Raw genomic sequence first — 144,179 nt, 5'->3', positions numbered from 1 at the left:
GCCTAGCCTTTTGCTTCTTAATTGGTATTGGGATCTCCCACACTTTCTTCCCTAGGTTGACTTTGAACTAGGAGTCTCTAGGTTTCAGCCTCCTGACTAGCTAGGATTACAGAGATGAGCTACCAGGGCTTCACAAGAAACATATTTAATTTCTGTAGAGGAACTGACACATGAATTACTTTGAAAAGCTTTACCTAGCTATTTTATAGTCCTAGGAAAGTTTCTGTCCTCCAAAGTATTGTTGATTTCAGAGATTTTGGGAGTTCCTCATGTTCTTACTATGGTTTATTTATGGGATAGGACATTGACAAAAATTTCCAATTTTTCCAAGTAACAGAAACAAAGCACTCTTTCCTCTTTACAGCTCAGAACTGGCACTTTTTCTTAGCTGCCTGTGACTTGGTGCTGTGACAGCCTTCGAAGTAAATACAACTTACCCAGCATGTATCAGATAGTTAGTCAGGATTCCCAATACCCTGGAAGCATCCAATGAGGGTATTTCCAGTCTGACAAGTCAGCCTCTTCATGTCAGACTGAAAGGCTTTGTTTCTGGATTCCACACCCACAAACCTGTAACTGTTTATAAGGCTGAGGTATAATGAGTCTGTGATGTCTTGTTTTCCAGAGCTTCCTAGATCCCTAGGGAACAGGGCTTCTGTGAGATACTTTATCTTTGATTTTTCATCACTCTTGGGAATTAAAATGCCTGCATCATCCTGGAAGCAGATGATGACTCAGGCTGTGGTGCTTTGGTGCCCGATGACTCCAAGTCCAGAAGTTTATGGTGTGATGATGAGATACGGCCCTCTTGCCCTTACCTGGACACCTGCAACAGGTGACCTTGAAGTTACAACCTGTGGTGAGGGTCCTGTGAATATTTTATAGTGGGGGATAGAGAGGATTATACAAAGATTAGATTAAGGTGCACCTAGTAGATATTTTTGAGTGAAAAGAATGGATCATCTTATCTAGTATATTTATCCTAATGGGATTTCAGAAAAAAGTAGTCTTCAATTTTTCTATTGTTGTGTATCTTCTATTACATGAGATTAAAGAAGAATATCATATATAAACCTAGGTCAATAGCTAAATATTCAAAGGGACCCTTAGGCTTCTTTCCTTGTCTTTTTCTCTTCCCCATCCATTCCTGGATGGAAATTAGGCCAATCAATGATTCCTGGTGGGGCCAGAGTCAGTTTATCAATGCATCTATATTTTTCCCCTCCTGGCTACTATGGTAAAAGGATCAAGACAAGGTCTTCTAGGTTGAAACCACAGTAATTTAGCATAACCCTTGGAACACAAAGAATTTTATCCTCAGCCTTGAGATTCAAGGCAAAACAGAGTTTCCTGGAAGTAGAAAGCACATTATTGTCTTTCCTAAGCATTTCCTAGCATCCTCAATTCATACCAAAGACGGGGGAACTGGAAAAAAGCCTGATTAGGTTCAGACCTAATTCCTGATTTTAGTACCTTCTCAGTAAGTCTTCCATTTTAAGTAACTTGTAACAGGCAAGTCCATAGCTTTCCATGCTAGTTATGGTGGAGAATTTCTAGGCTATGCATAGTGAAGAGCAAAGGGTGAGTTTGATTGACTAACTTAAGAAGTCTGTGCTTAAGCTGGACACTGGTGGTTCATGCCTGTAATCCTAGCTATGCAGAAGGTTGAGATCTGAGAAAAATTGGTTCAAAGACAGCTGGAGCAGGAGAGTTCATGAGTCTGTTATCTCCGATAAACCACCAGAGCAAAAAATCTGGAAATGGTGCTGTGGCTCAATGGGAGAGCACTAACTTTGAGCAAAAGCAGCTGAGAGACAGCACTCCAGCCATGAATTCAAGCCCCACAATCAACAGAAAAAAAAAGTCAGTGCTTTTTCAAATACACGATTTAATCTCAGCCAGGTTACCATAGCAATAAACAGTGGGATTTTTGTTTTTGGAGTCCCTATGCCTATCTTGGGTAGTAAGTAAAAGCAGCTGGAGTAGAGGACTTTGTCAAAGAGTTAGCTGAATGACTGTCCAGGGCGTCACAATTCATCACTATCATTTCACTGCCTAGTCCCAGTTCAAATAGTTTTCGATGTATTTTTAAGCAAGAATTGATTTTTCTGTGGAAATTTTTAGTCCATAACGAGCCAATACTTGAGGTTGAATATCTGGTGGAGAAATGTAGTTAGGTCTTCTAAAATCTGGGCTTGAAGAAACCAGATGACAATGTGGATCTTGTTTGGATGAGTGCCAGGAGGTGAAAAAGAGGGGGAGAAACTGACACTTAGGTCTATGGAGGAAGACTGGCCTTGGGATTTCTAAGCCAGTTATACTATGTCCTATTTCTCAGAAAAACTGGGAGTCTCTTAGTTGAAGGGTGCTATCAATGAGATGCTTTAAGAAGGGGAGGGTGTTTTTAAGCATTTGCAATGTCATGAGAGTTAATTTTCACACATTTAACTGGAGATCCTCTTTGAAATATTTTCTAGATTATAAGAAGCTTGGTAATGCTAATTATTCAGTGTGGTGCAAGAGGTATAAATTAAGACTAGGGGTACTTCGTTGTAGCCAACCAGGAACCTACAGAAATTTGATGAAAGTTGCTCAGAATGATTATTTTTTAATATATTTTAAAAATTGTTATTATATATGCGATGTACAGAGGGGTTACAGTTAAAGAGTACATTTTTTTCTCCCAGGTTTTCCCTCCTGTCCCCACCCACAAGTTGTATAGTTCATTTTCAACATAGTGTCTAGTGAGTTACCACCTCTACATTTGTCCCACCATTTCTTTGCTTCTCTGAATTATTATGGTTGCTCTGGAGTAGCTGATGTCCTGATGCATTTAGTTTGCGGCTTGAGAACTTTACTATAAAGCAAGGTAGTTTTATAGTATAGTGACCTTCAGAGCTCAGCTTTCTGAGTAGCTGAGATTACAGGCATAAGCTTCCAGTGCCCAATCAAAAGTCCCTTTTTTAAATTGTGAAAATACCATACAGAGGGGTTACAATTACATGAGCAAGTTAATGAGTCCATTTTTTAAAATCAAGCATTGCTGCCTCCTCCTTTGTTTCCCCTTACTATCCCTGCCCTCCCATCTCCAAAGGTCACTTTTTATGTGAGGTTTAAAATGTCACCTTTAGTCATTCATGCTATTCTATTCACTGTTTATAAGTCAGATTCTATTTGATTGAACCCTGCATCTCTACCATTTCTGATTCCTCACACTTGCTCAGGATGTGATGAAACTCAGAGATTAATTTCAAGTTTGTTGTTGATTTCTGGATTAAACCCGACAAAATGGCCCTTTACACTGGTGGGGCAAGTGTATATTCAAACAGTAGTCACCATACAGTACTTGGCAGATATTATAAAATTGTTTTAAAATACCATTTTTGAAAAAAATGCAAAAGAGCCAGATAGTTTCAGCCTTCTATGAAGGAAAAAAGTGTACTTCTTGAAAGTTGTGATTCCTTTTAGACTATTATAGTTAGTTTTCTATATTTGTGGTTTCATAGCCATGGTTACAACCAATTATAAATTTATTTTGGGGGGTGGAGAGGAGTAGGGAGGATTGAAATCAAAGCCTCATGTATGCTTGTCAAAAACTCTACCACTTAGCTGCATTCCACCCTGAAATATTTGGAAAACATCACATTTGTACTGACTTGAATTTATGTGGACCATTCCTTACTATTTCCTAAACCAGAGTACAGTAAGTAGTTATATAACATCTACATTGTATTAAGTACTATGGGTAATCTAGATATGATATATATAGAAGTGTTGGGTGTAGGTGACATACAGTTTATGTAAAGGACTTGGGTAGCCACATAGTTTGGTATCCATGGGAGACTAGTCTGTGATCCCCCATGGAACCAATTCCCTATGGTTGCCAAGACATGAGTGCAGATAGAAGATTAAGAATTAACGCCATCTCCAGTGACTCCAATGTCCATTATCTAAGGTTATGGCATGACTTGCAGATGTACTGCCTTTACTGTGGAAGCAAGGATGGGCAGAGATGGTGTCTTGCCTACACATCTTCTAGGTCTTTGTTTTTATTTCTGCCCTTTATCTTCAGTTCCCAATGGTGTAGACGTGAAATCCAGGGCCTAATCTGACTACAAGCAAATGTTGCGTTGGTCCCTTAAGACTCATTAAGCTATCTATTCTGAGCCAACTAAGCCAAGCCCAAAATTTAGTTTCATATAAACAACTTTCAGATCCAATGCAGTTAATTCTTCCCATAAGCTTAAAAATGAATTTGCTTATGATTGTAAAAAGAAAAGGCAGCTTCTCTTTCAGATCAGAGCCAGCATGCAAGTAGGACTGAATAGTCATGATAATAAAGGCAGGAGTAGTAGTTGTAGGTCATAGTGGTAGTAATAAATGAGTTTTAGCATTGTGATTAGAGGTGAAAGTGTGTGTATTCACAGACAGGATTGGAATCCAAGCTCATCCCCTTACCATTTATATGATCTATGGCAGATTATTTAATGTTTCTCTGCTTCTATTTCCTTAGATGTCAACGCTTGATAATAGAAGTCCTTCTCAGTGGGCGGTTGAACATCTTAAATTAACTAAGACAGTAAAACTATTCTTTGTGCTATTTATTGCTTTCATATTATTAACATTATCCAATATGTAATAATACTTGTGTGTGCTGAACATGACTTTTAATATTGTTCTAAATCCATGACTTTTACCATCTTTTGGGTACAGCTTATATAAAGCAAAATGTTCCATTATTAGCTACTGAAAACTGCATAAGGCTGTATAATTCTAGCACCTATTATGACACAGAATATTATCACCATCCACCCAGTTCTCTGGTCCTGCTCTACAGAAGCATCTACTATTCTAGTATTTTTCACTATTGTTTAGTTAAAAATTTCATACTATTGAGATAATATAATACATCCTTTTTCTGGTGCTAGTCATGGGGCTTGAACTCAGGGCCAGGGCTCAGATTCCTGAGCATTTTTGCTCAAGGCTAGCTCTCTACCACTTAGAGTCACAGTTGTATTTCTGGTTTTGTTTGGTAGGTAGTTGAAGATAAAAGTCTCATAGACTTTCTTGTCCCAGCCTGTTTTGAATTGTGATTCTCAGATCTCAGTGTCTTTAGTACCTAGGGTTACAGGTGTGAGCCACGGGTGCCTGGCCAGTATGTCATTTTTTATTTAAGGTAATCCTACTCTCAGTCAACATGCTTATGAAACTCATTCATGTTATTGTGTCTCAGTGGTGTTCTTGCCCTTTCTTGCTGCTATATTCTAATATGTCAGGGTGTATGGCCATTTTTCTATAAATGGCAACATGAGTTGTTTCCATTTTGTAGAAGAATGCTAGCTATTAAAGTTGGCAAAAAAGTGAAAACTTCAGTAGAGAAAAATCAGTGAAATCTAAAGCTGTTTCTTTAAGATTGTCAACAAAAATTTTAAGCCTTTAGCTAGACTGAGTAAAACAAAAAGAGACAACTCAAATTGTTTGGGTAAAAAGGTATAAGAAAAAACAAAGGAGGGGGTAAAAATGCTCAACAAGAAATGTACTGGGAAGCACAAGTACTATAAAGCAAAATAAAATGAAAACTCAGTCAAAAAAAAAGAAATGTACTGGGATGGTAGGGGAAAAAACAAAGGAGGCAACAATGCTGGATAAGAAATGTACTCATTACCTTGCTCATGTAACTGTGACCCCTTTGTACAGTATTTTCACGATAAAAAACTTAATTAAATTTTTAAAAAAAAATGTAATTACCTTACTTATGTAAACATAACCCCTATGTACAGCATCTTTACAATAAAATAAAATTAAAAAAATAATAAAAGAAAGAACACTGCCAATGACTTCATGAAAATAAGAAGTACTTGAACAAAGACCTGAAAATAAATCAGAAAACTTTGGAGAAAGTAACACACACACACACACACACACACACACACACACACACACACACACACACAGACATGTACAAACACACTTGTTTTCACATTTGTTTAAATGGAGTTGAAAAAAGTACTTTCCTAGGATTTGTAGTAATGTCTTTGTATGGTGCTTATTCTCTCACAGAAGAAGCAGAATCATTAAGAAGTTATGAGGAGGGGCGCTGTGGATGCTGCCACCAGGTGCTAACTGAAGAAGGGCAGAAGTGTAGCTGTGTATAACAATGAAATAGGACTTTTGAAACTGGGACAGTTTTGCTAAAACTAGTTTTAAAATTACAGTGGAGGGGGGGCACGGAATATGGGAAGGGATGGGAAGGGGAAACAAAGGAGGAAGCAACAATGCTTGATAAGAAATGTACTCATTATATTGCCCATGTAATTGTAACTCCTCTATACAGTATTTTCATAATAAAGAATTAAAAAAATTACAGTGGAATTACTCTATTTAATTGTGTACAGGTTCTTGTATATGTTTATGATGACATTCCTTATGTGTTAGTGAAAATAAAATCATTACATTTAGAATTCTTTCATGTAATCCTTGTTTTTCTTTTCCTTTCTGTGAGTCATGGGGATTGAACTCTGGGCCTAGGCAGGCACTGTCCCTGAGGTCTTCAGCTCAAGGCAAGCCCTCTACTACCACTTGAATCACAGTGTTACTTCCTGTTTCATGTCATTTTGTCATCCCAGATTTATCTTGGCAGCAGTTCCATTGTCTCATGGACTCACTGGTGGATGAGAACCTCACTGCAGTGACAAAGCTCATTGTGTTGGGTTTAACACAGGACTGAATTCTTCTAGTCATCTTCATCATTTTCTTATGCATCTACCTGGAGCCAGTACCTGGCAATCTCTGAGCAGTCCTCTTATCAAAGTGTCTACTCAGCTTCACCATTGCGTTTACTTTTTTCTTGAGCAATTTGGCTTTTGCTGACATTGAAATCGAGAGTATATGGCCTCCTTAATAATTGAGAAGTATTCAAGAGAGCAATCTGACATTTTACTCTTCTGGAAGTCACCCTAACATTTTCTGATTAATATTTTCATACACAGTTTTTTTTATTGTGAGAATACCATACAGAGGAGTTACAATTACATGGGCAAGATAACGAGTACATTTCTTATCAAGCATTGTTGCCTCCTCTTTGTTTCCCCTTCCCATGCCTTCCCCTTCTCCCTTCCTTGCCCCACCCGATAATTCCCCCAAAGTTGTAAAGTTCATTTTTCTACATAACGACTTGTACATCTCATTGTTGCAATGGGTCCACCTGTATCCCTAGTTAAATGATTTGTTTTTTCCCTTTCCCCTTCACAAATTATACCAACATCAAATACAGTGAAAGCATGGGTTATACCATGGGGGAGGGACATACAAAGCAACATAGAAATCATCTTATAAATATGTTAGAAACAATTGCATGAAAAGAAAAAAAACCCAAACATTTAATTATATTAAGTCATACTCAGTTTTTAGGCATTAATTTTGTTCCTTCTGGAAGAATAATAGAGATCTTAAGTTGTTTTGATCCTTGAACTTGAACTTAAGTTGTTTTGATCCTTGAACTTGAACTTTACATGGTATTCCAATTCAACTTATTTTAATTTGAGAAGATCATAGAGGGCTTTTTGAAATTGATTGCATTAGTATTTCATTCATATTACTATAACAGTATTTATATAGCATTAATAAGCTTACTAAAGCACTATTTTCTCTTTCAAATGTATAAAATATGAAATAAAATTTAAGTTTTAAATATTTTAAAAATTAAAAATATTATTTTTATTGTTTTGGATTGGTTATGGGTCTTGAACTCTGGGCCTAAGCACTGCCCCTCAGCACTTCAGCTCAAGACTAGCGCTTTGCCAGTTGAGACACAGTGCCACTTCTGGTTTTCTGGTAGTTTATTGGAGATAAGAGTCTCATGCATGGCCTTTCCTGCCTGCTGGCTTTGAAATATGATCCTCAGATCTCAGTCTCCTGAGTAGTTAGGATTAGAGGCATGAGCACTAGAACCTGGCTAAATTTTATTTGTATCTAATATAATTAATCTCATAAAATTTACTTTAAATTTTAATTTATTTTAAATTTTAAATTTAAATTTACTGTCTAATATACTGGTTACTTATAACTCTCATTCTCTCCCTAATTTTGTTTCTTTCTGGTTAAGTTTGAGAAATAATTGTTACTTTTTACTTTTACTTTTTATTTTATTATCAAGCAGTTGTACAACCAGTTTTCAATTCCAAGAATCAGGTTCTGAGTAGAGTGCATCTTCACCAATGTTACCCTTTCCATCATTCTCTCTTAGTTTTTCCCTTTCTAGTTTTACCCTCAAGCTATGTAACTTAATTTTTACCTAATGGACATTGGGTATAATAACTACATTTATTCTCTCTTTTTACTTAAAACAATTTTATCCTGAAATGTAAAACATTCCTGTGACCCTGTAACATGTAGAATTAAGAATATTAAACAAATCTGTTTTCTGGGTGTATTAGATTTTGTGGTTTCTATAATTTAATTTTCATTATTAAATAGTTATATAAGGAACAGAAATCAGATTTTGGGCTTCATATTTGTGACTTACCACTTGCTATGTAATCATGAGCAAGTTCCATATTCTTCTCCAGACTCTGCTTAATTCAGTTCTGCATGATGTACAATATATCATTTTTGGAACATGTAATGTATACATTTATGTATGTGTCTATATGTACACATAATTCAATATGTGTATAATTCTTAGCTGCATACTTATCATTCAAGAAGCATGCCAATATATATGAGCAGCTATTTGAGCCTTCTTTTTAACAGCTTTTCTACTTTTTTTTCTTTCAGTACAGTCAGGTCTCCTTGGGGTTATGATCAACTATTTTGACTTTTTAATTTTCCTTAAAGCTATATATTATATAGAGTTAAGATGCCATTCAGTAGATAATGGATCAAGAAAATGTGGCATATATACACAATGGAATTCTATGCCTCCATCAGAAAAAATGACATTGTCCCATTTGTTAGCAAATGGAAAGACTTGGAAAAAAAATATATTAAGTGAAGTAAGCCAGGCCCAAAGAAACATAGGTCCCATGGTTTCCCTTTTTTGCAATAACTAGTATATGTCTGAGACAAGCAGAAAAGGTCTGATAAGTTGATGTTAGGTGAAATGAGCCCCAAGATAAGGACTCAAATGAGCCCCAAGATAAGGACTCAAATGACTTTTCTTTCTTGCTATTGTTTCTAACATATTTATAAGATGATTTCTTTGTTGCATTTTAAGTCATTCCCCCATGTTATAACCCCTGTTTTCACTGTATTTGATGTTGGCATAATTTGTGGAGGGGAAGGAAAAAACACAAATTGTTTAAATAGGGATACAGGTGGATGCATTACAACAATGAGATATACAAGACGTTATGTGGAAAAATGAACTTTACAACTTTGGCAGGAGTACGGGGGGATGGGAAGGGGAAACAAAGGAGGAGGTAACAATGCTTGATAAGAAATGTACTCATTACCTTGCTCATGTAATTGTAACCCCTCTGTATGGTATTTTCGCAATAAAAAATCTTATTAAAAAAGAAAATATAAATACAAAGGAAAAGAGATAGCATAGGATAAAATTTTGGGGTCTGGTTTTAAATTTATAGTTTAAATTTATAGACAGAATCACCATTCCATGTAAATGCATACTGGTACACGAATATGTTTATGATGATTGTCGATATGTATTAATGAAAATGAAATAATTGCATTTATAATCATTTAATGCAATCTGTTCATCCCAGATTTATCTTGGCAGTAGCTCCATTGTCAGATGGATTCCCTGGTGGATGGGAACCACACTGAAGTAACAGAGTTCATTCTATTGGTCTTAACATATGACCCAGTCCTTTGAGCTATCTTCTTCATCATCATCCTGTGCATCTAGTGGGTGACTGTATCTGGCAGTCTCTGCACAATCCTTCTCATCAGCATCTCCACTCAGCTCGACCAGCCCATGTAGTTTTTTCTGAGCAATTTGGCTTTTGCTTCATGATCTTTTCAACTTCTGGAACACTGAACATGCTGGTTAACATCTTGGTGGAAAGAAAAACAATCGTCTACCTTGCATGTGGCTTCCAGCATGGTTCAACTTGTTTCTTTGGGCTTTTTGAAGGCTTTATTTTAGCTGCCATGGACTCTGATGGCTTTATAGCCATCTGCAACTAACCACTGTATTTAACCAAAATGTCTACACAATTTGTGTGCTGTTAATTATAGTAGCTTTCATAGGTGGATGTTTTATGGCTTCATCCTTTACAATTTCCTGTGTGTGTGTGTGTGTGTGTGTGTGTGTGTGTGTGTGTGTGTGTGTGTGTCTGTGTGTATGTGTGTCCTAGGACTTGAACTCTGGGCCTGGGTGCTGTCCCTTAGCTGTTCAGCTCAAAGCTAGTGCTCTTCCACTTGAGCCATGGCGCCATTTCCGGCTTTTTCTGTTTATGTAGTGCTGAGGAATCAAACCCAGGGCCTCATACGTGCATGGTAAAGCATTCTACCACTGAGCCACCTTCCCAGCCCCACCATTTCTTTTTTTCCTTTAGTTTTCTGTGGGCCAAGTAGAATCAATCATTTCTCTTGTGATTTTTCTCCTTTAGTTGAGCTCTTCTGTCGATGTCAGTATCCTCACAATTACTCCTTCATTTTCTTCTAGTTTTTCATGTTTCCACTGTATCTGTCATAGCCATCTCCTACATCTACATCCTTATCACCATCCTGAAGTTGTGCTTCACTGAGGATGCCAGAAAGTCTTCTCCACTTGCACCTCCCACCCACTGTGGTCACTCTGTCCTATGGGCCAGTTACATTTATTTATATGTGGCCCAAATCCAGCTACTCCACTGACCACAAAAGGTGATATCTGTGTTCTACATGGTGGTTATCCCCAGGTTGAACCCCACATCTACATCCTCAGGAATAATGACACCAACGGGACTCTGAAGAGACAGATTGGGAGGAAAATGTTTTCTTAATGGGACATTACTTTGTACAGTTTCTTATAGCAATTACTTTTCATAGTTGTATTAAAGAGAAGCTGAGTATGTTATCATCATTTCATCATCATCATCAGCAGCAGCAGTATCACCATCCTTGTCATTATTATAATCATTAGCTTTAAGTAGTCATACCACAGAGTTCCATTCAATACAGCAGTTCATAAGTTTGATATGTGTGTTGGTCTTATTGTCCAAGGTGGGTATTTGTTAAAGCTTTGGTCCCTAGGATTGTGCTATTAGGAGAGGACTGCAGGGAGGTGGGAGGTGCTGGTGAGGAAGTCCTGGTAGCATCATTCAGTGGAGAGCATCTTATGTAACTGAAACTTCTTGTATATCTCTTATATGATAACAATAAAATGATGTTTAAAAAGGTGGTACAAGTTGTAAGCCTTGAGGTTGCATGTGGAATGGCCAAAAACCATGATTATCTCAGGGTGAACTCAGTATACAAATAGATAACCCAAACCTTAGTTAGTCCCATCAAACACAGTGAAAAGTATAACCAGATAAAGAAAACAAGATAACACACATGGGAGCACAGGGAAACAGCAACCACCAAGCTACTGAGACTTTAACGTGAGGAAAGTTTTAATTATTATAGACTATAATATTAATTTGATTATAGAGGAAAAAATGGTTAAAACCATCTATTTTTAATCTCAGATACCTAATAATTGGGAATCTGTTAGCATCCTGTATACTGGATTTGGTGGTTCAAAAGCTGTTACCATGATCGACAATGACCGTCACTGTGAATGTCTTTTGAAATACCATGAGAAAAAGAAACAGGAAATCAAGGGTCTCATGAACAACCATATGGAATGGTTATAGCTAATGCTAGATTTTATACTTGACAGTTAACACTATTTCTTTGTCCTACATATTAAGGTACTTATGATTCTTATAATTTTATCAGACTATTTGGCCAATTATATACCCTAGTAAATGTTAAACAAAGATGATAGGTCTATGCATGAAGAACAAGATAGAAACAAATAAATTGACCACAAGAGAATTGGTAATATCTTGAAAGATCATGTTTGTTATGAGAATTGAGTTGTCCAATATTCACTGGAGAACCTGAAAATGCTCCATGATGCTTTTGCATTCATACTTAAATCTCTAGCTTCACTGGGGATTTAGACCCAAAGGAAAAAAAATATATTTCAGGGTATATGACCACTGTGACTTTGTGCTGCTACTCAAAGGTGAATGTGTTCTCATTCCAAGAGGTAAGAGTTTGGGTTATGTTAAGACTTTTGTCTCTTGAGTTTCACTTGCTTAACCACAAGACAGAAACTCACATGATCCCAAACTTGACACTCAGAAAATGCTAGCTTTGAGATGCTTAGACTTGTGCTGATACTTAAAATTAATTAGAAGATTTACATATAAAGGTATACAAATCTTTTCAGAAACACTTATTTGTTTACACATATGAGTTTTTTTTTTTGGGTCCGGTTGTGGGGCCTGAACTCTGGGCTTGGGCACTGTCCCTCAGCTCTTCAGCTCAAGGCTAGCGCTCTACCACTTGAGCCACAGCTCCACTTCTGGCTTTTTTCTTATATGGTGCTGAGGAATCGAACCCAGGGCCTCAGGCATGCAATGCAAGCGCTCTACCACTGAGCCAACTTCCCAGCCCCACACATATGAGTTTTTAAGGGTGTATAAAATGTTTAGTACATACATTCAGCAGATTTAGAGTTTAGGATCAATATAGCCTCAAGTCAGAGATCGTTCTTAAACTTTTCAGTATGTACTGTTACACAAATATATATCACTTCCAAAGTTCCTTTTCATCACGTTAAAAATTTCCACTGAGAAATTATTATTACAGTAGAAAGTTATTTGTTTTATTTGAATGAACTTACTTTATATTGATTTTAAGGGAATTTTTTGCACAGCGATTGCATTGGCATTTCAGTGTATTTGCTAAAACACTATTATCTATTTCAAATAGATAAAAGTATCCATGAAACTTGAACAGTTGATGAAATAATAAGTTACCTCCTTTATAGCACTAATATAGAATGTATATTTGGTTTCAGAAATATTTGTATGACTTCTGAGAAAGGGTACATTTAACTGATGGCTATCTTGAAAGGTAAAACAACCTGGGCAATTCACATGTTAGCATTAAGAAGATTGCAGAAATCTGTTTTACATTAATTGCTGGATGTATTGGACTTGGTGCTTACTATAATTTAATTTTATTATTGCATAGTAACAAAGAAAGGTTACATATTTGTAACTGGCACTTACCCAAATACAATTATGTAAATTGAATATGTAACTTCTTGTGTAATCATAAGCGAGTTACATAGTCTTCACTAAACTCTTCTAACTCTCTTCTACATGATAAAGAATATGATATTAGCTGGATGCTACTGGCTTATGCCTGTAATCCTAGCTACTCAGGAGGCTGAGATCTGAGTATCAAAGTTCAAAGTCAGCCCAGGTAGGAAAGTGCATGAGATTATCATCTCCACTTAAGCACCAAAACCCTGGAAGTAGTGCTGTGACTGAATTGATAGAACACTAGAAGTCTCAGGGACATTGCCAAGGACTGACATACCTATGCAAAAATATCATTTTTGTGACATATAATGTAATATATGTGTAACACATAGTTCAATAGGTATATAATTCTTAACTGCATATTAAGAATTTAGCAAGCATATATATTTATGTGTATGCATATTTACCAACTATGTAAATATATCTTAACTGCAATCTGGATTTCCATACAATAACGTATTTATATATTTTTTCCTATCTGTGTACTCAGTCTTCCTTGTGGTTTTGTTCATTTGTTTTGGATTTTATTTTACTTTAAAACCTTACATTATGTAGATTTAAGAAAACATAAATAGGAAGGGAAAGAAAGAATATAGATAGAATTTTGAGGGTTGTTTTGCTAAAATCAATTTTAAAATTATGGATGAAAACATCTTTCCATGCAAATGTGTACTGTACTGCTACTTAAATATGCTTATGATGACATTCAAGAAAAATGACACTAAGAAAAATGAAGTCATGAAATTTTTCATGTAATGTATTCATACTAGATTTGTCCTGGCAGGAGCCCTATTATCTGATGGATTCCCTGGTGGATGGGAACCACACCACAGTGACAGAGTTCATTCTATTGGGCTTAACACGTGATCCAGTCCTTCGAGTCATCCTCTTCATCATCATTCTGTGCATCTACCTGGTGACCATAGCTGGAAATCTCTGCACAATCCTTCTCATCAGAGTCTCCACTCAGCTCCACCACCCCATGTACTTTTTCCTCAGCAATTTAGCTTTTGCTGACATGGGCCTTTCATCTTCTGTCACACCCAACATGTTAGTTAACTTTCTGGTGGACAAAAACATGATCTCCTACCATGGATGTGCCATCCAGATGTGTACAGCTTTCCTTTTTGGGCCACTTGAGTGCTGTCTTCTGGCTGCCATGGCCTATGATCGCTTTGTGGCCATCTGCAACCCACTGCTGTATTCAACCAAAATGTCCACACAAGTTTGTTTCCAGTTACTTATAGTAGCTTTCATAGGTGGTTGTTTCAATTCTTCATCCTTTGCTATTTCTTTCGTTTCTCTAGTGTTCTGTGGGTCAAACATAGTGAATCATTTCTTCTGTGATTTTGCTCCTCTACGCGAAGTTGCCTGTTCTGAAGTTAATGCCTGTATACTTCTGGCCACATTTGCTGCTTCCTCCATCCTTGTGATCACAGTGATTGTCATAGCCGTCTCCTACATCTACATCCTCATCACCATCCTGAAGATGCGCTCCACAGAGGGCCGCCAGAAAGTCTTCTCCACCTGCACCTCCCACCTCACTGCAGTTGCTCTGTTCTATGGGACAGCTATGTTTGTTTATGTGATGCCCAAATCCAGCTACTCCACTGACCAGAACAAGGTGATATCTGTGTTCTACATGGTGGTGATCCCCATGTTGAACCCCCTCATCTACAGTCTCAGGAATAATGAGATCAAGGGGGCTCTGAAGAGAGAGCTTGGGAGGAAAGTGTTTTCTTAGTCAGGTTTGGTATTTTCTAATCTTCATTATAGAAATGTCTATGTAATTCTATTTTTAACTTTTTCAAGACTTTCCATATTGATTTCTATAGTGATTAGACTAACTTACATGTCTACCAACAGTGTGTAAGCATTCCTTTTCCCCATATCCTTGATAATTCTTTTTCCTCAAGGATAGTTATTTTGACTTCATTGAAATGAAATCTTAATTTAGTTTTGATTTGTATTTACCTGTTAGCTACAGAAGTGGAAGTTTTTTTACATGTATTTATTGGTCATTGGCACCTCTTCATTTGAAAAATATCTGTTAAATTAAAAAACGAGCAGTATGTATAAGTATATGTAAAAGTAAACTGACTTTCTGAGATGATCCTGCAATCATCCATACATAATTAAATTACCTATTGAGAAATTTTTAGTAAGCATGGTTCATTTTGAGATCCTGTCCCAACCAAGAGGTTTGATGTTATGATATAAAATCTCACTGAATTTATGATTAAGAATATGAACTGTGTTTGTAAAACAAAATTTGTTAACAATTCTTTAAAAGTCTTTTCACCCCCCCAAAAAGTGTTTACTAGAATGTATTAGTTTGGATCTTAAGCTCCCTGATTTTATGACCATAAAATTAGTTAATTTCAATTCTTTCTGTGATTTTTGGTGGTAGTTGAAAAGATGAGGAGCTAAGAAGGGGATCTTTAACACACTGATTAAAGGCATTCTCCCTGCAGAGTTACAGTGACACAGATATTTTTCCTTTTGTAAGCTTTCTTCATTCCTCTTGGTTCCTTTTTTGTGTTTTATGTCCACTATTATATTTTAATGTATTCTGTCTATGAGCTTATTATTTCTTTCTTCTGTTTGATCTACTCTCTTGGTCATGTATTCTATCACATTTTTAATGTGATAAAGCATGTCTGGTTGATTTATTTTTTATTATTTCAAAATATAATATTTTGAGCTGGGTACTGCTGGCTTATACCTGTAATCCTAGCTACTCAGAAGGCTGAGATCTGAGGATTGTGGTTCAAAGCCAGCTTAAGCAGGAAAGTATGTGAGACTAGTATCTCCAATTAGCTATCCAAAATCCTGGAAATGGAGTTGTTGCTCAAGTGATAGAGTGCTAGCCTTGAGTAGAAAAACTCAGGGACTGTATTCAGGCCCCGTACTGCTTGCCTCCCAATACACATGTGTACACACACACACACACACACACACACACACACACACTATATATATATATATATATATATATATATATATATACATACACACACACACATATATACATGTGATATATATATATATATACATGTGATATTTGTAAAACCTCATTTGTTAATAGTTATATCATTTTGTCAAATACTTTTTTCAAAAGAAGGTAAATACTACAAAGTCCATAGTGATATGTTTTTTATATGATCTGAAGATCTTATACAATTTTTCTGAGGCTTTGCTACTGCCCATACAACATGTAGCACATTTCTCAAAAATACTGTTCAGTCAGGATTTTTATATTTCTCCTATGATCCAGAGTGAAAACTAATCGGTGTATTTGTCCACAATTCTAACTGAAGCTGCATGACATTTAACAAGCCTGATCATATTTATTGTTACTGTCAGGGAAAACAAATTAACAGAATATTTTGACTTTAGGTGAATGAACCCCAAGATAAGTATTCAAATGTTTTTTCTTTCATATGATTGTTTCTCACATATTTATAAGATGATTTCTTTGTTGCTTTGTATGTCCCTCCCCCATGGTATAACCCCTACATTCACTGTATTTGATGTCGGTATAATTGGTGGAGGGGAAGGGAAAAAACATATTGTTTAAATAGGGATACAGGTGACCCATTGCAACAATGAGATGTACAAGTCGTTATGTCAAACTTCACAACTTTGGCTGGGGTGCAGGGGGGTGGGGGAGAAGTAAGGGGTTGGGAGATGGGAAGGGATGGGAAGGGGAAACAAAGGAGGAGGCAACAATGCTTGATAAGAAATGTACTCCCTATCTTGCCTATGTAATTATAACCTCTCTATATGGTATTTTCCCAAAAAATTTTGAGTAATCATTTTGATTACTTCAAATTCTGCCTTAAGGTTCTTAAATTAAATCTACATGTTCTTGCCGGAGTAAACTTAATCTCCTATTAATACATTATGTGTTCATAAACTGCTGATGAGTTTGCTAATATTCTGTAAATTATTTTTGTTAATTTTCATAAAAATGAAGCTGGAGTATAATTGCATTTCTTTTGTGCTTGTTGAGTTTCAGTATCAAGACACCTCAGATGTTATTATTGCATTGAAATATGAACACATTAGTCTCAATAAACCTACACAATAGTGTAATTACTATTTTATTGAATGTGTTTAGTATTTAATATAATTTAATAGTAAGGCATTGCTGTCTGCATTTTTTCACATACGGATTAAAAATTTTAATTAACAATTCAGCCTGCTGGGTTTTTTTTCCAGTTTGAGTCAATTTGAATTAGTTCTATTTTTAAAAATATTCTTCAGCTTACCTAAATTATCAATTATTACATACTAGTACTGATAATTACTTATATTCCTAACAATAGCTTTAAAAGCTGTATTTGTATTGCTTTTGACCATTCCCTATTTGGCAATTTGGATTTTGTACTTTCACTTTATTTTTAGATGATAAAAGGTAACAAAATCAGTGTAAGAAAACAAGTATTTATCTATTTTCTCTTTCATTGTATGTTGTCTTTCTGCTTAACTTCTGTTATTAATTTTATAATTACTTTGCCTTTAATATGTGATTCTTTATATTAGTATTCTTTTTACTTGAAATAAAAACACATCTTATTGTTAATATTTCTTTATATACAAATTAGTTTATAAATTGCTGAGTTTTGTATCTAGAATTTTTCTCATCAAATTTCCATCTACTCTCTCTCTCGCTCACTCACTCGCTCACTTTATCTCTGTCTATGTTGGATGTTCATGAGCCTCTTGCTTTACTTCATTTCTCACATTCACTCAAATGATATGCATAGTGCTTATAGTGTATATCCATCTGTTCTTGATATGTATGGTGACAGCCTCAGGGCGCACAGGTTCAGCCTGGGATGCATAGAAACTCTACATTTTAAGCCTCAGAAACTCAGGAACTGAAGAGGTGGAGCCTTCATTCCCTTTTTCATAAAGTAGTTTGTTGACTGCGTTGATTATCATGTATCTATGTACTAAAACGTAAGTGTTGCTTAGTATTTCCATTGGCTCTACTTCTTGGTGTCTTGGCTTCTTTGAGCTGGGAATACTTATCTTAATAATTGATAGAATTAATTACAGTTTTGATCATTTATTTGCATATTCATTTTACCTTGATGCAATATTAGTTTTCTCATGTTAGAGGTTTGATTATCTTGCGATATGAGACTTCCTAGAGCTCTATGGCTGCATATCTGTGCAAGGCCTGATTACTTCCCATTTCCCTTTGCTGAAGATATAAGTGAAATGTACATTCACCTAGCTTTTATTTTATTACTTTGTCTCGGTTATAGAAAAATAATACAAAATCTACAGCTTGTACCAGTGCCCTGTGGTAGTGAGACATTTTTCTGACTTGTCAAGTTCTGTTGTCACAAAGTAATACCTCAGTGCTAAGTATATTTTCTGTGTTTTCCTATTGACTGGTAATGCAATTCCTTATTTTCTGTAAGTCAAATATAGTTAAAATATCCTTAACATTTCATCATTTCTTCCAATTGTGCTCACTATGGGATTAATTAAAATAACCAAAGCTGACATTGTTGGACAGGAACCAACCCACAAGTAAATTTCATGTATATGAGTGGGATATTACATGTTAGGTAGTGGTTAGCCAAGGAAATTCCAGGAAGTGTTTGGTCCATGGCTAGCAACATATTGCTTTTAAAGGGTACAAACAACCAGATACAAATCTATAATACTGTCACATCTATCATACTGTCACATCTATCATACTGTCTGGTTATAGAAAGCCACATACAAGGTACCAAAATATATTACCAGCCTCCAGCTCAGATCAGTTTGAGTGACCAAGAATTACCTTTGTATTATTAACATGTCATTTTAATCTGGTTGTAATTAGATCTTCTTCCTCCTTCAGTCTTTGTGTGTTTTACTTGGGTAGTTGTGGGTAGATGCTTGCCCAGAATAGTTCTGAAGTCATAATTCTTCCATAGCTTTAATGTCAATAACTCTTTGTGCCTATTCCAGCGAGGTCCCCTGGCCCCCCTGCATGTCAATAAAAGCCTGTGCTATGGCAAAAGGAATGATAGTTTTGACTTCTTTTTCTGAGTTGACTTACTTTCACCCCTGAAAGTGCCTTTCTAGCCTAATAAACTTCACTATTCATAATAAATGGTGCTTTTTACTACTCTGAAGCAAAGGGACATTGTGTTTTCCAGAAATTGTGGCCACCAGAAACCTTCCCTCTAAGTACTTCTGCCAATATATCAATACCTAAATCCATACCTTTTAATATTGTCCTAAATCTATGACTTGTAACATCTTTTGGGTATGGCTTATGTAAAGTAAAATGTACCATTATTAGCTGCTGAAAACTGCATAAGGCTGTATGAGTCAAGCACCTATCATGATACAGACATTTCCATCCACCCAGTTCTCAGGTCAGACATCAGTCCTGCTTTACACAGCAATCTACTATTCTCATAGTTTTTCACTATAGTTTAGTTTAAAAAATCCACACAACTGAGATAATAGCATGTATCTTTTCTTGTTGTTTCTAGTCCTGGGGCTTGAACTCAGGGCCAAGGAATTGTCCCTGAGCATTTTTTTTTTTTTTGCTGAAGGCTAACTCTCTACCACTTCAGCCACAGCTCTACTTCTGGCATTGTTTGGTAGCTAATTGGAGATAGACGTCTCATGGAGTTTCCAGCCTTGGCTGACTTTGAACTGTGATCCTCAGTTCTAAGCCTCTTGCTTGAGTAGCTCGGTTACAGGTGTAAGCCATGAGTGCTTTGCCAGGAAATCCTTTATAATTTTGTTTTATTTATTTATTTATATATTTATTTTGGGTCCTGTCGTGGGCTTGAACTCTGGGCCTGGGCACTGTCCCTCAGCTCTTCAGCTCAAGGCTAGCACTCTACCACTTGAGCCACAGAGCCACTTCTTGCTTTTTTTTTCTGCTTATGTGGTGCTGAGGAATTGAACCCAGGGCCTCATGCATGCAAGGCAAGAGCTCTACCACTGAGCCACCTTTCCAACCCCTCCTTTTTTATTTTGCATAATACTATTCTCAGTCAGTATGCTTGTGAAACTCATTCATGTTATTGCGTATCAATAGTGTTGTTGCCTTCTGTTGCTGCTATATTTTAATATGTCAGGGTTTATGGCCACTTCTCTATAAACAGCAACTTGAATTGTTTTCATTTTGTAGTTAAGAAGAAAGCTAGCTATGAGACTGGTGTTAGCAAAAAAGAGAAAAATTCAATAGAGAAAAATCAGTGAAATCTAAAGCTGTTTCTTTGACACTGCCAATAAAATTTATAAGCCTTTAGTTAGACTGAGTAAAACAAAAAGGGAGAACTCAACTTATTTGGGTAAAAAAGAAAAGAAAGAAGACTACTGTCAAAGATTTCATTCAAGCTTGATAAGAAATGTACTCATTATCTTGCCCACGTAATTGTAACCCCTCCGTACAGTATTTTCACAATAAAAAGGACTTCATTCAAATAAAAATCACTTTAACAAGGGACTGAAAATAAATCAGAAAACTTTGGAGAAACACAAACACACACACACACACACACATACATACACATACACACAGAAACGCACGCACTCTCACACATACAGACATGAACACACATTGCCATTTTTGTGCAAGTCTAGTGTCATTAAGTACTTTCTTAGTGTTATTAGTAATTTCTTTGTATGCTCTTACAGAGGAAGCAGAGTCATTAAGAAGAAGTTAGGAGGAGGGGCACTGTGGGTGCTGCCCCCAGGTGCTAACTGAAGAGTGTAGCTGTGTATAACAATGGCTTAGGCCTATTGAAGCTGGTAGTTATTTTTGTGCAATTACTTTCTTGGATCTGTCTTATGGAGGGCAAGGGACACACCCTTCAGTTTCCTTTAGGACTGAGTGCTAATGTTCATACATAGACTCGTTTAGAATTGCTTTGGCTGAAAGGAAGGTAATTAACTAAAGAAGTCTCTGAGCGTGTGATCTGACACTCATCATGGCCCATCGCCACCTGCTGAATAATATAGTGACTTAAAATAGCAGCAAAATGCCCAACTGTGACAAATTTAGACCAGTTTGAGGTACCATTTATGGTCTAGTGTTCCCCATGGACTAAGACTAAAGAGGAAAGACTATACTTTAGCCAACCCCACTTTAAAAAAATTTTTTTTATTGTGAAAATACTGTACAGAGGGGTTACAATTACATGGGCAAGATAATGAGTACATTTCTTATCAAGCACTGTAGCTTCCTATTTTGTTTCAACTTCCCATCCCTTCCCATCCTTCCCCAGCCACCCACCAAGCCTCCTCCCCCCACCAAAGTTGTAAAGTTCATTTTCCACATAAGGACTTGTACATCTCATTGTTGCAATGTGTCCACCTGTATCCCTATTTAAATGTTTTTTCCCTTCCCCTCCACAAATTATACAGACATCAAATACAGTGAAAGCAGGGGTGATACCATGGGGGACATAAAAATCAACAAAGAAATAATCTTATAAATGAGTTAGAAACAATCGCATGAAAGAAAAAAAACATTTGAATACATATCTTAGCGTTCATTTCCCTAACCTCAACTTATCTGACCTTTTCTGCTTGTCTCAGACATATACTAGTTATTGCAAATAAGGGAAACCATGGGACATATGTTTCTTTGGGCCTGGCTTACTTCACTTAATATAATTTTTTCCAAGTCTTTCCATTTCCTAACAAATGGGGCAATGTCATTCTTTCTGATGGAGGCATAAAATTCCATTGTGTATATATACCACATTTTCTTGATCCATTCATCTACTGAGGGGCATCTGGGTTGGTTGCATATCTTAGCTATGGTAAATAATGCTGCAATAAACATAGTTGTGCTGGTAGCTTTAGTGTGGTCTTGTTTGTGATCATTTGGGTAAATGCCAAAAAGTGGGATTGCTGGGTCATAAGGGAGTCATATGTGGAGTCTTTTGAGGAACCTCCATACTACTTTCCAAAGTGATTGAACAAATTTACACTCCCACCAACAATGCAGTAAGGTTCCCTTCTGTCCACATCCCCTCTAGCATCTGTTGTTATTAGAGTTCTTGATTATAGCCATTCTAACTGGGGTGAGGTGGTATCTCAATGTTGTTTTGATTTGCATTTCTTTTATGACGAGGGAGGTTGAGCATTTCTTCATGTGTCTATTGGCCATCCTTCTTTCTTCTTCAGAGAAGTTTCTCTTTAAGTCTTTAGACCACTTATTTATTGGGCAGTTGTTTCTTTGAGGATTTGTTGTTGGGGGATTTAATTTTTTGAGTTCCAGGTATATTTTAGATACGAGGCCCTTGTCCGTTGTATGGCTAGTGAAGATCTCTCCAAATTCATGGGCTTTCTATTGATCTTGCTAGCTATGTCCTTTGCCATGCAGAAGCTCTGCAATTTCATGCAATCCCATTTGTCCAACCTTTCTTTGATTTGTTGTTTCTGAGTCTCTATTAAGAAAATTTTGGCCTGTGCCAAGGGGACCTAGGGTTTCTCCTATTCCATCCTGAAATGTTTTCAGAGTGTCTGCTTTGATTCTGAGGTCTTTGATCCATTTGGAGTTGATTCTGGTGCAGGGTGATATATAAGGATCTTGCTTTAGTTTTCTACAAGTAGTTAACCAGTTTTGCCAGCACCATTTACTGAAGAGGCTGTCTTTCTTCCATTCTATTTTTAAGCTCCCTTATAGGTCTGTAGGTTCATTTCTGGGTTTTCAATTCTATTCCACTAATCCTGAGTTCTGTTCTTGTGCCAGTATCAAGCTGTTTTGATTACTATGGCTTTGCAGTAGTGAGTTTGAAATTTGGTATTGGTATTCCTCCAACACTGTTCTTTCTGTTGAGGATCATTTTTGCTATTCGGGGTCTTTTATTGCTTCATATGAAATTTTGGATTGCCTCTTCTATTTCCTTGAATAATGAGTTTGGAATATTGATAGGTATCACATTGAATTTGTAGATAGCCTTGGGAAATATTGCCATTTTCACGATGTTGATCTTTCCAATCCAGGAGCATGGGAGTTTTTTTTTTTTTTTGCCACATTCTAAGTTCTGTTTTGATTTCCTTTTTCAAGTTTTTAAAATTTTCATCATAGAGGACCTTCACTTCTTTGATTAAGTTAATTCCTCGGTATTTTATTTTTTGTGGGGCTATTATGAATGGAGTTGCTTTCCTAATTTCAGCCACACTTTTCTCAATGTTGGCATACAGAAAAGCCATTGGATTTTGAGGGTTAATTTTATACTCTGCTACTTTGCCCAAGTTTTGAATCAACTTGAGTAATTTGGGAGTGGAGTCTGGGCCAATCCCACTTCTTTATGCAATGTCTCTCCTTGAATTGTCCTCCTCTCTCATTCTTACCTGGCACTTCAGACACATATCTTTGCATTACTTTTTATATTTTTGCTCTACTATTTCTTCTTAAAAGTCCATCACACCTAATATTAGTAATGTAGTAATTTACAGAAAATGTGAAGATTCTGAGACTGTATATATATTTTCTCATGGTACCTTTTGAGGCATTGTCATATGTCTTACATTTATATGAAATCACCAGAAGGAGTAGTACTATTTTATTTGGTTATTTGGTTCTTGAGTTTAATGTTATGTTTACATTAACCAGGTATCTTCCATTTTATATATTCTACCCTTTCAGTTAGAGACTAGAATTAGAGATTACTGTTCTTTCCTAATGTTTACCTTCTTGACTGCATAGTCAGGTTAGTACTGGAGTAACATGTACTGGATTGCTCTAGTACATGTGAGATGGTCTTTTAGAATAATCTGTTTCATATTCAAGGGAATGGTGTGTATGAATTGAATTTAAGCTTCCATTATTTGGGATAATGTTTGGGGACTGCAACTGATGCATGTGGTTTGAGAGGCTGCTGATGGCTTCCCCTAAGGCAGAAAGTTTCAGACAAGGAGAGGAGACGTTAGTGAACAGTACTGGAAACAGGAAACTGACATTGGGAATTGAAATCCTTTAGTACAAATTGCTTGAAACCTTTGGTCTCAGCTCTCTCATCTGTGAACGAGGATACTAAATGGAACTACCTCATAAAATTGCCAAGGATTTAAAATGTGTTATGTGCTAAGCATACTTGTTAAACTCATAAATGGAACTTGGAAGGATGTTGATTCTCGCATTGTAGTGTTGATAAATTTCTCCCTTAGGAGTGGGCCTCAGGGGTTTAGAGAGGAGATTTTAAAGTGGGGTTTTGAAAAATCAGAGTATGGCTGCATCTTGTGGCTGAAGATTCCGGTGTTCTGTCACAATCCATGTACTTTTTAACACTGTTTCTCTTCTGGAACTCATCCAAACATCTTTCTAATTTTTCTTTCATTATACAGCTTTTGACGTTTCTTTCTACCATGAAAATGTACATGTTTTATTTATTTTTACAATTTTGGTTATTCAAAAGGTAGCTTTACAAGTACCATGTTTCCTGACAGTACTGATTAGCATGTGTTATGGATGTCAGTACATAATATTTAGCAATAGCCGGGCGCTGGTGGCTCACGCCTGTAATCCTAGCTACTCAGGAGGCTAAGATCTGAGGATCTCGGTTCAAAGCCAGCCCGGGCAGGAGAGACTGTGAGACTCCTATCTCCAATAAACCACCAGAAAACCAGATGTGGCGCTGTAGCTCAAGTGGTAGAGCGCTCGCCTTGAGCTGAGGAGCTGAGGGACAGCGCCCAGGCCCAGAGTTCAAGCCCCACGGCTGACCAAAAAAAATATTTAGCAGTAAACACATTGAATGGTTAGAACTCATGTTAGCAATTTATACATGAAATTTAGTGCTGTCTTTATAATGGCAAGATCCACAGTAACCACGGAACTAACATTTATCTAATAGAAAGTCTGGTTAACATTTATTTTTAAGAAAGTTTGGTAAATTTAGAATATAGATGTAGCATAAATACCTAGAAGAGAACAAAAGGATAAATTGACCACTTGAGATTTGGCAGTATTTTGAGGGTTTAGATGTTGAATTTGGATTGCCCTATATCTACAGCACAACTTAATGATGCTCCACACCTTGTGTGTGGCTTCCAGCTTGTTCAACTTGTTTCTTGGGATATTTGAATGCTTTATTTTAGCTGCCATGGCCTATGATGACTTTGTGGGCATCTGCAACCCACTGCTGCATTCAACCAAAACATCTACATGAGTTTGTTTGCAGTTAATTGCAGTAGTTTTCATAGGAGGTTTTCTGAATGCTTACTCCTTTATCCTTTTCTTCTTTGGTTTAATTTTCTGTGGACTCAATAGAGTCAATCATTTCTTATGTGATTTTCTTCCCTTAGTTGATGTATCCTGTTCAGTGGACATCATGTTCACAATTGTTCCCTCATTTACTGCTGGCTCTGTCTTTGTTTCCACAGTGATTGTCACAGCCATCAGCTACATCTACATCCTCATCACCATCCTGAAGGTGCGCTCCACTGAGGGCCACCACAAGGCCTTCTCCACCTGCACCTCCCACCTCACTGCAGTCACTCTGTACTATGGGACAGTTACATTCATATATGATGCCCAAGTCCAGCTATGCCACTGACCAGAGCAAGGTGATATCTGTGCTCTACAATGTGTTGATCCCCATGCTTAAATCCCTCTTCTACAGACTCAGAAATAATGAGATTAAAGGTGTTCTGAAAAGAGATTTTGGTAGAAAAATATTTTCTTAATGAGATATTACTTCATACAGTTTCTTATAGCAATGACATGGCTGTCATATTAAAAGGAAGATGAGTATCTGGTTATCATCATCAATATCATCATTATCACCATCAACATCATCATTGTCTTTAATTATAAGGATGTCTTTTATCATGCAACAGAGTTGCCATTCAACAAAGCAGTCCATAAATTCAATATGTCTTGGTCAATGTCATCCTATCTGTTTTGAAATCTATCCACCAAGGCAGCATTAGTGAATGTGATGATTTTTCAGTAAACATTGGGGTTAAATGTTTGAGTAACTCACTTTTTCAAAGTAAAATATATGTACAGTGAGGCACATAAATTGTGTCACATTAAACAAAATTGTGTTCAATCACTGAAAATGTTTTTTTCTATGGCATCTCTTCATGAGTTTAGACCTTGTTATGGTATGACTCTTCAATATTGCCCAAGGTGGATATTTGTTGCAGCATTGGTCCCGAGTACTGTGCTATTAGGAGATGGTAGAAACATCCAGAGGTTGAGCCTAGTGAAGCTTAGCTCACTGGGGAAGGTACTCCAACTTCTTTGACTTCTCTGTTTTGTTTTCTGACCATGATGTGAATGGTTTTATTCTACTGTGTGTGACAGCATGATATGTCACCAAAAGCCTCAGTCATGGAGCCATCTCATTACTTAGTGAAATTTCCAAACTTGTGAGCCTCCGTAAACCTTTTCAGCATTGAATTTTGTATGTCAGCTACTTTTATTTTTCACAGTAACAGAACATTTACTAACCTTTATTCTTTGGCTGTATTCATTTCATCATCAGATTATTGTTATCATTCCTTGTAGAATTTGGATCCATAGTGCTCTGAATCTATGAATCAATTTTTGGGGAATGGAATTTTTACCTTAATTGTAGTGGGGTTTTTCAGTAAATGAATATGATATTGAATATAGTACCTCTTTCTACTTAAGTCGTTTTTATTTATCTTTTTTAAAATTTGATTTTATTGTAAAGATGCTGTACAGAGGGGTTACAGTTACATGAGTAGGGTAATGACTATATTTCTTGTCGAACATTGTCACCCACTTCTTTGTTTTTTTTTCCCTACTATCCCTTCCCCCCCCCACATCCTCCACTCCTGCCCTTAATTTAATCTTTACATAAATTTTACTGCTATTCATAAATGTATTCCCGAATACTTTGACATAATTTTTTTCAGACAGAAAAAGAGTGTACTGGGGGGGAGAGTACACTGTGGACCTGCAAGTGATGGAGGCATTTGGAGACAGAGGAGATGGAAGAGGATAAAAAGAGAGAAAGAGAAGACCTCTTTGACACATTTTAAATACATTTTATTACACTGTAATTGCACTTTTATTCTTTTAATATTTATCAGTATATAAACATATATTCAACTTTTGTCCTGTTATCTTTCTAGATGCATAAAGTATACGCTTTATACATTTCTTAGAATTTACTGGAGGAACATTGTGAAGAAATGTAGTTTTATTTATTGTTATATGTCTGATTTTATATCATTTTATATTGGCTTTCATGACCTTATTCAATACCTGAGACTTCATTATAGCCTTGAATGAAGATGGTGAAGGTGAAATTCTCTAAGGTTTCTCCAAGCAAATATGAAAATAATTGAATAGTTTACCATGTGGGTGGTCTTTAATAGCACTTTTTTTCTGATTTTTCTTTTCCTTGATTCATTTGTGATTTTCCCTTCTTTTGTATTCTGTTTTTTTCCATTAACATTTTAATCATAAGTCTTTACAAAATTTTTAAACCAATTGATTTAATTATTTTTTGCTACTAAATGTCACATTTTATCTAGAATTAGGTATACACTAATCTGCAGAAAATATAAAGCTCTTGTATTATATTTTCCTCATCCTACCTTGCTTTTATGTCATGCAAGGCAACATCATAGATTTATTTATTTATTTATTTATTTTTAGAATCTAACTGGACTTTAGTTGACACAGAATGCAGAATCACTGCAAAATGAAAAGACAAAGGAGAAAAGACAGCATTCCAGCTAATGCATAATTAAGTAAAGAGGGGTTAGTCACTAAATGAATAACAAAACAGTTAAGCTTGATGGAAGAATCCTTTTTCTAGTGGCCATACTTTTGGAATTACCACTCTCTGTTGTCCAAAAGGCACACCTGCTATATGTTGAGCCAGCAAGAGATTCAATGGAAGTGAAAGGCATGAAAGATCCATAATATGTTTCCTGCAGATGGCACAGTTATCTACCATAATATCCCAGGCCCACCTGGTTACTGCATTCCATGTTGTTACTTCAAAGTGCCTCTTGCCTGTGCTGCTGCTGGTGCCACTCGGGGTGTCCACATCTATTGCTGCCGGCATTTTGGAAACACATGGTCTGTCTGTTTTATTATTTTTTTAATCTGATGAAATGTATGTACTTTAAAGGAATTAGCAGGGAAATTAGTAGAGAATTTAGGTTCATATTATCCATTCTTGTAAGTAAGAGAGTTCTGTTCTTTCCACTAATGTCCATCTTCTTGCTTCTGTAGTACATGTCATTGCCTGAGTCATAGAAAGTCGGGTCTGTCCTGACATGCAAGTCTCAGATGTCCTTCTAGAACAGTCCATTTGAAAGTTCAGTGTGTGCACAGAATTCCAGCCTTCATTATGTGGAGTTGTCTGCAGGGTTCTTAACTCCTTCCACATATGGGAGTGCTGCCATGTGATCTGCAAGGTTGCTGATGGCTTCCCAGAAGGTTTAACATTGCAGCGACTGGGTGGAGTGGGGAGGGGAGAAGCATTAATGTGGAGACTTTAATGGGTATTACCAAAAATGACAGTTGTGGGGAGGCTTCTCATTCCCTCAGCCTAAGTCTTTTGGACTCTCTAAGCTCTGTCCTTTCCTCAGAAAAATGAAGATAATAAACGCAATAAACTGCTGGGTAAAATACTTAGCATAGGAGTTGATATAATGCAAGCTCTGAAGGAATACTGGTTCTTGTGATTATAGTAGTTATAAACCCACAGAATCAAAATGGGGCTCCAGGGATTTAGATTCTATGATGAGGAGCAGTAAGAGAACAAGGGTCAATCAGTCTTCATGTTGAAGATTTGTGTTCTCCCATAATCCTCGTACTCAATAAAGCAATACTTATGTGCTAATGGTCTGACACTTTCTTATCTGGAAGGCATATAGCTGCTTTAAATTGTGCACATATTTATTATCTTTACAGAGCTTCTTGATCCTTTTTGTTATTCACAACAGAGTTTTACATGGAGTTCTACCTCACACGTACCACAGCATATTTTACTGATACCAATCTAAAACACTTGGCAAGAAGGACATATTAAAGCTAAGGTGAACAATTTGTGTCTGAAAATTGTAAGCCATGAGGTTGCATGGAGGAAGGTCAGGAAACTTGATTATCTCAGGGAGAAATCAGTATACAACTATATAACCCAAACTTTATTTGTTCCCATGGATCACAGTGAAAAGTATAACCAGACAAACAAAACAAGATAACACACATGGGAAACAACAACAACAACCAAACTAGTGAGACTTTAAGTTTAGGAGACTTTTAAGTTAGTTATTATAGACCATAATATTAATTAAATTAAAGAGGAAAAGAATGGTTGAAGCCAACTCTTAGTATCAGATACATAATAATTGGGAGTGTCTTACTACTCTGTAAGCTGCATTTGGAGGTTTAAAAGTTGTCACCATGCCCCATAGTGACTGCCACTAAGAATGTCTTTTGGAATACTGTGAGAAAAAGAAACAGGAAATCAAGGGGCTCATGAACAAACATATGGAATGTTTATAGCTAATGCTAGATTTTGTACCTGATGTTTACCACTATTTCTTCATCATACTTATCAAGATATTTATCATTCTTTCCAAAACCAGAAATGAACCTACAGACCTATAGCCATGTAATCTTCGATAAGAGAACTAAAAAAATAGAATGCAAGAAAGACAGACTCTTCAGTAAATGGTGCTGGCAAAATTGGTTAACTACTTGTAGAAAACTAAAGCTAGATCCTTATCTATCACCTGGCACCAGAATTAACTCCAAATGGATCAAAGAAATCGAAGTCAAATTAGGCACTCTGAAAACATTACAGGAAGGAATAGGAGAAACCCTAGGTCTCCTTGGCTCAGGCCGAAATTTTCTGAATAGAGACTCAGAAACACAACAAATCCAAGAAAGGTTGGACAAATGGGATTGCACGAAGCTGCAGAGCTTCTGCATGGCAAAGGACATAGCTAGCAAGATCAATAGAAAGCCCATGAATTTAGAGAAGTTTTCACTAGCCATACAACGGACAAGGGTCTCATATGTAAAATATACTTGGAACTCAAAAAATTAAATCCCCCAAAAACAAATCCTCAAAGACACAACTGCCCAATAAATAAGTGGTCTAAAGACTTAAAGAGAAACTTCTCTGAAGAAGAAAGAAGGATGGCCAATAGACACATGAAGAAATGCTCAACCTCCCTAGCCATAAAAGAAATGCAAATCCAAACAACATTAAGATACCACCTCACCCCAGTTAGAATGGCTATAATCAAGAACTCTATTAACAACAGATGCTGGAGGGGATATAGACAGAAGAGAACTTTATTTCATTGTTGGTGGGAGTGTAAACTCGTTCAACCACTTTGGAAAGTTGTATGGAGGTTCCTCAAAAGACTCCACATAGAGCTCCCCTGTGACCTAGCAATCTCACTTTTGGGCATTTACCCAAATGTTTACAAACAAGACCACACTAAAGCTACCAGCACAACTATGTTCATCGCAGCATTATTTACAATAGCTAAGATATGGAACCAACCCAGATGCTCCTCACTTGATGAATGAATCAAGAAAATGTGGATTCATACACAATGCTAATCTATGCATCCATCAGGAAGAATGACATTTCCCCATTTGTGAGGAAATGGAAAGGCTTGGAAAAAATTATATTAAGTGAAGTAAGCCAAGTCCAAAGGAACATAGGTCCCATGGTTTCCCTTATTTGCAATATCTAGTATATGTATGAGTCAAGCAGGAAAGGTCAGATAAGGTGATGTTAGGAAAATGAACCCTAAGATATGTATTCAAATGTTTTTTTTCTTTCCTGTATTTGTTTCTAATGCATTTATAAGATTATTTCTTTGTTGCTTTGTATGTCCCTCCCATCACAGTATAACGCCTGCTTTCACTGTATTTGATGTCGGTAAAAATTGTGGAGGGGAAGGGGAAAAACAAGTCTTTTAAATAAGGATACAGGTGGACCCGTTGCAACAATGAGAAGTACAAGTTTTCATGTCGAAAACGAACTTACAACTTTGGTGGGAGGCTGGGAAGGGATGGGAAGAGGAAACAAAGGAGGAGACTTCAATGCTTGATAAGAAATGTAGTCAGGAGTTCCGTGAAGATGGTGGAGGAGAAGCTGGAATCTAAATAAGGTCTCGCATAGAAAGCAGTTTTAGAGTTCCAGTGAACAGTCCTAAGCCAGAGAATCACACCAAGTGTGCCATCACAGGACAGAGAGTCAGGCCAGAGAGCGAAAATCCAGGCAAGGAGACACATCTGAGCTCTTGCCAGCTGCTGCTGTGGGGGCAGCGACAGTGGCGGCAGCGATTGCAGGCGCCATAACTTAGCCACAGTGTCCGGGTAAGGAGCCAGACTCAGCGGGCGAGCAGATTCTGCTCAATACCAGCAAGAACCGACAAGGAGCAGACATGTTCATCCTGCAGTTCGCAGACCAGAGACGACCCAGGAACCAAGAATCGGCGTGTGTAGAAGCCCGAGGTCCTCACTCCTTCTCAGGGAGCAGAGGAGGGAAGGCCACCCCCTCTCCCCATCAGTACCGGAGATCTCCATCTTGGATACCGACAAAGCTCGTCGGAGCTGCTAGCTCCAACTCAAGCCTTGGAATAAAACGAGTCATTTAGCAGGTCACAAGAACTTAACAGCGTCGTGACCTGCCAGACTCAGCTCCACCCAGGGAAAAGTCACCCAGCTTGGGCGCCAGCACTAGGAGTGGCTTTCTTCACTGGGTAATCAGAGCCAGAGGCTGCCCCTCCCTCTAGCAGCCTCAACAATCAATTGAAATTCAGTAAACAGAAGCCCTGAGAATGACTCCAGTCTGGGCTCTGTGAGTTTTTCCACAAACTAGCCCCCGGGAAAAGCTACTGTTTGTTGAAAGGCCTCAACTCTACCCAGAACCTAGCCTCATCACTGCATCCCCCTCTTTTGTGATTCTCAAAGCAGATCTGCCTCCCATTGAACTAGCCTGGGAGGAGGATTGCAAAATCCTGGGTAAAGCAGAGCATTTTTCTGCCTGTTCGAACAAACTGACTTAAGAAACCAACCAAGCCACAGGACCACAAGCAGACCAGAGACTCCAACAAGAGGCTAGTTATGGACACAAGGGAGATACAGGATTTTTCCCACCCCTCCCCCAAAAATCAAAGAACTTTCTTCTTCTTCTTGTTCTTGTTCTTGTTCTTGTTCTTCTTCTTCTTCTTCTTCTTCTTCTTCTTCTTCTTCTTCTTCTTCTTCTTCTTCTTCTTCTTCTTCTTCTTCTTCTTCTTCTTCTTCTTCTTCTTCTTCTTCTTCTTCTTCTTCTTCTTCTTCTTCTTCTTCTTCTTCTTCTTCTTCTTCTTCTTCTTCTTCTTTCTTGTTCTTCTTCTTGTTCTTCTTCTTGTTCTTCTTCTTCTTCTTCTTCTTCTTCTTCTTCTTCTTCTTCTTCTTCTTCTTCTTCTTCTTCTTCTTCTTCTTCTTCTTCTTCTTCTTCTTCTTCTTCTTCTTCTTCTTCTTTTGGTACCTTATATAGAAAAAAAATTTTTCTTCTCTAAAACGTTTTTTAACCTTTAATTTTTGCCTTTTTGAAAAAAAATGTTTTCCAGTAACTTTTTTTTCCTCTTATAATTTTTATTTTAGGGATACGTGAGTGTGCGTTTTTCTTTCTTTTTTTGTTTTCTTTCTCTTTTTTTCTTTTTTAATTATCTTTTTGTTTTTTGTTTAGCTCTACTGAACTTCCAATCTTTTTTTCTTCCTTTCTTATCCTTTTCACCTTTTCCTCTCTTTCGTTCTTCTTTATGTGACTTAACTCTTGTCCTGCACATCCTCAGATAAACCGTAGTTCACTATTAGACCCTATCCCCCATTGTGTACACACTTAATCCACAAATTTATTACTCAGTTCAAAACCTCTGAAACTTAAATTCCTTAATAGCAGTACTACCTCTTTATACCTATATAATATTTTAAGCATTTTTATTTTTAAGTTTTTCACACCTCTTTATATCCCTCCCTTCTCTCCATATATTCACGTTCTTCTCTAAATAGATTGTTTTCCTTCTGCATAATATTATTAATTTTTACTTTTCTATTTTTTCTGGTCTCTTTTCTTTTCCCATTCCCTTTCTTCTTTTTATCTCTCTCTTTACTTTCATCCTACCCAACCATTTCCTGCTTTGAGATTAGGACTTAGTTAACTCTCCCTGTGCCTCCCCACATCAATCTATTCCTATTTTTTACCCACATCTCTCCCTAACCCTAATAATTTCTGGTTTTCCAAATTCTTCTTTGTGGTTCGTAGCCCATTAACATATAGTTGTTTGATGTTGAATAGATGTATCTGTTGAAATATATTGTAAATGTAGACTATTGACTGTGCAAATTCAGACTTGGGTTGATGTTTGCCTTAAGATAGTGTTCTAGCACAAAACTGGGGCTATTTTCATCTCAAATGGGCAGAGTAAGCTGGAAAAACACAAGAAAAATGGCAAATCCGGGTATATCAATTCCCAATCTTGATAATCAGGGGACAGAACAGATAATGAATAATCCAGAGGAGAGTTCCCAAACAGCTATACAAACACTGCTGGCAAACATGATAAATGAAAAGATTGAAAACATACAAAGGACTCTGTATAAGCATGATAGGGAGAGAGAGGAGGCAATCCAAAAGTTTATACAGGAATATCATAAGCGTGAGGAAGCTACTCAAAAACTGATACAGGATTTGCATGAGCAGCTTGAGAATACTCAAAGAGAAAGGCAGGAATGGCGTGATCAGGCTGAGAACACTCAAAGAGAACTACAGGAATACCATGAACAGGCGGAAGCTAATCAAAGAGTAATACAGGAATTGAGAGAGCAGGAAGAGAATACACAAAGATCACTAAAAGCATTCATGGAATCCATTAGCAAAGAGCTGAAGGAAGTCAGGGAGACCACAAAGGGAATGCTGAATGGAAAGAAACAGAAGGAATGGGAGTCCAAGAAAACCATAATCAATCAACTAAGTGATTTGAGAATAAACACTGAAATCCAAATTAAGGAAGTAAAGAAGTTCATACAAGATCTAAAACAAAGCTTCAACAAGGAATTTGAAGCCATCAAAGCTGACCAGTTAGAAGGAAAAGAGATAAAAAACAGAGTAGAAAGTCTTGATAGCAGGTTAGACCATGCAGAAGATCAAATCTCAAGGATTGAAGACAGCCTAGATATTATAGAGAAAGAACATACAAACATCCAAGACAAGTCCAAGAAATATGATAGATCTATCCAACACTTGGAAGACACCATCAGAAGGCCTAATCTAAGGATAATAGGTGTAGAGGAGCACCTAGAAACAGAAGTTAATGGTCTAGGAAATTTGTTTAACAGGATCCTAGCAGAGAACTTCCCAAACATGCAAAAAGATAGGCCTATTCAGATACAAGAAGCTTTTAGAACCCCAAATAGACCAGACCAGAATAGGACATCCCACCGTCACATTATAATCCACACAGGATCAACTCAGACCAAGGAAAAGATCCTTAAAGCTGTCAAGGAGAAAAGATTAATCATCTGTAAAGGGAAACCAATTAGAATCACCTCAGATTTCTCAGCAGAGACAATCAAAGCAAGAAGAGCCTGGAATGATGTTTGCCATGCTCTAAAAACAAACAACTATCAACCAAGAATACTGTACCCAGCTAAACTCTCCTTCATAACTGAAGGCCAAATAAAAACCTTCCATAGCAAAGAAAAATTGAAACAATACATCTCCACCAATCCAGCCCTACAAAAGATTCTTAAAGATGTCCGACACATAGAAAACCAACAAGACCACAATAAAGGCCAAGAAACTGCACCCAAACTGAGAATCCAAGAACCATAGGAAGAACCCAGTTTTTGCAGCCCCCAAGAAGGTGTATAACATGGCAGGAACTCCCAAATACCTCTCAGTCCTATCTCTTAACATTAACAGACTTAACTCTCCAATTAAGCGACATAGACTGTCTAGTTGGATTAAAAAACAAGACCCTTCTATCTGCTGCCTTCAGGAGTCACATCTTGACCACAAAAATAAACACATTTTCAATGTTAAAGGCTGGAGCAAAATCTACCAAGCAAACCGCCCCCATAAACAGATGGGAGTTGCAATCCTAATATCAGATAAAATAGACTTCAAATTAAAATACGCCAGAAGAGATAAAGAAGGTCGCTACATACTAATTAAGGGATATCTCCTTCAGGAGGATATAACAATTCAAAATGTCTATTCTTCAAACAGTGGAGCATCCAAATTTATCCAAGAAACACTACTTTCCCTCAAATCCTATATAGATCCAAAGACATTAATTGTTGGGGATTTTAACACACCACTCTCCCCACTAGATAGATCAATTCGGCAAAAACTCAACCGAGAAACGGCAGATCTAAACAGCTGCATAAATCAAATAGATTTAACAGATATCTACTGAACATTTCACCCAGCAGCATCAGAATACACGTTTTTCTCAGCAGCACATGGAACATTTTCTAAAATAGACCACATTTTAGGCCACAAAGCAAACTTGTCCAAATTCAGAAACATTGAAGTTATACCTTGCATTCTCTCTGACCACAAGGGAATAAAATTAGAACTCAACACCAAAAGCCACCAAAGAAAGTCTGGTATCACATGGAGGCTGAACAACACACTGCTGAATCACGAGTGGGTCATGGAAGAGATTAGAAAGGAAATTCAAATGTTCATGCTATTCAACAAAAATGAACACACAAATTACCAGCTCCTCTGGGACACAGCAAAGGCAGTACTCAGAGGCAAGTTTATAGCTCTGAGCTCCTACATCAACAAATTGGAGAGATCTGAAACCAACAATTTAATGACACATCTAAACCTCCTTGAAAAAGAGCACCAAGATAAACCCCAATCCACTAGACTGAAAGAAATAATTAAAATTAAATCAGAATTAAATGAATTAAAATCCAAAAACAACTATAGAATCAACAAAACAAAGAGTTGGTTCTTTGAAAATCTTAACAAAATTGACAGACCCTTAGCAAATCTTATCTGAAAAAGAAGAGAACACACCCAAATAAATAAACTCAGAGATGAGAATGGAAACATCACCACAGAAACAACCAAGATCCAGAACATTATAAGGGAATACTTCTCAAAACTTTATGCTAATACGTTTGAGAACTTGAAAGAAATGGACCTTTGCCTAGCAAATATTGACATACCAAAACTAAACCAAGATGAGTTAAACCATCTTAACAGGCCCATATCAAGCATTGAAATAGAAACAGCAATAAGAGACCTTCTAGCTAAGAAAAGTCCAGGACCAGATGGTTTTACAGTGGAATTTTACAAGGCCTTCAAAGCAGAGCTCACACCAATGCTCCTCCAAATCTTCAATGAAATTGAAAGAGAAAATTCACTACCGAACACATTCTATGAAGTCATCATAACCCTCATCCCAAAACCAGGCAGGGTCTCATCAAAGAAAGAGAACTATGGACCCATTTCTTTGATGAATATTGATGCAAAACTTCTCAACAAAATTTTGGCCAATCGACTTCAACAATTCATCCAAAAAATCATAGATCACGATCAAACAGGATTCATTTCAGGGATGCAAAGCTTGTTAAATATACACAAATCAATTAATATTATTCACAAATCAACAGGAGTAAGAATAAGAATCACATGTTATCTCAATAGATGCAGAAAAAGAATTCGACAAGATCCAACACCCCTTTATGATGAAGGTTTTGGAAAAATTAGGAATCCATGGAACATTCCTCAATACAATAAAGGCTGTATATGACAAACCTACAGCCAGCATTATACTTAATGGTGAAAAACTAAAGCCATTTCTTCTTAACTCAGGAACAAGACAAGGATGCCCACTCTCTCCACTTCTCTTCAATCTAGTATTAGAATGCCTAGCTACAGCAATAAGACAAGATGCAGGCATAAAGAGTATCCAAATAGGGAAAGAAGAAATAAAACTTTCCCTCTTTGCAGATGACATGATCTCGTATTTAAAGAATCCCAGAAACTCCACTCCCAAACTACTCAAGCTGATTCAAAACTTTGGCAAAGTAGCAGGTTATAAAATTAACCCCCCAAAATCAATGGCTTTTCTGTATGCCAACAATGAGAAAAGTGTGGCTGAAATTAGGAAAGCAACTCCATTTGGAATAGCCCCACAAAAAATAAAATACCTAGGAATTAACTTAACCAAAGAAGTGAAGGACCTCTATGATGAAAACTTTAAAATCTTGAAAAAGGAAATCAAAACAGAACTTAGAAAATGGCAAAACCTCCCATGCTCCTGGATTGGAAAGATTAACATCGTGAAAATGGCAATACTTCCCAAGGCTATCTACAAATTCAACGCGATACCTATCAAAATTCCAACCTCATTCTTCAAGGAAATAGAAGAGGCAATCCTCAAATTCATATTGAACAATAAAAGACCCCGAATAGAAAAAACGCTCTTCAACGGAAAGAACAGTGCTGGAGGAATATCAATACCAAATTTCAAACTCTACTATAAAGCCATAGTAATCAAAACAGCTTGGTATTGGCATAAGAACAGACCTCAGGACCAATGGAATAGAATTGAAAACCCAGTAATGAACCTACAGACCTATAGCCATCTCATCTTCGATAAGGGTGCTAAAACAATAGAATGGAAGAAAGATAGCCTCTTCAGTAAATGGTGCTGGCAAAATTGGTTAACCACTTGTAGAAAACTAAAGCTAGATCCTTATATATCACCCTGCACCAGAATCAACTCCAAATGAATCAAAGACCTCGAAGTCAAATCAACACTCTGAAAATATTGCAGGATGGAATAGGAGAAACCCTAGGTCTCCTTGGCTCAGGCCGAAATTTTCTGAATAGAGACCCGGAAACACAACAAATCCAAGAAAGTTTGGACAAATGGGATTGCATGAAGCTGCAGAGCTTCTGCATGGCAAAGGACATAGCTAGCAAGATCAATAGAAAGTCCACGGATTGGGAGACGATCTTCACTAGCCATACAACGGACAAGGGTCTCATATGTAAAATATACTTGGAACTCAAAAAATTAAATCCCCCAACAACAAATCCTCAAAGACACAACTGCCCAATAAATAAGTGGTCTAAAGACTTAAAGAGAAACTTCTCTGAAGAAGAAAGAAGGATGGCCAATAGACACATGAAGAAATGCTCAACATCCCTAGCCATAAAAGAAATGCAAATCAAAACAACATTGAGATACCACCTCACTCCAGTTAGAATGGCTATAGTCAAGAACTGTGGACAGAAGGGAACCTTACTTCATTGTTGGTGGGAATGTAAACTTGTTAAACCACTTTGGAAAGCAGTATGGAGGTTCCTCAAAAGATTTCACATAGAGCTCCCGTATGACCCAACAATCCCACTTTTGGGCATTTACCCAAATGTTAACAAACAAGACCACACTAAAGCTACCAACACAACTATGTTTATTGCAGCATTATTTACCGTAGCTAAGATCTGGAACCAACCCAGATATCCCTCAGTAGATGAATGGATCAAGAAAATGTGGTATATATACACAATGGAATTCTATGCCTCCATCAGAAAGAATGACATTGCCCCATTTATTAGGAAATGGAAAAACTTGGAAAAAAATATATTAAGTGAAGTAAGCCAGACCCAAAGAAACATATGTCCCATGGTTTCCCTTATTTGCAATATCTAATATATGTATGAGTAAAGTGGAAAAGGTCAGATAATGTGATGTTAGGGAAATGAACCCTTAGATATGTATTTTAATTTTTTTTCTTTCATGCATTTGTTTCTAATGCATTTATAAGATTATTTCTTTGTTGGTTTGTATGTCCCTCCCCCACAGTATAACCCCTGCTTTCACTATATTTGATGTCAATATAACTTGTGGAGGAGATAGGGAAAAACAAGTCTTTTAAGGATACAGGTAGACCTTTTGCAACAATGAGAAGGACAAGTTGTCATATGGAAAAGGAGCTTCAAAACGTTGGTGGGGGGGCGGAGGGAGGGAGGATTGGGTGGGGGAGTGGGGGGGGGAGCCTGGGAAGGGATGTGAAGGGTAAACAAAAGAGGAGGCTGAAATGCTTAATAAGAAATGTACACATTATCCTGCCCATGTAATTGTAACCCCTCTGTACAGTATGTTCACAACAAAATAAATAAAAAATAAAAAAAATATTTATGATTCTTATCACTCTTTCAGGGCATCTAATTATACTCCCTAGTAAATGTCAAGCAAAGGTAGTAAGTCTATGCATGAAGAACAAGATAGAAATGAATAAATTGACCACCAGAGAATTGGTAGCATCTTGGACGATCACTTTTGTTATGAGAATTGAGTTGTCCAATATTCACTGAAGAACCTGAAATGCTCCATGATGCTTTTGAATTCATACCTGAATCTCCAGCTTCACTGGGGATTTAGACCCAAAGGAGAACAGAAAACATATTACAAGGTATATGATCACTGTGACTTTGTGCTGCTACTCAAAGGTGAATGTGTTCTCATTCCAAGAGGTAGGAGTTTGGTTTGCGTTAAGATTTTTGTCTCTTGCGTCTCACTTATTTAACTATAAGAAAAACTCACATGATCTCAGCACTACCCAAAGTTACACTCTGAGAAAATGCTAGCTTGAGATGCTTAGGATTGTGTTGATACTTAAAATGAATTTGGAGGTTTACATGTAAAGGTATAAAATCTTTTCTGAAACACTTACCTTTTTATACATCTGAGTTTTTAAGGGTCAACATGGTGGACAGAAAGTTTAGTACATACATTCTGCAGGTTTAGAGTTTAGGATCAATATAGACAAAACCTGAGATCCTTTTTAAATTTTTTAGTTTGTTTTTTATACAAATATATATTATTTTCAAAGTGACTTTCCTTCATGTTAAAATTTCCAGTGAGAAATTATTATTACAGTAGAAAGTTATTTTTTTTCATATGAATGAACATGCTTTATATTGGTTGATATTAAGGGATTTTTTTGTACAGTGATTGCATTAGCAATTCAATTTATTTGCTAAAACATTGTTTCAAATATATAAAAGTATCCAGTAAACTGGAACAGTTGGTGAAATAATAAGTAACCTCCTTTATAGCACTAATATAGAACATATATCTAGTATCAGAAATTTTGTATGACTTCTATAAAAGAGTTTTATTTAACTGGTGGTTATCTTGAAATGTAAAACAACCTGGGCAACTCTATCACACCTTAGCATTAAGAAGATTACAGAAATCTGTTTTACCTTCATTGCTGTGTGTATTGGACTTGGTGCTTACTATAATTTAATTTTATTATTGCATAGTAAGAAAGAAAGTTATATATTTGTAACTGGCAATGATCCAAATACAAACTATGAAAAGAGTTTGTATAAGTAAATAGTTTGAGTATGTAACTTCCTGTGTAATTATAAGCAAGTTGCATAATCATCTCTAAACACTTCTAACTCAATTCTACATGATAGAGAATATAATAATTGCTGGGTGACAGTGGCTCAGGCTTATAATCCTAGGTATTCAGGAGGCTGAGATCTGAGGCTCAAGATTCACAGTCAGTCCAAGCAGCAAAGTCCATGAGATTATTGTCTCCACTAATGCACCAAAAAGCTGGAAGTAGAGCTGTGGCTTAATTGATAGAGCACTTGAAGGCTCTGGGACATTGCCCAGGACTCACATTCCTATGCAAAATATCATTTTTGTAACATGTAATACACTATACGCATAACACATACTTCAATAGGTATGTAATTCTTAGCTGCACATTAAGCATTTAGCCAGCACATATATATTTATACGTATGTATATTTACCAACTATAAACATATCTCAACTGCTATCTGAGCTTGTCATACAGTAACCTATTTATGTTCTTTCCTATCACTGTACTCAGTCTTCCTTGTGGATTTGTTTAGTTATTTTGAATTTTTATTTTCCTTTAAAACCATACATTTTATACATTTAAGAAAATGCAAATATCAAGGGAAAGATAGAAGATAAGATAGAAATTTGAGGGTGGTTTTGCTAAAATCAATTTTAAAATTATACATGGTATCCTCTTCCAATGCATATGTGTACTGGTACTTGAATATGATTATGATGACATTCAGTATGCACTAAGATAAATGAAACCAATATGTTTATAAATTTTTCATATAATCTATTCTTCCTAGATTTGTTCTGGGAGCAGCCCTATTGTCTCATGGATTCCCTGGTAGATGGGAACCACACCACAGTGACAGAGTTCATTCTGTTGGGCTTAACACGTGACCCAGTCCTTCGAGTCATCCTCTTCATCATCATCCTGTGCATCTACTTGGCGACCATAGCTGGAAATCTCTGCACAATCCTTCTCATCAGAGTCTCCACTCAGCTCCACCACCCCATGTACTTTTTCCTCAGTCATTTAGCTTTTGCTGACATGGGCCTTTCATCTTCTGTCACACCCAACATGTTAGTGAACTTTCTGGTGGACAAAAAATGATCTCCTACCATGGATGTGTCATCCAGATGTGTACAGCTTTCCTCTTTGGGGCAGTTGAGTGCTGTCTTCTGGCTGCCATGGCTTATGATCGCTTTGTGGCCATCTGCAACCCACTGCTGTACTCAACCAAAATGTCCACACAAGTTTGTTTCCAGTTACTTATAGTAGCTTTCATAGGTGGTTGTTTTAATGCTTCATGCTTTGCTATTACTTTCTTTTCTTTAGTGTTCTGTGGGTCAAACAGAGTCAATCATTTCTTCTGTGATTTTGCTCCTCTGCTTGAAATTGCTTGTTCTGAAGATAGTGCCCTCATACTTCTTTGCACATTTACTGCTGCCTCCATCCTTGTGGTCACAGTGATTGTCATAGCCATCTCCTACATCTACATCCTTATCACCATCCTGAAGATGCGCTCCACCGAGGGCCGCCAGAAAGCCTTCTCCACCTGCACCTCCCACCTCACTGCAGTTGCTCTGTTCCATGGGACCATTACATTCATCTATGTGATGCCCAAATCCAGTTACTCCACTGACCAGAACAAGGTGATATCTGTGTTCTACATGGTGGTGATCCCCATGTTAAACCCCCTTATCTACAGTCTCAGGAATAATGAGATCAAGGGGGCTCTGAAGAGAGAGCTTTGGAGGAAAGTGTTTTCTTAGTCAGGCTTGGTATTTTCTAATCTTCATTATAGAAATAATAGCTATACCTAAATGTAAACTGACATTCTGAAATGGTCCTGCAATCATTTTGATACATAATTATTTATAGAGCATTTTTTACTAAGCATAGTTCATTTTGAGATCATGTACCAACTAAGAGGTTTTGATGTGATGTCGTGAAATCTCACTGAGTTTATGATTAAGAATATGAACTCTTGTTGGAAAACAAAATTTATTAAAAATTATTTCAAAGTTTTCACCCCCCAACAAGGGCTTATTGGAATGTGTTAGTTTGGATGTGAAGCTCCCTGATTTTGTGGCCATAAAATTACTTAATTTCAATTCTTTCTGTGATTTTGGGAGGTGGTTGAAAAGATGAGGAACTAAGAAGGGGATCTTTAACACACTGATTAAAACATTCTCCCTGCTGAGGTATAGTTACACAGATATTTTTCCTTTTAATGTTTTTCCAAGTGTCTTGTAAGCTTTCTTCATTCCTCTTTGTTCCTTTTTGGTGTTTTATGTTCACCGTTGTATTCTGTTTTAACAATGTTACTTTATTGGAGAGATGCTGTACAGAGGGGTTACGGTTACATGACTGAGGTCCATTTCTTGTTGATTGTTACCCACTCATCGGTTGTTTTTCCACTATTCCTTCCATTTCCCTACCCATGCCCCCACCTCAATTTCCAAAGTTCATTTCCAACATGGTGTCTTGTGAGTATCCTTTTTGCCATGGATTATCCTTTGTATTTCTTTCCTCATTTTGTTATTTTCCTTCCCTTCCCCAAATCAGATAAATGTATATACTAAATGGAAGGTACTAGAATTAAAGACAGAGATTTCCATGGAAAAACCCATGGAAAAAGAAAAATGAAATAGGGAAAAGAAACAGCAAAATACTGAAATAAGGGTACAGATTAACCTATTGTAACAATGAGATGTATAAGACACTATGTTGCAAAGGAACTTTACAACTTGAGTGTAGGAAGAGGGGAGTTGGGGAGATGGGGAGGGAAGTGATGGTAGGGGAAAAACAAAGGAGGAGGTTAAAATGCTAGATAAGAAATGTACTCATTTGTTAGTGGGGACTATGGCCATGCTGTGAACGCTTTGAGAGGCGCCTGGCACTTTCTAGTCTGTGAGAAATCCAACTTCAGCCACCACAAGTCTCGCCACAGGCATCTAGTGGAGGCACATTATCACAATTACAAGGTGTCATTTCTCATTCCGGAATGTGGGATACTACCAAAAGAACTGAAAAGCCTGGTCATGGAAACTCGACTCTATTACTCTGTGAAGAATTTACCTCTTCATGAATTAATTACACATGAATTCATCAACACTTTTGTAAGGAAAGGTTCCTGCTATGCATTGACGTTCAATATAAATTTTGATGAAGATAATACTGTTGGTCTGCTACCCAATGGAAAGTTGATTTTATCCCTTATGAAGAAACTGGACTTCAAGGTCATCCCTCTCAGTATTCTGGCAGAAAAATCAGGAAGTTTATTGTTTCCATTGGTTTGATGGATTCATCCCTTATGTTGGAGTCTAAGAAGTATAAAAGAATATGCTGGTCCTTTAAAGAAAAGAAGCCTTTGAAGTTTGATTTTCTTTTGGCTTGGCATTCTACAGGTGCAACAGAGTCAACAATGATGTCATAGTTTTCCAAATACCAAATTCAGAAACATCACCCTAAAGTAGACCAGAGGACAGTGAGTGATTTGCAGTGCCCAGTGTCCTGCTATCTTTCTAGATGCATAAAGTATAAGCTTTATACATTTCTTAGAATTTACTGGAGGAACATTGTGAAGAAATGTAGAGTTTTATTTATTGTTATACCTCTGATTTTACATAATTTTATATTGGCTTTCATTATTCAATACCTGAGACTTCATTATAGCCTTGAATAAAGATGGTGAAGGTGAAATTCTCTAAGGTTTCTCCAAGCAAATATGAAAATAATTGAATAGTTTACCATGTGGGTGGTCTTTAATAGCAGTTTTTTCTTATTTTTTCTTTTCCTTGATTCATTTGTGATTTTCCCTTCTTTTGTATTTTTTTCCATTAACATTTTAGTCATAAGTCTTTACAATATTTTTAAACCAATTGATTTAAATATTATATGCTATTAAATATTACAATTTTTCTGGAATTCAATATATGGTATTCTATTGAAAATATAAGGCTCTTTTATTATATTTTCCTCATCCTAACCTTATAACCTTGCTTTTATTTCATACAAGGGAACATCATACATTTATTTATTTATTTATTTATTTATAGAATCCAACTGGATTTTAGTTGACACAGAATGCAGAATCACTGCAAATTGAAAAGACAAAGGAGAAAACACTGTTTTCCAGGTAATTCATAATTATGTAAAGAGGGGTTAGTCACTAAATGAATAACAAAACAGTTAAGCTTGATGGAAGAATCCTTTTCCTAGTGGCCATACTTGTGGAATTCCCACTCTCTGTTGTCCAAAAGGCACACCTGCTGTGTTTTAAGCCAGCAAGAGATTCAATGGAATTGAAAGGCATGAAAGATCTATAATACATTTCCTAAAGATGGCACAGTTATTTACCACAATATCCCAGGCCCACCTGGTTACTGCATTCCACGTTGTTACTTCAAAGCGCCTCTTGCCTGTGCCGCTGCTGGTGCCACTTGAGGTGTCCACATCTATCGCTGCCGGCATTTTGGAAACACATGGTCTGTCTGTATTATTATTTTTTTAATCTGATGAAATATATGTATTTTAAAGGAATTAGCAGGGAAATTAGTAGAGAATTTAGGTTCACATTATCCATTCTTGTAAGTAAGAGAGTTTTGTTCTTTCCAGTAATGTCCATCTACTTGGTTGTGTAGTACATGTCACTGCCTGAGTCACAGAAAGTAGCGTCTGTCCTGACATGCAAGTCTCAGATGTCCTTCTAGAACAGTCCATTTGAGAGTTCAGTGTGTGTACAGAATTCCAGCCTTCATTATTTGGAGTTGTCTGCAGGGTTCTTAACTCCTTCCACATATGGGAGTGCTGCCATGTGGTCTGCAAGGTTGCTGATGGCTTCCCAGAAGGTGTAACCAGGGACTGGGTGGAGTGGGGAGGGGGAAGCATTTAAGTGGAGACTTTAATGGGTAGTACAAAAATGACAGTTGTGGGGAGGCTTCTCATTCCCTCAGCCTAAGTCTTTTTTTTTTAATTGTGAAAATAATGTACAGAGGGGTTACAATTACATGGGCAAGATAATGAGTACATTTCTCATCAAGCATTGTTGCCAACTTTTTTGTTTCCCCTACCCATCTCTTCCCATCCTCCCCCTTTCCGCCCCCCAATCCTCCCCGCTGTGCCCTCCTCCAAAATTGTAAAGTTCGTTTTCAACATAACCACTTGTACATTTCATTGTTGCAATTGGTCCACCTGTATCCCTATTTAAATGATGTGTTTTTCCTCTTTCCCCTCCACCAATTATACCGACATCAAATCAGTGAAAGCAGGGGTTATATTGTGCGGGAGGAACATACATAGCAACAAAGAAATAATCTTATAAATGTGTTAGAAACAATTGCATGAAAGAAAAAAAAAACATTTGAATATATATCTTAGGGTTCATTTCCCTAACATCACCTTATCTGACCTTTTCTGCTTGACTAAGACATATACTAGATATTGCAAATAAGGGAAACCATGGCACCTATGTTTCTTTGGGCCTAGCTTACTTCACTAAATATATATTTTTCCAGGCCTTTCCATTTCTTAAGAAATGGGGCAATGCCATTCTGTCTGATGGAGGCATAGAATTCCATTGTGTATATATACCACATTTTCTTGACCATTCATCTACTGAGGGGCATCTGGGTTGGTTCCATATCTTAGCTATGGTAAATAATGCTGCAATAAACATAGCTGTGCTGGTAGCTTTAGTGTGGTCTTGTTTGTAAACATTTGGGTAAATGCCCAAAAGTGGAATTGCTGGGTTATAGGGGAGCTCTCTGTGGAGTCTTTTGAGGAGCCTCCATACTGCTTTCCAAAGTTCAGCCTAAGTCTTTTGGACTCTCCAAGCTCTGTCTTTTCCTGAGAAAAATGAAGATAATAAAATCACTTTCTTGCTGGGTAAAATACTTAGCATAGGAGTTGATATAATGCAACCTCTGAAGGAATTGTGGTTCTTGTGATTATAGTAGTTATAAACCCACAGCCTGAAAATGAGGCTCCAGGGAGTTAGATTCTATGACTAGGAGTAGTAAGAGAACAGGAGTCTATCAGTCTTCATGTTGAAGTTTCTGTTTTCTCCCACAATCCTCCTCAATAAAGCAATTCTTATGTGCTAATGGTCTTACACTTTCTTATCTGGAAGGCATATAGCCTGCTTTAAATGTGCACATATATACTAACTTTACAGAACTTCTTGAGCCTTTTTGTTGTTCACAACAGAGTTTTACATGGAGTTTTCCTCACACATACCACAGCATATTTCATTGATACCAATCTAGAACACTTGACAAGAAGGGCATACTAAAGCTAAGGTGAACAATTTGTGTCTGAAAATTGTAAGCCATGAGGTTGCATGAAGGAAGGTCAGGAAAGTTGATTATTTCAGGGAGAAATCAGTATGCCAATAGATAACCCAAACTTTAGTTATTCCCATGGAACACAGTGAAAAGTATAACCAGACAAACAAAACAAGATAACACACATGGGAGCAAAGGGAAACAACAACAACCAAACTAGTGAGACTTTAAGTTTAGGAGACTTTTAAGTTAGTTATTATAGATGCTAATATTAATTAAATTAAAGAGGAAAAGAATGGTCGAAGCCAATTATTAGTATCAGATAGATAATAATTGGGAGTTTTTTACTATTCTGTATGCTGCAGTTGGACATTTAAAAGTTGTCACCATGCCCCATAGTGACTGCCACTAAGAATGTTTTTTGGAATACTGTGAGAAAAAGAAACAGGAAATCAAGGGTCTCATGAACAACCATATGGAATGGTCATAGCTAATGCTAGATTTTATAGCTGACATTTAACACTATTTCTTCATCATAGCTATCAAGATATTTATGATTCTTATCACTTTCTCAGGGCATCTTATTATACTCCCTAGTAAAAGTCAAACAAAGATAGTAAGTCTATGCATGAAGATCAAGATAGAAACGAAAAAATTGACCACTAGAGAATTGGTAACATCTTGGAAGATCACTTGTGTTATGAGAATTGAGTTGACCAATATCCACTGAAGAACCTGAAATGCTCCATGATGCTTTTGCATTCATACTTGAATCTCCAGCTTCACTGGGGATTTAGACCCAAAGGAGAACAGAAAACATATTTCAAGGTATATGATCACTGTGACTTTGTGCTGCTACTCAAAGCTGAATGTATTCTCATTCCAAGAGGTAGGAGTTTGGTTTGCGTTAAGATTTTTGTCTCTTGCGTCTCACTTATTTAACTATAAGAGAAACTCACATGATCTCAGCACTACCCAAAGTTACACTCTGAGAAAATGCTAGCTTGAGATGCTTAGGATTGTGTTGATACTTAAAATGAATTTGGAGGCTTACATGTAAAGGTATACAAATCTTTTCTGAAACACTTATGTTTTTATACATCTGAGTTTTTAAGGGTCAACATGGTGGACAGAAAGTTTAGTACATACATTCTGCAGGTTTAGAGTTTAGGATCAATATAGACAAAACCTGAGATCCTTTTTAATTTTTTTAGTTTGTTCTTTATACAAATATATATCATTTTCAAAGTGACTTTACTTTATGTTAAAATTTCCAGTGAAAAATTATGATTACATTAGAAAGTTATTTTTTTCATATGAATGAACATGCTTTATATTGGTTGATATTGAAGGATTTTTTTGTACAGTGATTGCATTAGCATTTCAATGTATTTGCTAAAACATTATTACTTGTTTCAAATATATAAAAATATCCAATAAACTTGAACAATTGGTGAAGTAATAAGTAACCTCCTTTATAGCACTAATATAGAACATATATCTGTTATCAGAAATTTTGTATGACTTCTATAAAAGAGTTTTATTTAACTGATGGTTATCTTGAAATGCAAAACAATCTGAGCAACATTATCACACATTAGCATTAAGAAGATTACAGAAATCTGTTTTACATTAATTGCTGGATGTATTGGACTTGGTGCTCACTATAATTTAATTTTGTTATTGCTCAGTAACAAAGAAAGTTATACATTTGTAACTGGCATTAATCCAAATACAAACTATGAAAAGAGTTTGTATAAGTAAATAGTTTGAGTATGTAACTTCCTGTGTAATTATAAGCAAGTTACATAGTCTTCTCTAAACACTTCTAACTCAATTCTACATGATAGAGAATATAATAATTTCTGGGTGACAGTGGCTCAGGCTTATAATCCTAGGTATTCAGGAGGCTGAGATCTGAGGCTCAAGATTCACAGTCAGTCCAAGGAACAAAGTCCATGAGATTATTGTCCCCACTAATGCACCAAAAAGCTGGAATTAGAGCTGTGCCTTAATTGATAGAGCACTTGAAGGCTCTGGGACATTGCTCAGGACTCCCATACCTATGCAAAATATCATTTTTGTAACATGTAATACACTATATGCATAACACATACTTCAATAGGTATGTAATTCTTAGCTGTACGTTAGGCATTTAGCCAGCATATATATATATATATATATTTATATTTATAGGAATGTATATTTACCAACTATAAATATATCTCAACTGCTATCTGAGCTTGTCATACAATAACCTATTTATGTTCTTTCCTATCAGTGTACTCAGTCTTCCTTGTGGATTTGTTTAGTTATTTTGAATTTTTATTTTCCTTTAAAGCCATACATTTTATACATTTAAGAAAATGCAAATATCAAGGGAAAGAAAGAAGATAAGATAGAAATTTGAGGGTGGTTTTGCTAAAATCAATTTTAAAATTATAGATGCTATCCTCTTCCAATGCATATGTGTACTGGTACTTGAATATGATTATGATGGCATTCAGTATGCACTAAGATAAATGAAACCAATATGTTTATAAATTTTTAATATAATCTATTCTTCCTAGATTTGTTCTGGGAGCAGCCCTATTGTCTGATGGAATCCCTGGTAGATGGGAACCACACCACAGTGGTAGAGTTCATTCTATTGGGCTTAACACGTGACCCAGTTCTTCGAGTCCTCCTCTTCATCATCATCCTGTGCATCTACTTGGTAACCATAGCTGGAAATCTCTGCACAATGCTTCTCATCAGAGTCTCCACTCAGCTCCACCACCCCATGTACTTTTTCCTCAGCAATTTAGCTTTTGTGGATATGGTGTTTTCATCTACTGTCACACCCAACATGTTAGTTAACTTTCTGGTAGACAAAAATATGATCTCCTACCATGGTTGTGTCATCCAGATGTGTACAGCTTTCCTCTTTGGGGCAGTTGAGTGCTGTCTTCTGGCTGCCATGGCTTATGATCGCTTTGTGGCCATCTGCAACCCACTGGTGTATTCAACAAAAATGTCCACACAAGTTTGTTTCCAGTTACTTATAGTAGCTTTCATAGGTGGTTGTTTTAATGCTTCAGCCTTTGCTATTACTTTCTTTTCTTTAGTGTTCTGTGGGTCAAACATAGTCAATCATTTCTTCTGTGATTTTGCTCCTCTGCGTGAAATTGCTTGTTCTGAAGATAGTGCCCTCATACTTCTTTCCACATTTACTGCTGCCTCCATTCTTGTGATCACAGTGATGGTCATCGCCATCTCCTACATCTACATCCTCATCACCATCCTGAAGATGCGCTCCACAGAGGGACGCCAGAAAGCCTTCTCCACCTGCACCTCCCACCTCACTGCAGTTTCTCTGTTCTATGGGACAGTTATGTTTATTTATCTGATGCCCAAATCTAGCTACTCCACTGACCAGAACAAGGTGATATCTGTGTTCTACATGGTGGTGATCCCTATGTTGAACCCCCTCATCTACAGTCTCAGGAATAATGAGATCAAGGGGGCTCTGAAGAGAGAGCTTTGGAGGAAAGTGTTTTCTTAGTCAGGCTTGGTATTTTCTAATCTTCATTATGGAAATAATAGCTATACCTACAAGTAAACTGACATTCTGAAATGGTCCTCTAATCAGTGATACATAATTACCTATTGGGCAATTTTTAGTAAGCATAGTTCATTTTGAGATCATGTACCAACTAAGAGGCTTGATGTGATGTTATGAAATCTCACTGAGTGTATGATTAAGAATATGAACTCTTGTTGGAAAACAAAATTTGCTAAAAATTATTTCAAAGTTTTCACTCCCCCAACAAGGGTTTACTGGAATGTGTTAGTTTGGTTGTGAAGCTCCCTGATTTTATGGCCATAAAATTCCTTAATTTCAATTCTTTCTGTGATTTTGGGAGGTGGTTGAAATGATGAGGAACTAAAAAGGGGATCTTTAACACACTGATTAAAACATTCTCCTTGCTGAGGTATAGTGGCACAGATATTTTTCCTTTTAATGTTCTTCCAAGTGTCTTGTAAGCTTTCTTCATTCCTCTTTGTTCCTTTTTGGTGTTTTGTTTTCAGCATTGTATTCTGTTTTAAAAATGTTACTTTATTGGAGAGATGCTGTACAGAGGGGTTACGGTTACATGACTGAGGTCCATTTCTTGTTGATTGTTACCTAGTCATCTGTTGTTTTCCCACTATCCCTTCCCTTTCTCTACCCCTGACCCCCCTCAATTTGCAAAGTTCATTTCCAACATGGTGTCTTGTGAATATCCTTTTTGCCATGGATTATCTTTTGTATTTCTTTCCTCATTTTGTTATTTTCCTTCCCTTCCCCAAATCAGACAAATGTATATACTAAATGGAAGGTACTAGAATTAAAGACAGAGATTTCCATGGAAAAACCCATGGAAAAAGAAAAATGAAATAAGGAAAAGAAACAGCAAAATACTGAAATAAGGGTACAGGTTAACCTATTGTAACAATGAGATGTATAAGACACTATGTTGCAAAGGAACTTTACAACTTGAGTGTAGGAAGAGGGGAGTTGGGGAGATGGGGAGGGAAGTGATGGTAGGGGAAAAACAAAGGAGGATGTTAAAATGCTAGATAAGAAATGTACTCATTTGTTAGTGGGGACTATGGCCATGCTGTGAACGCTTTGAGAGGCGCCTGGCACTTTCTAGTCTGTGAGAAATCCAACTTCAGCCACCACAAGTCTCACCACAGGCATCTAGTGGAGGCACATTATCACAATTACCGGGTCTCATTTCTCATTCCGGAATGTGGGATACTACCAAAAGAACTGAAAAGCCTGGTCATGGAAACTCGACTCTATTACTCTGTGAAGAATTTACCTCTTCATGAATTAATTACACATGAATTCATCAACAATTTTGTAAGTAAAGGTTCCTGCTATGCATTGACGTTCAATATAAATATTGATGAAGATAATACTGTTGGTCTGCTACCCAATGGAAAGTTGATTTTATCCCTGGATAAAGACACTTATGAAGAAACTGGACTTCAAGGTCATCCCTCTCAGTATTCTGGCAGAAAAATCAGGAAGTTCATTGTTTCCATTGGTTTGATGGATTCATCCTTCATGTTGGAGTCTAAGAAGTATAAAAGAATATGCTGTCCTTCAAAGAAAAGAAGCCTTTGAAGTTTGATTTTCTTTTGGCTTGGCATTCTACAGGTGCAACAGAGTCAACAATGATGTCATAGTTTTCCAAATACCAAATTCAGAAACATCACCCTAAAGTAGACCAGAGGACAGTGAGTGATTTGCAGTGCCCAGTGTCCTGCTATCTTTCTAGATGCATAAAGTATAAGCTTTATACATTTCTTAGAATTTACTGGAGGAACATTGTGAAGAAATGTAGAGTTTTATTTATTGTTATATCTCTGATTTTACATAATTTTATATTGGCTTTCATTATTTAATACCTGAGACTTCATTATAGCCTTGAATAAAGATGGTGAAGGTGAAATTCTCTAAGGTTTCTCCAAGCAAATATGAAAATAATTGAATAGTTTACCATGTGGGTGGTCTTTAATAGCATTTTTTTCTTATTTTTTCTTTTCCTTGATTCATTTGTGATTTTCCCTTGTTTTGTATTCTGTTTTTTTCATTGACATTTTAGTCATTAATATTTAGTCATATGCTACTAAATATCACATTTTATCTAGAATTCGGTATATGTTAGTCTATTGGAATTATAAAACACTTGTATTGTATTTTCCTCATCCTAACTTTATAACCTTGCTTTTATTTCATACAAGGCAACATCATACAGTTATTTATTTATTTATTTATTTATTTATTTATTTTTTTAGAATACAACTGGACTTTTTTTGACACAATGCAGAATCACTGCAAAATGAAAAGACAAAGGAGAAAGACAGCATTCCAGCTAATGCATAATTAAGTATAGAGGGGTTAGTCACTAAATGAATAACAAAACAGTTAAGCTTGATGGAAAAATCCTTTTTCTAGTGGCCATACTTTTGGAATTACCACTCTCTGTTGTCCAAAAGGGACACCTGCTATGTTTTGAGCCAGCAAGAGATTCAGTGGAATGAAAGGCATGAAAGATCCATAATATGGTTCCTGCAGATCGCACAGTTATCTACCACAATATCCTAGGCCTGCCTGGTTACTGCATTCCACGTTGTTACTTCAAAGGGCTTCTGGCCTGCATCACTGTTGGTGCCACTTGGGGTGTCCACATCTATCGATGCCAGCATTTTGGAAATACATGGTCTGTCTGTTTTATTATTTTTTTAATCTGATGAAATGTATGTACTTTAAAGGAATTAGCAGGGAAATTAGTAGAAAATTTAGGTTCATATTATCCATTCTCGTAAGTAAGAGAGTTCTGCTCTTTCCACTAATGTCCATCTTCTTGGTTGTGTAGTACATGTCACTGCCTGAGTCATAGAAAGTCGGGTCTGTCCTGACATGCAAGTCTCAGATGTCCTTCTAGAACAGTCCATTTGAAAGTTCAGTGTGTGCACAGAATTCCAGCCTTCATTATGTGGAGTTGTCTTCAGGGTTCTTAACTCCTTCCACATATGGCAGTGCTGCCATGTGGTCTGCAAGGTTGCTGATGGCTTCCCACAAGGTTTAACATTGCAGCACCTGGGTGGAGTGGGGAGGGGGAAGCATTTAAGTGGAGACTTTAATGGGTAGTACAAAAATAACAGTTGGGGGTAGGCTTCTCATTCCCTCAGCCTAAGTCTTTTTTTTTTAATTGTGAAAATACTATACAGAGGGGTTACAATTACATGAGCAAGATAATGAGTACATTCCTCATCAAGCATTGTAGCCTTCTTTTTTGTTTTCCCTTCCCATCCCTTCCCATCCTCCCCCCCATCCTCCCTGTTCTGCCCCCCCCCACCAAAGTTGTAAAGTTCGTTTTCGATATGATGACTTGTACATCTCATTGTTTCAATGGGTCCACCTGTATCCCTAGTTAAACGATTTGTTTTTCCCCTTTCCCTCCACCAATTATACCGACATCAAATCAGTGAAAGCAGGGGTTATACTGTGGGGGAGGGAAATACAAAGCAACAAAGAAATAATCTTATAAATGTGTTAGAAACAATCACATGAAAGAAAAAAAACATTTGAATACATATCTTAGGATTCATTTCCCTAATATCACCTTATCTGACCTTTTCTGCTTGACTAAGACATATACTAGATATTGCAAATAAGGGAAACCATGGGACCTATGTTTCTTTGGGCCTAGCTTACTTCACTAAATATAAATTTTTCCAAGCCTTTCCATTCTTAAGAATTGGGGCAATGCCATTCTGTCTGATGGAAGCATAGAATTGCATTGTGTATATATCCCACATTTTCTTTCTTTCTTTCTTTTTTTTTTTTTTTGTCGGTCGTGGGGCTTGAACTCTGGGCATGGGCGCTGTCCCTCAGCTCTTCAGCTCAAGGCGAGTGCTCTACCACTTGAGCTACAGCACCACTTCCCTACCACATTTTCTTGATCCATTCATCTACTGAGGGGCATCTGGGTTGGTTCCATATGTTAGCTATGGTAAATAATGCTGCAATAAACATAGTCGTGCTGGGAGCTTTAATGTGGTCTTGTTTGTAAACATTTGGGTAAATGCCCAAAAGTGGGATTGTTCGGTCATAGCGGAACTCTATGTGGAGTCTTTTGAGGAGCCTCCATACTGCTTTCCAAAGTTCAGCCTATGTCTTTTGGACTCTCCAAGCTCTGTCCTTTCCTCAGAAAAATGAAGATAATAAGAGGTAGGTTTTTATAAAGAGGTAGCCGAGGAAGAACTGCACCAAGCACGTAGTATTCAGGTAAGGGGTAGGTTTATTCAGTAGACCTGCTGGGACCAGGCAAGATTGGCACTCCATGTGGCTGGGAAAGGCCTGGGAATGAGAGAGAGCTGGGAAGAGAGGAAAGAGCTAGAAAAGAGCAGAGAGAGAGGTAAGAACAGCAGCACTCACGTGGTATTCAGGTAAGGAGTAGGTTTATTCAGTAGACTTTCTGGGACCAGGCAAGTTTGGCATTCCACGTGGTTGGCAAAAGAGAGAGGAAAGAAAGGAGAGAGGAAAGAGAGAGAAAAGAGCTAGAAAAGAGCAGAGTGAGCAAGAAAAGAACAGAGAGAGATAGAGAGAGCTAGAAAAGAACAGCAAGAGAGCTGGGAAAGAGAAGAGAAGGAAAAAGCTGAGAGGAGGGCGGAGTCTGCTGGCCATCCAGGAGCAGACCTTACGATAAGAGAACTTACTTGCTGGGAAAAATACTTAGCACAGGAGTTGATATAATGCAAGCTCTGAAGGAATACTGGTTCTTGTGATTATAGTAGTTATAAACCCACAGCCTCAACATGGGGCTCCATAGATTTAGATTCTATGATGAGGAGTAGTAAGAGAACAGGGGTCAATCAGTCTTCATGTTGAAGTTTCTGTGTTCTCCCACAATCCTCGTACTCAATAAAGCAATTCTTTTGTGCTAATGGTCTGACACTTTGTTATCTGGAAGGCATATAGCCTGCTTTAAATGTGCACATATTTATTAACTTTACAGAGCTTCTTAAGCCTTTTTGTTATTCACAACAGAGTTTTACATGGCCTTCTACCTCACACTTACCACAGCATATTTTACTGATACCAATCTAAAACACTTGGCAAGAAGGACATACTAAAGGTAAGGTGAACAGTTTGTGTCTGAAAATTGTAAGCCATGAGGTTGCATGGAGGAAGGTCAGGAAAGTTGATTATCTCAGGGAGAAATCAGTATGCAAATAGATAACCCAAACTTTAGTTATTCCCATGGAACACAGTGAAAAGTATAACCAGACAAACAAAACAAGATAACACACATGGGAGCAAAGGGAAACAACAAAAACCAAACTAGTGAGACTTTAAGTTTAGGAGACTTTTAGTTATTATAGACGATAATATTAATTAAATTAAAGAGGAAAAGAATGGTCGAAGCCAACTATTAGTATCAGATACATAATAATTGGGAGTTTCTTACTATTCTGTATGCTGGTGTTGGAAGTTTAAAAGTTGTTACCATGCTCCATAGTGACTGCCACTAAGAATGTCTTATGGAATACTGTGAGAAAAAGAAACAGGAAATCGAGGGTCTCATGAACAACCATATGGAATGGTTATAGCTAATGCTAGATTTTATACCTGACGTTTAACACTATTTCTTCATCATACATATCAAGATATTTATAATTCTTATCACTTTTTCAGGGCATCTAATTATATTCCCTAGTAAATGTCAAACAAAGATAGTAAGTCTATGCATGAAGATCAAGATAGAAACGAAAAAATTGACCACCAGAGAATTGGTAACATCTTGGAAGATCACTTGTGTTATGAGAATTGAGTTGCCCAATATCCACTGAAGAACCTGAAAATGCTCCATGATGTTTTTGCATTCATACTTGAATCTCCAGCTTCACTGGGGATTTAGACCCAAAGGAGAACAGAAAACATATTTCAAGGTATATGATCACTGTGACTTTGTGCTGCTACTCAAAGCTGAATGTGTTCTCATTCCAAGAGGTAGGAGTTTGGTTTGCGTTAAGATTTTTGTCTCTTGAGTCTCACTTACTTAACTATAAGACAGAAACTCACATGATCTCAGCACTACCCAAAGTTACACTCTGAGAAAATGCTAGCTTGAGATGCTTAGGATTGTGTTGATACTTAAAATGAATTTGGAGGTTTACATGTAAAGGCATACAAATCATTTCTGAAACACTTTTTTTTTATACATCTGAGTTTTTAAGGGTCAACATGGTGGACAGAAATTTTAGTACATACATTCTGCAGGTTTAGAGTTTAGGATCAATATAGACAAAACCTGAGATCCTTTTTAATTTTTTTAGTTTGTTTTTTATACAAATATATATCATTTTCAAAGTGACTTTACTTTATGTTAAAATTTCCAGTGAGAAATTATGATTACAGTAGAAAGTTATTTTTTTCATATGAATGAACATGCTTTATATTGTTTGATATTAAGGGGTTTTTTTGTACAGTGATTGCATTATCATTTCAATGTATTTGCTAAAACATTATTACTTGTTTCAAATATATAAATGTATCCAATAAACTTGAACAGTCCGTTAAATAATAAGTAACCTCCTTTATAGCACTAATATAGAACTTATATCTAGTATCAGAAATTTTGTATGACTTCTAAAAAAGAGTTTTATTTAACTGATGGTTATCTTGAAATGTAAAACAATCTGAGCAACTCTATCACATGTTAGCATTAAGAAGATTACAGAAATCTGTTTTACTTTAATTGCTGGATGTATTAGACTTGGTGCTTACTATAATTTAATTTTATTATTGCATAGTAACAAAGAGAGTTATATATTTGTAACTGGCAATTATCCAAATACAAACTATGTAAATAGTTTGTATATGTAAATAGTTTGAGTATGCAACTTCCTGTGTAATTATAAGCAAGTTACATAGTTTTCTCTAAACACTTCTAACTCAATTCTACATGATAGAGAACATAATATTAGCTGGGTGACAGGGCTCAGGCCTGTAATCCTAGCTACTCAGGAGGCTGAGATCTGAGGCTCAAGATTCACAGTCAGCCCAAGCAGCAAAGTCCATGAGATTATTGTCTCCACTAACGCACCAAAAAACTGGAAGTAGAGACGTGGCTTAATTGATAGAGAACTTGAAGGTTCTGGGACCTTGCCCAGAACTCACATGTGTATGCAAAATATCATTTTTGTAACATGTAATACACATATGCATAACACATACTTCAATAGGTATGTAATTCTTAGCTGCACATTAAGGAAGCATATATATATATATATATATATATATGTATATATACCAACTATAAATATGTCTCAACTGCTATCTGAGCTTGTCATACAATAACTTATTTATGTTCTTTCCTATCAGTGTACTCAGTCTTCCTTGTGGATTTGTTCATCTAGTTTGAATTTTTATTTTCCTTTAAAGCCATACTTTTTAGATTTAAGAAAATGCAAACATCAAACAAAAGAAAGAATATAAGATACAATTTTGAGGGTGGTTTTGTTAAAATCAGTTTTAAAATTATTGATAGTATCACTTTCCAGTGCATATGTGTACTGGTACTTGAATATGATTATGATGACATTCAGACTGCACAAAGAAAAATGTAATCAATGTGTTTATAAATTTTTCATATAATGTATTCTTCCTAGATTTGTCCTGGCAAGAGCCTTATTGTCTGATGGATTCCCTGGTGGATGGGAACCACACCACAGTGACAGAGTTCATTCTATTGGGTTTAACACAAGATCCAGTCCTTCGAGTCATCCTCTTCATTATCATCCTGTTCATCTACTTGGTGACCATAGCTGGAAATCTCTGCACAATCCTTCTCATCAGAGTCTCTACTCAGCTCCACCACCCCATGTACTTTTTCCTCAGTCATTTAGCTTTTGCTGACATGGGCCTTTCATCTTCTGTCACACCCAACATGTTAGTTAACTTTCTGGTGGACAAAAATATGATCTCCTACCAGGGATGTGCCATCCAGATGTGTACAGCTTTTCTCTTTGGGGCAGTTGAGTGCTGTCTTCTGGCTGCCATGGCCTATGATCGCTTTGTGGCCATCTGCAACCCACTGGTGTATTCTACCAAAATGTCCACACAAGTTTGTTTCCACTTACTTATAGTAGCTTTCATAGGTGGTTGTTTTAATGCTTCATCCTTTGCTCTTTCTTTCTTTTCTCTAGTGTTCTGTGGGTCAAACATAGTTAATCATTTCTTCTGTGATTTTTCTCCTCTGCGTGAAATTGCTTGTTCTGAAGATAGTGCCCTCATACTTCTTTCCACATTTACTGCTGCTTCCATCTCTGTGATCACAGTGATTGTCATTGCCATCTCCTACATCTACATCCTCATCACCATCCTGAAGATGCGCTCCACAGAGGGATGCCAGAAAGCCTTCTCCACCTGCACCTCCCACCTCACTGCAGTTGCTCTGTTCTATGGGACAGTTATGTTTATTTATCTGATGCCCAAATCTAGCTACTCCACTGACCAGAACAAGGTGATATCTGTGTTCTACATGGTGGTGATCCCTATGTTGAACCCCCTCATCTACAGTCTCAGGAATAATGAGATCAAGGGAGCTCTGAAGAGAGAGCTTTGGAGGGAAGTGTTTTCTTAGTCAGGTTTGGTATTTTCTAATCTTCATTATAGAAATAATAATTATACCTACAAGTAAACTGACATTCTGAAATGGTCCTCTAATCATTGATACATAATTATCTATTGGGCAAATTTTAGTAAGCATAGTTCATTTTGAGATCATGTACCAACTAAGAGGTTTGATGTGATGTTATGAAATCTCACTGAGTTTATGATTAAGAATATGAACTCTTGTTGGAAAACAAAATTTGCTAAATATTATTTCAAAGTTTTCACCCCCAAAAAATTGTTTACTGGAATGTGTTAGTTTGGATGTTATGCTCCTTGATTTTATTGTCATTAAATTCCTTAATTTCAATTCTTTCTGTGATTTTGGGAGGTGGTTGAAATCATGAGGGACTAAAAAGGGGATCTTTAACACACTGATTAAAACATTCTCCCTGCTGAGCTATAGTGACACAGATACTTTTCCTTTTAATGTTCTTCCAAGTGTCTTGTAAGCTTTCTTCATTCCTCTTTGTTCCTTTTTGGTGTTTTATGTGGATCATTGTATTCTGTTTTAAAAATGTTATTTTATTGGATAGATGCTGTACAGAGGGGTTACGGTTACATGACTGAGGTCCGTTTCTCATTGATTGTTACCCACTCATCTGTTGTTCTCCTACTATCCTTTCCCTCTCCCTACCCCTGTTCCCCCAAGTTGTAAAGTTTATTTCCAACATGGTGTCTTGTGAATATCCTTTTTGCAATGGATTATCCTTCGTATTTCTTTCCTCATTTGTTATTTTCCTTCCCTTCCCTAAATCAGAAAAATGTATATACTAAATGGAAGGTACTAGTATCAAAGACAGAGATTTGCATGGAAAAACCCATGGAAAAAGAAAAATGAAATAAGGAAAAGAAACAGCAAAATGCTGATATCAGGATACAGGTTAACCTATTGTAACAATGAGATGTATAAGATACTATGTTGCAAATGAACTTTACAACTTTGGGGCAGGAAGATGGGAGTTGGGGAGGTGAGGCGGGAAGGGATCGTAGGGGAAAAACAAAGGAGGAGGTTAAAATGCTAGATAAGAAATGTACTCATTTGGTAGTGGAGACTATGTCCATGCTACGAAGGCTTCGAGAGGCGCCTGGCACTTGCTAATCTGCGAGAAATCCAACTTCAGCCACCACAAGTAAAGCCACCGGCATCTAGTGAAGGCCCACTATCACAATTACCGGGTGTCATTTCTCATTCTGGAATGTGGGATACTACCAAAACAACTGAAAAGCCTGGTCATGGAAACTCGACCCTATTACTCTGTGAAGAATTAACCTCTTCACGAATTAATTACACATGAATTCATCAACACTTTTGTAAGGAAAGGTTCCTGCTATGCTCTGACGTTCAATATACATATTGATGAACATACTGTTGGTCTGCTACCCAATGGAAAGTTGATTTTATCCCTGGATAAAGACACTTATGAAGAAACTGGGTTTCAAGGTCATCCATCTCAGTATTCTCTCAGAATAATCAGGAAGTTCATTGTTTCCATTGATTTGATGGATTCATCTTTTATGCTGGTCCTTCAAAGAAAAGAAGCCTTTGAAGTTTGATTTCCTTTTGGCTTTGTATTCTACAGGTGCAACAGAGTCAACAATGATGTCATACTTTTCGAAATACCAAATTCAGGAACATCACCCTAAAGTAGAACTGAGCACAGTGAATGATTTGCAGTGGCCAGTTCGGCATAGCAGTGAGCTTAAAGGAGAGCCAGAATCATCCTGTGGGTGCCACAGAGCTTTTTGAGTGGCTGGGTTCAGTCTTCTGTAATGCAGACCTAAATAACAAGTCTAGTAATTTTGTGTCAACCTACTGCTGTCTCCAGCCAACTACAGTAGTGGCCAGGGCTTGCTTGTGTACAATCACTGGCCTCATCCTTCCAGAGTAAATCTGTGTCCTGCTGGAATGGCTGTGTCATTATTGTGATGAAGCAAAGCTGGCCCCGTGGATTACCTTGTCAGTTCAAGGCTTTGCAGACAGCCCTGTCTCCTGGAGAGAGAATGAGCATGATTTTTACAAAGGAGGTGAACATACATACAACTATGTCATTTTTAATAACTAGGACTATTGGCTTCAGGTGGCTGTTGGGACACTTAATGACTGTCCTCTCTAAGCAATACTGAATTTTAAAATCTGTTTATTTTTGTCACTGTTGTTTTCTGATTTCTTCATTGTGTATGTATGGGTCTGTGCACTGATAATGTTCCTCAGCTCAGCATTTGCTTGCATTCTGGCCTGCAACAGCCTATCTACGTGGCAGCGGGTGCATGCTTAGTGACTGACTGTACTTCTCCATCAGTGCAAACACAGGGCGTGTTTACTGCATTGTCATACCAGCTGGACTGGGAACCATTGTGTAAGGGCTGGTGTTGCTCATTGAAGCTTTTCTTCAAGCAATGAAAAGACCTGTATCACCCTTCCTAAAACCTGTCCTTGTGGTAAGGCTCTTCATTTATTCCCTCCTCAATTTCTCCTCAACCCTATGAGGAAACTAAGGCATAGCATGGTACGGAAGCTTGTGAGTTCACTCTGCTAGTGGATGAGCCTGGATGTCAGGCCAGCCTGAGTTCTCATCAGCTGTTCTCCCTGTGTTTATTGTCTTTGGATCAGGGAGGGACCTGTGGGAGCTGAGAATTTTTAACCAACATGTTCTATGTTATTTCTAGTAATGTGTCTGATAGAGACCCAATGAAAAAAACAGCTTTTATAATTCACAGGGAAAAAATATACTTTAAATGTATTCAGAAAATAAGAAATGTGTACATTGCCTTACTCATGTAACTTTTACCCCTCTGTACAATAATTTTACAATAAAAATATATACAAAAACAAAAATGAAATAAAATAAGAAAAAAGAACTAGATATAGTACATTGGTGAAATCAACTGAGAAAAAGACCTTTTGTTTCCATGCCTGAAGTTCATTTCAATTAGAATCATTTTGTATGGTCATATGTACATAGCTCTTAAGCTATTATGATTCTCTGCCAGACTATCCTAGGCATATACTAATTATTATGAAAGAGGGAAACCATAGAGCCCATGTTTCTTTGGTCTGGCTTACTTCACTTAAGATGATTTTTTCCAAGTCTTTCTATTTCTTCATGAAAGGGGTGATGTCATTCTTTCTGACAGAAGCATAAAAGGCCATTGTGTATATATACCACATTTTCTTGATCCATTCATCTATTGAAGAGCATCTGGGTTGGTTCCATAGCTATGGTAAATAATGCTGCAACGAACATAGTTGTTCTGGTACTTTAATGTGCCTTAGCTTGAGATCCTTTGGATAAATTCCCAGGAGTGGGATTCTGGGATCATAGGAGTGTTCTATGTTTAGTCTTTCAAGGTACCTCCATACAGCCTTCCAAGGTGGTTGTACCATCTTACATTCCCACCAATAGTGTAATAGTGTTCTCTTTTGGCTACATCCCCACCAGCATTTATTATCATTTGTTTTCTTGATAATGACCATTCTACCTGGGGTGAGGTAGAATCTCAATGTGGTTTTGGTTTGCATTTCTTTTATGGCCAGAGAAATTGAACGTTTCTTCATGTGTCTATTGGCCATGCTTATTTCCTCTCCAGAGAAGTCTCTTTTAAATTCTTTAGCCCACTTATTAATGGTCACCATTGTATGTTAATGCAGTCTGTCTATGAGCTTACTATTTTATTCTGCTTGATCTACTCTCCTGGTGATGCATTCTATCACATTTTTAATGTGATAAAGGATTTCTGGTTTATTTATTTTTTATTATATACAAATATAATATTTTGAGCTTAGTACTGCTGGCTAATGCATGTAGTTCTAGCTATTCAGACTGAGATCTGAGGATTGTGGTTCAAAGCCAGCTCAAGCATTATGCAATGTCTCCCCGAGCCTTGTCCTCCTCTCTCATTCTCACCTGGCATTTTAGACACATATCTTTGCATTACTTTTTAAATGTTTTTTTTAATTGTAAAAATACCATATAAAGGGGTTACAATTGCATTGTTGCCTCCTCATTTGTTTCCCCTTCCCATCCCTTCCCATCTCCCTACCAAATGCTCACCACCCCCCTCTTTAACTCCCAACCCCAGCCAATGTTGTAAAGTTTATTTTTGGACATAAGGTCTTGTACATTTCATCGTTGCAATGGGTCCACTTGTATCCCTATTTAAATGACTTGTTTTTTCCCTTCCCCTCCACAAATTATACCAACATCAAATACCGTGAAAAAAGGGGTTATACCATGAGGGAGGCACATACAAAGCAACAAAGAAATCGTCTTATAAATATGTTAGAAACAATCACAAGAAAGAAAAAACATTTGAGTCCTTATCTTGGGGTTCATTTCGCCTAACATGTTTGCTGCTCTACTATTTCTTCTTGAAAGTCCATCACACCTAGCATTAGTAATGTAGTAATTTACAGAAAATATAAAGATTCTGAGACCTTACATATTTTTTCTCATGCTACCTTATGATATGTTGTATATGTCTAACATTTATATGAAATCACCAAAAGCAGTAGCACCATTTTATTTGGTGAGTTTTATGTATTTTAGTGTTATGTTTATACAAACCAGTTACTTGCCATTTTAGATATGAGATGAGGGTTAGAGATTCCTATTCTTTCCTGATGTTTAGCTTCTTGAATGCATAATGTGATTACTACTGGAGTAACAATGACTGGATTGTCGTAGGAAGTGTTTGACGGTCTTTTAGAATAGTCTGTTTCACCGTCAAGGAAATGATGTGTATGCATTGAACTTAAGCCTCCATTACTTGGGATAATATTTAGGGACTGCAACTGTTGCACAGGCTGCTGATGGCTTCCCAGGAGATGGAAAATTTCTGACAAGGAGGGGAGACTTTAGTCAACAGGATTGGAAACATGAAACTGACATTGGGCATTGAAATCAGAACAAATTGCTTGAAACTTTTGGTATCAGTTCTCTTATCTGCCAATGAGGATACTTAAAGGAATGATTTCATAAAATTGATGAGGATTTAAAATGTGTTCAGTGCTTAGCATACTTTTTAATCCAATAGAGTCAGCTCTGTAGGATATTGATTCTAGTTATTGTAGTGTTTATAAACTTTCTCCCTTAACAGTGTGCCTCAGGGGTTTAGAGAGATGACTTTAAGGTGGGGTTTTGAAAAATCAGAGTATGGCTGCATCTTGTGGCTGAAGATTCTGGTGTTCTGTCACAATCCATCTACACATTGACACTGTTTCTCTTCTGGAACTCATCCAAACATCTTTCTAATTTTTCTTTCATTATACAGCTTTTGACATGTTTCTTTCTACCATGAAAATGTATATGTTTTATTTATTTTTTGCATTTTTAGTTATTTAAAAGGTAGCTTTACAAGTACCGTGTTCCCTGACAGTACTGATTAGCGTGTGTTATGGATGTCAGCACATAATATTTAGCAATAAACACATTGAATGGATAGAGCTCACGTTAGCAATTTATACATGAAATTTAGTGCTGTCTTTATAATGGCAAGATCCACAGTAACCATGGAACTAACATTTATCTAATAGCAAGTCTGGATAACATTTATTTATAAGAAAGTTTGGTAAATTTAGACTATAGATGTAGCATAAATACCTAGAAGAGAACAAAAGGATAAATTGTCCACTTGAGAATTAGCAGTATCTTGAGATGTTGAATTTGGATTGCCCTATGTCTATAACACAACTTAATTATGCTCCACACCTTGTGTGTGGCTTCCAGCTTGGTTCAACTTGTTTCTTTGGGACATTTAAATGCTTTATTTTAGCTTCCATGGCCTATGATGACTTTTTGGGTATCTGCAATCCACTGTTGTATTCAGCCAAAACTTATACATGAGTTTGTGTGCAGTTTCTTGCAGTAGATTTCATAAGAGGTTTTCTGAATGCTTCCTCCTTTACTCTTTCCTTCCTTGGTTTACTTTTCTGTGGACTCAATAAAGTCAATCATTTCTTGTGTGATTTTGTTCCCTTAGTTGAAGTATCCTGTTCAGCAGACATTATCTTCACAATTGATCCTTCATTTACTGCTGGCTCTGTCATTGTGTCCACAGTGATTGTCATAGCCACCTGCTACATCTACATCCTCATCACCATCCTGAAGGTGCGCTCCTCTTAGGGCCGCCACAAGGCCTTTTCCACCTGCACCTCCCACCTCACTGCAGTCACTCTGTTCTCTGGGACAGTTACATTTATTTATGTGATGCCAGCTGCTCCACTGACCAGAAGAAGAAGATGATATCTGTGTTCTATATGGTGCTGATACCCATGTTGAACCCCCTCATCTACAGATTCAGGAATAACAAGATTAAAGGTGTTCTGAAAAGAGATCTTGGTAGGAAAATACTTTATTAATGAGATATTGCTTTGTACAGTTTCTTACAGGAATGATATTGCCTAGTTGTCATATTTAAAAGGAAGATGAGTATCTGGTTATCATCATCATCATCATCATCATCATCATCATCCTCATCCTCATCATCATCATCATCATCTTTTTGATAATGATGTGTTTATCATGCAACAGAATTACCATTCAACAAAGTCGTCCATAAATACAATATGCATTGGTCAATGTCATACTGAATATCTGTTTTGAAATCTATCCTCTGATGCAGCCTTAGTGAATGTGATGATTTTTCAGTAAACATTAGGGTTAAATTTTTAGGTAACTCAGTTACTTTTAAAGTAAAAAATAAAGATACAGTTAGGAACATAAATTGTGTCACATTAAACAAAATTGTATTCATCCACAGAACACGTTTTTTTCTATGGCATCTCTTCATGAGGTTAGACCTTGTTATGGCATGGCTCTTCAATATTGCCCAAGGTCGATATTTGTTGCAGCATTGGTCCCTAGTACTGTGCTATTAGGAGATGGTAGAAACATCCAGAAGTTGAGCCTAGTGAAGCTTAGCTCACTGGGGAAGGTACCCCAACCTCTTTGACTTCTCTGTTTTGTTTTCTGACCATGATGTGAATGGTTTTATTCTACTGTGTGTGACAGCATGATATGTCACCAAAAGCCTCAGTCATGGAGCCATCTCATTACATAGTGAAATTTCCAAACTTGTGAGCCTGAGTAAACCTTTTCTGCATTGAATTTAATACTTGAGCTCCTTTTTTTTTTCACAGGAACAGAACATTTACTAACCTTTATTCCTTGGCTGTATTCATTTCACCATCAGATTATTGTTTTTATTCCTTGTAGAATTTGGATCCATAGTGCACTGAATCTGAATCTGCAAATAACCTTTGGAGATGGAGTTCTTACTTTATTTATTGATAGTGCGTTTTCCAGTTAAGGAATATGGTATTGAATATAGTACCTCTTTCTACTTAAGTGGGTTTTCTTTAATTTATCTTTAAATGCAGTTTACTTGCTATTTATAAATGTATTTCCAAATACTTTGACACACTTTTTTCTGGCAGAAAGAACATTTATTTGGGGGACAGCAAACTATGGGCCTGTAAGGGATGGAGGCATGTGGAGACAGAGGGGAAAGAAGAAGAGAAAAAGAGAGAAAGAGAAGAGCACTTTGACACATTTTAAATACATTAATTATTTTTTTGTCGGTCATGGGTTTGAATTCTGGTCTTGGATCCTATCTCTGTGTCCCTACATTCTTCAGCTCAAGATGAGCGCTCTACTGCTTGAGCCACAGCGCCACTTCCAGTTTTCTAGTGGTTTATTGGAGATAAGGGTCTCACGGCCTTGCCTGCCTGGACTGGCTTTGAACCATGATCTTCAGATCTCAGCCTCCTGAGTAGCTAGGATTACAGGTGTGAGCCACTGGAGCCTAGCTTTAAATAAATTTTATTACACTTTTATTCTCTTTTAGTAGTTACCAGATATAAACATGATTTTTGCATATATTCAACTTTTGTTCTGTTATGTTTCTAGATAAAGTATATGTTTTATATATTTCTCAGTATTTACTGGATTCACACCAAGCAAAAATGGAGTTTTACTTATTGTTTTATCTCTGATTTTACATTTTTAATGTGGTTTTATATTGGTTTTCATTACCTTATTCAATAGCTGAGACTTCATTATAACCATGAATAAAAATAGTGAAGGAGAAGTTTTCCCCAAACAAAGATGAAAATAATTCAATATTTTACCATGTGGGTGGTCTTTAATAGTGTTTTGTTTTTTTCTTTCTATTTTTTCTTTTCCTTGGATCATTTGAGATTTTTCCCTTCTATTGTACTGTATGTTTTTTTCATTGACATTTTAGTCATAGGTCTTTACATCATTTAAAAAAATTGATTTAACTATTATCTGATATTAAAATGTCACCTTTTAGCTAGAATTAGTTATGTAGCAATTTACATAAAATATAAAGTACTTGTATATTTATTTTCCTCATCCTACCTTTATGACATTGCTTTTATGTCTTATATCTATGTAATGATTCCACGAGGCAATATCCTATGCTTTTTTTTTACCTGTTGAAATGTATATATTTTAAGGGAATTAGAAGGGATATTAGTAGGGAATTTAAGTTTATATTATTCATTCTTGTAAGAAATTTCTCTTCTTTCAACTAATGTTCATCTTCCTGAGTGTAGTACATGTCACTGTCTGAGTCATAGCAAGTCATGTCTGTCTTGACATAAAAGAAGCTCAAATGTCCTTCTAGAATGGTCCATTTGAAAGTTCAATGTGTGCACAGAATTCCAGCCTTCATTATTTGGAGTTGTCTTCAGGGTTCTTAACTCCTTCCACATATGGGAGTGCTGCCCTGGGGTCTGCAAGGTTGCTGATGGCTTCCCAGAAGGTTTAACATTCCAGCGACTGGGTGGAGTGGGGAGGGGGAAGCAGTAAAGTAGAGACTTTAATGGTTATTACCAAAAATGACAGTTGTGGGGAGGCTTCTCATTCCCTCAGCCTAAGTCTTTTGGACTCTCCAAGCTCTGTCCTTTCCTGAGAAAAATGAAGATAATAAAATCACTTTCTTGCTGGGTAAAATACTTAGCATAGGAGTTGATATAATGCAAGCTCTGAAGGAATACTGGTTCTTGTGATTATAGTAGTTATAAACCCACAGAATCAAAATGGGGCTCCAGGGATTTAGAGTCTATGATGAGGAGTAGTAATATTAATATATTATGGTGTTCATAAACTGCTGATAAGGTTGTGAATATTCTGTAAAGTATTTTTGTTTATTTTCATAAAAATGAAGCTGGTGTATCATTGCATTTTCTTTTGTGCTTGTTGGGTTTTAGTATCAAGACATCTCACATGGTGATATTGCATTGAAATATGCACTCTTTAGTCTCAATGAACTTACATAAGATTGTAATTACTATTTCATTGAATGTCTTTAGTATTTAATAAAATGCTGTCTACATTTTTCTTTGCCATATGTTGATAAATTTTCTTTAATGATTAAAAGACACTGCCATTTTGTTTCCTCTTTGCTTTGATTTGAGTTAATTATGTTTTAAAAAATATTCTTCAGGTTACCTAAGTTATCAATTATTATATATTAGCACATATAACTACTTGTATTCCTAATAATAGTAATAATAGCTTTAAAAGCTATATTTGTATTGCTTTTGACCTTCCGTATTTGGTGATTTGTACTTTCATTTTATTTTTACATGAGAAAGTTAACAAAACCAGTGTAAGAAAACAAGTATTTATCTATTTTCTCTTTCACTGTAGGCTGACTTTCTATTTAATTAACTTCTGTTATTAATTTTATAATTATTTTCCTTTTTATACACTGTCCTTTATATTACTATTCTTTCCAATTGAAATAAAACAAATCATAGTTTTTAATTACTCTGTGCAAATTAGTTTACAGAGTTGCTGAGTTTTATAACTAGAATTTGTCTCATCAAATTTCTCTGCTTTTTTTTCTGTCTCTCAGTCTATGTTGGATGTTCATGAGCCTCTTGCTTTACTTCATTTCTCAGTTCACTCAAACGATTTGCATAGTGCTTATAGTGTCTATCAATATGTTATGTCATGGCAACAGTCTCAGGGTCCCCAAAATCAGGCTGGCATGCATAGAAACTCTACATTTTGAATCTCTGATGTTCAGGAACTGAAGAGTTGGAGCCTTCTTTCCATTTTTAATAAAGTAACATCATTGACTGTGTTGATTATCATATATCTATGTCCTAAAACTTAGTGTTCTTAGTGTTTCCATTGGTTCTCCTTGTCTTGGTTTCTTTGAGCTGGGAATACTTAATAATTGATAGAACTAGTTACAGTTTTGATCATTTATTTGCATATTCATTTTACCCTGACAGAATATTAGCTTTCTCATCTTAGAGGTTTGATTATCTCAAGATTTGAGATTTCCTAGAGTTCTATGGCTGCATATCTGTGCAAGGCCTGATTACTTCCCATTTCCCTTTGTCCTAAAGATATATATGAAATGTAGTGTGTCATTCAAACTTTTCATGGTACATTCACCTAGCTTTAATTTTATTACTTTGTCTCGGTTATAGAAAAACAATACAAAATCTACAGCTTGTACCAGTGCCCTGTGTTAGTAAGTCATTTTCTGACTTGTCAAGTTCTGTTGTCACATAATAATACCTCAATGCTGAGTATATTTTCTGTATTCTCCTATTGACTGATAATGCAATTCCTTATTTTCTGTAAATCGAATATAGTTAAAATATCCTTAACATTTCGTGATTTCTTCCAATTGTGCTCATTATGGGATTAATTAAAATAACCAAAGCTGACATTGTTGGACAGGAACCAACCTGCAAGTAAATTTCATGTATATGAGTGGGATATTACATGTTAGGTAGTGGTTAGCCAAGGAAATTCCAGGAAGTGTTTGGTCCATGGCTAGCAACATATTGCTTTTGAAGGGGACAAACAACCAGATACACAGAAGTCACATCTATCATACTGTCTGGTTATAGAAAGCCACATATAAGGTACCAAAATATATTACCAGGCTCCAGCTCAATCAGTTTGAGTGACCAAGAATTACCTTTGTATTATTAACATGTCATTTTAATCTGGTTGTAATTAGATCTTCTTCCTCCTTCAGTCTTTGTGTGTTTTACTTGGGTAGTTGTGGGTAGATGCTTGCCCAGAATAGTTCTGAAGTCATAATTCTTCCATAGCTTTAATGTCAATAACTCTTTGTGCCTATTCCAGCGAGGTCCCCTGGCCCCCCTGCATGTCAATGAAAGCCTGTGCTATGGCAAAAGGAATCATAGTTTTGACTTCTCTTTCTGAGTTGACTTACTTTCACCCCTGAAAAGTGCCTAATAAACTTCATTATTCATAATAAATGGTGCTTTTTACTACTCTGAAGCAAAGGGACATTGTGTTTTCCAGAAATTGTGGCCACCAGAAACCTTCCCTCTAAGTACTTCTGCCAATATATCAATACCTAAATCCATACCTTTTAATATTGTCCTAAATCTATGACTTGTAACATCTTTTGGGTATGGCTTATGTAAAGTAAAATGTACCATTATTAGCTGCTGAAAACTGCATAAGGCTGTATCATGATACAGACATTTCCATCCACCCAGTTCTCAGGTCAGACATCAGTCCTTCTTTACACAGCAATCTACTATTCTCATATTTTTCACTTTAGTTTAGTTTAAAAAATCCACACAACTGAGATAATAGCATGTATCTTTTCTTGTTGTTTGTAGTCCTGGGGATTGAACTCAGGGCCAGGGGATTGTCACTGAGCATTTTTTTTTTTTTTTTTGCTGAAGGCTAACTCTCTACCACTTCAGCCACAGCTCTACTTCTGGCTTTGTTTGGTAGTTAATTGGAGATAGACGTCTCATGGAGTTTCAAGCCTTGGCTGACTTTGAACTGTGATCCTCAGTTCTAAGATTCTTGCTTGAGTAGCTCAGTTACAGGTGTAAGCCATGAGTGATTTGCTAGAAAATACTTTATAATTTTGTTTTATTTATTTATTTATATATTTACTTTGGGTCCTGTCATGGGCCTGAACTCTGGGCTTGGGCACTGTCCCTCAGCTCTTCAGCTCAAGGCTAGCACTCTACCACTTGAGCCACAGTGCCACTTCCGGCTTTTTTTTTCTGCTTATGTGGAACTGAGGAATTGAACCCAGGGCCTCATGCATGCAAGGCAAGAGCTCTACCACTGAGCCACCTTCCCAGCCCCTCCTTTTTTATTTTGCATACTATTCTCAGTCAGTATGCTTGTGAAACTCATTCATGTTATTGTGTATCAGTAGTGTTTTTGCCTTTTGTTGCTGCTATATTCTAATATGTCAGGGTTTATGGCCACTTCTCTATAAACGGCAACTTGAATTGTTTTCATTTTGTAGTTAAGAAGAAAGCTAGCTATGAGACTGGTGTTAGCAAAAAAGAGAAAAATTCAATAGAGAAAAATCAGTGAAATCTAAAGCTGTTTCTTTGAGACTGCCAATAAAATTTATAAGCCTTTAGTTAGACTGAGTAAAACAAAAAGAGAGAACTCAACTTATTTGGGTAAAAAAGAAAAGAAAGAAGACTACTGTCAAAGATTTCATTCAAGCTTGATAAGAAATGTATTCATTATCTTGCCCACATAATTGTAACCCCTCTGTACAGTATTTTCGCAATAAAAAGACTTCATTCAAATAAAAATCACTTGAACAAGGGACTGAAAATAAATCAGAAAACTTTGGAGAAACACAAACACACACACACACACACATACACCGTAGGAAGAACCCAGTTTTTGCAACCAGCAAGAAGGTGTATAACATGGCAGGAACTCCCAAATACCTCTCAGTCCTATCTCTTAACGTTAATGGACTGAACTCTCCAATTAAACGACATAGACTGTCTAGTTGGATTAAAAAACAAGACCCTTCTATCTGCTGCCTGCAGGAGTCACATCGTGCCCGTAAAAACAAACACATTTTCAATGTTAAAGGCTGGAACAAAATCTACCAAGCAAACGGCCCCCATAAACAGGCGGAGTTGCAATCCTAATATCAGATAAAATAGACTTCAAATTAAAATTCATGAGAAGAGATAAAGAAGGTCGCTACATACTAATTAAAGGATCTCTCCTTCAGGAGGATATTACAATTCTAAATATCTACTCACGAAACAATGGAGCACCCAAATTTATCCAAGAAACACTACTTTCCCTCAAATCCCATATATCTCCAAAGACATTAATTGTTGGGGATTTTAACACACCACTCTCCCCACTAGATAGATCAACTCGACAAAAACTCAACAGAGAAACCGCAGATCTAAACAGCTGCATAGATCAACTAGATTTAACAGATATCTACCGAACATTTCACCCAGCATCATCAGAATACACGTTTTTCTCAGCAGCACATGGAACATTTTCTAAAATAGACCACATTTTAGGCCACAAAGGAAACTTGTCTAAATTCAGAAACATTGAAGTTATACCTTGCGGTCTCTCTGACCACAAGGGAATAAAATTAGAACTCAACACCAAAAGCCACCAAAGAAAATCCGGTATCACATGGAGGCTGAACAACACACTGCTGAATCACGAGTGGGTCGTGGAAGAGATTAGAAAGGAAATTCAAATGTTCATGCTATTCAACAAAAATGAACACACAAATTACCAGCTCCTCTGGGACACAGAAAAGGCAGTACTCAGAGGCAAGTTTATAGCTTTGAGCTCCTACATCAACAAATTGGAGAGATCTGAAACCAACAATTTAATGACACATCTAAACCTCCTTGAAAAAGAGCAGCAAGATAAACCCCAATCCACTAGACTGAAAGAAATAATTAAAATTAAATCAGAATTAAATGAATTAGAATCCAAAAAAACTATAGAAAGAATCAACAAAACAAAGAGTTTGTTCTTCGAAAAAATTAACAAAATTGACAGACCCTTAGCAAATCTTATCAGAAAAAGAAGAGAACACACCTAAATAAATAAACTCAGAGATGAGAATGGAAACATCACCACGGAAACAACCAAGATTCAGAACATTATAAGGGAATACTTCTCTAAACTTTATGCTAATAAGTTTGAGAACTTGACAGAAATAGACCTCTTCCTAGCAAATATTGACATGCCAAAACTAAACCAAGATGAGTTAAACCATCTTAACAGGCCAATATAAAGCATTGAAATAGAAACCGAAATAAGAGACCTCCCAGCTAAGAAAAGTCCAGGACCAGATGGTTTTACCGCAGAATTTTATAAGGCCTTCAAAGCAGAGCTCACACCAATACTCTTCCAACTCTTCAATGAAATTGAAAGAGAAAGCTCACTACCGAACACATTCTATGAAGCCATCATAACCCTCATCCCCAAACCAGGCAGGGACTCATCAAAGAAAGAGAACTATAGATCCATTTCTTTGATGAACATTGACGCAAAACTTCTCAACAAAATTTTGGCCAATCAACTTCAACAATTCATCCAAAAAATCATACACCACGATCTAACAGGATTAATTTCAGGGATGCAAAGCTAGTTCAATATATGCAAATCAATTAATATTATTCACCACATCAACAGAAGCAAGAATAAGAACCACATGGTTATCTCAATAGATGCAGAAAAAGCATTCGACAAGATCCAACACCACTTTATGATGAAGGTTTTGGAAAAATTAGGAATCCATGGAACATTCCTCAATACAATAAAGGCTTTATATGACTAACCTACGGCCAGCATTATACTTAATGGTGAAAAACTAAAGCCATTTCCTCTTAACTCAGGAACAAGACAAGGATGCCCACTCTCTCCACTTCTCTTCAATCTAGTATTAGAATGCCTAGCTACAGCAATAAGACAAGATGCGGAAATAAAGGGGATCCAAATAGGGAAAGAAGAAATAAAACTCTCCTTCTTTGCAGATGACATGATCTTGTATTTAAAGAATCCCATAGACTCCACTCCCAAATTATTCAAGCTGATTCAAAACTTTGGCAAAGTAGGAGGTTATAAAATTAACCCCCAAAAATCAATGGCTTTTCTGTATGCCAACAATGAGAAAAGTGTGGCTGAAATTAGGAAAGCAACTCCATTTGGAATAGCCCCATAAAAAATAAAATACCTCGGAATTAACTTAACCAAAGAAGTGAAGGACCTCTATGATGAAAACTTTAAAATCTTGAAAAAAGAAATCAAAACAGAACTTAGAAAATGGCAAAACCTCCCATGCTCCTGGATTGGAAAGATTAACATCGTGAAAATGGCAATACTTCCCAAGGCTATCTACAAATTCAATGCGATAAGTATCAAAATTCCCACCTCATTCTTCAAGGAAATAGAAGAGGCAATCCTCAAATTCATATTGAACAATAAAAGACCCCGAATAGAAAAAACGCTCTTCAACGGAAAGAACAGTGCTGGAGGAATATCAATACCAAACTTCAAACTCTACTATAAAGCCATAGTAATCAAAACAGCTTGGTATTGGCATAAGAACAGACCTCAGGACCAATGGAATAGAATTGAAAACCCAGAAATGAACCTACAGACATATAGCCATCTAATCTTCGATAAGGGAGCTAAAACAATAGAATGGAAGAAAGACAGGCTCTTCAGTAAATGGTGCTGGCAAAATTTGTTAACCACTTGTAGTAAACTAAAGCTAGATCCTTATATATCACCCTGCACCAGAATCAACTCCAAATGGATCAAAGACCTCCAAGTCAAAGCAGACACTCTGAAAACATTACAGGATGGAATAGAAGAAACCCTAGGTCTCCTTGGCTCAGGCCGAAATTTTTTTAATAGAGACCCAGAAACACAACAAATCCAAGAAAGGTTGGACAAATGGGATTGCTTGAGGTTGCAGAGCTTCTGCATGGCAAAGGACATAGCTAGCAAGATCAATAGAAAGCCCAAGGATTGGGAGAAGACCTTCACTAGCCATACAACGGACAAGGTTGTCATATCAAAAATATATTTGGCACTCAAAAAATTAAATCCTCCAACAACAAATCCTCAAAGACACAACTGCCCAATAAATAAGTGGGCTAAAGACTTAAAGAGAAACTTCTCTGAAGAAGAAAGAAGGATGGCCAATAGACACATGAAGAAATGCTCAACCTCCCTAGCCATAAAAGAAATGCAAATCAAAACAACATTGAGATACCGCCTCACTCCAGTTACAATGGCAAAAATCAAGAACTCTAACAAGAACAGATGCTGGAGGGGATGTGGACAGAAGCGAACCTTACTTCATTGTTGGTGGGAATGTAAACTTGTTCAAACACTTTGGAAATCAGTATGGAGGTTCCTCAAAAGACTTCACATAGAGCTCCCCTATGATCCAGCAATCCCACTTTTGGGCATTTACCCAAATGTTAACAAACAAGACCACACTAAAGCTACCAGCCCAACTATGTTTATTGCAGCATTATTTACCATAGCTAAGACATGGAACCAACCCAGATGCTCCTCAGTAGATAAATGGATCAAGAAAATGTGGATTTATACACTATGGAAATCTATGCCTCCATCAGACAGAATGACATTGCCCCATTTGTTAGGAAATGGAAAAACTTGGAAAAAATTATATTAAGTGATGTAAGCCAAGCCCAAAGAAACATAGGTCCCATGGTTTCCCTCATTTGTAATATCTAGTATAAGTATGAGTCAAGAGTCAAGCGGAAAAGGTAAGATAATGTGATGTTAGGAAAATGAACCCTTAGATATATATTTTAATTTTCTTTTCTTTCATGCATTTGTTTCTAATGCATTTATAAGATTATCTCTTTGTTGCTTTGTATGTCCCCCCCCCCCCCCAGTATAACCCCTGCTTTCACTATATTTGATGTCAGTATAACTTGTATAGGAGATGGGGAAAAACCAGTTGTTTAATGATACAGGTGGACCTGTTGCAACAATGAGAAGTACAAGTTGTCATGTCCAAAACGAGCTTTACAGCGTAGGTGTGGGGGGGGGGAGAGGGGGGGGGAAGGAGAAGGATTGGGATTCGGGGGGAGGGGGGAGGCTGGGAAGATTTGTGAAGTGTAAACCAAAGTAGGAGGGTGCAATGCTTGGTTAGAAATGTACGCATTATCTTGCCCATGTAATTGTAACCCCTCTGTACAATATGTTCACAAATAAAATAAAATAAAATTAAAAAAAAGATTATCTCTTTGTTGCTTTGTATGTCCCTCCCCCACAGAATAACCCCTGCTTTCACTATATTTGATGTCAGTATAACTTGTGAAGGAGATAGGGAAAAGCAAGTCGTTTAAGGATACAGGTAGACCTTTTGCAACAATGAGAAGTACAAGTTGTCATGTTGAAATGTAGCTTTACAAAGTTGGGGCGGGGGTGGGGTAGAAGGCGGGGGCGTGTGATGGGAAGGGATGTGAAGGGTAAACAAAATAGGAGGCTCCAATGCTTGATAAGAAATGTACACATTATCCTGCCCATGTAATTGTAACCCCTCTGTACAGTATGTTCACAAAAAATAAATAAAATAAAAAAGAATTGTATTCATTATCTTGCCTGTATAATTGTAATTGTACAGTATTTTCAAAATAAAAAAGAAATAAAAATTAAAAAAAGATATTTATGATTCTTATCGCTCTTTCAGGGCATCTAATTATACTCCCTAGTTAATGTCAAACAAAGGTAGTAAGTCTATGCATGGAGAACAAGATAGAAATGAATAAATTGACCACTAGAGAATTGGTAGCATCTTGGAAGATCACTTTTGTTATGAGAATTGAGTTTTCCAATATTCACTGAAGAACCTGAAATGCTCCATGATGCTTTTGCATTCATACTTGAATCTCCAGCTTCACTGGGGATTTAATCCCAAAGGAGAACAGAAAACATATTTCAAGGTATATGATCACTGTGACTTTGTGCTGCTACTCAAAGCTGAATGTGTTCTAATTCCAAGAGGTAGGAGTTTGGTTTGCGTTAAGATTTTTGCCTCTTGAGTCTCACTTACTTAACTATAAGACAGAAACTCACATGATCTTAGCACTACCCAAAGTCACACTCTGAGAAAATGCTAGCTTTGAGATGCTTAGGATTGTGTTGATACTTAAAATGAATTTGGAGGTTTACATGTAAAGGTATACAAATCTTTTCTGAAACACTTATGTTTTTATACATCTGAGTTTTTAAGGGTCAACATGGTGGACAGAAAGTTTAGTACATACATTCTGCAGGTTTAGAGATTAGGATCAATACAGACAATATCTCAGAGATCCTTTTTAAATTTTTTAGTTTGTACTTTATACAAATATATATCATTTTCAAAGTGACTTTACTTCATGTTAAAATTTCCAGTGAAAATAATTGTTACAGTAGAAAGTTATTTGTTTCATATGAATGAACATGTTTTATATTGGTTGATATTAAGGGATTTATTTGTATAGTGATTGCATTAGCAATTCAATATATTTGCGAAAACATTATTACTTGTTTCAAATATATAAAAGTATCCAAAAAACTTGACCAGTTGGTGAAATAATAAGTAACCTCCTTTATAGCACTAATATAGAACATATATCTGGTATCAGGAATTTTGTATGACTTCTAAAAAAGAGTTTTATTTAACTGATGGTTATCTTGAAATGTAAAACAATCTGAGCAACTCTATCACATGTTAGCATTAAGAAGATTACAGAAATCTGTTTTACATTCATTGCTGGGTGTATTGGACTTGGTGCTTACTATAATTTAATTTTATTATTGCATAGTAACAAAGAAAGCTATATATTTGTAACTGGCAATTATCCAAATACAAACTATGTAAATAGTTTGTATAAGTAAATAGTTTGAGTATGTAACTTCCTGCGTAATTATAAGCAAGTTACATAGTCTTCTCTAAACACTTCTAACTCAATTCTATATGATAAAGAATATAATATTAGCTGGGTAACAGTGGTTCAGGACTGTAATCCTAGCTACTCAGGAGGATGAGATCTGAGGCTCAAGATTCACAGTCAGCCCAAGCAGCAAAGTCCATGAGATTATTGTCCCCACTAATGCACCAAAAAGCTGGAGGTAGAGCTGTGACTTATTTGATAGAGCACTTGAAGGCTCTGGGACATTGGCCAGGACTCATATACCTATGCAAAATATCATTTTTGTAACATGTAATACACTATATGCATAACACATACTTCAATAGGTATGTAATTCTTAGCTGCACATTAAGCATTTAGCCAGCATATATATATATAAATATAAATATAAATAAATAAATAAATAAATAAATAAATAAATATATATATATATATATACCAACTATAAATATATCTCAACTGCTCTCTGAGCTTGTCATACAATAACCTATTTATGTTCTTTCCTATCAGTGTAATCAATCTTCCTTTGTTTAGCAGTTTTGAATTTTTATTTTCCTTTAAAACCATACATTTTATAGATTTAAGAAAACGCAAATATCAAGGGAAAGAAAGAAGATAAATAGAAATTTGAGGGTGGTTTTGCTAAAATAAATTTTAAAATTATAAATGGTATCCTCTTCCAATGCATATGTGTACTGGTACTTGAATATGATTATGATGACATTCAGTATGCACTAAGATAAATGAAACCAATATGTTTATAAATTTTTCCTATAATCTATTCTTCCTAGATTTGTTCTGGGAGCAGCCCTATTGTCTGATGGATTCCCTGGTGGATGGGAACCACACCACAGTGACAGAGTTCATTCTATTGGGCTTAACACGAGATCCAGTCCTTCGAGTCATCCTCTTCATCATCATTCTGTGCATCTACCTGGTGACCATAGCTGGAAATCTCTGCACAATCCTTCTCATCAGAGTCTCCACTCAGCTCCACCACCCCATGTACTTTTTCCTCAGCAATTTAGCTTTTGTGGATATGGCGTTTTCATCTACTGTCACACCCAACATGTTAGTTAACTTTCTGGTGGACAAAAATATGATCACCTACCATGGATGTGGCATCCAGATGTGTACAGCTTTCCTCTTTGGGGCAGTTGAGTGCTGTCTTCTGGCTGCCATGGCCTATGATCGCTTTGTGGCCATCTGCAACCCACTGCTGTATTCAACCAAAATGTCCACACAAGTTTGTTTCCAGTTACTTATAGTAGCTTACATAGGTGGTTGTTTTAATGCTTCATGCTTTGCTATTACTTTCTTTTCTTTAGTGTTCTGTGGGTCAAACATAGTTAATCATTTCTTCTGTGATTTTTCTCCTCTGCGTGAAATTGCTTGTTCTGAAGATAGTGCCCTCATACTTCTTTCCACATTTACTGCTGCCTCCATCCTTGTGGTCACAGTGACTGTCATAGCTATCTCCTACATCTACATCCTCATCACCATCCTGAAGATGTGCTCCACAGAGGGCCGCCAGAAGGCCTTCTCCACCTGCACCTCCCACCTCACTGCAGTTGCTCTGTACTATGGGACAGTTATGTTTATTTATCTGATGCCCAAATCTAGCTACTCCACTGACCAGAACAAGGTGATATCTGTGTTCTACATGGTGGTGATCCCCATGTTGAACCCCCTCATCTACAGTCTCAGGAATAATGAGATCAAAGGGGCTCTGAAGAGAGAGCTTTGGAGGAAAGTGTTTTCTTAGTCAGGCTTGGTATTTTCTAATCTTCATTATAGAAATAATAGCTATACCTAAAAGTAAACTGACATTCTGTAATGGTCCTCTAATCATTGATACATAATTACCTATTGGGCTATTTTTAGTAAGCATAGTTCATTTTGAGATCATGTACCAACTAAGAGGTTTGATGTGATGTTATGAAATCTCACTGAGTTTATGATTAAGAATATGAACTCTTGTTGGAAAACAAAATTTGCTAAAAATTATTTCAAAGTTTTCACACCCAAAAAAGTGTTTACTGGAATGTGTTAGTTTGGATGTTAAGCTCCTTGATTTTATGGTCATAAAATTACTTAATTTCAATTCTTTCTCTGATTTTGGGAGGTGGTTGAAATGATGAGGGAGTAAGAAGGGGATCTTTAACACACTGATTAAAACATTCTCCCTGCTGAGCTATAGTGACACAGATATTTTTCCTTTTAATGTTCTTCCACGTGTCTTGTAAGGTTTCTTCATTCCTCTTTGTTCCTTTTTTTGTGTTTTATGTGGACCGTTGTATTCTGTTTTAAAAATGTTATTTTATTGGAGAGATGCTGTACAGAGGGGTTATTACGGTTACATGACTGAAGTCCATTTCTTGTTGATTGTTACCCACTCATCTGTTGTTCTCCCACTATCCCTTCCCTCTCCTTACTCCTGCCCCCCCCAAGTTGTAAAGTTTATTTCCAACATGGTGACTTGTGAATATCATTTTTGCCATGGATTATCCTTTGTATTTCTTTTCTCATTTTGTTATTTTCTTTTCCTTCCCAAATCAGATAAATGTATATATGAAATGGAAGGTACCAGAATCAAAGACAGAGGTTTCCATGAAAAAAAAAATGAAATAAGGAAAAGAAACAGCAAAATGCTGATATAAGGATACAGGTTAACCTATGGTAACAATGAGATGTATAAGACACTATGTTGCAAATGAACTTTACAATTTGTGGGTAGGAAGAGGGGAGTTGGGAAGGTGGGGAGGGAAGGGACGGTAGGGGAAAAAGAAAGGAAGAGGTTGAAATGCTGCATAAGAAATGTACTCATTTGGTAGTGGAGACTATGGCCATGCTGTGAACGCTTTGAGAGGTGCCCGGCACTTTATAGTCTGTGAGAAATCTAATTTCAGCCACCACAAGTCTTGCCACAGGCATATGGTGGAGGCCCACTATCACAATTACAAGGTGTCATTTCTCATTCTGGAATGTGGGATACTAACAAAACACCTGAAAAGCATGGTCATGGAAACTCAACCCTATTACTCTGATGATTTTACCTCTTCATGAATTAATTACACCTGAATTCATCAACACTTTTATAAGGAAAGGTTCCTGCTATGCACTGACATTCAATATACATATTGATGAAGATACTGTTGGTCTGCTACCCAATGGAAAGTTGATTTTATCCCTGGATAAAGACACTTATGGGAGTTGCGGGAAGAGGGCGGAGGAGAAGCTGGAATCTGAACAAGCTCTCGCATAGAAAGCAGCTTTAGAGTTCCAGTGAACAGTCCTAAGCCAGAGAATCACACCAAGTGTGCCATCACAGGACAGAGAGTTAGACAAGAGAGGGGAAGCCAAGGCAAAAAGAAGCACCCGAGTGGTCGCCAGCAGCCGCCACGGCGGCGGCGGCGGCGGCAGGGTCGCAAGCGGCAGAGTCCACAGCCGGGGGCCATACCTGAGCGCTCACACAGAGAGTCCGGGACGAAGGAGCCAGACGCAGCGGGCGAGCGGATTCTATTCAACACCAGCAAGAACCAACGAAGAGCGGACATCTTCACCCTGCAGCTTGCAGACCAGAGACGACCCAGGATCCAAGACTCGGCACCAGAGACGACCCAGGATCCAAGACTCGGCGTGAGTACAAGCCCGACATCCTCACTCCTCAGGGAGCAGAGGAAGGAAGGCCACCCCTCCCCCCCCCCAGCACCGGTGATCTCCATCTTGGATACCGACAAAGCTCGGAGTTGCTGCTAGCTCCAGCTCAGGCCTTGGAATAAAATGAGTCATTTAGCAGGTCACAAGAACTTAACGCCGAAGTGACCTGCCAGACTCAGCTCCATCCAGGGAAAAGTCACCCAGCTCAGGCGCCAGCCTAGCCTCACTGGGTAACCAGAGCCAGAGGCTGCCCCTCCCTCTAGCAGCCACCACAATCAATTGAAAAACAGAAACCCTGAGAATGGCTCCAGGCTGGGCGCTGTGAGCTTTATCACAAAATAGCCCCAGGGAAAAGCTACTGTTTGTTGAAAGGCCTCAACTCTACTCAGAACCTAGCCTCATCACCACATCCCCCTCTTTTGTGACTCTCAAAGCAGACCACCCTCCCAGAAAACTAACCTGGGAGGGGGATCTCAAAATCTTGGGTAAAGCAGAGCATTTTTCTGCCTCTTCCAACCAACCGACTTAAGAAACCAATCAAGCCACAGGACCTCAAGCTGACCAGAGACTCCAACAAGAGACTGGTTGCAGACAAAAGGGAGATACAGGATTCTTCCCACTCCTCCCCCCCCCCAAAAAAAAAAATCAAAAGACTTTTTTTTTTTTTTTCCTTCTTCTTCTTCTTTTTTTCTTTTTTTTTTTTGCTTGTTTTTTGTTTTTTGTTACCTTATATATATATATATATATATGTATATAAATTTTTTTCCCTTCTAAAACTTTTATTAATCTTTAATTTTTGCCTCTTCTGAAAAAATAATTGTTTTCCAGTAACTTTTTTTTTTCTCATCTTATAATTTTTATTTCAGAATTACGTGAATGAGTTTTCCTTTCTTTTCTTGTCTTCTTTCTCTTTTTCTTTCTTTCTTAATTATCTTTTAGTTTTTTATCTAGCTCTACTGAACTTCTGATCTTTTCTTCTCCCTTAAAGCTTTTCACATCTCCTCTATGTCCCTCCCCTTCTCTGAACATATTCACATTCCTCTCTAAATAGACGGTCTTTTAACCTCTATAATAACATTAATTTTTACGTTTCTATTCTTTTTCTGGTCTCTCTTTATTCCCCTTTCCGTCTCTTCTTTTTCTCTCTCTCTCTACTTGCATCCTACCCAACCCATTTCCTGCACTGTGATTAGGACATAGTTAACTCTCCCTGTGCCTCCCCACACCAATCTATTCCTATTTTTTACCTACATCTCTCACTAATCCTAATAATTTCTGGTTTTCCAAATTCTTTTCTGCGGTTCGAAGTCCTTTAACATATAGTCATTTGATGTTGAATAGATGTATCTGTTGAACTAGATTGTATCTGTAGACTATTGACTGTACAAATGCAAACTTTGGTTGATGGTTGCCTTAAGATAGTGTTCTAGCACAAAACTGGTGCAATCTTTATCTCAAATGGGCCGAGTAAGCCGGAAAAACACAAGAAAAATGGCAAATTCGGGTATCTCAATTCCCAACCTTGATAATCAGGGATTAGAACAGATAAAGAATAATCCAGAGGAGAGTTCCCAAATAGCTCTACAAACACTAATAGCAAACATGATAAATGAGAAGTTTGACAATGTACAAAGGACTCTGTATGAGCGTGATAGGGAGAGAGAGGAGGCATCCCAGAAGTTTATACAGGAATATCATAAGCGTGAGGAAGCTTCTCAAAAACTGATACAGGATTTGCGTGAACAACTTGAGAATACTCAAAGAGAAAGGGAGGAATGGCGTGAGCAGGCAGAGAACACTCAAAGAGAACTGCAGGAATCCCACAGAAGGGAGGAAACTAATCAAAGAGTAATTCACGAATTAAGAGACCAGGTAGAGAATACACAAAGATCACTAAAGACATTCATGGAATCCATTAACAAAGAGCTGAAGGAAGTCAGGGAGACCACAAAGGGAATGCTGAATGGAACCCAACAGAAGGAATGGGAGTCCAAAGAAACCATAACCAATCAACTAAGTGATTTGAGAACAAACACTGAACACCAAATTAAGGAAGTAAAGAAAATCATACAAGACCTAAAACAGAGCTTCAACAAAGAACTTGAAGCCATCAAAGCTGACCAATTAGAAGGAAAAGAGATAAAAAACAAAGTAGAGAGTCTTGACAGCAGGTTAGACCATGCAGAAGATCGAATCTCAGGGATTGAAGACAGCCTAGATATTATAGAGAAAGAACATACAACCATCCAAGACAAGTCCAAGAAATATGATAGGTCTATCCAACACCTGGAGGACACCATCAGAAGGCCCAATTTAAGGATAATGGGTGTAGCGGAGCACCTAGAAACAGAAGTTAATGGTCTAGGAAATTTGTTTAACAGGATCCTAGCAGAGAACTTCCCAAACATACAAAAAGATAGGCCTATTCAGATACAAGAAGCTTTTAGAACCCCAAATAGACCAGACCAGAATAGGACATCCCACCGTCACATTATAATCCACACAGGATCAACCCAGACCAAGGAAAAGATCCTTAAAGCTGTCAAGGAGAAAAGGTTCATCACCTATAAAGGGAAACCAATTAGAATTACCTCAGATTTCTCAGCAGAGACAATCAAAGCAAGAAGAGCCTGGAATGACATATGCCATGCCCTAAAAACAAACAACTATCAACCAAGAATACTGTACCCAGCTAAACTCTCCTTCATAACTGAAGGCCAAATAAAAACCTTCCATAGCAAAGAAAAATTGAAACAATACATCTCCACCAAACCAGCCCTGCAAAAGATTCTTAAAGATGTCCTACACATAGAAAACCAACAAGAACGCAACAAAGGCCAAGAAACTGCACACAAACTGAGAATCCAAGAACCTTAGGAAGAACCCAGTTTTCACAGCCCCCAAGAAGGTGGATAACATGGCAGGAACTCCCAAATACCTCTCAGTCCTATCTCTTAACGTTAACGGACTGAACTCTCCAATTAAGCGACATAGACTGTCTAGTTGGATTAAAAAACAAGACCCTTCTATCTGCTGCCTGCAGGAGTCACATCTTGCCCGTAAAAACAAACATATTTTCAAGGTTAAAGGCTGGAACAAAATCTACCAAGCAAACGGCCCTCATAAACAGGCGGGAGTTGCAATCCTAATATCAGATAAAATAGACTTCAAATTAAAATTCGTGAGAAGAGATAAAGAAGGTCGCTACATATTAATTAAAGGATCTCTCCTCCAGGAGGATATTACAATTCTAAATATCTATTCGCCAAACAATGGAGCACCCAAATTTATCAAAGAAACACTACTTTCCCTCAAATCCCAGATAGATCCAAAGACATTAATCGTTGGGGATTTTAACACACCACTCTCCCCACTAGATAGATCAACTCGGCAAAAACTCAACAGAGAAACCGCAGATCTAAACAGCTGCATAGATCAACTAGACTTAACAGACATTTACCGAACATTTCACCCAGCAGCATCAGAATACACGTTCTTCTCAGCAGCACATGGAACGTTTTCTAAAATAGACCACATTTTAGGCCACAAAGCAAACTTGTCTAAATTCAGAAACATTGAAGTTACACCTTGCATTCTCTCTGACCACAAGGGAATAAAATTAGAACTCAACACCAAAAGCCACCAAAGAAAGTCCGGTATCACATGGAGGCTGAACAACACACTGCTGAATCATGAGTGGGTCATGGAAGAGATTAGAAAGGAAATTCAAATGTTCATGCTATTCACCAAAAATGAACACACAAATTACCAGCTCCTCTGGGACACAGAAAAGGCAGTACTCAGAGGCAAGTTTATAGCTCTGAGCTCCTACATCAACAAATTGGAGAGATCGGAAACTAACAATTTAATGACACATCTAAACCTCCTTGAAAAAGAGCAGCAAGATAAACCCCAATCCAATAGACGGAAAGAAATAATCAAAATTAAATCAGAATTAAATGAATTAGAATCCAAAAAAACTATAGAAAGAATCAACAAAACAAAGAGTTGGTTCTTCGAAAAACTTAACAAAATTGACAGACCCTTAGCAAACCTTATCAGAAAAAGGAGAGAGCACACCCAAATTAATAAACTCAGAGATGAGAATGGAAACATCACCACGGAAACAACCAAGATTCAGAACATTATAAGGGAATACTTCTCTAAACTTTATGCTAATAAGTTTGAGAACTTGACAGAAATGGACCTTTTCCTAGCAAATATTGACATGCCAAAACTAAACCAAGATGAGTTAAACCAGCTTAACAGGCCCATATCAACCATTGAAATAGAAACAGCAATAAGAGACCTCCCAGCTAAGAAAAGTCCAGGACCAGATGGTTTTACAGCGGAATTTTACAAGGCCTTCAAAGCAGAGCTCACACCAATACTCCTCCAACTCTTCAATGAAATTGAAAGAGAAAGCTCATTACCGAACACATTCTATGAAGCCATCATAACCCTCATCCCAAAACCAGGCAGGGACTCATCAAAGAAAGAAAACTATAGACCCATTTCTTTGATGAACATTGATGCAAAACTTCTCAACAAAATTTTGGCCAATCGACTTCAACAATTCATCCAAAAAATCATACACCATGATCAAACAGGATTCATTTCAGGGATGCAAAGCTGGTTCAATATACGTAAATCAATTAATATTATTCATCACATCAACAGGAGCAAGAATAAGAACCACATGGTTATCTCAATAGATGCAGAAAAAGCATTTGACAAGATCCAACACCCCTTTATGATGAAGGTTCTGGAAAAATTAGGAATCCATGGAACATTCCTCAATACAATAAAGGCTGTATATGACAAACCTACAGCCAGCATTATACTCAATGGTGAAAAACTAAAGCCATTTCCTCTTAACTCAGGAACAAGACAAGGATGCCCACTCTCTCCACTTCTCTTCAATCTAGTATTAGAATGCCTAGCTACAGCAATAAGGCAAGATGCAGACATAAAGGGGATCCAAATAGAGAAAGAAGAAATAAAACTTTCCCTCTTTGCAGATGACATGATCTTGTATTTAAAGAATCCCATAGACTCCACTCCCAAATTACTCAAGCTGATTCAAAACTTTGGCAAAGTAGCAGGATATAAAATTAACCCCCAAAAATCAATGGCTTTTCTATATGCCAACAATGAGAAAAGTGTGGCTGAAATTAGGAAAGCAACTCCATTTGTAATAGCCCCACAAAAAATAAAATACCTAGGAATTAACTTAACCAAAGAAGTGAAGGACCTCTATGATGAAAACTTTAAAATCTTGAAAAAGGAAATCAACACAGAACTTAAAAAATGGCAAAACCTCCCATGCTCCTGGATTGGCAAGATTAACATCGTGAAAATGGCAATACTTCCCAAGGCTATCTACAAATTCAACGCGATACCTATCAAAATTCCACCCTCATTCTTCAAGGAAATAGAGGAGGCAATCCAAAAAATTCATATGGAACAATAAAAGACCCCGAATAGCAAAAACGCTCCTCAACGGAAAGAACACTGCTGGAGGAATATCAATACCAAATTTCAAACTCTACTATAAAGCCATAGTAATCAAAACAGCTTGGTATTGGCATAAGAACAGACCTCAGGACCAATGGAATAGAATTGAAAACCCAGAAATGAACCTACAGACCTATAGCCATCTAATCTTCGATAAGGAAGCTAAAACAATAGAATGGAAGAAAGACAGCCTCTTCAGTAAATTGGTTAACTACATGTAGAAAACTAAAGCTAGATCCTTATATATCACCCTGCACCAGAATCAACTCCAAATGGATCAAAGACCTTGAACTCAAAGCAGACACTCTGAAAACATTACAGGATGGAATAGGAGAAACCCTAGGTCTCCTTGGCTCAGGTCGAAATTTTCTGAATAGAGACCCGGAAGCACAACAAATCAAAGAAAGGTTGGACAAATGGGATTGCATAAGATTGCAGAGCTTCTGCAGGGCAAATGACATAGCTGGCAAGATCAATAGAAAGCCCACCGATTGGGAGAAGATCTTTACTAGCCATACAACGGACAAGGGTCTCATATCTAAAATATACTTGGAACTCAAAAAATTAAACCACCCAACAACAAATCCTCAAAGAAACAACTGCCCAATAAATAAGTGGGCAAAAGACTTAAAGAGAAGCTTCTCTGAAGAAGAAAGAAGGATGGCCAATAGACACATGAAGAAATGTTCAACATCCCTAGCCATAAAAGAAATGCAAATCAAAACAACATTGAGATATCACCTCACTCCAGTTAGAACAGCAAAAATCAAGAACTCTAATAACAACAGATGCTGGAGGGGATGTGGACAGAAAGGAACCTTACTTCATTGTTGGTGGGAATGTAAACTTGTTCAACCACTTTGGAAAGCAGTATGGAGGTTCCTCAAAAGACTTCACATAGATCTCCCCTATGATCCAGCAATCCCACTTTTGGGCATTTACCCAAATGTTTACAAACAAGACCACACTAAAGCTACCAGCACAACTATGTTTATTGCAGCACTATTTACCATAGCTAAGATATGGAACCAACCCAGATGCCCCTCAGTAGATGAATGGATCAAGAAAATGTGGTATATATACACAATGGAATTCTATGCCTCCATCAGAAAGAATGACATTTCCCCATTTGTTAGGAAATGGAAAGGTTTGGAAAAAATTATATTAAGTGAAGTAAGCCAGGCCCAAAGAAGCATAGGTCCCATGGTTTCCCTTATTTGCAATATCTAGTATAGGTATGAGTCAAGCGGAAAAGGCCAGATATTGTGATGTTAGGAAAATGAACCCTTAAATATGTATTTTAATGTTTTTGTTTCTTTCATGCATGTGTTTCTAATGCATTTATAAGATTATTTCTTTGTTGCTTTGTATGTCCCTCCCCCACAGTGTAACCCCCGCTTTCACTATATTTGATGTCAGTATAACATGTGGAGGAGATGGGGACAAACAAGTCGTTTAAGGATTCAGGGGGACCTGTTGCAACAATGAGAAGTACAAAATGTCATGTCAAAACCAGCTTTACAATTTCGGTGTGGGGGGGGAGGGGGGTATAATTGGGTGGGGGGAGGGGGGTAAAATTGGGTGGGGGGAGGGGGGAGGCGGGGAAGGGAAGTGAAGGGTAAACAAAGGAGGAGGCTGCAATGCTTGGTAAGAAATGTATGCATTATCCTGCCCATGTAATTGTAACCCCTCTGTACAGTATGTTCTCAAATAAAATAAAATACAATTAAAAAAAAAAAAAAGACACTTATGAAGAAACTGGACTTCAAGGTCATCCCTCTCAGTATTCTGGCAGAAAAATCAGGAAGTTCATTGTTTCCATTGCTTTGATGGATTCATCCCTTATGTTGGAGTCTAAGAAGTATAAAAGAATATGCTGGTCCTTTAAAGAAAAGAAGCCTTTGAAGTTTGATTTCCTTTTGGCTTGGCATTCTACAGGTGCAATAGAAACAACAATGATGTCATAGTTTTCCAAATACCAAATTCAGAAACATCACCCTAAAGTAGAACTGAGCATAGTGAATGATTTGAAGTGCCCAGTGTCCTGTTATCGTTCTAGATGCATAAAGTATAAGCTTTATACATTTCTTAGAATTTACTGTAGGAACATTGTGAAGAAATGTAGAGTTTTATTTATTGTTATATCTCTGATTTTACATCATTTTATATTGGCTTTCATGACCTTATTCAATACCTGAGACTTCATTATAACCTTGAATAAAGATGGTGAAGGTGAAATTCTCTAAGGTTTCTCCAAGCAAATATGAAAATAATTGAATAGTTTACCATGTGGATGCTCTTTAATAGCACTTTTTTTCTTATTTTTTCTTTTCCTTGATTCATTTGTGATTTTCCCTTCTTTTGTATTCTGTTTTTTCCATTAACATTTTAGTCATGTCTTTACAATATTTTTAAACCAATTGATTTAAATATTATATGCTATTAAATATCACATTTTAGGTAGAATTCGGTATATGCTAGTCTATTGAAAATATAAAGCTCTTTTATTATATTTTCCTCATTCTAACTTTATAACCTTGCTTTTATTTCATACAAGGCAACATCATACATTTATTTATTTATTTATTTTTAGAATCCAACTGGACTTTAGTTGACACAGAATGCAGAATCACTGTAAAATGAAAAGACAAAGGAGAAAAGACAGCATTCCAGCTAATGCATAATTAAGTAAAGAGGGGTTAGTCACTAAATGAATAACAAAACAGTTAAGCTTGATGGAAGATTCCTTTTTCTAGTGGCCATACTTTTGGAATTCCCACTCTCTGTTGTCCAAAAGGCACACCTGCTGTGTTTTGAGCCAGCAAGAGATTCAATGGAATTGAAAGGCCTGAAAGATCTATAGTATGTTTCGGCAGATGGCACAGTTATCTACCACAATATCCCAGGCCCACCTGGTTACTGCATTCCACGTTGTTACTTCAAAGCGCCTCTTGCCTGTGCCACTGCTGGTGCCACTTGGGGTGTCACATCTATTGCTGCCGGCATTTTGGAAATACATGGTCTGTCTGTTTTATTATTTTTTAATCTGATGAAATATATGTATTTTAAAGGAATTATCAGGGAAATTACTAGAGAATTTAGATTCATATTATCCATTTTTGTAAGTAAGAGAGTTCTGTTCTTTCTACTAATGTCCATCTTCTTGGTTGTGTAGTACATGTCAGTGCCTGAGTCATAGGAAGTCGCGACTGTCCTGACATGCAAGTCTCAGATGTCCTTCTAGAACAGTCCATTTGAAAGTTCAGTGTGTGCATAGAATTCCAGCCTTCATTATGTGGAGTTGTCTTCAGGGTTCTTAACTCCTTCCACATATGGCAGTGCTGCCATGTGGTCTGCAAGGTTGTTGATGGCTTCCCACAAGGTTTAACATTGCAGCAACTGGGTGGAGTGGGGAGGGGGAAGCATTAAAGTGGAGACTTTAATGGGTAGTACAAAAATGACAGTTGGGGGTAGGCTTCTCATTTCCTCAGCCTAAGTCTTTTTTTTTTAATTGTGAAAATACTGTACAGAGGGGTTACAATTACATGGGCAAGATAATGAGTATATTTCTCATCAAGCATTGTAGCTATCTTTTTTGTTTCCCCTTCCGATCCCTTCCCATCCTCCCCCCCCATCCTGCCCGTTCTGTCCCCCCCCCCAAGTTGTAAAGTTCATTTTCGATATAATGACTTGTACATCTCATTGTTGCAATGGGTCCACCTGTATCCCTAGTTAAACGATTTGTTTTTCCCCTTTCCCTCCACCACTTATACCGACATCAAATCAGTGAAAGAAGGGGTTATACTGTGGGGGAGGGAAATACAAAGCAACAAAGAAATAATCTTATAAATGTGTTAGAAACAATCACATGAAAGAAAAAAAACATTTGAATACATATCTTATAATTCATTTCCCTAACATCACCTTATCTAACCTTTTCTGTTTGACTAAGACATATACTAGATATTGCAAATAAGGGAAACCATGGGACCTATGTTTCTTTGGGCCTAGCTTACTTCACTAAATATAAATTTTTCCAAGCCTTTCCATTTCTTAAGAATTGGGGCAATGTCATTCTGTCTCATGGAGGCATAGAATTGCATTGTGTATATATACCACATTTTCTTGATCCATTCATCTACTGAGGGGCATCTGGGTTGGTTCCATATGTTAGCTATGGTAAATAATGCTGCAATAAACATAGTCGTGCTGGGAGCTTTAGTGTGGTCTTGTTTGTAAACATTTGGGTAAATGCCCAAAAGTGGGATTGTTGGGTCATAGGGGAACTCTATGTGAAGTCTTTTGAGGAGTCTCCATACTGCTTTCCAAAGTTCAGCCTATGTCTTTTGGACTCTCCAAGCTCTGTCCTTTCCTCAGAAAAATGAAGATAATAAGTGTTAGGTTTTTATAAAGAGGTAGCCGAGGAAGAACTGCACCACGCACGTAGTATTCAGGTAAGGGGTAGGTTTATTCAGTAGACCTGCTGGGACCAGGTAAGGTTGGCACTCCATGTGGCTGGGAAAGGCCTGGGAATGAGAGAGAGCTGGGAAGAGAGGAAAGAGCTAGAAAAGAGCAGAGAGAGAGGTAAGAACAGCAGCACTCACGTAGTATTCAGGTAAGGAGTAAGTTTATTCAGTAGACCTTCTGGGACCAGGCAAGGTTGGCATTCCACGTGGTTGGCAAAAGAGAGAGGAAAGAAAGCAGAGAGCAAAGAGAGAGAAAAGAGCTAGAAAAGAGCAGAGAGAGCAAGAAAAGAACAGAGAGAGATAGAGAGAGCTAGAAAAGAACAGCAAGAGAGCTGGGAAAGGGAAGAGAAGGAAAAAGCTGAGAGGAGGGCGGAGTCTGCTGGCCATCCAGGAGCAGACCTTACAGTAAGAGAACTTACTTGCTGGGAAAAATACTTAGCACAGGAGTTGATATAATGCAAGCTCTGAAGGAATACTGGTTCTTGTGATTATAGTAGTTATAAACCCACAGCCTCAACATGGGGCTCCATAGATTTAGATTCTATGATGAGGAGTAGTAAGAGAACAGGGGTCAATCAGTCCTCATGTTGAAGTTTCTGTGTTCTCCCACAATCCTCGTACTCAATAAAGCAATTCTTTTGTGCTAATGGTCTGACACTTTGTTATCTGGAAGGCATATAGCCTGCTTTAAATGTGCACATATTTATTAACTTTACAGAGCTTCTTGAGCCTTTTTGTTATTCACAACAGAGTTTTACATGGCGTTCTTCCTCACATGTACCACAGCATATTTTACTGATACCAATCTAAAACACTTGGCAAGAAGGACATACTAAAGCTAAGGTGAACAATTTGTGTCTGAAAATTGTAAGCCATGAGGTTGCATGGAGGAAGGCCAGGAAACTTGATTTTCTCAGGGAGAATTCAGTATGCAAATAGATAACCCAAACTTTAGTTATTCCCATGGAACACAGTGAAAAGTATAACCAGACAAACAAAAGAAGATAACACACATGGGAGCAAAGGGAAACAACAACAACCACACTAGTGAGACTTTAAGTTTAGAAGACTTTTAAGTTAGTTATTATAGATGATAATATTAATTAAATTAAAGAGGAAAAGAATGGTCGAAGCCAATTTTAGTATCAGATAGATAATAATTGGGAGTTTCTTACTATTCTGTATGCTGCAGTTGGACGTTTAAAAGTTGTCACCATGCCCCATAGTGACTGCCACTAAGAATGTCTTTTGGAATACTGTGAGAAAAATAAACAGGAAATCAAGGGTCTCATTAACAACCATATGGAATGGTTATAGCTAATGCTAGATTTTATACCTGACATTTAACACTATTTCTTCATCATAGCTATCAAGATATTTATGATTCTTATCACTTTTTCAGGGCATCTTATTATACTCCCTAGTAAATGTCAAACAAAGATAATAAGTCTATGCATGAAGATCAAGATAGAAACAAATAAATTGACCACCAGAGAAATGGTAACATCTTGGAAGATCACTATTGTTATATGAATTGAGTTGACCAATATCCACTGAAGAACCTGAAAATGCTCCATGATGTTTTTGCATTCATACTTGAATCTCCAGCTTCACTGGGGATTTAGACCCAAAGGAGAACAGAAAACATATTTCAAGGTAAATGATCACTGTGACTTTGTGCTGCTACTCAAAGCTGAATGTGTTCTCATTCCAAGAGGTAGGAGTTTGGTTTGCATTAACATTTTTGTCTCTTGAGTCTCACTTATTTAACTATAAGAGAAACTCACATGATCTCAGCACTACCCAAAGTTACACTCTGAGAAAATGGTAGCTTGACATGCTTAGGATTGTGTTGATACTTAAAATGAATTTGGAGGTTTACATGTAAAGGTATACAAATCTTTTCTGAAACACTTAGGTTTTTATACATCTGAGTTTTTAAGGGCCAACATGATAGACAGAAAGTTTGGTACATACATTCTGCAGGTTTAGAGTTTAGGATCAATATAGACAAAACCTGAGATCCTTTTTAATTTTTTTAGTTTATTCTTTATACAAATATATATCATTTTCAAAGTGACTTTACTTTATGTTAAAATTTCCAGTGGAAAATTATCATTACAGTAGAAAGTTATTTTTTTCATATGAATGAACATGCTTTATATTGGTAGATATTAAAGGATTTTTTTTCACAGTGAGTGCATTAGCATTTCAATGTATTTGCTAAAACATTATTACTTGTTTCAAATATATAAAAATATCCAATAAACTTGAACAATTGGTGAAGTAATAAGTAACCTCCTTTATAGCACTAATATAGAACTTATATCTAGTATCAGAAATTTTGTATGACTTCTATAAAAGAGTTTTATTTAACTGATCGTTTTCTTGAAATGCAAAACAATCTGTGCAACTGTATCACACATTAGCATTAAGAAGATTACAGAAATCTGTTTTACATTTATTGCTGGATGTATTGGACTTGGTGCTCACTATAATTTAATTTTGTTATTGCATAGTAACAAAGAAAGTTATATATTTGTAACTGGCAATTATCCAAATACAAACTATGTAAATAGTTTGTATAAGTAAATAGTTTGAGTATGTAACTTCCTGTGTAATTATAAGCAAGTTACATAGTCTTCTCTAAACACTTCTAACTCAATTCTACATGATAGAGAATATAATAATTGCTGGGTGACAGTGGCTCAGGCTTATAATCCTAGGTATTCAGGAGGCTGAGATCTGAGGTTCAAGATTCACAGTCAGTCCAAACAGCAAAGTCCATGAGATTATTGTCTCCCATAAAGCACCAAAAAGCTGGAAGTAGAGCTGTGGCTTAATTGATAGAGCACTTGAAGGCTCTGGGACATTGCCCAGGACTCACATGCCTATGCAAAATATCCTTTTTGTAACATGTAATACACTATATGCATAACACATGCTTCGATAGGTATGTAATTCTTAGCTGCACATTAAGCATTTAGCCAGCATATATATATTTTTATGTATGTATATTTACCAACTATGAATATATCTCAACTGCTATCTGAGCTTGTCATACAATAACCTATTTATGTTCTTTCCTATCAGTGTATTCAGTCTTCCTTGTGGATTTGTTTAGTTATTTTGAATTTTTATTTTCCTTTAAAACCATACATTTTATAGATTTAAGAAAATGCAAATATGAAGGGAAAGAAAGAAGATAAGATAGAAATTTGAGGGTGGTTTTGCTAAAATAAATTTTAAAATTATAGATGGTATCCTCTTCCAATGCATATGTGTACTGGTACTTGAATATGATTATGATGACATTCAGTATGCACTAAGATAAATGAAACCAATATGTTTATAAATTTTTCATATAATCTAGTCTTCCTAGATTTGTCCTGGCAACAGCCTTATTGTCTGATGGATTCCCTGGTAGATGGGAACCACACCACAGTGACAGAGTTCATTCTATTGGGCTTAACACGTGACCCAGTCCTTCGAGTCATCCTCTTCATCATCATCCTGTGCATCTACCTGGTGACCATAGCTGGAAATCTCTGCACAATCCTTCTCATCAGAGTCTCCACTCAGCTCCACCACCCCATGTACTTTTTCCTCAGTCATTTAGCTTTTGCTGACATGGCCCTTTCATCTTCTGTCACACCCAACATTTTAGTGAACTTTCTGGTGGACAAAAACATGATCTCCTACCATGGATGTGCCATCCAGATGTGTACAGCTTTCCTCTTTGGGCCAGTTGAGTGCTGTCTTCTGGCTGCCATGGCCTATGATCGCTTTGTGGCCATCTGCAACCCACTGCTGTATTCAACCAAAATGTCCACACAAGTTTGTTTCCAGTTACTTATAGTAGCTTTTATAGGTGGTTGTTTAAATTCTTCATCCTTTACTATTTCTTTCGTTTCTCTAGTGTTCTGTGGGTCAAACATAGTTAATCATTTCTTCTGTGATTTTGCTCCTCTGCGTGAAATTGCTTGTTCTGAAGATAGTGCCCTCATACTTCTTTCTGTATTTACTGCTGCCTCCATCCTTGTGGTCACAGTGATTGTCATTGCCGTCTCCTATATCTACATCCTCATCACCATCCTGAAGATGCGCTCCACAGAGGGCCGCCAGAAGGCCTTCTCCACCTGCACCTCCCACCTCACTGCAGTTTCTATGTTCTATGGGACAGTTATGTTTATTTATCTGATGCCCAAATCTAGCTACTCCACTGACCAGAACAAGGTGATATCTGTGTTCTACATGGTGGTGATCCCCATGTTGAATCCCCTTATCTACAGTCTCAGGAATAATGAGATCAAGGGGGCTCTGAAGAGAGAGCTTTGGAGGAAAGTGTTTTCTTAGTTAGGCATGGTATTTTCTAATCTTCATTATAGAAATAATAACTATACCTACAAATAAACTGACATTCTGAAATGGTCCTGCAATCATTGGTACATAATTACCTATTGGGCAAATTTTACTAAGCATAGTTCATTTTGAGATCATGTACCAACTAAGAGGCTTGATGTGATGTTGTGAAATCACACTGAGTTTATGATTAAGAATATGAACTCTTGTTGGAAAACAAAATTTGCTAAATATTATTTCGAAGTTTTCACACCCAAAAAAGTGTTTACTGGAATGTTTTAGTTTGGATGTTATGCTCCTTGATTTTATGGTCATAAAATTACTTAATTTCAAATCTTTCTGTGATTTTGGGAGGTGGTTGAAATTATGAGGGACTAAAAAGGGGATCTTTAACACACTGATTAAAACATTTTCCCTGCTGAGCTATAATGACACAGATACTTTTCCTTTTAATGTTCTTCCAAGTGTCTTGTAAGCTTTCTTCATTCCTCTTTGTTCCTTTTTTGTGTTTTATGTGGACCATTGTATTCTGTTTTAAAAATGTTATTTTATTGGAGAGATGCTGTACAGAGGGGTTACGGTTACATGACTGAGGTACATTTCTCATTGATTGTTACCCACTCATCTGTTGTTCTCCTACTATCCTTTCCCTCTCCCTACCCCTGTCCCCCCAAGTTGTAAAGTTTATTTCCAACATGGTGACTTGTGAATATCCTTTTTGCAATGGATTATCCTTTGTATTTCTTTCCTCATTTTGTTATTTTCCTTCCCTTCCCCAAATCAGATAAATGTATGTACTAAATGGAAGGTACTAGAATCAAAGACAGAGATTTGCATGGAAAAACCCATGGAAAAAGAAAAATGAAATAAGGAAAAGAAACAGCAAAATGCTGAAATATGGAAACAGGTTAACCTATCTTAACAATGAGATGTATAAGACACTATGTTGCAAATGAACTTTACAACTTTGGGGTAGGAAGAGGGGAGTTGGGGATGTGGGGAGGGAAGGGATGGTAGGGTAAAAACAAAGGAGGAGGTTAAAATGCTGGATAAGAAATGTACTCATTTGGTAGTGTAGACTATGGCCATGCTGCTAATGCTTCGAGAGGTTCCCTGGCACTTGCTAATCTGTGAGAAATCCAACTTCAGCCACCACAAGTCACTCCACTGGCATCTAGTGAAGGCCCACTATCACAATTACCAGGAGTCATTTCTCATTCTGGAATGTGGGATACTACCAAAAGAACTGAAATGCCTGGTCATGGAAACTCGACCCTATTACTCTGTGAAGAATTTACCTCTTCACGAATTAATTACACATGAATTCATCAACACTTTTGTAAGGAAAGGTTCCTGCTATGCACTGACTTTCAATATACATATTGATGACGATACTGTTGGTCTGCTACCCAATGGAAAGTTGATTTTATCCCTGGATAAAGACACTTATGAAGAAACTGGACTTCAAGGTCATCCCCCTCAGTATTTTGGCAGAAAAATCAGAAAGTTCATTGTTTCCATTGATTTGATGGATTCATTTTTTATGTTGGAGTCTAAAAAGTATAATAGAATATGCTGGTCCTTCAAAGAAAAGAAGCCTTTGAAGTTTGATTTCCTTTTGGCTTGGCATTCTACAGGTGCAACAGTGTCAACAATGATGTCATACTTTTCGAAATACCAAATTCAGGAACATCACCCTAAAGTAGAACTGAGCACAGTGAATGATTTGCAGTGCCCAGTGTGGCATAGCAGTGAGCATAAACAAGAGCCAGATTTATCCTGTGGGTGTCCCAGAGCTCTTTGAGTGGCTGGGTGCAGTGTTCTGTAATGCAGACCAAATAACAAGCCTAATAATTTTGTGTCAACCTACTGCTGTCCCCAGCCAACCACAGTAGTGGCCAGGGCTTGCTTGTGTACAATCACTGGCCTCATCCTTCCAGAGCAAATCTGTGTCCTGCTGGAATGGCTCTGTCATTATTTTGATGAAGCAAAGCTGGCCCCGTGGATTACCTTGTCAGTTCAAGGCTTTGCAGACAGCTCTGTCTCCTGGAGAGAGAATGAGCATGATTTTTACAAAGGAGGTGAACATATGTACAACCATGTCATTTTTAATAACTAGGACTATTGGCTTCCGGTGGCTGTTGGGACACTTAATGACTGTCCTCTCTAAGCAATACTGAATTTTAAAATCTGTTTATTTTTTGTCACTGTTGTTTTCTGATTTCTTCATCGTGTATGTGTGGGTCTGTGCACTGATAATGTTCCTCAGCTCAGCATTTGCTTGCATTCTGGCCTGCAACAGCCTATCTACGTGGCAGCGGGTGCATGCTTAGTGACTGACTGTATTTCTCCATCAGTGCAAACACAGCGTGTGTTTACTGCATTGTCATACCAGCTGGACTGGGAACCATTGTGTAAGGGCTGGTGTTGCTCATTGAAGCTTTTCTTCAAGCAATGAAAAGACCTGTATCACCCTTCCTACGACCTGTCCTTGTGGTAAGGCTCTTCATTTATTCCCTCCTCAATTTCTCCTCAACCCTATGAGGAAACTAAGGCATAGCATGGTACGGAAGCTTGTGAGTTCACTCTGCTAGTGGATGAGCCTGGATGTCAGGCCAGCCTGAGTTCTCATCAGCTGTTCTCCCTGTGTTTATTGTCTTTGGATCAGGGAGGGACCTGTGGGAGCTGAGAATTTTTAACCAACATGTTCTATGTTATTTCTAGTAATGTGTCTGATAGAGACCCAATGAAAAAAACAGCTTTTATAATTCACAGGGAAAAAATATACTTTAAATGTATTCAGAAAATAAGAAATGTGTACATTGCCTTACTCATGTAACTTTTACCCCTCTGTACAATAATTTTACAATAAAAATATATACAAAAACAAAAATGAAATAAAATAAGAAAAAAGAACTAGATATAGTACACTGGTGAAATCAACTGAGAAAAAGACCTTTTGTTTCCATGCCTGAAGTTCATTTCAATTAGAATCATTTTGTATGGTCATATGTACATAGCTCTTAAGCTATTATGATTCTCTGCCAGACTATCCTAGGCATATACTAATTATTATGAAAGAGGGAAACCATAGAGCCCATGTTTCTTTGGTCTGGCTTACTTCACTTAAGATGATTTTTTCCAAGTCTTTCTATTACTTCATGAAAGGGGTGATGTCATTCTTTCTGACAGAAGCATAAAAGGCCATTGTGTATATATACCACATTTTCTTGATCCATTCATCTATTGAAGAGCATCTGTGTTGGTTCCATAGCTATGGTAAATAATGCTGCAACGAACATAGTTGTTCTGGTACTTTAATGTGCCTTAGCTTGAGATCCTTTGGATAAATTCCCAGGAGTGGGATTCTGGGATCATAGGAGTGTTCTATGTTTAAGTCTTTCGAGGTACCTCCATACAGCCTTCCAAGGTGGTTGTACCATCTTACATTCCCACCAATAGTGTAATAGTGTTCTCTTTTGGCTACATCCCCACCAGCATTTATTATCATTTGTTTTCTTGATAATGACCATTCTACCTGGGGTGAGGTAGAATCTCAATGTGGTTTTGGTTTGCATTTCTTTTATGGCCAGAGAAATTGAACATTTCTTCATGTGTCTATTGGCCATTCTTATTTCCTCTCCAGAGAAGTCTCTTTTAAATTCTTTAGCCCACTTATATGGTCACCATTGTATTTTAATGCACTCTGTCTATGAGCTTACTATTTTATTCTGCTTGATCTACTCTCCTGGTGATGCATTCTATCACATTTTTAATGTGAAAAAGGATTTCTGGTTTATTTATTTTTTATTATATACAAATATAATATTTTGAGCTTAGTACTGCTGGCTCATGCATGTAGTTCTAGCTATTCAGACTGAGATCTGAGGATTGTGGTTCAAAGCCAGCTCAAGCATTATGCAATGTCTCCCCCAGCCTTGTCCTCCTCTCTCATTCTCACCTGGCATTTTAGACACATATCTTTGCATTACTTTTTAAATGTTTTTTTTTAAATTGTGAAAATACTGTACAGTGGGGTTACACTTACATGGGCAAGGTAATGCGTTAATTTCTTATCAAGCATTGTTGCCTCCTTATTTATTTCCCCTCCCATCCCTTCCCATCTCCCCACCACATACCCACCGCCCCCCTCATTATCCCCGCCCCCCACCAGCCAAAGTTGTAAAGTTCGTTTTCAACATAACATCTTGTACATCTCATTGTTGCAATGGGTCCACTTGTATCCTTATTTAAACAATTTGTTTTTTCCCCTTCCCCTCCACCAATTATACCAACATCAAATACAGTGAAAAAAGGGGTTAAACTGTGGGGGAGAGACATACAAAGCAACAAAGAAATCATCTTATAAATATGTTAGAAACAATCACAAGAGAGAAAAAACATTTGAAACCTTATCTTGGGGTTCATTTCGCCTAAAATGTTTGCAGCTCTACTATTTCTTCTTGAGAGTCCATCACACCTAGCATTAGTAATGTAGTAATTTACAGAAAACTTAATGATTCTGAAACCTGATATATTTTTTCATGCTACCTTATGATATGTTGTGTATATGTAACATTTATATGAAATCACCAAAAGCAGTAGCACTATTTTATTTGGTGAGTTTTATGTATTTTAGTGTTATGTTTATATAAACCAGTTATTTGCCATTTTACATATGAGATGAGAGTTAGAGATTCTTATTCTTTCTGATGTTTAGCTTCTTGAATGCATGATGTGATTACTACTGGAGTAACAATGACTGGATTGTCGTAGGAAGTGTTTGATGGTCTTTTACAATAGTCTGTTTCACCGTCAAGGAAATGGTGTGTATGCATTGAACTTAAGCCTCCATTACTTGGGATAATATTTAGGGACTGCAACTGTTGCACAGGCTGCTGATGGCTTCCCAGGAGATGGAAAATTTCTGACAAGTAGGGGAGACTTTAGTCAACAATATTGGAAACAGGAAACTGAAAGTGGAAATTGAAATCAGAACAAATTGCTTGAAACTTTTGGTGTCAGTTCTCTTATCTACCAATGAAGATACTTAAAGGAACTACTTCATAAAATTGATGAGGATTTAAAATGTGTTCAGTGCTTAGCATACTTTTTAATCCAATAGAGTCAGATCTGTATGATAGTGATTCTAGTTATTTTAGTGTTTATAAACTTTCTCCCTTAACAGTGGGCCTCAGGGGATTTAAGATGGAGTTTTAAAAAAATCAGAGTATGGCTGCATCTTGTGGCTGAAGATTCTGGTGTTCTGTCACAACCCATGTACTTTTTAACACTGTTTGTCTTCTGGAACTCATCCAAACATCTTTCTAATTTTTCTTTCATTATACAGCTTTTGACATGTTTCTTTCTACCATGAAAATGTATATGTTTTATCTATTTTTACATTTTTGGTTATTTAAAAGGTAGCTTTACAAGTACCGTGTTCCCTGATAGTACTGATTAGCATATGTTATGGATGTCAGCACATAATATTTAGCAATAAACACATTGAATGGATAGAGCTCACGTTAGCAATTTATACATGAAATTTAGTGCTGTCTTTATAATGGCAAGATCCACAGTAACCACAGAACTAACATTTATCTAATAGCAAGTCTGGATAACATTTATTTATAAGAAAGTTTGGTAAATTTAGACTATAGATGTAGCATAAATACCTAGAAGAGAACAAAAGGATAAATTGTCCACTTGAGAATTAGCAGTATCTTGAGATGTTGAATTTGGATTGCCCTATGTCTATAACACAACTTAATGATGCTCCACACCTTGTGTGTGGCTTCCAGCTTGGTTCAACTTGTTTCTTTGGGACATTTGAATGCTTTATTTTAGCTTCCATGGCCTATGATGACTTTGTGGGCATCTGCAACCCACTGCTGTATTTAGCCAAAACATCTACATGAGTTTGTGTGCAGTTAATTGCAGTAGCTTTCATAGGAGTTTTTCTGAATGCTTCCTCCTTTACCCTTTCCTTCTTTGGTTTACTTTTCTGTGGACTCAATAGAGTCAATCATTTCTTATGTGATTTTTTTCCCTTAGTTGATGTATCCTGTTCAGCAGACATTATCTTCACAATTGTTCCTTCATTTACTGCTGGCTCTGTCATTGTGTCCACAGTGATTGTCATAGCCATCTGCTACATCTACATCCTCATCACCATCCTGAAGTTACGCTCCACTGAGGGCCGCCACAAGGCCTTTTCCACCTGCACCTCCCACCTCACTGCAGTTACTCTGTTCTCTGGGACAGTTACATTTATTTATGTGATGCCAGCTGCTCCACTGACCAGAAGAAGATGATATCTGTGTTCTATATGGTGCTGATACCCATGTTGAACCCCCTCATCTACAGATTCAGGAATAACAAGATTAAAGGTGCTCTGAAAAGAGATCTTAGTAGGAAAATACTTTCTTAATGAGATATTACTTTGTACAGTTTCTTACAGGAATGATATTGCCTAGTTGCCATATTTAAAAGGAAGATGAGTATCTGGTTATCATCATCATCATCATCATCATCATCATCATCATCATCATCTTTTTGATAATGATGTGTTTATCATGCAACAGAATTACCGTTCAACAAAGTTGTCCATAAATACAATATGTCATGGTCAATGTCATACTGAATATCTGTTTTGAAATCTATCCTCTGATGCAGCCTTAGTGAATGTGATGATTTTTCAGTAAACATTAGGGTTAAATTTTTAGGTAACTCAGTTACTTTTAAAGTAAAAAAAATATATATATACAATTAGGAACATAAATTGTGTCACATTAAACAAAATTGTATTCATCCACTGAACACGTTTTTTTCTATGGCATCTCTTCATGAGGTTAGACCTTGTTATGGGATGGCTCTTCAATATTGCCCAAGGTGGATATTTGTTACAGCATTGGTCCCTAGTACTGTGCTATTAGGAGATGGTGGAAACATCCAGAGGTTGAGCCTAGTGACGGTTAGCTCACTGGGAAGATACCCCAACCTCTTTGACTTCTCTGTTTTGTTTTCTGACCTTGATGTGAATGGTTTTATTCTACTGTGTGTGACAGCATGATATGTCACCAAAAGCCTCAGTCACGGAGTCATCTCATTACTTAGTGAAACTTCCAAATGTATGAACCTAAATAAACCTTTTCTGCATTGAATTTTATATGTCAGCTACTTTTTTCACAGTAACAGAACATTTACTAACATTTACTCACCATCAGATTATTGTTATTATTCCTCATAGAATTTGATCCATAGTGCACTGAATCTGAATCTGCAAATCAACCTTTGGAGATGGAGTTTTTACTTTATGGGTAGTGCGTTTTCCAGTTAAAGAATATGGTATTGAATATAGTACCTCTTTCTACTTAAGTGGGTTTTCTTTAATTTATCTTTAAATACAGTTTACATGCTATTTATAAATGTATATCCAAATACTTTGACACATTTTTTTCGGGCAGAACGAGCATTTATTTGGGGGACAGCAAACTATGGGCCTGTAAGAGATGGAGGCATGTGGAGACAGAGGGGAAAGAAGAGGAGAAAGAGAGAGAAAGAGAAGAGCACTTTGACACATTTTAAATACATTTATGATTATTTTTTGTCGGTCATGGGGTTTGAATTCTGGGCTTGGGTGCTATCCCTGTGTCTCTACATTCTTCAGCTCAAGATGAACTCTCTACTTCTTGAGCCACAGCGCCACTTCCAGTTTTCTAGTGGTTTATTGGAGATAAGAGTCTGGCGGCCTTGCCTGCCTGGACTGGCTTTGAACCATGATCTTCAGATCTCAGCCTCCTGAGTAGCTAGGATTACAGGTGTGAGCCACTGGAGCCTAGCTTCAAATAAATTTTATTACACTTTTATTCTCTTTTAGTAGTTACCAGATATAAACATGATTTTTGCATATATTCAACTTTTGTTCTGTTATGTTTCTAGATAAAGTATATGTTTTATATATTTCTCAGTATTTACTGGATTAACACCAAGCAAAAATGGAGTTTTACTTATTGTTTTATCTCTGATTTTACATTTTTAATGTGGTTTTATATTGATTTTCATTACCTTATTCAATAGCTGAGACTTCATTATAACCATGAATAAAAATAGTGAAGGAGAAGTTTTCCCCAAACAAAGATGAAAATAATTCAATATTTTACCATGTGGGTGGTCTTTAATAGTGTTTTGTTTTTTTTCTTTCTATTTTTTCTTTTCCTTGGATCATTTGAGATTTTTCCCTTCTATTGTACTGTATGTTTTTTTCATTGACATTTTAGTCATAGGTCTTTACATCATTTTTAAACAATTGATTTAGCTATTATGTTATTAAAATGTCACCTTTTAACTAGAATTGGTTATGTAGCAATTTACATAAAATATAAAGTACTTGTATATTTATTTTCCTCATCCTACCTTTATGACATTGCTTTTATGTCTTATATCTATGTAATGATTCCACGAGGCAATATCCTATGCTTTTTTTTTTGCCTGTTGAAATGTATATATTTTAAGGGAATTAGAAGGGATATTAGTAGGGAATTTAAGTTTATATTATTCATTCTTGTAAGAAATTTCTCTTCTTTCAACTAATGTTCATCTTCCTGAGTGTAGTACATGTCACTGTCTGAGTCATAGCAAGTCACATCATTCTCGACATAAAAGAGGCTCAAATGTCCTTCTAGAATGGTCCATTTGAAAGTTCAGTGTGTGCCTTCATTGTTTGGAGTTGTCTTCAGGGTTCTTAATTCCTTCCACATATGGGAGTGCTGCCCTGGGGTCTGCTAGGTTGCTGATGGCTTCCCAGAAGGTTTAACATTCCAGCGACTGGGTGGAGTGGGGAGGGGGAAGCAGTAAAGTAGAGACTTTAATGGGTAGTACAAAAATGACAGTTGTGGGGAGGCTTCTCATTCCCTCAGCCTAAGTCTTTTGGACTCTCCAAGCTCTGTCCTTTCCTCAGAAAAATGAAGATAATAAAAGCACTTAATTGCTGGGAAAAATACTTAGCATAGGAGTTGATATAATGCAAGCTCCGAAGGAATAATGGTTCTTGTGATTATAGTAGTTATAAACCACAGCCTCAACATTGGACTCCAGGGATTTAGAGTCTATGATGAGGAGTAGTAAGAGAACAGGGGTCAATCAGTCTTCATGTTGAAGATTCTGTGTTCTTCCATAATCCTCGTACTCAATAAAGCAATTCTTAAGTGCTAATGGTGTGACACTTTCTTATCTGGAAGGCATATGGACTGTTTCATTTTTATTTTATTTTATTTTATTTTTTTGTTGGTTGTGGAGCTTGAACTCTGGGATTGGAAACTGTCCCTGGCGCTCTTCAGCTCAAGGCAAGCGCTCTACCACTTGAGCCACAGCGCCACTTTGATATAGACTGTTTTAAATGTGCACATATTAACTTTACAGAGCTTCTTGGGCCTTTTCATTATTCACAACAGAATTTTACATGGAGTTCTACCTCACATGGACCACAGCATATTTTACTGATACCCATCCAAAACATTTGGCAAGAAGTACATATTAAAGCTAAGGTGAACAATTTATGTCTGAAAATTTTAAGCCATGAGATTGCATGTGGGATGGCCAAGAAACTTGATTTTCTCAGGGTGAACTCAATATGCAAATAGATTACCAAAACTTTAATTTAGTCAGTCACATCAAACACAGTGAAAAGTATAACCAGACAGACAAAACAAGATAACACACATGGGAGCAAAGGGAAACAAAAACAACCAAACTACTGAGACTTTAAGTTTAGGAAAATTTTAAGTTAGTTATTATAGACCATAATATTAATTAAATTAAAGAAGAATAGAATGTTTGAAGACCATTAGTCTCAGATACATAATAATTGGGAGTTTCTTACTATCCTGTATGTTGGAGTTGGGGGTTTAAAAGTGTTACCATGCCCCATAGTGACTGTCACTAAGAATGTCCTTTGGAATACTGTGAGAAAAAGAAACAGGAAATCAAGGGTCTCATGAACAACCATATGGAATGGTTATAGTTAATTCTAGATTTTATACCTGACGTTTAACACTATTTCTTCATCATACATATCAAGATATTTATGATTCTTATCACTCTTTTGGGGCATGTAATTATACTCCATAGTAAATGTCAAACAAAGATGGTAAGTCTATACATGAAGATCAAGATAAAAATGAATAAATTGACCAGCAGAGAATTGGTAACATCTTGGAAGATCACTTCTGTTATGAGATTTGAGTTGCCCAATATCCACTGAAGAACCTGAAAATGCTCCATGATGCTTTTGCATTCATTCTTGAATCTCCAGCTTCACTGGGGACTTAGACCCAAAGGAGAACAGAAAACATATTTCAAGGTATATGATCACTGTGACTTTGTGCTGCTGCTCAAAGCTGAATGTGTTCTCATTCCAAGAGGTAGGAGTTTGGTTTGTGTTAAGACTTTGGTCTCTTGATTTTCACTTACTTAACCATAAGACAGAAACTCACATGATCTAAGTACTACCCAAACTTGACACTCAGAAAATGATAGCTTTGAGATGCTTAGGCTTGTATTGATACTTAAAATTAATTTGGAGATTTACATGTAAAGGTATACAAATCTTTTCACAAATATATTTGTTTATAAATATGAATTTTTGAGGGTCAAGCATGGTGTCTAAAAAGTTTAGTACATACATTCAGCAGATTTAGAGTTTAGGATCAATACAGCCCTAAGCTCAGAGATCCTTCTTAAATTTTTTAGTTTGTAATTTATACAAATATGTATCATTTTCAAAGTGAGTTTATGTTAAAATTTCCACTGAGAAATTATTATTATTATAGTAGAAAGTTATTTGTTTCATATGAATGAACATACTTTATATTGGTTGGTATTAAGGGATTTTTTTTGTACAATGATTGCATTGGCATTTCAATGTATTTGTTAAGCACTATTACCTGTTTCAAATATATAAAAGTATCCAATAAACATGAACAGTTGGTGAAATAATAAGTAACCTCTCTTATTGCACTAGTTCAGAACGTTTATCTGCCATCAGAAATATTTGTATGACTTCTGAAAAAAGGTTATATTTAACTGATAGCTATCTTGAAAGGTAAAACAACCTGGGCAACTCTATCACGTGTTAGCATTAAGAAGATTACACAAATCGGTCTTACATTCATTGTTGGGTGTATTGGACTTGGTGCTTACTACAATTTAATTTTATTATTGCATAGTAACAAAGAAAGTTACATATTTGTAACTGGCACTTATCCAAATAGAACTATGTAAATTGAATATGTAACTTCCTGTGTAATTATAAGCAAGTTACATAGTCTTCTCTAAACTCTTCTAACTCAATTCAACATGATAAAGAATATATTAGCTGGGTGCCAGTGACTCAGGTCTGTAATCCTAGCTACTCAGGAGGCTGAGATCTGAAGCTCAAGATTCACAATCAGCCCAAGCAGGAAAGTCCATGAGATTATTTTCTCTACTAATGCACCAAAAAGCTGGAAGTAGAGCTGTGGCTTAATTGATAGAGCACTTGACGGCTCTGGGACATTGCCCAGAATTCACATACCTATGCAAAATATCATTTTTGTAACTTGTAAAAAACTATATGTATATCACATAGTTCAATAGGTATATAATTCTTACCTGTATATTAAGAAGTAAGCAAGCATATATATTTATATATTCATGTATTTACCAACTATAAATACATCTTAATTGCTATCTGAGATTGTCATACAATAACATATTTATGTTCTTTCAGTCTTCCTTGTGGATTTGTTTATCTATTTTGAATTTTCATTTTCCTTTAAAACCATACATTACGTAGATTTTTAAAAAAGTAAATAGGGGGCTGGGAAAATGGCTCAGTTGTAGAGTGCTTGCCTTGCATGCATGAGGCCCTGGATTTGATTCCTCAGCACCACATAAGCAGAAAAAGCTGGGAGTGGCACTGTGGCTCAAGTGGTAGAGCGCTAGCCTTGAGCTGAACAACTGATGGACAGTGCCCAGGCCCAGAGTTCAGGTCCCATGACCACTTAAAAAAATGTAAATAGGAAGGGAAAGAAAGAATATAGGATAGAATGTTGAGGGTGGTTTTGCTAAAATCAATTTTAAAATTCCAGATGGTATCATCTTTCCATGTAAATATTTACTGTAATGGTACTTAAATATGTTTATGATAATATTCAATATGCACTAAGAGAAGTTAAATCGCTGTTTATAAATTTTTCATGTAATCTGTTCATCCTAGATTTGTCCTGGCAGCAGCTCCATTGTCTGATGGATTCCCTGGTGGATGGAAACCACACCACAGTGACAGAGTTCATTCTACTGGGCTTAACACATGATCCAGTCCTTCGAGTCATCCTCTTCATCATCATCCTGTGCATCTATCTGGTGACCATAGCTGGAAATCTCTGCACAATCCTTCTCATCAGAATCTCCACTCAGCTCCACCACCCCATGTACTTTTTCCTCAGCAATTTAGCTTTTGTGGACATGGTCTTTTCATCTTCTGTCACACCCAACATGTTGGTTAACTTCCTGGTGGACAAAAACATGATCTCCTACCATGGATGCGGCATCCAGCTTGGTACAGCTGTTTTCTTTGGGGCAGTCGAGTGCTTCCTTCTGGCTGCCATGGCTTATGATCGCTTTGTGGCCATCTGCAACCCACTGCTGTATTCAACCAAAATGTCCACACAAGTCTGTGTCCAGTTACTTATAATAGCTTTTATAGGTGGTTGTTTTAATGCTTCATCTTTTACTATATCTTTCTTTTCTTTAGTGTTCTGTGGATCAAACAGAGTCAATCATTTCTTCTGTGATTTTTCTCCTCTACGTGAAGTTGCCTGTTCTGAAGATAGTGCTCGCATACTTCTTTGCACATTTACTGCTGCTTCCATCCTTGTGGTCACAGTGATTGTCATAGCCATCTCCTATATCTACATCCTCATCACCATCCTGAAGATGCGCTCCACCGAGGGCCGCCAGAAAGCCTTCTCCACATGCACCTCCCACCTCACTGCAGTTGCTCTGTTCTATGGGACCATTACATTCATCTATGTGATGCCCAAATCCAGTTACTCCACTGACCAGAACAAGGTGATATCTGTGTTCTACATGGTGGTGATCCCCATGTTAAACCCCCTCATCTACAGTCTCAGAAATAATGAGATCAAGGGGGCTCTGAAGAGAGAGCTTTGGAGGAAAATGTTTTCTTAGACAAGTCTGGTATTTTCTAAGCTTTATTATGGAAATCATAACTATACATAAAAGTAAATGGGCTTTCTGAGTGGTCCTACAATCATTGATACATATTTTCCCATTGAGACATTTTTAGCAAACATGATTTATTTTGAGATCATATATTGAGATTTGAAGTTCTGTGATAAAATCTCACTGAATTTATGATTATGTACATGAACTGTTATTGTAAAACAAAATTTGCTTAAATATCTTCAAAAGTTTTTTCCCAAGAAAATGTTTACTGCAATATATCAGTTTTGATCATAAGTTCCCTGAAGGCCCCTAAAGCTACTTAATTTCAGTTCCTTGTGTGATTTTGGGTAGTGGTTGAAATGTGAGGGGTTTAGAAGGTGATTTTTAACCCACTGATTAGAAGACATTCTCACTCTTAAGTTACAGTGACACAGATATTTGTCTGGTTAATGTACTTCCAACTGTCTTATAAACTTCCTTCATTTTTTTCCTTTTTTTGTATTGTATGTCCAACATTGTATTTTAATGTAGTGTGTCTATCAGCTTACTATTAATCTCTTCTGCTTGATCTATTCTCCTGGTGATGTATTCTATCACATTTTTTAATGTAATACATGATTTCTGGTTTCTTTTTTGTTATTTAAAAATATAATGTTTTGAGCTGGGTGCTGGCCGCTCATGTCTGTAATGTTAGCAACCAAGTAGGCTGAGATCTGAGGATCGTGGTTCAAAGCCAGCTCAAGCAGGAAAATATGTGAGACACTTATGTCCAATTAACTTCCAAAAAAAAGCTGGAAGTGCAGTTGTTGCTCAGGTGGTAGAGTGCTAGCCTTGACAGAAAAGCTCAGTGACTGCATTTAGGCCCTGAGTTAAAGCCTCACCACTCTTGTACACATGTATACACATACATATACATATATGTAGTATTTGTACAACTTTGTCAGTTATAGTTACATAGTTTTGTCAAATACTTTTTTCAAAGAAAAAGTAAATACTGCAAAGTCCATAGTTATACCTTCTTTATATGATCTGAACATCTTACACAATTTTTCTTAGGTTCTAGTACTGGCCATATGACATGTAGCACATTTCTCAAAAATACTCTTCAGGATTTTTATATGTCTCCTATGATCCAATATGAAAAACAATGTGGTATATTTGTCCACAATTCTATACTGAAAGTGCATGACATTTAACAAGCCTGATGACATTTACTGTTTGCTGTCAGGGAAAACAAATTAACAGAATATTTTGACTTTAAATAAATTCTGATTAATTCCTTTTGATTACTTCAATTTTTACCTTAAGAATCTAAATTAAATCTATATGTACTTGCTAGGATCTCTTATTAATATATTATGGTGTTCATAAACTGCTGATAAGGTTGTGAATATTCTGTAAAGTATTTTTGTTTATTTTCATAAAAATGAAGCTGGAGTATCATTGCATTTTCTTTTGTGCTTGTTGGGTTTTAGTATCAAGACATCTCACATGGTGATATTGCATTGAAATATGCACTCTTTAGTTTCAATGAACTTACATAAGATTGTAATTACTATTTCATTGAATGTCTTTAGTATTTAATAAAATGCTGTCTACATATTTCTTTCCCATATGTTGATAAATTTTCGTTAATGATTAAAAGATACTGCCATTTTGTTTCCTCTTTGCTTTGAATTGAGTTAATTATGTTTTAAAAAATATTCTTCAGTTTACCTAAGTTATCAATTATTATATATTAGTACATATAACTACTTGTATTCATAATAATAGTAATAATAGATTTAAAAGCTATATTTGTATTGCTTTTGACCTTCTGTATTTGTGATTTGTACTTTCATTTTATTTTTACATGATGAAAGGTAACAAAATCAGTGTAAGAAAACAAGTATTTATCTATTTTCTCTTTCACTGTAGGCTGACTTTCTATTTAATCATTAATTTTATAATATTTTCCTTTTTATACACTGTCCTTTATATTACTATTCTTTCTAATTGAAATAAAACAAATCATAGTTTTTAATTACTCTGTGCAAATTAGTTTACAGAGTTGCTGAGTTTTATAACTAGAATTTGTCTCATCAAATTTCTCTGCTTTTTTTTTTCTGTCTCTCAGTCTATGTTGGATGTTCATGAGCCTTTTGCTTTACTTCATTTCTCAGTTCACTCAAACGATTTGCCTAGTGCTTACAGTGTCTATCAATATGTTATATCATGGCAACAGTCTCCGGGTCCCCAAGGTCAGGCTGGCATGCATAGAAACTCTACATTTTGAGTCTCTGATGTTCAGGACTGAAGAGTTGGAGCCTTCTTTCCATTTTTAATAAAGTAACATCATTGACTGTGTTGATTACCATATATCTATGTCCTAAAGCTTAGTGTTCTTAGTGTTTCCATTGGTTCTCCTTGTCTTGGTTTCTTTGAGCTGGGAATACTTAATAATTGATAGAACTAGTTACAGTTTTGATCATTTATTTGCATATTCATTTTACCCTGATAGAATATTAGCTTTCTCATCTTAGAGGTTTGATTATCTCAAGATTTGAGATTTCCTAGAGTTCTATGGCTGCATATCTGTGCAAGGCCTGATTACTTCCCATTTCCCTTTGTCCTAAAGATATATATGAAATGTAGTGTGTCATTCAAACTTTTCATGGTACATTCACCTAGCTTTAATTTTATTACTTTGTCTCGGTTATAGAAAAACAATACAAAATCTACAGCTTGTACCAGTGCCCTGTGGTAGTCAGACATTTTTCTGACTTGTCAAGTTCTGTTGTCACAAAGTAATACCTCAGTGCTGAGTATATTTTCTGTGTTTTCCTATTGACTGGTAATGCAATTCCTTATTTTCTGTAAGTCAAATATAGTTAAAATATCCTTAACATTTCATCATTTCTTCCAATTGTGCTCACTATGGGATTAATTAAAATAACCAAAGCTGACATTGTTGGACAGGAACCAACCCGCAAGTAAATTTCATGTATATGAGTGGGATATTACATGTTAGGTAGTGGTTAGCCAAGGAAATTCCAGGAAGTGTTTGGTCCATGGCTAGCAACATATTGCTTTTAAAGGGTACAACAATCAGATACACAGAAGTCACATCTATCATACTGTCTGGTTATAGAAAGCCACATATAAGGTACCAAAATATATTACCAGGCTCCAGCTCAATCAGTTTGAGTGACCAAGAATTACCTTTGTATTATTAACACGTCATTTTAATCTGGTTGTAATTAGATCTTCTTCCTCCTTCAGTCCTTGTGTGTTTTACTTGGGTAGTTGTGGGTAGATGCTTGCCCAGAATAGTTCTGAAGTCATAATTCTTCCATAGCTTTAATGTTAATAACTCTTTGTGCCTATTCCAGAGAGGTCCCCTGGCCCCCCTGCATGTCAATAAAAGCCTGTGCTATGGCAAAAGGGATGATAGTTTTGACTTCTCTTTCTGAGTTGACTTACTTTCACCCCTGAAAGTGCCTTTCTAGCCTAATAAACTTCACTATTCATAATAAATGGTGCTTTTTACTACTCTGAAGCAAAGGGACATTGTGTTTTCCAGAAATTGTGGCCACCAGAAACCTTCCCTCTAAGTACTTCTGCAAATTTATCAATACCTAAATCCATACCTTTTAATATTGTCCTAAATCCATGACCTTTAACATCCTTTGGGTATGGCTTATGTAAAGTAAAATGTACCATTATTAGCTACTGAAAGCTGCATAAGCCTGTATGAGTCAAACACTTATCATAATATAGAACATTTTCTTGATTATAGATATTCTAACTGGGGTGAGGTGGTATCTCAATGTTGTTTTGATTTGCATTTCTTTTATGGCTAGGGAGGTTGAGCATTTCTTCATGTGTCTATTGGCCATCCTTCTTTCCTCTTCAGAGAAGTTTCTCTTTAAGTCTTTAGCCCACTTATTTATTGGGTAGTTGTTTCTTTGAGGATTTGTTGTTGGGAGATTTAATTTTTTGAGTTCCAGGTATATTTTAGATATGAGACCCTGTCAGTTGTATGGCTAGTGAAGTTCTCCCCATCTGTGGACTTTCTATTGATCTTGCTAGCTATGTCCATGCAGAAGCGCTGCAATTTCATGCAATCCCATTTGTGCAAACTTTCTTTGATTTGTTGTGTTTCTGGGTCTCTATTTAAGGAAGGAGACCTAGGGTTTCTCCTATTCCATCCTGTAATGTTTTCAGAGTGTCTGCTTTGACTCCGAGTTCTTTGATCCATTTGGAGTTGATTCTGGTGCAGGGTGATATATAAGATAACAACAGATGCTGGAGGGGTTTTGGACAGAACGGAACCTTACTGCATTGTTGGTGGGAGTGTGAACTTGTTCAATCACTTTGGAACGTAGTATGGAAGTTCCTCAAAAGACTACACATAGAGCTTCCCTATGGCCCAGCAATCCCACTTTTGGGTATTTACCCAAATGATCACAAACAAGACCATACTAAAGCTACCAGCACAACTATGTTTATTGCAGCATTATTTACCATAGCTAAGATCTGGAACCAACCCAGATTCCCCTCACTAGATGAATGGATCAAGAAAACGTGGCATATATACACAATGGAATTCTATGCCTCCGTCAGAAAGAATGACACTGCCCCATTTGTTAGGAAGTGGAAAGACTTGGAAAAAAATATATTAAATGAAGTAAGCCAGGCCCAAAGAAACATAGGTGCCATGGTTTCTCCTATTTGCTATAACTAGTATATGTGTGAGTCAAGCAGAAAAGGTCTGATAAGTTGTTAGGTGAAATGAACCCCAAGATAAGTATTCAAATGTTTTTCTTACCTGTGAGTGTTTCTAACATATTTATATTTATGATTTCTTTGTTACTTTGTATGTTCCTCCCCCACGGTATAACACCTGCTTTCATTTTATTTGATGTTGGCATAATTTGTGGAGGTGAAGGGAAAAAACAAATCTTTTAAATAGGGATACAGGTGGACCCATTGCAACAATGAGATGTACAGGCCTTATGTCAAAAAACGAACTTTACAACTTTGGCCGGGGGTGGGGTGGGGTGGGGTGGTGGGTGGTGTGAGTGGGGGGGAGGGATGGGGGGTGTTAGATGAGAAGGGATGGGAAGGGGAAACAAAGGAGGAGTCAACAATGCTTCATAAGAAATGTATTCATTACCTTGCCCACATAATTGTAACCCCTCTATACGGTATTTTCACAACAAAATAAATGCATTAAAAAAAGAACATTTTCATCCACCTAGTTCTCAGGTCAGACATCAGTCCTGCTTTATAGAGGCAACTACTTTTCTGATTTTTTTCACTATTGCTATTTTAAAAATTTCATAGTATTGAGATAAGACCATATATCTTTTTTTGTCTGTTTCCAGTCCTGGGGCTTGAACTCAGGGACAGGGAGTTGTCCCTGAGCATTTTTTTCCCTCTGAAGTCTAGCCCTCTATCATTTGAGCCACAGCTCTATTTCTGGATTTGTTTGGTAGTTAATTGGAGATAAGAGTCTCATGGACTTTTCTGCCCTCGTCCTCCTAGATTTATCTTGGCAGCAGTTCCATTGTCTCATGGACTCCATGGTGGATGAGACCCTCACTGCAGTGACAAAGTTCATTGTTTTGGGCTTAACACAGGATTGAATTCTTCTAGTCATCTTCATCATTTTCTTATGCATCTACCTGGAGCCAGTACCTGGCAATCTCTGAGCAGTCCTCTTATCAAAGTGTCTACTAAGCTTCACCGTTGCGTTTACTTTTTTCTTGAGCAATTTGGCTTTTGCTGACATTGAAATCGAGAGTATATGGCCATCTTAATAATTGAGAAGTATTCAAGAGAGCAATCTGACACTTTTACTCTTCTGGAATTCATCCTAACATTATGTTGATGAATATTTTCATACACAGTTTTTAAGCATCAATTTTGTTCTTCTGGCAGAATAATATAGATCTTAAGTTGTTTTGATTCTTGAACTTCAACTTTATGTGGTAGTCCAATTCACAGTAATCCCACAGTACTTAACGTTATGTGTTATAGTGGTCCGTATAAAGTATTAGCACTAAGCTATACTGGACGGTTAAAGCTAGTGATAGATTTTATACTTGAAGTTTACTACTATTTCTAAATCGTGAATATTGAAATATTTATGATTCTGATAATGTTTATCCATGAGGCAATTTGTTTGATTATGCTCTATTAACAAGATTAAAGGACTATACATGAAGACCTGAAGAGAAACAATACACTTGACCACCAGAGAATTGGTAGCATCAGAACAATGGGTTTATTGTGTGCATTGCATTGCCCAATATTTGCTGCAGAACTTAATGATGTTACATAATGCTTTTGAATTCATTGTTGCATCTCCAGCTTCATCAGGGATTTATCCCTAAGGGAAAATAAAAATAACAAAAAATAGCTATGTAACCATAGCTTTGAGTTTGTGTTGCTACTAAAAGGTGAGTGAGGTCTCACTTCAAGAGGCAAGATGTTGGGTTTTGGTAATGAATATGACTCCATGATGAAGACAGCTAGCAGTCTCTACAGCTAGCAGTTATCCCATGGCACAGTGTAGAAAGAGGGAAGATGCAATCAAACAATCAGGTAGGGAGCAATTTGGGCTGACTTGCTCTGCTTACATCATGGTCATGTGAGTAACTAGTCATGATCCATTCCCAGGATCCCTTGTTTACTTAACCTTGAGACAGAAATTTACACTGTCTTTTCAGCACTACACACACACTTGGAACTCTGCCAAACTGCTAGCTTGGAGTTGATTATTTAAGTTGTTACTTAAATGTTGATAATTAATTAGAAGAATAAAATATCTAAAGGTACACATAGTGCAGTAATACTTTGTTTATACATTTGATGTTTTGTAAAGTAGGATTTATGAATAGCTTGGTCATACATTCTTTAGATTTAGAGATCAGGATTATCTTAACCAGTAGCTCAGAGATCTTTCTTAAATGTATAGTATGTTCTTTATTCAATATATATTACACTTAACACATCTTTACTTATGCTAGAAAGTGTGATTTAGAAATCATTGTTTTAGGAAAATATGATTTAGGAATTAACTTATTTTAATTTGAGATGATCATAGAGGGCTTTTTGCAATTGATTGCATTAGTAGTTCATTCATATTACTATAGCATTAATATTAATATAGCATTAATAAATGTATTAAAGCCTATTTTCTCTTTCAAATGTATAAAATATCTAATAAAATTTAAATTTTAAAATTTTTAAAAATTTTAAAACATTTCTTATTTTTAGTTTTTTGATTGGTTATGGGTCTTGAACTTTGGGTCTAAGCACTGTCCCTCAACTCTTCAGCTGAAGGCTAGTGCTCTACCACTAGAGCCACAGTGGCACTTCCAGTCTTCTGGTGGTTTATTGGAGTTAAGAGTCTCATGGCCTTTCCTGCCTGGGCTGGCTTTGAACATGATGCTCAGAGTAGCTAGGATTACAGGTATGAGCTACCAGTGTCTGATTAAAATTTATTTTGATCTACTATAATAAGTTTTATAAAATTTATTTTTAATTAAATTTTAATTTATTTTTTAATTTAAAATTTAAGTTTACTGTTTAATGTACTGGTTACTTATAGCTCTCATTTATTTCCTAGGTTTGATTTTATTCTGGTTAACTATGAGAAATAATTATGCTACTTTTTACTTTAACTTTTTATTCTATCTATCTATCTATCTATCTATCTATCTATCTATCTATCTATCTATCTATCTATCTATGGTCTGGTCATGGGGCCTGAACTCTGGGCCTGGGCACTGTCCCTCAGCTCTTCACCTCAAGGCTAATGCTCCACCACTTGAGCCACAACACCACTTCCAGCTTTTTTTCTGCTTATGTGGTACTGAGGAACCCAGGGCCTCGTGCATTTAAGGCAAGCACTCTACCACTGAGCCACCTTCTCAGCCCATTTTTTTATTTTATTATCAAGTAGTTGTGCAAACAGTTTTCAATTCCTAGAATCAGGTTCTGAGTAGAGTGCATCTTCATCAATGTTACCCTTTCCATCATTCTCTCTTATTTTTTGCCCTCCTAGTTTTACCTTCAAGCCATGCAATTCAATTTTACATAATAGGCATTGGGTATAATAGCTACATTTATTCTCTTTTTTAACTTAAAACAAAATAATTTTATCCTGAAATGTAACATGTAGAATTAAGAATGTTAAACAAATCTGTTTCCTGGGAGTACTGGATTTTGTGGTTGCTATAATTTAATTTTCATTATTAAGTAGTTACATAAGGAACAGAAATCAGTCTTTTGAGCTTCATATTTGTGACTTACCACTTGCTATATAATCATGAACAAGTTCCATATTCTTCTCCAGACTCTGCTTAACTCAGTTCTGCATGATGAAGAATATATCATTTTTGGAACATGTAATGTATACATTTATATATGTGTCTATATGTACACATAATTCAATATGTATACAATTCTTAGCTGCATGCTTATCATTCAAGAAGCAAGCCAATATATATGAGCAGCTATCTGAGCCTTCTTTTTAACAGCCTTTCTACTTTTTTTCCTTTCAGTACAGTCAAGTCTTCTTGGGGTTATGAGCAACTATATTGCCTTTTTTATTTTCCCTTAAAGCTACATATTATAAAGAGTTAAGAAAATATAAATATAAGGGAAAAGGATAACATAGAATAAAATTTTTGGGTCTGTTCTCGCTAACAGTTTTAAAATTACAGACAGAAGTATCATTCCATGTCAATGCATGCTGGTACATGAATATGTCCATACATATCAATCAAAATGAAATAATTTTCATTTATAATCTTTTAAAGCAATTAGTTCATCCTAGACTTGTCTTGGCAGCAGCTCTATTGTCAGATGGATTCCCTGGTGGATGGGAACTACACTGCAGTATGATCTTAACATATGACCCAGTCCTTTGAGTCATCCTCTTCATCATCATTCTGTGTATGTACCTGGTGACCATATCTGGCAGTCTCTGAACAATTCTCATCAGCATCTCTACTCAGCTCCACCAACCCATGTAGTTTTTTTCTGAGCAATTTAGCTTTTGGTGGAAAGAAATACAATCTCCTACCTTGCATGTGGCTTCCAGAATGGTTCAACTTGTTTCTTTGGGACTTTTGAAAGCTTTATTTTAGCTGCCATGGCCACTGCAACCACTACTGTATTCAACCAAAGTCTCTACAAGAGTTTGTGTGTTACATGTAGTAGCTTTCATAGGAGGTTGTTTTAAGGCTTCATCCTTTACCATTTCCTTTTTTCCTTTAGTTTTCTGTGGACAAAATGGAATCAATCCTTTCTCCTGTGATTTTGCTCCTTTAGTTGAGCTCTCCTGTTCTCATGTCAGTGTCCTCACAATCACTCCTTCATTCTAGCTTTTTCATTGTTTCCACAGTATCTGTTATAGCCATCTCCTGCCTCCACATCCTCATCATTGTCTTGAAGATGTACTCCACCAAGGGCCTCCAGAAAAGCCTTCTCCACGTACACCCTCCACCTCACTGCAGATGTTCTGTTCTATGGGACCATTACATTCATTTATGTGATGCCCAATTCCAGCTACTCCACTGACCAGAACAAGGGGATATCTGTGTTCTACATGGTGGTGATCCCCATGTTGAACCCACTCATCTCCAACCTCAAGAATAATGAGACCAAGGGGGCTCTGAAGAGATTGGGAGGAAAGTGTTTTCCTAATGAGATATTAGTTTGTACAGTTTCTTATAGCAATAACATTCCATAGCTATTGTATTAAAGAGAAGCTGCATATATGTTATCATCATCTCATCATCACCACCACCACCATCATCATCATCATCATCATCATCATCATCATCATCATCATCATCATCATCATCATCATCATTATCATCATTGTCACCATTATCTTTAAGTAGTCATACCATGGAGTTGCTGTTCAATAAAGCAGTCTATATATACTGTATGTCTTGGTCAATGTCATCCTGAATATCTGTTTTGAAATCTATCCACTAAGGTAGCATTAGTGAATGTGATGATTTTTTCAGTAAACACAGGGCTTAAATTTTTGAGTCACTCACTCGGAGTGAGTTCCTTTCACAAAGTAAAATATTTTTGCAATTAGGAACTAGAATTATGTCACATTAAACTAAGTTGTTGTATTCATACATTGAAAAAGTTTTTCTATGGCATCTCTTAGTGAGGTTAGACCTTCTTATGGGTTGGCTCTTAAATATTGCCCAAGGTGGGTATTTGTTAAAGCGTTGGTCCCTAGTATTGTGCTATTAAGAGTGACTGCAGAGAGGTGGGAGGTGGGAGGTGTCAGTGGAGAAGGCCTGATGGTGTCCCTCAGTGAAGACATCTTATGTAACTGTAACTCCTTGTACATCATCTGTATGATAACAATACAATGATTTTAAAAAAGATGATAAAATTCAAGATTAGGTGGATATAAATCCATGGGCTCATTTCTGGGTCTTCAGTTCTATTCCACTGGTCCTCAGGTCTGTTGTGCCAGTACCAAACTGTTTTGATTACTATGGCTTTGTAGTAGATTTTGAAGTTTGGTATTGATATTCCTCCAGCACTATTCTTTCTGCTAAGGATTGTTTTTGCTATGCAGGGTCTTTTATTTGTTCCATACAAAGTTTTGGTAGAAAACGAAATCTAGATCCTCATATATCACATTGTACCAGAATTGACTCCAAATGGATCAAAGACCTTAGTCAAAGCAGACACCCTGAAAACATTGCAGGAAGGATAGGAGAAACTCTATGGCTCCTGGGCACAGGTCGAAATTTTCTTAATAAAGAAAGACCACAAATCAAAGAAAGTTTGTACAAGTGGGATTGCATGAAACTGCAGAGCTTCGGCATGACAAAGGACATAGCTAGCAAGATCAGTAGAAAGCCCATGAATTGGGAGACGATCTTCACTAGCAATACAACAGACAAGGGTCTCATATCTAAAATATACTTAGAACTCAAAAAATTAAATCCCCCAACAACAACTGCCTAATTAATATGTGGGCTAAAGACTTAAAGAGAGACTTCTCTGAAGAGGAAATAAGAATGGACAATAGACACATGAAGAAATGCTCAACCTCCCTAGCCATAAAAGAAATGTAAATCAAAACAACATTGAGATTCCACCTCATCCCAGTTAAAATGGCTATAATCAAGAACTCTAACAACAGATGCTGGAGGTGATGTGGACAGAAGGGAACCTTACTTCATTGTTGGTGGGAATGTAAACTTGTTCAACCACTTTGGAAAGCACTATGGAGGTTCCTCAAAAGACTTCACATAGAGCTCCCGTATGACCCAACAATCCCACTTTTGGGCATTTACCCAAATGTTTACAAACAAGACCACACTAAAGCTACCAGCAGAACTATGTTTATTGCAGCATTATTTACCATAGCTAAGATCTGGAACCAACCCAGATGCTCCTCAGTAGATGAATGGATCAATAAAATGTGATATATATATATATATAAATATATATACATATGAATTTTATGCCTGCATCAGAAAGAATGACACTGTCCCATTTGTTAGGAAATGGAAAGACTTGGAAAAAATTATATTAAGTGAAGTAAGCCAGGTCCAAAGAAACATAGATACCATAGTTTCCCTTATCTGCAATAACTAGTATATGTCTAGAACAAGTAGAAAAGATCAAAAGCTATGTACATATGACCATATAAGATGATACTAAGCAAAATGAACCCCAAGATAGGGACACAAGAGGTTTTATCTTTGTTGCTGTTGTTTTTAATGTACTTATGATGGAATATGTGATTTTTTGTTTCTTTTGTTCTCTCTCCATTGTGGTGCCCTATGTCTTGCATATACATTTTTCTAATTTGGGGAGGGGAAGGGAAATAACAAATTGCTAGAATAAGGATACAGGTTGACCCATTGTAACAATGAGATGTACAAGAGACTATCTTGAAAACTAACTTTACAACTTTGGGGGAGGAGGGAGGAGTTGAGAATGGGAGTGAAGGGATGGTAGGGGAAAAACAAAGGAGGGGGTAACAATGCTTAATAGGAAATGTACTCCTTACCTTACTCATGTAACTGTAACCCCTCTGTATAATATCTTTACAATAAAAAATATACTTTAAAAAAGTTGATAAAAAACATAAGCCTTGGGGTTGGGAAGGTGGTTCAGTGGTAGAGCACTTGCCTTGCATGCATGAGACCCTGGGTTGTATTCTTCAGCACAACATAAGCAGGAAAAAAAAGCTGGATGTGGCGCTGTGGCTCAAGTGGTAGAGCGGTAGCCTTGAGCTGAAGAGCTAAAGGACAGTGCCCAGGCCCAGAGTTCAGGCCCCACGACCGGACCCCCCCCCTAAAAAAAAATAAGCCTTGAGGTTGCACATGGGATGGCCAAGAAATATGATTATCTCAAGGTGCAACTAGATAATTCAAGCTGTAGTTATTCCTATCAAATACAGTGAAAATTATAACCAAAGAAAATAAGATATCATACATGGGAGCAAAGGGAAACAATCACCACTAAGCTACTGAGACTTTAAGTTTAGGAAACTTTTAAGTCAGTTATTATAGACCATAATAATAATTGATTAAAGAGGAAAGAATGGTTTAAACCAGCTATTAGTCTCAGATACATAATAATTGGGAGCTTCTTTGCATCCTGTATGCTGGATTTGGGGGCTCAAAAGCTGTCACCATGCCCCATAATGACAGTCACTATGAATGTCTCTTTGAAAACTGTGAGAAAAAAAAAACAGGAAATCAAGGAGTTCATGAACAACCATATGGAATCGTTAAAGCTAATGTTAGATGTTATACTTGACATTTAACACTACTTCTTTGTCATATATATCTAGATATTTATAATTTTCATGATTTTATTAGACTAATTGGCCAATTATACTCCCTGGTAAATGTTACACAAAGATGATAGATCTATGTTTGAAGAACAACATAGTTACGAATAATTGACCACCAGAGAATTGGTAACATCTTGGAATTTTGTCATGAGAATTGAGTTGCTCAATAAGAACCTAAAAATGTACAAAGATGCTTTTGCATTCATAGATGACTCTCCAGCTTCACTGGGCATTTATACCTGAGGGAGAACAAAAAATATTTCAAGCTGTATGACCACAGTGACTTTGTGCTGCTACTCAAAGGTGAATGTGTTCTCATTCCAAGAGGTAAGAGTTTCATTTATCTTAAGACTTTTGTGTCCTGAGTTTTACTTACTTAATTATAAGACAGAAACTCACATGATCCTAGCACTACCCAAACTTGACATTCTAAGAAAATGCTAGTTTTATACTAGTTATTGCAACTAAGGGAAACCATGGGACCTATGTTTATTTGGGCCTGGCTTACTTCACTTAATATAATTTTTTCCAAGTCTTTCCATTTCCTAACAAATGGGGCGATGTCATTCTTTCTGATGGAGGCATAGAATTCCATTGTGTGTGTGTGTGTGTGTGTGTGTGTGTGTGTGTGTGTGTGTGTGTATATATACATATATATATATATATATATATATATATATATATATATATATATATATATATATATATATATATATATATACCACATTTTCTTGATCCATTCATCTACTGAGGGGCATCTTGGTTGGTTCCATATCTTAGCTATGGTAAATAATGCTGCAATAAACACAATTGTGCTAGTAGCTTTCCTATGGTTTTGTTTGGGTAAATGCCCAAAAGTGGGATTGCTGGGTCATAGGGGAGCTCTATGTGGAGTCTTTTGAGGAACCTCCATACTACTTTCCAAAGTGGTTGAACAAGCAGAAACGGTCAGATAAGTTGATGTTAGGAGAAATGAACCCCAAGATAAGGACTCAAATGGTTTTACTTTCTTGCTATTGTTTCTAACATATTTATAAGATTTTTTTTGTTGCTTATACCCCCACGGTATAAGCCCTGTTTTCAGTGTATTTGATGTAGGTATAATTTGTGGAGGGGAAGGGAAAAAAAACAAATTGTTTGAATAGTGATACAGGTGGACCCATTGCAACAATGAGATGTACAAGACGTTATGTCGAAAAACGAACTTTACAACTTTGGCGCGGGCCCAGGCAGGAGGGGGGGAGGGGGAGGGGAGATAGGAAGAGATGGGAAGGGGAAGAAAAGGAGGAGGTAACAATATTTGAAAAGAAATGTACTCATTACCTTGCTCATGTGATAGTAACCCCTCTGTACGGTATTTTCACAATAAAAAAAATGAAAATGCTAGTTTTGAGATGCTTAGGCTTGTGTTGATACTTAAAATTAATTTGAAGGTTTATATGTAAAAGTATACAAATCTTTTCAGAAATATTGATTTGCTTGTAAATCTAAGTTTTTAAGGGTCAAGCATGGTGTATAAAAAGTTTAGTACATACATTCAACAGATTTAGAGTTTAGGATAAATATAGCCACAAGCTCAGTGATCCTTCCTAAATTTTTTAGTATATACTTTATACAAATGTATATCATATCATTTTCAAAGTGACTTTACTTCATGTTAAAAAGAATGAGCAGGTCCTGGCCGAGATCTGAGCATCAAGGTTCAAAGTCTGCTCAGGCAGGAAAGGCCATGAGATTCTCATTCATACTTAACTACCAGAACGCTGGAAGTGGAGCTATGGTTCAATTCATAGAGCACTAGCCTTGAGTGAAAAAGGGTCAAGGAGTGTGCACAGGCCTGTCATATATATGCAAAAAACATCTTTGGAACACATAATAAACTGTTTGTATAATGTATAGTTCAATAAGTATACAATTCTTAGCTGTATGCTAAGTATTTAGCAAGCACACACACACACACACACACACACACACACACACACACACACACATATATTTGCCAAGCATTTAGATATATATTAACTGCTAGGTGAGATTTCCTTGTAATAACCTATTTTATGTTCTTTCCTATCAGTACACCCAGTCTTGTTTGTTTTTTGTTCATCTATTTTGAATTTTATTTTCCTTCAAAACAATATATTATAGATTTAAGAAAATGTAAATATAACTGGAAAGAAAGATTATAGGATAGAATTTTGAGGGTGGTTTTGCTAAAATAATTAAACTTTATAGATGGAATCATCTTTCCATGTACTTGAATGTGCTTATGATGACTTTTAATATACAATAAGAAAAATGGAATCAGTGCACTTATAATTTTTCATGTAATATCTTCATCCTAGATTTGTCCTGGCAGCAGTTCCATTGTGTAATGTATTCCCTGGCAGATAAGAACCACACCACAGTGACAGAGTTCATTTTATTGGGCTTAACACATGATCCAGTCCTTCGAGTCATCCTCTTCATCATCATCCTGTGCATCTACCTGGTGACCATAGCTGGAAATCTCTGCACAATCCTTCTCATCAGAGTCTCCACTCAGCTCCACCACCCCATGTACTTTTTCCTTAGCAATTTAGCTTTTGCAGACATGGTGTTTTCATCTTCTGTCACACCCAACATGTTGGTTAATTTCCTGGTGGACAAAAATGTGATCTCCTACCATGGATGTGGCATCCAGCTTGGTACAGCTGTTTTCTTTGGGGCGGTTGAATGTTTTCTTCTGGCTGCCATGGCCTATGATCGCTTTGTGGCCATCTGCAATCCACTGCTGTATTCAACCAAAATGTCCACACAAGTCTGTGTCCAGTTACTTATTGTAGCTTACACCAGTGGTTGTTTTAATGCTTCATCCTTTACTATTTCTTTCTTTTCTTTGGTATTCTGTGGATCAAACAGAGTCAATCATTTCTTCTGTGATTTTTCTCCTCTACTTGAAGTTGCCTGTTCTGAAGACATTGTCCTCATACTTCTTTCCACATTTACCGCTGGCTTCATCATTGTGTTCACAGTGATTGTCATAGCCATCTCCTACATCTACATCCTAATCACCATCTTGAAGATACGCTCCACAGAGGGCCGCCACAAGGCCTTCTCCACCTGCACCTCCCACCTCACTGCAGTTGCTTTGTTCTATGGGACAGTTATGTTTATTTATATGATGCCCAAATCCAGTTACTCCACTGACCAGAACAAGGTGATATCTGTGTTTTACATGGTGGTGATCCCCATGTTGAACCCCGTCATCTACAGCCTTAGGAATAATGAGATCAAGGGGGCTCTGAAGAGAGAGCTTGGGAAGAAAGTGTTTTCTTAGTCTGGTTTGGTATTTTCTAATCTTCATTTTAGAATTAATAATTATTACTATACATCAAAGTAAAGTGACTTTCTGAGATGGTCCTATAATCATTGACACATAATTACCCCTGGTGAAATTTTTAGCAATCATGGTTCATTTTGAGATCATGTACCAACTAAGAGGTTTGATGTGTTGTGATAAAATCTCACTGAATTTATGATTAAGGGCAAACTGTTATTGGAAATCCAAATTTGCTAAAAATTCTTTAAAAGTGTTTTTTCCCCAAAAAAGTGTTTAATATATTAGTTTGGATCTTAAGTTCCCTGAAGGATCATAAAATTAGTTAATTTCAGTTCGCTTTTGGGTAGTGGATGAAATAGTGAGGGATAAAGAAGAGCTTTAACCTATGAATTAAAGGCATTTTCCATCTTGAGATATTAATCCTTTTAATATTCTTGCAAGTGTCTTGTAAGCTTTCTTCATTCCTCTTTATTACTTTCTGTATTTTATGTCCAACATTGTATTTTAGTGTAGTCTGGCTACAAGTTTATTATTTGTTTCTGTTTGATCTACTCTCCCAGTGATGTATTCTATCACATTTTTAATGTGATAAAGGGTTTGTGGTGTATTTATTTTTTATTTTTGCAAAATATAGTAATTTGAGCTGGGTACAGCTGGCTCATATGTGTAATTCCAGCTACTCAGAAGGTTAAGATCTGAGGATTGTGGTTCAAAGCCAGGCTAGGCAGGAAAGTATGTGAGACTCATCTCCAATTAACTTCCAAAATAAGCTGGAAGTGGAAGTGTGGCTCAAGTGGTAGATTGCTAGCCTTGAGCAGAGAAGCTCAAGGACTATGTTCAGGCCCTGAATTCAAGCCCCAGGACTACCTCCCCTGGTACACGTGTGGGTACACACACACACACACACACACACACACACACACATACACACACACTCTGTCTCTCTCTATATATACATATATGGTATTGTATAATCTCATTAGTTAATAGTTATACAGATTTGTCAAATATTTTTTTCAAAGAAAATAAATGCTGCAAAGTCCATAGTGATACATTTTTAATATGATCTGAAGATCTTACAGAATTTTTCTGAGGCTCTGGTTCTGGCCATACAACATGTAACACATATCTCAAAAATACTGCTCAGATTTTTATTTCTCCTATAATCTAGTATGAAATACTAAGCAGTACATTTGTCCTCAATTCCATATTGAAGCTGCATGACATTTTAACAAGCCTGACGACATTTATTGTTACTGTCAAGGAAAACAAATTAATAGACTATTTTGACTTTAATTAAATTCTGATTAATTCCTTTTTGATTACTTCAATTTTTCTCTTGAGAGTCTTAAATATACATGTACTTGCTAGAATAAATGTAATCTCCTAGTAATACATTATGGTCTTCATAAACTGCTGATGAGGTTGCTAATATTCTGTAAAGTATTTTTGTCTATTTTCATAAAAATGAAGCTGGAGTATAGTTGCGTTTTCTTTTGTGCTTGTTGGGTTTCAGTATCAAGACACCTCAGATGTTATTATTGCATCAAAATATGCCTTCATTAGTCTCGATAAACCTACAGAAGGATGTAATTAGTATTTTATTGAATGTCTTTAGTATTTAATAAAATTTAATAATAAGGTATTTATGTCTGCTTTTTTTTCTTTTTCATATATGGATTAAAATGTTTAAGTATCAAATGAGGCTGGTTGGTTTGTTCTGCTTGAATTGATTTGAATTAGTTCTGTTTAAAAAAATTTTCAGTTTACCTGTTATCAATTATTACATACAAGTGATTATAATTACTTATATTCCTAAAAATAGCGGCAGAAGCTTTATTTGTATTTCTTTTGACTTTCCCTATTTGGCTATTTAGATTTTGTATTTTCATTTTATTTTTACATGATGAAAGGTAAAAATATGAGAGTGAGAAAACAAGTTTTTATTTTCTCTTTCACTGTATTGTTATTGTCTATTTAAACAATTTCTGTTATTATTTTTATAATTATTTTCCTTTTCATATGCTGTTCTTTATATTACTATTCTTTTCTACCTAATTGAATTAAATGCAAATCTTATAATTTTTAATATTCTATATGCAAATTAGTTTACAAACTCACTGAGTTTATAATTAGAATTAGTCTTATCAAATTCCTCTCTCCTCTTTCTCTCTTTCTCCATCTATGTTGAATGTTCATGAGCCTCTTGCTTTATTTCATTTCTCATGTTCATCCAAATTGTAGGCACAATGCTAATAGTGCATATCAAGATGTTCTTGTTATGTCATTATGACAGCCTCAGGGCCTCAAGGTTCAGCCTGGGATGCACAGAAACTCTAAATTTTGAGAAACTCAAAAGCTCAGAAACTCACGAACTGAAGGGGTGGAGCTTTCTTTCCTTTTTAAACTTAAAAAAATTATTGTTAAAATACTGTACAGAGGGGTTACAATTACATGGGCAAGATAATGAGTACATTTCTTATCAAGTATTGTAGCCTCCTCCTTTGTTTCCCCTTCCCATCCCTTTCCATCCTCCTCTCTCCGTCCCCCCACCAAATCCACCTCTCCCCTTCGCCCCCCCTCACTGAAGTTGTAAAGTTCGTTTTTCGACATAACGACTTGTACATCTTATTGTTGCAATGGGTCCACCTGTATCCCCATTTAAATGATTTGCTTTTCCCCTTCCCCTCCACAAATTATACCGACATCAAATACAGTGAAAGCAGGGATTATACCGTGGGGGAGGGACATACAAAGCAACAAAGAAATAATCTTATAAATATGTTAGAAACAATTGCATGAAAGAAATAAACATTTGAATACATATCTTAGTGTTCATTTCCCTAACACCAACTTATCTGACTTTTTCTGCTTGACTCAGATGTTTCTTTCCTTATTAAATAAAGTAAAATTATTGATTGTGTTGATTACCATACATCTATATCCCAAAAAATGTTTCTTAGGGTTTCAACTGTCTCTTCTTCTTGGTGTCTTGGTTTCTTTGAGCTGGACATGCTTATCTTAGTAATTAATTGATAGAACTAATTACAGCTTTGGTTATTTATTTGCATATTCATTTTACCCTGATATAATATTAGTTTGCTCATCTTATAGTTTTGATTATCTCAAGATTTGTGATTTCCCAGTGCTTATGGCTGTATATCTGTGCAAGCCCTGATTACTTCCCATTTTTCTTTGTCCTGAAGATATATGTCAAGTGTGTAAATCAAACTTTTTACAAAATATTCACCTAGCTTTTTTTTTAAGCTTTGGCTCTGTTATACCAAAGCAATAGAAACTCTACAGCCTGTACAAGTGGCCTGTGTTAGTAAGACTGTTTTCTGACTTGTCAAATTCTGTTTTCATAAAGTAACACTTCAGTGCTATGTATTTTTACTGTGCTTTCTTATTGTTTGGTAGTGAAACTCCTTATTCTGTAAGTCAAATATCATATTTACAACATTTTAAAACAGATAATCATTTCTTCCAGTTGTGCTCAGCATGGAATTAATTAAAATGACCCAAACTGATATTGTGACAGGAACTCCCAAATAAATTTCATATATATGAGTAGGATATATTCTTAACTCTGTAGAGAGATGGTACCATGATCAACATGAACTGTCCTCACCTCCTGCCCTCCTTGCTCAGGTGCTTAGTGGCCACTGAGACCTGCACTGACCACTCCTTTCTCTGGCACATCAATAGAATTTATTCCTCTCTCATAATCTGTGTGGTTTAATTTACTGTCTGGATCCTACACTCAAACATATAGTCCATCTTTGCTATTTTTCAGTGCAGCATCAAAAGTGAAAATCAACTATTTCTTTCTCTTTCTTTCCTTCTTTCTTTCTTTCCTTCTTTCTTCTTTCTTTTCTTTCTTTCTTTCTTCTTTCTTTCTTTCTTTCTTTCTTTCTTTCTTTCTTTCTTTCTTTCTTTCTTTCTTTCTTTCTTTCTTTCTTTCTTTCTTTCTTTCTTTCTTTCTTTCTTTCTTTCATCATTGGGTTTGAACTTAGGGCCTGAGTGCTGTCCATGAGCTCTTTTCCTCAAGGCTAGCACTCTACCACTTGAACTACAGTGCCACTTCTGGCCTTTTCTTTCTTTCTTTTTTTCACACTACATGCTTTTATTACAAGACTCCTGAGCATACGAGGGAAATTCATCACTTAGTAACTACATTGAAAGCACAGATACTTGAAAAAAGGGAAAAAGATTCATTAAAGTATAATATGATTAAACTATGACCAAATAGAAAATTTATATAATAAAGCCAGAAAAAAGTTGTAACATAGTTTACAATAATTATTCACATTCAAGGCTGTACATCAATACATACAACAGCGGTGGCCCTGAACATGAATTCAATCCAAATAATTCGTATATTAGAATTTACATAACACAGACTGAACTAGAGGCCAACCTTAGCCAGCAAATAACCTTATATAAGAATAAAAATACAAAAGTGTATATCCAAAGTATCATTGCATTATTTGTTTTCATCAGTTTTTTTTTTAAGTTTTGCTTTGCCTGTACATCACAGTTACAGCTACAGACCAGGTAGAAAATATTACACACATTCTTACTGACTGCCACCAACCTGAATGACAGCAACATACTATTGATTCGTCCTATTTCAGTTACGGACAAGCTGCAGGAGTTCAAAATACTGTTAAGTTTAATTTGTCCACATCCAATCAAACTATTGTCGTGACAAGAGTTTGTCACTGACACAATAAACTACTTGTAATCATTATGCCAGACAGCTAGACTAGGGAGGGCTGCACTGGTTAAAAAAAAAGCTTGCCCTTTGTAAAAAGGCTTACTTTTTACAGATGTTTGGTTTCTTCATACTAAAGAAATGAGTTACAGGGAAATTCCAGGTACACCAGCTAATTCATTTGCCCACCATCATCATCTCAGCGACAGATAAAACTGCTTGTTGTTAAACACAGTTTCCTCCCTAGAGCCTGATTTAGAGTCCTGCAGGCTGGGCCAGAAGCTGGTGCCCCTCAGAGGTGTGAAGGGGCTCCAGACATACTCTGCCTAAAAAGAACCACAGCGACCTAGGTCACCACCAGTTAATATTGCACCTGCAGAGACCTCTGTGCTGCTCTCCTGGCAGCTTCCCATTTCAGCAGGGAGCACCCTAGGTCTTTGGGCTGGTCAAGGAGGAGTCTCCAGGCATCAGAAGACAAGAGGCCATAAGCTCTGGTAGAGTCAAGTGGCACTGAGTCTGGTGCCTGGAAGAATCCTGTTTCCTACCTAAATCAATGGACCACTGCCCAACCTGAAGAAACAAGAATCAAATCTGGGTAGTCTCAAGACCAGTCAATCTACAGCACTATGGGCAGAGAGGAGAAAGAAGGTGGCCTTCATACCAGCTGGGGCATGCACCACACTGTACAAGAAAAAGGCTAGACCTCCTGAGGGTCACACAAAGGAGCTTTTATAAAACCCAATCATTTACATGGTTTCTTTTTCAAAGCAGAGCTTTTACTCCACTATTGATCCCAAATAGCCCCATGAACTTTCTGAGTCTATAAACGTAATTACGAATCACCCACTAAGCATGTGGCAAAGGTCAGTACAACACTTTTATCTCTGCTAACTGCAGAAACAGATTCAGTACCATTGTGGTCACAAATGACAAGATTGTGAAAACATCACCAAGCACTTGGAAGCCATAGCAGCAGGAATGGAAGAGACTAACATGCATGCATGACCAGATTCTTGCAATGAAAATAAGGAAGCTGGTTCTCAGGGGGAGAAAAAAAATCTGTTGAAAAGGGGTGGGGGAAGGAGAGTCATATTCAAACATTGCTTGGAACACACAGCTTAGCAGGACTGGTATTGGAACACAGAGCATCTGAATATGAGACCAAAGGGAATCTGTGCCATGAAAAATGTCATCTGACACAAACATACCACTTGCAGGTATCTGAGGGGGAAAACGTCTAAGGTAAAAATCCAAAAACTGATTAGGATATTCATCACAGCATTAAATAATGAAAACCAAGAACCCATCTACAAAAAGGAAATGGTCAGATAAATTGATAAAATGTACAACCATTAGACTCTACCATCACTAAATTCTTGCTTCAACTGTCCGTGGCACATGGAAATGCTTGGATATCAAATGAAAAAGCTGGATGTAAAAGTATGTGCATGTTGTGTGTTCCAAGTTTAGTTAGGAAAGCAAAAAAAAGGTGAGGGGTATAGCTCAGTGGTTGAGCACTTCCTGCATCTTGAGTCCCTGGGCTCAATTTCCAACACTGCAAAAAGGAGAAAGGGGGTGGAGCCTAGGGTAGAGAAAAGGGAAAAAGAGAGGGAGGAAGGAAATAATATGGGGGGGCAGGTAGGGGCAGGATCTAGGTCAAAATGCTCATAGTAGCCCCTGGTTAGTGAGTTCATCCTTAATCTTTTACCAGGTGCTCCTCTGCTGGCATCTAAGACTCTGTATCACAAGGCCATCCTCAGGCATGGATGACAGACACCAGAGGCCTAGAGACTTCTGGCCTTTTCTGTTTATATGGCTCTGAAGAATCAAAACCAGGCTTCATGCATGCTAGGCAAGCACTTAACACTGAACCACATTCCCAACCCTCAAATACTTTCTTGAATGTAAGAATTACTTAGAATATTTCTTAAGTTGAAAAAAGAAGTGAATGAATAAAAAGATGAATATCTTTGGTTTTATTAGAAAATTAGGTGGAATTTGTGTCTGGAACAACTTAGAGCAGAAGAAAAGGCATATACATGATGGTTGTCAGCATATAAGGATGGAAGATGTCTCTAGGGGTATTAGCAATTGTAAGGGCAGGAATACTAAGTCACCAGCATGTGGGTCAGTTCATGAGGTCAATCTAAAAGTTTAGTTGTAACTGTCTCACTGTTATCTCACCATAAGCTGCATGCTTTTCTTGGAAATTGTTTGTTTTTCTTCCATTAAGTCTGTAGAAGCCCAGGAACTCCCTGCTTTAGTTAGCGGAAGGACTCATCTATTTTGACCAGAAAGTAGAATTCATAAATCCATCAGTGATAATTCCTCTTATTCTTCTCCTTGGATCCCATAATTTGACCAGAGCAAGAGATTAAGAACACAGACCAGAATGTTATGTATTCACAAAGGACACTCCCCAAAGATTTTTTTTTTCAATAGGAAGAGGTTTCAAGAATTGTTCTCTCTGTTTCCTCCTTACATTTCTCTTAAAGTCTACTGAGTCATAAATATACACACCACGTTAATCTCAGGATAAATTGGTGTTAAAATTGATACAATACTTTTCCATTATTGTAGCCAATAGGCGATAATAACCCACTTATAGAGATGGCAGTTTATCTTGGCCCACAGGTTTGGATGTTTTAGTCTCTGATAAGTTGATTTTGTTTCTTTGGTGGCACATTATGGTAGGGACATAGTAAGGCAAAACCATTCACCCATGTGATCAGAACAAACTAGGGTCCCACAATACCCTCAGATACTTTGTTCTCCTACTTAGCTTAACCTCTAAATACTTCCATCACTACCCAATAGGACACAAGGAGACACAAGTGAGTAACTTTATAAACCTTAACATCTAAACTATAGTAAGATTTAACAACCTGAATATACTGCAGTGAACACCATTTGAAAAGCATAAAAAAACTGCAAAAATATTTCTAGCAATGTTTATGAAAACAGTTTATGTTCTTAATATAGATTTAGTGAGGTATTATATAGCTAACATATTAGAAAACTCTAATTTACTACAGAATCTGAAAACTACCACAATGTTTACTTAATGCTTCACCATGAATAGTTGCATATCAATAAATACAAGACAACATCAGAGAATCACTTTTCTTTTAGATATAGCTGTGGATTATCATTTGTATAGTAAAGGTTAGACAATAGCAGATGTTCCTAGAATTTTTTCCTACCAATCTCTCTTTTTAGAGCCCCCTTAATCTCATTATTCCTGAGGCTGTAGATGAGGGGGTTCAACATGGGGATCACCACCATGTAAAACACAGATATCACCTTGTTCTGGTCAGTGGAATAGCTGGATTTGGGCATCACGTAAATGAACGTAATGGTCCCATAAAACAGAGAAACTGCAGTGAGGTGGGAGGTGCAGGTGGAGAAGGCCTTGTGGCGGCCCTCAGTGGAGCGCATCTTCAGGATGGTGATAAAAATATAGATATAGGAGATGGTTATGACAACTACTGTGAAGACAACAATGAAGCCAGCAGTCAATGTGGAAAGAAATATGAGGACACTGTCTTCAGAACAGGCAACTTCACGTAGGGGAGCAAAATCACAGAAGAAATGATTGACTCTATTGGGTCCACAGAAGTGGAAGGAACAGAAGGAAATGGTAAAAGATGAAGCATCAAAAAACCCACCAGTGTAAGCTACTATAAGTAACTTGACACAGACTTGTGTGGACATTTTGGTTGAATACAGCAGTGGGCTGCAGATGGCCACAAAGCGATCATAAGCCATAGAAGCCAGAAGAAAGCACTCAGCTGCCCCAAAGAAAACAACTGTACCAAGCTGAATGCCACATCCATGGTAGGAGATCACATTTTTGTCCACCAGGAAGTTAACCAACATGTTGGGTGTGACAGAAGAAGAAAACACCATGTCCACAAAAGCTAAATGGCTGAGGAAAAAGTACATGGGGTGGTGGAGCTGAGTGGAGATTCTGATGAGAAGGATTGTGCACAGATTTCCAGCTATGGTCACCAGGTAGATACACAGGATGATGATGAAGAGGATGACTCGAAGGACTGGATCATGTGTTAAGCCCAATAAAATGAACTCTGTCACTGTGGTGTGGTTCCTATCTACAAGGGAATCCATCAGATAATGGAGCTCATCCCCAAACAAATCTAAGATAAATAGAGTATATAAAAGTTTATAAATGTAGTAATTTCAATTTCATTAACACATATTGTATTATGTACTTGAAACTGTGTATAAAGAAAAAGCCATTGAAGAAAAAATAAACTACAAAATAAATATGATCATACAAAAGAAATTAGATTTTATCAGGCCATGGTATGTTTTATACAATATCTTTATCTCTTTATCATTCCTTGCTTCCTTACTATAACCAGTGTGGAAATGAGTAATTTATCTTTTATGTCTTTATTTTTATATTTAAATTTTCTTCAATCTATGTAATACATAACATTAAAGCCAAATAAAAATACTAGCCAGATGAATATAACCTCAAGGAAAAATGAGTGTACTTGAAGGAAACAGGTATTCAAGCTGTTGCAAGGAAGGTTCAGGTAGCACTTCATATATTTGAATGCTTTCTAAATGATAGGCATGCAGGTAAGTATTAGATTACAATTATCTATAGGTACATGGTTTATTGCATGTTCCAAAAATGATATGAAAATATTCATTATTTAGATCTGGTGACGAATATGTAACATGCCCATGGTTGCAGAGCAAGTGATAAATCCCAAATATTCAGCCCAGAGGATTGCTTGCCAATTCCCTGCATTTTAATGAAATTAAGTTGTTGTATAAAGCACTAACTCCATATATTTAGCCATATATAGAAATTGTATTCATTTTATCTTCTTCAGGCTAACATGATAAAGTATCTCCAAGATTGTTTTACATTTCAAAATAGCTATCAGTTAAATAAAACCCTTTCTGAGAAGTACAAACTAGATACAAACTAGATAAAATCCTAAATTAGCACTATTAATGAAGTTGCTCACTGCTTTGCGAACTGTTAGAATTGATTACAAATTTTTTTTGAAACAGAAAATAGTATATTTGTATATACTTTGAATTACCATTGTAATCTCTGTAAATGGCACTTGATACTTACCTCAAATTAAAATTTATTCTTTTAAATAAATCAGTTTTTACTCTAGGAGTAATTTCTAATTTTTTGCACCAAGTCAAGGCACTTTGAACATAAAATATAGCTGTATACAGTATATAGAGAAAATTCCCATGTTGATCCCATTTTTCCAAATCTTCTGTATGCTTATATAAACATATTCATAAACCCAAAGCAACCCAAATCTAAGCATTTTTTGCAGAAATTTGAATAGTGATAAAATGATCATGTGCGTATTTTACTGTTTAGTAAACAAAAAATCCTGGTAATGAATTATAAGTAATTACTCACATGAAATTGATGGTATAAACAGAGCAAATCAGCCCAAATCACTCAGTTCCTGATTGCTTGATTACATTTGTCATGTTTTTACATGTATGAACTGTGGACTTTATATGGAAAGTAAAGTTTTCTCCATTTGTAAGTTTGCATCAAATTAATGAACAAAATTCAATTTCTTACATCTTGAAAGGAAAACTCACCATCATTCTGTATTCTTGCAAAGTCATAGTAGTTATATTACCTTTTAAAATACTTTTGTTCTCCCTTGTGAAGAAATCCTAGATGAAGCTGGAGATTCAGCTATGAATTAGATGGTATCATGGAGTCTCATTAGATTCTGGCTTAGCTATTGAGCAAGTCAATTCACACAGCAACACTGCTGACTTTTCAAGATGTTACCAATTTACTGATGGACAATTCGTTTGTTTCTATCTAAGTGTTCATGTGCACATCTCAAAACTTTAATATTTACAAGAGAATTTAATTAAATTAAGTGTCTTATAGGTAAACCTTGTTTCCAGGTTTACTTTGATACCTGTGATTAAGAAATGGTACTAAGGTGCTGGGAATGTAGCTTAGTGGTAGAATGCTTGCCTAGCATGCACAAAGCCCTGGGTTTGAGTCTTCAGAACCACATAAACAGAAAAAGTCAGAAGTGCACTGTGGCCCAAGTCGTAGAGTACTAGCCTTGAGTAAAGCTCAGGGACAGTGCTCAGGCCCTGAGTTCAGGACTGCCAAAAAAGAAAGAAAGAAAGAAAAAAAGGCACTCAGTTCCTCAAATGAACTAATGACATCAGCTTTAATCATCCAGGATGTGTCTACTGCTAAGGATTCTGTTTTGATACATTCAACACCCGACCCTAAATACTATGCAGGCAGATGAGGTAGAAACATGTAAAATTCAATTTTAAATAACCAAAAATAGGACATATAATGTCATATATAAAGTAGAAAGTAAATCTTTAATAAAATTTCTCCAAAGAACTATACATTTAAAAGATGTTCAGATAACTTCTAGAATAGTGTCAAAATATTGTCTTGAACATTTCCTTTTGATTCAGAACAGCAGAATGTTTATAATGAATGCTCTCTTATGAATCCTCTGTATGTAGGATCTACTGTATGTAAAATACTGTAACTCCACTGTTGAGAAGGTTTTAGAACACTATGACAATTAGAACTTCTATTCCTAAAGATTTCACTTTTCCCATACCCATATTCCTAACATCAAACACTTATTTAATCCTCATAGCAATTTTATGAGGTAGGTTCATTTTCTTTTTTATGTATTTTATTGTAAAAATAGTGTTCAGATGGGTTATAGTTACATGAGTAAGGTAATGAGTACACTTTCTATTCAGCATGTTACCCCTCCTTTGTTTTTCGCCTACCATCCTTTCCCTCTCCACCTCCCCAATTCCTCCCACGCCAAGTTGTAAAGTTCATTTTCAACATAGTGTCTTGTACATCTCATTCTTGCAATGCATCCTTGTTTCAGCATTTTGTTCATTTTCTCTTTTGTACTCATTCTACAGAGGAGAAGGAAGAGTCAAAAGAGTTCAAACAACCTGTGAGGATGAGTTTCGGCTTCCGCTGTTATTTCCCTGGTTCCACTGCCATCTACTGAGGTCTCTCGCTCAACTTTCACTGAAGTCTTAGTTTGGCCGAGAAGCCACAGCAGAATGTTGAGTCCATAGGCAAGCAACTCCTACATATGGAAACTGTTCAGGTCCCTGAAGACAATCACAAATAATGGAGTTTGGAATCCAGTGCATGAACATTATTCCCTTTACTTTCAGATGGACCATGCTGAAAGATTAGCCCCCAGTGAGCCATATGACCCAGGAGAACTGAGCTGTTGCTGAAGTTGTCCAGCCAGGTAGATGGATATTATTTGGGGATAGGATCTCTTTTCTTGGAGGATTAAAGTAAATTTAAGATGCATATATCTGGTATTATATAAGGACACAACCCTTCTAATTCTTTTGAATAAGCAAACATCAAATAAAAACATAGTTGATTTTTGATGTGTCTTTATAGCTAGTTATAAGATGTAATACAACAATATGATGAAGGTATTATGAAGAAAATGAACATTTAAGGTCCTGGGATATTTTAAAATAAGTCAGGCCCAGAGAAACAAAGGATATACATTTTTTCCTTCTATGTGGAAACTAGATTTAGCTCATAAATTTATTAGTATATGTATTGGGTGGTATACAAGTGTATATACTTAACTGAAATAGGATAGATTCAAGGGAGAACTCGATTGTGTATATATACCACATTTTCTTTTTAAAAATATTGTAAAGGTGATGTACAGGCATGTTACAATTCAGGTAATGAGTACATTTCTTTTTGAACATTATCACCCACTCTCTTGTATTCTCCTAGTTTTTCCCCTCCCATTTCCCCTCACCCACCCCCCCCCCCGCCCGTGGTTGTATAGTTCATTTCTAACATAGTGTCTAGTGAATATCATTGCTGAATTGGCTTACCCTTTGTTCCACTATTTCTGTGCTTCCCTTTCCTTTTTTTTTAAATTTTTATTTATTTTTTATTGTGAAAACACTGTACAGAGGGGTTACAATTACATGGGCAAGATAATGAGTACATTTCTTATCAAGCATTGTAGCTTCCTCCTTTGTTTCCCCTTCCCATCCATTCCCATCCTCCCCCACCCCCCCAATCCTCCCCGCCCCCACCAAAGTTGTAGAGTTCATTTTCAACATAACAACTTGTACTTCTCATTGTTGCAACGGGTCCACCTATATCCTTATTTAAACGACTTGTTTTTCCCCTTCCCCTCCACAAATTATACTGACATCAAATACAGTGAAAGCAGGGGTTATACTGTGGGGGAGGGATATACAAAGCAACAAAGAAATAATCTTATAAATGCATTAGAAACAATCGCATTGAAGAGAAAAATCATTTGAATACATATCTTAGGGTTCATTTCCCTAACATTACCTTATCTGACCTTTTCTGCTTGACTCAGACATATACTAGATATTGCAAATAAGGGAAACCATGGGACCTGTGTTTCTTTGGGCTTGGCTTACTTCACTTAATACAATTTTTTCCAAGCCTTTCCATTTCCTATCAAATGGGGCGGTGTCATTCTTTCTGATGGAGGCATAGAATTCCATTGTGTGTATATAGCATATGTTCTTGATCCATTCATTTACTGAGGGGCATCTGGGTTGGTTCCATATCTTAGCTATAGTAATAATGCTGCAATAAACATAGTTGTGCTGGTAGCTTTAGCATGGTCTTGTTTGTAAACATTTGGGTAAATGCCCAAAAGTGGGATTGTTGGGTCATACGGGAGCTCTATGTGAAGTCTTTTGAGGAACCTCCATACTACTTTCCAAAGTGGTTGAACGAGTTTACACTCCCACCAACTTCCCTTTCCTTTTATATACAAGACAAAAGGTACAGAAATCAAATACAGTGACAAAAGGGAATAAACCAAAGGAAAAAAGGGAAAAAACACAAGCAGTGCAGTAAAAAACCCCTTGTTTCCATTTCTTGGAGTTTATTTTGATAAACATCATTTTATATGGTCAGATGCACATAGTTATTAAGCCCTTGTGATCCTCTCCTAAGAAAATCTCCCTTTGGTCTCACTGGGTGAATGTTGAGAGTGCTATTTAATTAATCATGTCCAAGAGTAATTATTTATCTTTTACTATCCATTGGGTTTACTTGTAGATTTATAGGCACATTCTAATTATTACAAATAAGGAAAACCATGTAGCCTATGTTTCTTTGGGTCTGGCTTACTTTGCTTAGTATAATTTTTTCCAAGTCTTTCTATTTCCTTATGAATGGAGCAATGCCATTTTTTGATAGAAGCATAGAATTCTATTTTGTGTATTTTACTACAGTTAATATGCCATTATCAAGAAAACAATGGAATTCTATGCCTCCATCAGAAAGAATGACATTGCCCCATTTGTTAGGAAATGGAAAGACTTGGAAAAAATTATATTAAGTGAAGTAAGCCAGGCCCAAAGAAACATAGGTCCTATGATTTCCCTTATTTGCAATAACTAGTATATGTCTGAGACTAGCAGAAAAGGTCAGATAAGTTGATGTTAGGTGAAATGAACCCCAAGATAAGGATTCAAATGATTTTTCTTTCTTGAGATTGTTTCTAACATATTTATAAGATGATTTCTTTGTTGCTTAGTATGTCCCTCCCCCCACTGTATAACTCCTGATTTCACTGTATTTGTTGTTATAATTTGTGGAGGGGAAGGGAAAAAACAAATTGTTTAAATAGGGATACAGGTGGATCCATTGCAACAATGAGATGTACAAGACGTTATGTGGAAAAATGAACTTTACAACTTTGGCCGGTGTGTGTGTGTGTGTGGGGGGGGAGATCGGAAGGGATGGGAAGGGGAAACAAAGGAGGAGGCAACATTGCTTGATAAGAAAAGTACTCATTATCTTGCCCAGGTAATTGTAACCCCTCTGTACAGTATTTTTCCAATAACTCCTGCTTTCACTGTATTTGATGTCAGTATAATTTGTGGAGGGGAAGGGAAAAACAAATCGCTTAAATAGGGATACAGGTGGACTCATTGCAACAATGAGATGTACAAGTCGTTATGTCGAAAATGAACTTAACAACTTTGGTAGTGGGGAGAAGGATTGGGTGGTGGGGCGGGGAGGGAGGATAGGTAGGGATGGGGAGGGGAAACCAAGGAGGAGGCTAAAATGCCTGATAAGAAATGTACTCATTATCTTGCCCATGTAATTGTAACCCCTCAGTACAGTATTTTCACAATAAAAAAAAGGAAAAAAAAAAGAAAACTAACAATAATAGATGCTAGAAGGGTTGTGGTCTAAAGAGAGCACTACTACAGTGTTGATGGGAATGTAAACTTGTTCAATCATTGTGGAAAGCAATATGGAGGTTCCTCAAAAGAGTAAACATAGAACTTCCCTATGACCCAGCAATCCTACTCCTGGGCATTTATCCAAATGACCACAAAGCAGGTTGCACTAAAGTCATCAGCACAACCATGTTCATTGTAGTATTGTTTACCATAGCTAAGATATGGAATCAACCCAGATACCCCTTCATTGGATGAATACCACATTTTCTTTATCCATTCATCCATTGAGGGGAATCTGAGTTGATTTCTTGGCTATAGTAAGTAGTGTTGGAATGAACAGGGATGTGCTGAGAGCTTTACAGTGGACTTGTTTGTGCTCTATTGAATAAATGTCCATGTTTGGTTTCTTAAAGAACCATATTGCTTTTCAGAGTAATTGTACAATCTTCATTGCCAACAACAGTGTAATAGCGTTCCCTTTTGGTTGTGTCCTCACCAGTATTGTTATTGTTTCTTTTAAAAAATTAATTCATTAATTAATTCTGTTATTGTTTTTATAATTATTTTCCTTTTGATATGCTGCTCTTTATACTATTTTTCCTAATTGAAATAAATGGAGACTTTTGTGTTTTTAATATTCTCCTATATGTAAATTACTTTACAAACACTCTGAGTTTTATAACTAGAATTTGTCTTATCAACTTTCTCTCTCCTCTTTCTTTTTCTCTGTCTCTGTTGAATGTTCATGGGCCTCTTGCTTTATTTCATTTCTCATGTTCATCCAAATGGTAGGCACAGTGCTTATTGCGTATATCAGCATGTTCTTGTTATGTCATGGTAATACCCTAAGAGCCTCCAAGTTCAGCCTGGGATGCACAGAATCTAAATTTATTTTTTGGTCAGTCGTGGGCCTTGAAATCTGGACCTGGGCTCTGTCCCTGAGCTCTTCAGCTCAAGTTGAGCACTCTACCACTTGAGCCACAGTGCAACTTCCAGTTTTCTGGTGGTTAATTGGTGATAAGTGTCTCGGGGACTTTCCTGCCCAAGCTGGCTTTGAATCATCATCATCAGATCTTAGCTTTCTGAGTAGCTAGGATTAGAGGCATGAGCCACTGGCACCTGGCCAGAATCTAAATTTTGAGCCTCAGAAACTCAGGAAGTGTAGAGGGATACCTTCTTTCCCTTTTTAATAAAATAATATTAATGACTGTGTTGATTACAATATATCTACATTCTAAAATTAGTGTTTCTGTTTTTATTGTTTCCACTGGCTCTTTTTGGCATCTTGGCTTTTTTGAGCTGGGAACACTTATCTTTATTTTTGTATATATTTTTTATTGTAAAGATACTGTAAGATGGATTACAGTTACATGAGTAAGGTAATAAGTATATTTCCTATCAAGCATTGCTACCTCCTCTTTTGTTTTTTTCCCTGACCATCCCTTCTGTCCCCAATCTCCCCAACTCCTCCCCCCTCCACAAAGTTGTAAAGTTCACTTTTGACATAGTGTGTTGCACACTATAAGGATATAGGATCAACCTATATCCTTATTTCAGCATTTTGTTATTTCCCTTCCCATCCCCAAATTAGAAAAATGTATATACAAGATGCAGGGCTTGAATCAAATACAGTGAAAACAGGAGTTATACCATGGTGGAAGAACATACAAAAGAAACAAAAAAAACACATGGTACATTATAAATACATTAAAAACAACAGCAAAAGGGGCTGGAAAGGTGGCTCAGTGGTAAAGTGCTTGCCTTGCATGCATGAGGCCCTGGGTTCAATTCCTCAGCACCACAAAAGAAAAAAGAAAAAAAGCCCGAAGTGGCACTGTGGCTCAAGTGGTAGAGTCCTAGCCTTGAGCTGAAGAGCTGAGGGACAGTGCCCAGGCCAAGAGTTCAGGCCCCAAGATCGGACGCCCCCCCCCCACCAAAAAAAAAAAAAACAACAGCAAGAAAGATAAAACTTCTTGTGTTCTTATCTTGGGGTTAATTTCACTTAGTATCATCTTATATGGTCATATGTACATAGCTTGACCTTTTCTGTTTGTCCTAGACATATACTAGTTGGTTCCATATCTGCTAGGTATGGTGAATAATGCTGCAATAAACATAGTTGTGCTAGTAGCTTTAGTATGGCCTTGTTTGTGATCATTTGGGTAAATGCCCATAAGTAGAATTGCTGGGTCATAGGAGAGCTCTATGTGGAGTCTTTTGAGGAACTTCCATACTGCTTTCCAAAGTGATTGAACAAGTTTACATTTCCACCCACAATGCAGTAGGGTTCCCTCCTGGACATATCTGTCCAGCATCTGTTGTTATTAGAGTTCTTGATTATAGACATTCTAACTAGGGTAAGGTGGTATCTCAATATTTTGATTTGCATTGCTTTTATGGCTAGAGAAGTTGAGCATTTCTTCATGTGTCTCTTGGTCATTCTTATTTTCTCTTCAGAGAAGTTTCTCTTTAAGCCTTTAGCCCACTTATTAATTGGGCAGTTGTTTCTTTGAGTCTTTGTTGTTGGGGGATTTTATTTTTTGAGTTCTAAGTGTATTTTAGATATGAAGTCCTTGTCCATTGTATTGCTAGTGAAGATCTTCTCCTAATCCGTGGGTTTTCTACTGATCTTGCTATGTTCTTTGGCATGCAGTTTCATGCAATCCCGTTTGTACAAACTTTCTTTGATTTGTGGTCTTTCTTTATTAAAAAAAATTTGGGGCTGGGTGCTCGTGGCTCATGCTTATATTCCTAGCTACTCAGGAGGCTGAGATCTGAGGATCATTGCTCAAAGCCAGTCCTGGCAGGAAAGTCTGTGAGACTCTTATCTCAATAAACCACGAGAAAACCGAAAGTGGAGCTGTGGCTCAAGTGGTAGAGTGCTCACCTTGAGCTGAAGTGTGCAGGGACAGTGCCCAAGCCCAGAGGTCAAGCCCCACAATCTACCAAAAAAAACAAAAAAAAATCATTGTTTTTGCTATTCTGGGTCTTTTATTGTTTCATATAAAGTTTTTGGTTGCTTCTCCTACTTCATTGAAGAATGAGGTTGGGACATTGATAGGTATGGCATTGAATTTGTAGTCAGCCTTGGAAAAGATGGCCATTTTCACAATGTTAATCCTAACAATCCAGGAGCATGGGAGGATTTTCCACTTCCTTAGTTCTGCTTTAATTTCCTTTTTCAGGTTTTTAACATTTTCATCGTAGAAGTCCTTCACTTCTTTAGTTAGCTCTTAGGTATTTTATATTTTGTGGGGTTATTACAAAAGGAGTTACTTTCCTGAATTCAGCCACGCTCTTCTCATTGTTGGCATACAGAAAGCCATTGATTTTTTTTGCTTTGTTTTTATTTTTTAGTTGTAACTCTATTCTTTTAATTGTGAAAATACCATACAGAGGGGTTAGAATTACATGGGCAAGATAATGAGTACATTTCTTACCAAGCATTGTTGCCTCCTTTGTTTCCCCTTACCATCCCTTCCACTCACCCGCACCACCAAAGCCATTGATTTTTGAGGATTAATTTTATACCCTGCTACCTTGCCAATGTTTTGAATCAGCTCAAGTACCTTGGGAATGGAGTCCATGTGGTTCTTTAAATACAAGATCATGTCATCTGCATAGAGGGAGAGTTTTACTTCATATTTCCCTATTTGGATCCTCTTTATGTTTGCATCTTGTCTTATTGGTGTAGCGAGGCATTGTAATACTGAATTGAAGATAAGTGTCTCATTCCTGAATTTAGAGGAAATGGCTTTATTTTTTCACCATTAAGTATAATGCTGGCTGTAGGTTCGTCATATACAGCCTTTATTGTATTGAGGAATGTTCCCTGGATTCCTAGTTTTTCCAGAGCTTTCATCATAAAGGGGTTTTGGGTCTTTTTCTGCATCTATTGAGATAATCATG

The 144,179-nt window shown here is 36.8% G+C and overlaps 8 protein-coding genes and 15 pseudogenes across 8 annotated transcripts; 18 read left to right on the top strand and 5 right to left on the bottom strand.

The window, feature by feature from the left end:
- Positions 1-10,110: 10,110 nt before the first annotated feature.
- On the top strand, positions 10,111-10,914 carry LOC138836642 (olfactory receptor 5P76-like; annotated as a pseudogene).
- A 3,153-nt stretch (positions 10,915-14,067) lies between these two features.
- LOC138836303 (olfactory receptor 5P6-like) lies at positions 14,068-15,012 on the top strand. Its single transcript, XM_070034790.1, has one exon. The coding sequence runs from the start codon at positions 14,068-14,070 to the stop codon at positions 15,010-15,012; it is 945 nt and encodes a 314-aa protein (XP_069890891.1).
- Positions 15,013-25,339: 10,327 nt separating this feature from the next.
- On the top strand, positions 25,340-25,937 carry LOC138836641 (olfactory receptor 5P6-like; annotated as a pseudogene).
- Positions 25,938-28,047: 2,110 nt separating this feature from the next.
- Positions 28,048-28,315, bottom strand: LOC138836302 (E3 ubiquitin-protein ligase RBX1 pseudogene; annotated as a pseudogene).
- Positions 28,316-41,450: 13,135 nt separating this feature from the next.
- On the top strand, positions 41,451-42,394 carry LOC138836301 (olfactory receptor 5P76-like; annotated as a pseudogene).
- A 1,068-nt stretch (positions 42,395-43,462) lies between these two features.
- Positions 43,463-44,705, top strand: LOC138836640 (ribonuclease P protein subunit p40 pseudogene; annotated as a pseudogene).
- Positions 44,706-44,842: 137 nt separating this feature from the next.
- LOC138836300 (E3 ubiquitin-protein ligase RBX1 pseudogene) lies at positions 44,843-45,110 on the bottom strand (annotated as a pseudogene).
- A 4,398-nt stretch (positions 45,111-49,508) lies between these two features.
- Positions 49,509-50,453, top strand: LOC138836299 (olfactory receptor 5P76-like). The gene has a single exon (XM_070034789.1). It carries the CDS (start codon positions 49,509-49,511, stop codon positions 50,451-50,453), a length of 945 nt encoding a protein of 314 aa, XP_069890890.1.
- A 1,090-nt stretch (positions 50,454-51,543) lies between these two features.
- On the top strand, positions 51,544-52,348 carry LOC138836639 (ribonuclease P protein subunit p40 pseudogene; annotated as a pseudogene).
- A 549-nt stretch (positions 52,349-52,897) lies between these two features.
- LOC138836298 (E3 ubiquitin-protein ligase RBX1 pseudogene) lies at positions 52,898-53,152 on the bottom strand (annotated as a pseudogene).
- Positions 53,153-58,152: 5,000 nt separating this feature from the next.
- LOC138836296 (olfactory receptor 5P76-like) lies at positions 58,153-59,097 on the top strand. The gene has a single exon (XM_070034788.1). It carries the CDS (start codon positions 58,153-58,155, stop codon positions 59,095-59,097), a length of 945 nt encoding a protein of 314 aa, XP_069890889.1.
- A 1,086-nt stretch (positions 59,098-60,183) lies between these two features.
- Positions 60,184-61,243, top strand: LOC138836638 (ribonuclease P protein subunit p40-like; annotated as a pseudogene).
- A 3,606-nt stretch (positions 61,244-64,849) lies between these two features.
- Positions 64,850-65,487, top strand: LOC138836637 (olfactory receptor 5P6-like; annotated as a pseudogene).
- Positions 65,488-77,678: 12,191 nt separating this feature from the next.
- On the top strand, positions 77,679-89,675 carry LOC138836636 (ribonuclease P protein subunit p40-like; annotated as a pseudogene).
- On the top strand, positions 78,704-79,648 carry LOC138836295 (olfactory receptor 5P76-like). The gene has a single exon (XM_070034787.1). The coding sequence runs from the start codon at positions 78,704-78,706 to the stop codon at positions 79,646-79,648; it is 945 nt and encodes a 314-aa protein (XP_069890888.1).
- Positions 89,676-89,767: 92 nt separating the features above from the next.
- LOC138836635 (E3 ubiquitin-protein ligase RBX1 pseudogene) lies at positions 89,768-90,240 on the bottom strand (annotated as a pseudogene).
- A 4,693-nt stretch (positions 90,241-94,933) lies between these two features.
- Positions 94,934-95,882, top strand: LOC138836294 (olfactory receptor 5P6-like). Its single transcript, XM_070034786.1, has one exon. It carries the CDS (start codon positions 94,938-94,940, stop codon positions 95,880-95,882), a length of 945 nt encoding a protein of 314 aa, XP_069890887.1. The 5' UTR covers positions 94,934-94,937.
- A 1,087-nt stretch (positions 95,883-96,969) lies between these two features.
- LOC138836634 (ribonuclease P protein subunit p40-like) lies at positions 96,970-98,058 on the top strand (annotated as a pseudogene).
- Positions 98,059-101,686: 3,628 nt separating this feature from the next.
- Positions 101,687-102,321, top strand: LOC138836633 (olfactory receptor 5P6-like; annotated as a pseudogene).
- Positions 102,322-108,176: 5,855 nt separating this feature from the next.
- Positions 108,177-109,121, top strand: LOC138836293 (olfactory receptor 5P76-like). Its single transcript, XM_070034785.1, has one exon. It carries the CDS (start codon positions 108,177-108,179, stop codon positions 109,119-109,121), a length of 945 nt encoding a protein of 314 aa, XP_069890886.1.
- Positions 109,122-117,977: 8,856 nt separating this feature from the next.
- Positions 117,978-119,020, top strand: LOC138836632 (olfactory receptor 5P76-like; annotated as a pseudogene).
- Positions 119,021-124,336: 5,316 nt separating this feature from the next.
- On the top strand, positions 124,337-125,281 carry LOC138836292 (olfactory receptor 5P76-like). Its single transcript, XM_070034784.1, has one exon. The coding sequence runs from the start codon at positions 124,337-124,339 to the stop codon at positions 125,279-125,281; it is 945 nt and encodes a 314-aa protein (XP_069890885.1).
- A 7,906-nt stretch (positions 125,282-133,187) lies between these two features.
- LOC138836291 (olfactory receptor 5P76-like) lies at positions 133,188-134,129 on the bottom strand. Its single transcript, XM_070034783.1, has one exon. It carries the CDS (start codon positions 134,127-134,129, stop codon positions 133,188-133,190), a length of 942 nt encoding a protein of 313 aa, XP_069890884.1.
- Positions 134,130-144,179: the final 10,050 nt, after the last annotated feature.

Source organism: Dipodomys merriami, unplaced genomic scaffold (genome assembly GCF_024711535.1).
Source record: "Dipodomys merriami isolate MVZ:Mamm:240054 unplaced genomic scaffold, mDipMer1.0.p SCAF_25, whole genome shotgun sequence".
NCBI classification, from domain to species: Eukaryota; Metazoa; Chordata; class Mammalia; order Rodentia; family Heteromyidae; genus Dipodomys; species Dipodomys merriami.
This window is presented reverse-complemented; position numbering and strand designations above follow the sequence as displayed.

Coding starts and splice junctions, on each gene's coding strand:
- LOC138836294 (XM_070034786.1), top strand. CDS start 94,938: ATGGATTCCCTGGTAGATGGGAACCACACCACAGTGACAGAGTTCATT.
- LOC138836291 (XM_070034783.1), bottom strand. CDS start 134,129: ATGGATTCCCTTGTAGATAGGAACCACACCACAGTGACAGAGTTCATT.
- LOC138836296 (XM_070034788.1), top strand. CDS start 58,153: ATGGATTCCCTGGTGGATGGGAACCACACCACAGTGACAGAGTTCATT.
- LOC138836292 (XM_070034784.1), top strand. CDS start 124,337: ATGTATTCCCTGGCAGATAAGAACCACACCACAGTGACAGAGTTCATT.
- LOC138836299 (XM_070034789.1), top strand. CDS start 49,509: ATGGAATCCCTGGTAGATGGGAACCACACCACAGTGGTAGAGTTCATT.
- LOC138836303 (XM_070034790.1), top strand. CDS start 14,068: ATGGATTCCCTGGTGGATGGGAACCACACCACAGTGACAGAGTTCATT.
- LOC138836293 (XM_070034785.1), top strand. CDS start 108,177: ATGGATTCCCTGGTGGATGGAAACCACACCACAGTGACAGAGTTCATT.
- LOC138836295 (XM_070034787.1), top strand. CDS start 78,704: ATGGATTCCCTGGTGGATGGGAACCACACCACAGTGACAGAGTTCATT.